Consider the following 141,693-nt stretch of genomic DNA (forward strand, 5'->3'; position numbering starts at 1 on the left):
TCTAACTTGGCTTGCTTTCAAACGGGAATGAGTAAGGCTAAGTAGGCAGACTTCGGAATAAGGGAAGAGAGAACCACTGCAACAAGTAATTTAGGTTTGAAAACACCAGTCGGTGACCATGGGATGTGTGGAGGTGGTTTTTTGTGTGGGAGAAGGAGATGTTGTGGAGGCAGGGGATGTGGGTGGAGAAGTAATAAGTGCTCCAGTAGAATATGATGATGTAGAAACAAGAGATGGATCAGTGAGTGGCTCATGAGTAGAGGAACTGAGGTGTTGATCATGTGGTTCAGTATGATGAGAGAAGTAATAGGTGCTGCATTTCATATATACTCTAGTAGATACATTCAATTCAATTATTTATATAGCAATGACACAGAACCTTAAACTTGGAATTATCACGTGTTTATTCAGAAAATTTTGTGGAAAATGGTCTGTCCGACTAGCACGTGTCGCACAATCAATGGCTTAGTGTAATACATGTAAACAGTGTCCCAAAGATTCCTAAAGATTCAAGTTTCAGCAAGAAGGGTGGATTTTTGTTAACCAGAGAAGTCGATCAGCAAAATCCCGCCCTTGTAGCAGCAATCATCCTGAAAAGAGTTTAACGACGAGTTAAAAAATGCACACCATGACCAAAACCGTCCTATACATTAGCTATGAGCAACTTAGAAATAGGCCTTACATTAGCTCAAACAATAATCAGTTATACAATAAGCACATCCTACATGATCATAATCATGAGACTAACAATATTAATGACGAAGAGGGACAAGGAAAGAAGTGTAATAAGAAGAAACCAGACTTAGATTAAGATTTTTATGGTAACAGGAAAAGAAAGAAGAAAATACACATATTGATCTTACATAGAATCACCTTGCTACATTGTTGGTTCAAGGACTATGTCAAAGATCGAGCAGCTATGTGGTTTGTTCAGCTGGTTTCATCTGACATTCCATCACCACCATGCCTGCCACCAAATCAATGAATCAATCTCATATTCCATAGATACAATAAAACACTCACATGCACATCAAAACTAAATCCAATAAGTTAACAAGTATTCATAATCCTGGACGAGAAGTCTCAATTGTATGCGCAGCCATTCATATTCCTTTGGATACTTCCCAAAGATGCCACTTTTTCAAATTTCCTCTGTCCCGTTTTGAAGGTCCGATTCTCCGAAACATTAAGATTTAAAGGTTTAGAAAATGGTATTGCATACAAGACTACATTGATCGATTTTTCATATGCTGTAACCTAAGGATTCCATTGGCCACTTACACGAGAGTGAAACACTAGCAGGATCCACTACAAAGTTTAAACTATTGAAGTGAAATTTCAAAATTCAAGGATTTTTTCAGATTAGTATAATTAGTATTGCTGCACTATTACTACTTTTTCATATTCTAGCTTAATTTATATTAGCAATTCATGTGAGGTATTTATTCCTTTTATTCATTAAAATATAAATTGGACACATCTGCACCAAACTTTGTACTCCAATTAAGCACCTTTTTCATTTTTCATAAATTTGCCCATTCATTCCTCTTGTCCAGATCCAGTTTGTTTCATTAATTTTCCCTAACTCTATTTAGACTATATTTATCCACAATTGGTCACAACCGAAAATGCTAGAAAATGAATATTTGTTTGAATAAGGAAATGTAATGTGTATAAAATAATAGTAGCTCATTTAATTAGTTGGAGGACACAATTCAATTTTCATTTAACGCATGTCACCATTTTATTGAACTGGTAATAAGTCCTTTATAAATTACACAAATTGGTAAAAAAATAAATAAAAGTTAGACTTCATATTGGAGGAGATATATTGATAATTTGAATGGAATCAATGGATCAGTGTGTAATCGAATATTCTGCTGTTATATAGAAATACTACTATACTAATCATGAAGTGAAAGAAACTTTATTATTCCATAACTTTTAAACTATGCGAGTTAAATTAAAACTTTAATGCAGTTTATATTTTTTTTTTGAAACTTATTATCACGATTATAAGGTACTACTACTTATTTAATGAGATGGCATTATGAATTAGTACAATAGAGTTTTAACCAGACTTTCACATCGTGATGGATAGAGTAAATCTTAAAATTAAGATGTAAAAAATGCAAATTAAGAAGGAAAATTTTGAAATTGATTAAAATGATGAAAACAATACTCCATCATTTTTATTACTAGTACCATCCACGTGCGATGCACGACCCAATTTTTTTTTAAACTTATTTTATAATGTAAAATGATTTTACAAATTCATAAAAATATCATTGTATGAAATCTGAAATCATAAATATATAGAATAAAAAATAATTATTAAAAAATATAAAATCAGACAGAGAAAAAAAATAACACATATTGAATGAGAAACAATATTATTATTTCCAAAGTCGATCCATCCAAGGTCTACCTCATTTTCTTCAATTCTTTTTTTATTAATTCAACAATTTACTCTTTCTCGATTTGTATGAGCGAAAGTTTGGATTGGGAATATCTCTCTGTCTGATTTGTTTGACAAGGTTGGTTAATGCACCTTCGTTTCTCTTGATCTATTCTTAAATGGAGGAATCATAAATGCAGATTGACTGACTTATTTTGAATTAACGAACAAGTGATATCAGTTTCACTTTATTTTTGATCCATAGATCTTTTAGGTATTGGCTGCAATTATTCATTCTGTTTAATTCTTTATTATGATAGATTTTTATCTTTCTACTCCATCATTTAATGTTTAAACATTATATTGGGTGATTTGTTTCAAATTTATTATGCTTCAATATTGATTTGTATAGATTTTTTATTTTCATATAACTAAAATTGTTACTCATATTGTTCATTGTTAGTATTGATTCTAATTTATTTAATTAATTAAAATTAAAAATTAATTTTTTTAAATATATTAACATGTGCATATAGCACAGGCGTGATACTAGTTTAAATATAACCACAAGTATTTCAACATATTATTACTAAAAAATAATGGATTAGGATGCAACCAAGAAATTGAAATTTCAATAAATAAAAAAATGGATTCCCAAAATCGCCTATGCTCATGCAGCTCTACCCACCAGATCTTCTCCGTTCATCATCTCCAACATTTTCATTGTCATGCGTCGACTCAATCTTTTCAATTAATAAAAACACAAACAACATATATTAGTAACAAAATATAATAATAAAAAAAAGAGTGTGCAAAGTAAGCAAATTGTTTTTTCCAGCGAAGCAATAGAAGGTAGTAAGTGTCGTACAAGCAAACAAAGACGTGAGTATATTTATAGCCACAGATTTAAATTGTACGCATGTATTCTTTATTTGTAACGGCTTTGATGTTAAATAGTGCAACGAAAAATAATTGTTAAGGAAAATAAAAATAATTAGTAGTTAAATAAAATTAAAATCATTAAATCTTAAAAGTTTTATAACATTGATTCATGATTCATGATTTAAGCATGAATGATGATCTATAATAAAATTTATTACTACATGTTTATTAACAGTTAATCTAATTGTGGTAATTTGATTGGCCCTAAATGGAAGATAGTCTAATTATTTTGCTACACTAATATGTGGTTACTATATTTTGTGGCCATGAAATCTATTCATACGATAAAAGAATTAGATGCAAAATTAAGATGATTTAATAATTTCTTTACATAAAAAATTAATTATAGGAGAACCATTTCTCCACATAATTTTTTGGCAACAAAATCGATTGATGATAATAATATGTAAAAAAAGAATTAGTATAGCTAAGACTTGAGAAATTAAAACAAAACTAAAAAAATTAAAATTAAAATTAAATAAAAGTTTAAATATGAACTAACATAACGTAAAACACAGATCTATCCTCAAATAGGATTTCAAGTGCTATGTTCATTTCACCTTCTCTCACACGACTTTCTTTCCCTAGCCTCCGATTCACTTCTTCCACGTCGTCGCCTTCCACTCTCTCACATGAGTAATCTCCACCGCCTCCTTGACTCCGTCTTCTTTGACTGAGTTATGCTAGATTGTAGGTCTTTGAAAAAGGTGAATTCCTTGATTTCAATTTTCATTCTTCTAATAATATCACAATATGATTAATATAATAATCAAACAAAAAAGAGTAAATAAATAGATGAATATAGATGTACTACTTTTGGTAAAAGAGCAAGAACCCTAAAGAACTTTTTATGCAAGCAATGAAGAAGTGAGTAATAAGAATGCAAATAACACATGCTCCCTCTGTCCCAAGGTATTAGACCAACTTTCCTTTTTGGGATGTCCCAACATATTAGACTCATTTCCTTTTTTAGCAAAAAGCATCTATCTTATTTTATTCTCCACCTACTTTTTTCTCTCTTCTCTCCCCTACTTTTTCCTTCTCTCATACTTTACTCTCTCCACTTTAACTATTTAAATATCAATTCCTTAAATCATGTGCCCAAAAGAAGTGAGTCTAATACTCCGGGGCGGAGGGAGTACTATTTATAGACAAAAAAAATAAATAAATGTCAAGAAATTCATCAATTAGCAGCCATAAATTTGCATTAAATTATTATCCTTGAAACATCTCGTGCCAAATTCCTTACAAAATATTGTTTCAAAAGATTATTAATACAATACAATTCTTAATAAACATGGTAATTACAAATTAATGTATAATTCAATTCTTAATAAGGCAATAGTTATAAAGCTTATAATTAAATATTCCATGGCTTAATTATAGATGTATCATTCATATTTAAATTTTGGTTGTCCGTTTCTTAAAGTTTATATATTCAAATTTAACTCCGAATTCATAAATATTTAAATTAAGACCAAAACTCACCTTTTATATATGTATAGATTTAGCTAACAGCCTAACACCAACAGCCAATTACGTTGCATTCCAATTTCCACGTGCGGAAAAAATTGGAGGAGTATCATTTTTTTTCACTTTTTTTTACTTGTTTTGATGAAAAAAATATAATACGGTATAGATCGAATTGATTAACCTTAGTTTTACACTGAATAAATCATGATTTTCTCTACACGCAATTCCATTTTTCTTGGGGGTAAGAAAGATCATTATTACAACAAAAACTAATTAAGCAAAAAATAAAAACAACACACAAACACCAACACACGAAAACAAGCCACATTGATTCTTATCACCGGAAAGCATTAATTCAATTAATCCGGCAGAAGATTTCCATCGGAATCATACAAAATCTTGCCGGAGAAATCAATAGGCCGGCACTTGTCTCCCTTGATGATCGTCTTCTTCCAAACGACGTCGTCCTCCTCCTCCTCATCATCCGCGGCGCAATCATCAACTTTTCTCCATGAAACCATCTTGCTCATCAGCAGGGCCTTACTGCTCAAGCTGCTCTTCACCTTCTCCATTCCCTTCTTCTTGTTTTCGCCCCCTAATCTCACCGTCTTCGTCTTCGTCTTCGTCTTCTCTCTCCCCATCACAGAAGCTATCATCCCATGGTGAGCGCCGCACATAAATATCACCGCCGAAAACACTGAGAAAATCGCAGCTAATGCTATGAAAAAACCAAAAGGTATGAAGCTAGTGAATTGGTGGTGCATGCTATTCGGAGAAGGCCTTGCCATCTCTTTGTATTGATTGGCTAATTAACAAATCATGAAAGAAAAAGGTTTTTTAGAGAGAGAATTGGTTGTAGGTAGATATGCCAGCAACATCGGTCCTTAGTGATAGTTAAAGAGCTTAATTACAATTGACTTGAGGTTGTCAATGAAGAGGACCACTAGTTTAATTTATTCATCAAGATGGGAAACTTTTTAGGTTTGAAGGGTTTTCTTGAAGCATTATTATTATGTGTTTTTCAATTTGTTCTATAGTTATTTACAAGGACTAATCTATTTATGTGCTTAGTTGATGGAGTTTGTCCCTCAATTGTGTGACTATTATGCACCTTAATTGTGTAATAGTAGTACTAGTATTACAATTAAAGGGATTATTTAGATATGTAATTGGTGTCACACCTGAAAAGAAGTATGCCAACTATATTGTTTCCCATTTGAGCTGTCGAAATCAATTGTACATTTATATTTTCGTCCATACTAACATAAAATCTTTTAACCTATTGTAGTTAATGGTTGGTCCTGGGTGTCCAAATTGGTCTTTTCCGATAAACAAGATTTTTCTTTCCTTTATTAAAAACTTTTTTTATAATTGAGAAACTGATTACTAAAGTAGATGATTTATTGGTTCATGATTGATAACAGAAGAATTGAGTCATGAGTCATAGATTAGATAGGTAGGCGTATGTTTTGGGAGGTTGACTTGGGTCAAGCATTGAGTTGTTCTAAGTAAATTAGTGGAAAAGTTAGGTGTGGTGGGGTGTACGTGTAGCCTGGAAGGTAGGCGTGGCTGAAGAGGCGGAACGACATCGTTTGGCTCCAAAGCAACTACAGTGCAATGCGGTCTTGCAAGGGAAGAAATATTGAGAGGGAAATAAAGGTAGTTATTTACCTCCCGACGATGGAGACGTTATTAAATTAATTTAATCCAATGCCTACTTACTTTTCTTGCACACCAAATCATCCATTACAAATTTAAAATGTTTAATTTCAGTTATTGTGTTATCCATACATACGCCTTGTGTAATGGTGGAGTTGGATAATAAAATGGAGGTAGTTAAAAGCAAGGTTTTTGAATGCTTGAGCCTAACCCAACCAATTCCACACTAGACCTTATGATGAACCCGCAGTGGCCAATGATTGGGCCTGGAATGACCAAATTATGTGGGTCTTGGATGGAGAACACAAAAATAAATAATAGTCCAAATTAAATTCCAGATTAATTAGCCAGCCCATTAGCTTCAAATACGCTACGCATGAGTCCTATAGTCTGTTGGTGACTTGGTGTCCTACAAAATGTGTGTGTGTATTAACCTAGTGGTTAATGCTCTCAAGTTCGAGTCTCTATCTATGCGATATTTAACTTGTATTCATTTATCAAAGAAAAAAGAATGACTAATGAGATAAACTTGTATTCATATTTGTCAAAGAAAAAGGAATGACTAATGAGATTTCCATCTAAATCTCTTAATAGCACAAAAAGATAAACATAACGACTCGTTAATTTAAGACATGTAAAATTGGCCCATTCTATAACATCATAATATATCAATATTGGGATGTAGACATTAAAAAATGTCTTTATTCTTTCATGTCCAAGAAAGTGAGTATTGTTAATTAAACTATATAGGGATGGAGTTAGTGACTTTGGGGTAAACGACGGTGGCGGGGTGAGCCATGATGCGGCGGCCCTTCATGTGGCGGAAGCAGTAGACGAGTGCGCCGACGGGCCACTCCACCAGCGCCGCCGCCGCGAACGCCAGGAAGCCGACGGTGGGACCCACCACCTTGCACCTGCATGGGTTGCTCCGAGTCCCGCATTCCACGCATATTGGAACCATTTCTTCTCAAAATGGAAAATCTCTTATAACGTTTTTCGGTGGTATTGGAATGCGATTTATGTGTCTTTGATGGGATTGGAAATTAGATGGGAATAAATAGTAGCGATTATATGACACGTGGCGAAATGCTGCGTTTAAACTTTTTATTGATTGGACTACACGTGTCGCTCTCTGTCTTTACCAGCTTGCCACGTTTTCTTCTACAATTCCTTGCATTATTATTGCCATCTTATTCAATGCATTCTATCACAAAATCTATTATTTTAACAGTATTAACCGTATAGTAATAAATTATATTTGTATTTGAAATAATATAACTTTATATACTTGGATTTATCAACACTAATGATTATGAAAATTAATCAATTAACAAAAGTGACATTATTAATCTACTAATATTACCAGCACTAATAATCAAATTTTATTTAACAAAAGTTACATTAAATTTTGAAACATAATTAAATACCCCAATTAGGTATAAGTACGAAAATTTAATTAAAGCTTACAAATAAAAATAAAAATGGTAGATAGGTTGTCATAAGTTTTCACCCTTCCTCGAATTCATTTTCCTTCTATTACTCTTCCAAATAATTTCAAGAATTTTGGACAAATAACAGTACATTGGATGAGTCTTGGAAGTATACAAACATGGAATATGTATTTGTACTGCTGCAAAAGGCCTTTACTCAAGAGATTGATCATCTAGCGCAAGAAATTTAAAAAGATTGAATGAAATTGTCTGAAATCCACAATTATTTTGATTATCAGCTGAATTCCATTTGTTGTAGACTTGGTAACTTGAGTACCATTTTTGTGTTTAATTAGATTGATATAGATTGCGTGTAGGCCTAGCTAGTTAATTTATGTATAAGTATAACTAATGTAATTGAGAAGTATGGCATTTTAGAGAATTTTTCCAACTGCACACATCTTTAAAAAGGAGAAACAGCTATGTGGAATATGTTCTGCCACCACTAATATGACAATGGAACTTTTTCACTTAATGCTTCTGATAATATAGATATAAGGAACGGTATAGGACCTATGCATTAATTTACTTGTAAGATTATTTATCCTTCTTCCCAATTACTACTATTTAAGAAATTTGTGTATGCAATTGAAATACTTCTTGTAGTAGTAATAATATCTCACTCATAAGGTCTCACTAATAATACTTCTTCGCAATTATATATTACTATATAGTTTTTCAAGTTTTTTTTATCTTTATGCAATAATCCTACTAATAATATCTCACTCATAAGGTCTCAAAAACTACTTTTTTGTTGTTTCATTTATAATATCTCAGACCCAAAAAAGAGCCCAGAATTATTTTATAAATAAAACTCTTTAGATATATAACCACAAAATATGCATTCTTCATTTTTGTGCCTAAAGTTTTTTGAGATGTTATAATGAGATGGAAGGAATATTTTATTTAGGAGTAGGTCACACAAGAGTAGGTAAATATGAAAAAGGTGAGATGGGTGATCATATCTTAGCATTGACACCACCCACATGCATGCAGATCATTGATACCCTAAGAATAACTTCCTCTATATGTATATATAGCCTTGAATAAAAAGAGGCTCATTTATACCAAGTCTCTTTTCCCAAATGAAGCCACAACTTCATTTAACCATACCCAACCACATTGCATATATGCCTACTTCTTAGAGTTCCACCTTTCAAATTACAAAAAAAAACACTCCACTCAAATTTGTTCCCTTTTTAACAAGTGTGTGTAGATATAATATACTGAGAGCTACAATGCTCTTGATTACCTGCAAATGGAGTCAAATATTGCTGATGATGGTCCTTCTCAATGCTACAAGTGTGACATTTTCTACCAAGATTTATGATTCCATTCATCCAACCATAAAGTGTGGGGAATGCCCTTGTCTGAATCCATGCGTACAACAGCCGCCATCTCCTCCCCCTCCACCTCCTCCAGATTGCAGTCCTCCTCCTCCTCCTCCACCTCCGCCTTCCACGCGTTGCAGCCCTTCAGCACCGGCGTATGCACCTCCTCCACCGAGGTTCATCTATGTTACTGGAAACTCTCATGATGATCCATTCAATTTGCAGATTTACTCATCACATCAGTCTCTAGTCACTGCGCCATGCATATTTTTTTTCCTTGCACTTCAGTTGCTACTGTTTTCCTTAATTTAGACATGTATTGTTTGGCCTATATTTAGATCTACCTTAGCCTTGCAATGCATTTTTAACTCGCTTAGGCTGCACTACGAAATCACAAGTTTGGTGACATTACTCACAGTAATTGTGTTTATTATTGCAAAGGTATGTTGTTGAAGTAATTGAATGATAAAGCTTTAAGATGTTAACAAAACTCAACTAAATGATTAAACTAATTGTGATTTTGAGAATGAGATATTTTGTAACATTCTTCTTATAGAAGAAATTATTCTCGATATAAAATGAATTAGCCATCTTCTTTAGGAATACCAAGAAAAAATCCTTCAGCAAACAAGAGGGGGGAAATATTGCATTACAAAAACAAACTGGAAAGCTTAGCTTTAGAACTATTTTGTTTCATAAACAATTTTTTAAAAACATTCACTTATATAGATTAGATAACCTATAAAAAATCAAACATAATATGAACCGTTTGAAAGTTTAAAAATGTCCGTACACTTGAAACATAAAAGGTCAGAAAAATATTGAATTGGAAAATAGCGAAATATTTATTGTTCATGCACAGATGCACTCTACCATCTCTACATGTATATGTATCTATAACCTCCGTTATAAATATTCTTGCGATCATAATGTACAACAAATAATTCAATGCTAGTTTCAAATTTTTATGGCTTGTGGTCTAAACAAATTGGCGGTTATGAAATACTGTAAAAGACAATAATAGTATTGAATAAAGCTAATACATTGAGACTAACACCCGAATCACATAGCCTTGCTGCAGTCGACTGACTTGATCGTAGTTCGACGCCACATTGCAGTTTCAGGGTCAAAACTCAGTTCCCACGTAGGCCAGTAGTGCAAATCCTGCTTCAGTGTAAATACCCGAGGCCTTCCATTCAAGTGAACAGTTCTAACACGAACAAATTCCCCATGCTCTATTTCCTATAATAAATGGTATGTATTACAGAAATAACTCAGGCTCTAGAATCATGTAGAATAACAACTAAACCAACACACAGCCTTTTGCTTGAATCACAATGATAGGAGATTGGTTTTAGGCCTCCAGAAAATAAAGTTGTAAGTATGATTTTATAACCCATGATAGGGAACGTACCTTTGTCACGGCAACAAAGGCATCTAAATCAGGAGTTGGCTTCCCATTTACTTCTACAATCCACTGAAGAGCATATAAACCATACCGATGAACAGGACTTCCATGACACCACCTAAAAGTTAATTGCACCATTAAAGTCTTGATTATGGTATCAACTTAGATCAAATATTGATTCCATGTAGAGCATTGCGATTTAATTTAGGTAAGCAAATGTAAACTTTGGGATAGGCTAGGATTGATTTGAAAGAATGAGGCTTTAATCCTTAAATTTGACAAATTTAAGAAGGATTTCGATTGGGAGTCACCAATCATTGTTGTTTTGCAGATAAGGTCCAAAAAGAAATCTGTTTTGGAAACTTTCACAATGAGCTAACTGAATGACGTGACACCCTACCCCCCCAAGAAAAACAAACTAACAAACAAACCCTTTTTTATCTCTACCTCATATCTTGAAAAGGCAAAACATGTGTACATCTGGAAAAATAAGTTGTAGAAAAACCATAATATCAGGACATTTTAGTAGTGGATTAGTTGATTTCTAACAAAATAATCAAAACAAATACTACTCTCTAATTATTAGCTAAAATCTGCGGAGACATATGGAAACGGTGAGAACTTATTGTGTATTTATTGTTCTAATAAATGAGGAAAAACAAAAATGAGTAGCTCCCTTGGCCACAGTGCCCTTGGCTTAGACGGTGAAAACTTCAGTTCAAATAGGGCTCATTAATAATCCCCAGTTATAACTAATTAGGACAGGTGCACCCGTGCATACGGATGGTACTGGCGTGTGCGTCTTTCAAAAACCTTTTTAAAATCAAAAGATAGGGAATATGGCATCTTACCTTGCCACATACACGCCATGACCTTCTTCAGGCAGAAATCCAAGGGCTCGTACAGCCGAATGAGGATCCTGGACAATACAACCACACCAATTTATGACACGTGTGGTTCCATTTCCATCCCTCACGTCTGTCCCCACCAGTAACTCAATTTCACGGCCCTGAAATCATTGTAATAAGATACTGAAGAAAGAATCCAGGTATAATAATTTAGCTAAACATGATAGACATTCTTTACAAGAAAACCTGACGAAATATTGTTATTTTGAGCTTCCCATCATTGTCACTACACCGGTCTAGTTCTTGGCAAGCATCTTCAACGTTTCGGAAACATGTGACTGGCTCTTTATTGATTGCCAAAACCATGTCACCTTGTTCTAGCAGATTTTCAGCTTTAGATCCTGCTAAGCAACCTTTAACCCTCAAAACTTGACGCCTAATAGGGTCTTTCTTCACCAGTGCCTGAAAATAGAGAACCAAGCTTTGATTTAGAAACCTTAAATGCATCTAGCACAATTAGGGAGATAGAAATTTCTTAATTCTTATACACTTCAAGGTTCGTGTGCAGGAAACCTTCTTAGCTTTTTTGATAGATTGCACATTTCTTCAAGCAAATCTGATTATATCAGAAAAAATGTCCGACAGTTGAACATGTTGGACGCAGAAACAAAATAAAACACCTTATTAATTTGAAAACATTAGGTACAATAAATACATTATTTCTATTATCCGCAGTTAAAACAGATCCTTCGCCCATTTCTTTGCCTAATCCATCATCGGTGACAGATAAAGCAAAATCATTAGTAACTTCAGAACACCTTAATATCACTAGAAGTTAAAACCTGATCATTTCATTTATTGTTCTCATGTCAGATACTTCATCAAAGGTGCCGAGGTAAAAAGAAACTCATGCAATACCTGCTTAAATAAAATTAAAAGGAACAATTAAAGACAAAACATATAAAAAATATAAAAACCCAATTTATTGTGCATCTTATCCTTTAAAAGTAGGGTGGATTACAATTAATGTAAGATATAAAAGTAAAAATGCATAAAGGTCATAGTACCTGTATCCACGAGTCACTTAGGCCATAGCTACGAGCTTTGGAGAGCAAAGTGGGATAAAGCTCAACCTCCAGTAATTTAGTAACTGGCATGGGCCTCTTAACTCCATTTATGAGACGGGTAGGCTCATTGGCACCAGATATTATTTTGTCAAGAGTCTGACTAATCCAATAAATTGGAATGCCTCGAACAAATTGATGGTCTTCGGATGAACTGCAACTATATTTGAGCTAGAGGTATCAAGTGCACCCAGCAATCAGAAGTTGTTTTTGGCAAGCAGCTCAGATGAACTGAAGCAGCAGATAAAGAAAGGTCAAACCTGTGTTGAAAAGCTTCCCCAAATAGCTTGAACCCTTCCAAGATCATCTGTGAGAACACCAGAAAATGTACTTCCAAAATCTAAACATGAGGAAAGAAGAATCAGGACTGTTTATTTGACCAATGGGCGATGCACAGCAGGAAAAGCCAAATTACAGACACTATATAACAGTAATAAGATTAGATAAGATATTGATTCTCACCCACCTGTATCGAGCTCAATTACTTCCATATTGGTTGCCCTATATCTTGGACAGTCAGCTGAGCCAATATTCAGAGCAGCAGAAGGATTTGTAACAAAAGATTTACGAGAAGTTGCCTGCAGACTCCTACTTAACCCCACAAGACACACAGAATCTCCACGGTGTAATGCGGGTTCTGTTGAACATGTACAGCCAGATATTTTTCAAGTGGGAGTCAAGGAGAAGAGAAGAATTGACGATAAAAAAAAAGTAGAAGGGGCCAATTGGAGGAGAAATTGAATAGTAAGGAACATATAAATCATTTTGTGCATGCATTATCACATAGAATATGAGATTTTCCACGTGTTTGCCATACAGCTTAAATATAATTTTTTTCTTTCTGGACATGCTCAGGTTTGCCTTTCATATTTTATGGCATTAAACCTACAAACAGTGTGCAGTGAGGAGCCAGATGATTGATTGCATTGCACCAAACACAAATTTACTAAATGAAAAAGGCAAAAATGGCCAGCAGCATAAGAATCTGTAAGAATAAGGCAAACCCCAGCATAAGAATTCTCTACGAATATGCCAAATAATTCTACAATACCCAAAACCTGGGTAAGAGCGTGAAAATACTATAATGTTACTTAGGAAACTTCATCAAATTCAAACTACTCCACCTTCAATCCAGCTTTTTGAACGTTACTTCGGCAACTTCTTTAAATAGCATTGCATGAATTAAGCATGAGACTTTTGGGGCGTTTCCTTTGAGTGATGGGATGGAGAGATAAAATATAGTAGTGAGTTTGAAGGATAAGATGGTCAAACAAGCTCAAATTTAATCAATCCAACAAAAACCAACAAAGTAATTTAATCAATCCAACAAAAAAAACAACAAAGTAAATAGTGGATTAGCTTGGATTAGACTAAGAGAGGAACACATATCAAGATTCAAGAGCATAGAACAGTAGAAATATTAGACTAAGAGAGGAACACATCAGCTAGCACAAATTCATAGAACATACCGGGAAGAAGTTCAGCAGCTCGAACTACCGAAGCACCGGGACCAAGAGAGGAAGGGTCATATGCAACAAGTGCAAAATTGTGCACCGGATGGAGAAAAACAACCTGACAGAATTAATACAGCGGTTAACATCACCTGGTAACAGACTACATCAAGAATAGGTAGAATATTACTTCGCCGGGAATTTCAATTGGGTAGGCAGCAAAAGACAGCATGACATCAGATACGGACACCGCAACAGTGTTTTTGTCAACAGCAACCAATCCCATGGTTTGAGAATGATATATGATAAGACCAGTTCCAAAGAAATGCTGCGAGTGCACACCATCAAGCATACAAGATGATGGCACATGAACCTGACATGACAAAGAAGTTGATTTAAGTGGCCAAAACCAGGATTAAAATCAAACATCACTAAGGGAAACAAAATGTTTTTGCTTCACTTGTATGAATAGTACATTGTATAAATTTGACTGAAGTTTTGCTTCTTCCTCATATCTGCAAGGTAATTGCTCATTTCCCTGAGTAGAGATACAATGAAGTGTATCTCCTATAGAGAACAAGAAAGTGCGAGCATAGAGCCCAACTATATCATGGTTTGATTCTTAGCAGGCTATTTATGAAAAAAAAAAAGACCAGCATATACCACCATAATTCCCCAACCAGACACCAAATTTCAGCCAGACAAAATTCAACCTTGCCAGACGCCACCACCAAGGCCACTTTTTTCCAAATATGGTTTTTTTTTCTTCAAATCATGACCTCCCTTTTCCAAGATTAAAGTTGGAATATTACAATTATCTCTATTAAATTTTTTTTGAAAAATTCTCCTCTTCAAAAAGCAAATAACAACTCTATTTCAAACGCACTTAAAGGTATTAATGCTAGTATCTAACAAACATGAGAGTGCAACAATCCCCTATTTTTGCCTAACATTTTCTTCAATATTGCTCATAGTGAGGAAAGGAATGCTTCAAAAATAATGGAACACCCCTGGCCTCAGCTTCTCAACCTACTATCTCTGAATCTCTTATATGGATACCATATACCAACTTAGTCCACAGCTTATAACTCCTCCTAATCATGCAGTCCTCCAGTTTCATCAACAGATACTGTTTATATTGCAAATTTGTAATGACAAAAGAAAGGCCAAAAGTAATGTTAATGAATGGAGAAGCTATTCATGTATTTATATTACCTCCAGCATCACTAGGGTAGGCTCAATCGCTCGCTCAGCTACTGAAACATTATTTGTTGCAGCTGCTGCACCTGGAAAATCTCTCGGAACTGTCTCAGTTTCTGGTCCAGTCTCCTCCAATCTTACTTCCCGAGATTCATGCAAGGTGCATTCAGGTGATAAAACACCATCAGTAGAATCATCTTCAACCCTCCTTTTCTTTGACCCAGCATCAGATTCATCCACAGAATGTGAACCATCATCAATTTCTTCACAACTAGTTTCCATACTAGCCACACCATTCGTCGGTTTTTGGCCAACGGATTGATGTGCAGGTTCCATTGGAGTAACCTCGGCAGAACATGATGAAATATTGCTTGGTAGAGCTTGTTCGGTTGAATTAACACATAATTCCAGTGAAGAGTTTAATGGTAACATTGGCTTCACTGTCCACAAACCAGTACTGTCATTACGAGTGTATATATGAGGAGGGGCATACCATTCATGGCGATCGACTGTCACCAGGACAGACTGCAGAAAGATAACATGCATCTCAGAGAAATTTCATGTGTGTATATACTTAAACGATGCAACTTGGAAGGATGAATTAAATCCATGTGGAAGAAAAGAAACGGTTCATTTGGGATATCTTTGTGAAGCAAAAGGTACTCACACAAGCCCAACGTTGGTAGGGAAAAAATAGTTGACCATATGAAACATTTGGTTATCCATTGATCAATATGCAGAAATGTATCAATACACCACACAGCAACATAAGATTATAGCTACGATAAAAAGAATATGAAAGTAAAGATCCTAAACTTACAAGCTGGACCTTTATAAAACCATTAAGGTTGCTGTTTGAAGTGGACCTCTAGAGAAAATGCGGGTGACTCATGTGCCAGATTCAGTCTAACTAGCCAAGAGAATCTTAAATAATTAATACTTAGACAAAGTATTATGCTGTTATTCCACCATGCATGATGGAACAAAGAAACTTGATAGTACTACTATATCCCAGGACATATACCACCCAATTTCCCAGGCTGAGAAAATAATTACTCCCTCCGTCCCATAAAAGTACGGGCAGATGATATGGCACGGGAATTAAGACAAAATTGGTAAAGTAATAGAGAGGAGGAGAAGGGTAGTTAAAGTAGTGTTAGTGGATAGTGGACCCACATTGTTATTAGTGTTTAATGAGTTGTGATGGTGGGCCATAGTGGTATAAGTTGTAAATAAATTGATGTGTATGGGTAATGAGTTGGGGACAACTTTCCATAAATGGAAATGCCCATATTTATATGGGACGGATGGAAATGGAAAGTGCACGTATTTTTATGGGACGGAGGGAGTATATGATATATCTAGTAATTTAATTTTCTGTAATTGGATTACACAACAAATATGCAGACTTTGAAGTGAAACAAGCAAACATATGTAAAAATCACGGCCATACCTAACAATCACAGCTGACGCATGTTTTTTTGTCACAATCTCAAAATGCATAACACATCTTTTTGCAAAGGAAACGGAAGAGGAAGATTTTTTTATTTCTGCACCATGAACCAGTGGAAGGAAGTGGGAAACAGGTATCACAGTTCACACATGGATTATTATCTAAAGAGACATGATAAGCTACATCCATCAATGTAGTCCATAGGCAGTAGGCACCAGGAGTACCTTTCTTCGATGACGATCAGTATAAGTGATATACTCCAATGGTACTCTAGCGCCCCTTGACAACTTAGATAAAACAGAAATGAAGTCATCGAGTCTTGCTATGTTTTCTCCAGCAAACTTCTTAATAATAGCATGGCGTGGAACTCCAGCTCTGAATAGCATGTACCTACAATGAAAAATGTGCTATTAATAATTGAAAAGCCTACAGTTTATAGGACCATATGCAGGCTCTAGTCTATGGTATAAACATAGACCAAATACTACTCTCCATTTGTATCTAGTACCAAGTTAATTGGCGATAACCCAATTCGAAAAGGTCAAAGGACCAGTTGAACTATATCTGAGTGATTCCATGAACCAATTATTATTTTGACTTTATTTTTTTAGAATTTATTTTGTTGTTAGATGTTTCTATAACATGTAAGGGGTTATTTTTAATTATTCATTGCAAATAAGAAATTAACAAACCACTAATGGGAAAAATCATATATTTTTTATTATGTCGCATCTTATACTTTTTATTAAATAACTTAAACATTATCATTAATTAATTATTGTAAAATATTAATGAGAAATTTCTATTCCAATAAAGATTCTAGAAGCATATTGTTTGATATAACTATTCCTTTTACATGTACATATATATATTTATAATTATCTGGTGTGGTGGGTTTCTACACCAAGCCAACCAGTTGAACCAATGACCTGTGAACTTATCTGGTTCGACTGCAACATAATTTAAGGCAAAGAATCTTAGAAATTGGCATTATTAACCAATATGCAGAACATGTAGAATAAAATTGCATACCCTTGTTCAGCAACATATACAAGACCACACTGGAAGCGGAAGTTCCTGGCCTGCACACAATAGAAGTTTACACAGTATATCAATTACGAGGACATTGCAACGCCCAGCCACAAAAAATGTATAAGGAAAACACACTGTACTAAGATAGATAAGAAAGAAATAGGTCCAATAAGTTACTAAGCAACTACTAGAGACTCAATCATTCAGGCATGAACAGACATAAATACTAAGGGCACATGACAAAAGATAGAAGTTGACATGTGCTCTAAATTTCTATTGCATTGTCAATCACCGCTCCATATGCTTCTATTGTATTGCCTCTAATAAGATTAACAATTTCCTGTTCCTCTATGAAAATATCCATTTAAATTGACTTTCTTAGGGACAGTTCTGATGATCATGATCACACTCATTGCATTTTTCTATCTTGTTGAAAGATTGGGAAAATATTCAACATCACATCTAAAGCAGGCCTCGATATGTCTGAAATAGCAAAGCAAAGAGTGTGATAGCTAAGGTCTGCAGCCATTGTTTTCAGAGAAAACCATCAATCCTGAATCAATGAAGCCAAATTTCCCTATTGAGGAAAGGTACTATTATTGAGCCTTTGAGTACCTTACTTATACTTTCTAGTCAATTAACATATTTTGCATCTGGAATGTTTTCCAAGAGGTGGCGAGCAATTACGGGACCTCAAAAAATGACAAATTAAAAGAGATGCATAAACCAAACTAGCCTATAAAACAGAATGCCACAACAGTTTGCATCACAAAAAGACAAAACAATAAGGTTCCATTGTTCCACACACTCTTCACTAGGCTTATAAAGAAACCAATTTAGCTCCTTTGTCCTCCCACAGAGGTCAAGGCTTTAGATACTTCTTTTCAATATGTACAGTATTCAAATAAAAGTACAGCAACCAAGATTACAAGGGTCAACTGTAAAAGTACCGCCAACATACAGTGAGAGGCAATCGAGCATGCAGGAAAATCTCCATCTTGCAAGCATGTGTTGCATTGAATAGGTTTCAATTGACATAGTATTCCTACAGTACATTTTTGTTCCATCAAGAAGTTTACTTTTTTAATTATAACATCAAAATTCCAAAACTATTAGTCGGGCAGGCTGAAAATTTTAGTTGATAATTGGTTTGTGAAGCATTAATGGCAACTCATCCAGATTACATCCCGAATGAATAAGCTTCTCTAACTGAGGAATTTAAATAATATAGGCAAAATGCAAGGCCTTCATAGCATAAGATTATGGCATCAAAGCAAGAAAGAAAAAGAATAAGACCCAAGTGAATAGAGTATAAAGTTAGTGGCCAACCTGTTGATAAGATAGAGGGTGTATGATTGCACCACTGACTTCAAGAAAGTAGTCAGGTGTGACCGAGTGCAAATCCTGAACCTGAAATTTAAGGAAATGCGAAAAAATGCAACAGTATGCCAACATTAGTCTTGTAACAGTACTAACTAAATACTTCCTGTATTTTTTTCTGACAAAATCAAATTAATGTTTTAACTCTGCACTTACAAGGAGCCTTAAACTATTCTATCATCAGTCATACAACTCTAACAAACATAACACATACAAGAAACAAGAATATGCCATTAAAACTTGGGTACTTGCAAACATCCTAGAATATATGGAGATCTATTGCACTAGGGCCAAATTTGAAATTCAAGCCAGTATTATACCAAAAAGAATATGAGCATAAGTGTTGTTTGAACAAAATCAAAAATTAACCAAGGAGACGGCTGAAGGAAAAAAGAAAAGTAGTAGTTATATCTAACTTTGAAAGGAGAAATTATATTCTTACCGTTAAGTCTAAAGTCAAAGGTTTGCCACCCCTTTCAATCTGGAGTTCAATTTTATTGTTGACATTATCATCAAGCAATGTCTCCATCTTCAGAAACTGGGTACTCACCTGTATCAAGGTTCTAATATTAATTCAGACTTGAGTATCAGGTCATTTTATAGGACTCGCAAAAAATCATCTGCTGCAACTCTTACATATTTACACTAGGTTGTAAGTAATAACAAAAGAAATACTGGGGTATTAAAGCCTTATCATGTATCCAATTTCAGGCTTTTAGCATAGAATCTTAAAAGTGTTTCTGATACTCAAAAACAATATAACTCTATTCTGATTCTTTTGGATCTTAAAGTTAAAACTGTACAGGCTGGGTGGAAATTTCCGATCTCTCTTTTTCTGAACTTCAATTAAATGTCACTGAATGACATAGCCACTTAGGTTTATGCATTATATGACAAACATATCACATCAATGGATTTCTATTGATGTGAAAGAAGAAAGGATTAAACATGCCAAAATGTTTATTTTAACCACTTATTATCCCACTAGAGATGTGATTAAGAATAACATATGATTAAAATAATATAAGTACAATTAACTAATCAGCATATCTATAAACATATATTTTCAATGAAAATAAGAGACAAATTTACTAGCCTTTTCTTCACCTAATATATTCCAATTACTCCCTCTGTCCCTGAAAAGTACGAACATTTGGTTCGGCACGGGTTTTAATGTACAATTGGTAAAATAAGAGATATAGAAAGAAAGGTAATTAAAGTATTGTCAGTAGAGAATGGGTCCCACTTCATTCGAGAGAAGGAAGTTTCCAAAATAAGAAAGTTCATCATTTTCAGGGACGGACCAAAAAGGAAATAGTTCATACTTTTCAGGGACGAAGGGAGTATTATATTTCATAATCATGGGTGAAACATAACTTAAGCAAACATGTCAAAACTCTGTGTAAAGATCCATCAATTCCTAAATTCAATACCCCTTTTCATCCGTCTCATTTTTTTCAGAACAACACAGATATTACCAACTACCAGAGTCCCGGACAAAACTTTTGGTATCTCATCAAAATAAAGAAACAAGACTAGTAGCAATTCCCCACGATTTTCCACATATGATCAAATAAATCACAGGTGGACGTGTAGAAGGAATAAATGAAAACATTTTCCTCTGACTATAAGAACAAAATACCTCCCCATTCAATCGAATCAGCACATCACCTGGCTCCAAATGCTTATGGGCTGGACCACCTGGCACCTGTAACAAACACCATAGTGATGTTGTATTCTTATGATACCAACATAAGATAATACTAATTTCTGCTGCAACTGTCAAGATTAATGGAAACCCCCACAAAGAAGATAGAACCCATAATGAGAAAAGTTCACTCACCACTGAGTCAACCACAAGCATTCCAGTTTCACCTGGTGGAGAAGCAAGCAGCACTAGCTGAAATATAAAAACAAATACGATAAAAGGTGTGGATTAGTCATTCAGATTACTACAGTTAATGGTAAATGGTAAACCAGTAATAAGTAAAAACTTGGTTTCAGGAAATGGAATCTAGAGCACACGAGAAAAGAAGAGCATATAAACCTGTTCTGTTTCACTTCTGAGGCCAAGTCTACGTGTCTCATCAAATCCTTTGTGAAGAAATGTAGCCTTTATCATAAAAAATTTTAAAAATGCATAAAAACGTCAGAAATATGAAGAAATCAACAGGTGAAATTCATATAAATTTATATTTTACAGAATAAAGATTTACTTAAAACAAGTTCCACAAAAATACAACGAGACTTTTCTTTATAGAAACAAAAATTTCAGGTTAACATATACAGGGACAAAACATGAACACCTCTCCAAAAAACACGAATAAAGAAAAAATAGCAGTCACAAGACTGCTATGTCTGCAATCTATTAAAAAACCTGAATCAATAGTCTCACTCTTTGAACTTTTGAATCCATGAAACAGACCTAAATTCAGGTGCATGTTCCTCCATACTGTCAAAAACTCATTTATTACTTCCAACCAAATGGACCAGCACACAATGGCACAGTGTCTCCAAGAAGCCTTGCCCTATTCCCAATGAACAATCATAAATGAAATTAACCATACTTTGGTCTATGCTCCTAAATATCCAAACTTTGACTGCACGTGCTAGGATAGTAAAGGATATGAGGATTGTTTGCTGCAACATCACAAACTTTTACCCATCGTGAAAAGATGACTAACCTAGCTCACAGCCTAACTTCATGTGACTAGTCTCTGATCCTAATCTCGTCAAAGTTAACCACAAAATGCACTATCATAAACATGTTAATTTTCTATCAAGGCCCTGCTATCGATACAGCCTTGTCCTCAAGGCTGATGTTAGAACCACCCATGGAGATCCGTCTTCTCCACCCTAAATGTTGTGTGCTGATTGGTAGGAGGCTGATACTCATGCTTGCAGAATCCTCCCACGAGTAAAGGACTTGGCTGGTGCGGAAACAAGAGGTAGGGGCAGCGGAGTGGAAACGTCACGGGAACAGGAGACACAGGATGAGGCAGGGAAGAAATCAGAAAGGAAGCCGTGGGCATGGACAGTTTGCCAGAGGGCACTGGAGAAGATAGCTGCTGCAGAAGGGGCTCGACCGAACACACACGCTTACAGGAGTAAACATCCCCTGCAGTCGGAACGAAAAGCAGAGAATGAAAATAGGAGCAGAAAACGGGAGGTGCATGCTGTCACAACGGCCAGTGGTGGAACGTGCAGTGGTGGCTGTGGCATAGAAACGGGAGGGCGGGAAATGAAATTTCCTGGTGCTGCCAAACTTGAATGATCCATTGGTTGCAACTTGCAAGACTGCCAAAGGAGTAGCCAGCAAAGCAAGTTGCTTCATGATGTGCCCAGGCATCGCCTTCATGGAAGCGATGGAGGCTGCTTGTGCGTTGAACTTTACCTCAATCAACTGCATGTCCGATCTCGTCCTCAACCGCCTTCTCTAATCCCTCAAAATAACCATCCGCGTTATGTGTGTTAACAATCATTCACCGCACCAACTGATGGAGTACAAGTGGAGGATGACTGTAAATGAACATTCAAAACAGAAAAGAACGAACAAAACCAAGAATGGAAAATAAACTCGATAGACACTGAATATAAAATACAGAAAATAATACTCGAATGAGGCACTATGGTAACTACCATCCTATACTAAACCCAAGACACATTGCTCTTCTATTAAGGAGCTATTTATAATAACAACGGATAGACTCCTACATCGAATAAAACTCCTAATTATATAAGGACTTTTAAACCAAATATAACTCTAAGTGATACTCCTAAACCAAAGCTAACTCTAAGAGATAAAACCTACCTCTACTCAAGTCAACTACTAATACTAGACTCCCTACTCAAACAAATAGTCAATAAAGAATAATAAATAACTAAATATAATGCAGGGACGATCTCTACCACAGCGGTTCAATGGAAATATAGATATGAACAAATTTCAAGAAATAAAAGCAATACAGTAGATGAAACTCCAGCACTCTGAAGGTAATGCAGAAAAGGCTCTATCAATTTTGTTTCAGTCACCATGTGCAGTCCATCTTCTTAGCAAAATTTGAACCTTCGCATCCCTTTATTTGGAACTCAATAATGTTGTAATTTATAACTAATATTTTCTTTATGGATATAGTGAACCAAAAATTGCAGCAGTACATAATAAGTTCAAGTAAATTCAAAATAATTAAAGGTTACATATAGAGTTGCTGAATTTTGAAAAGGATGGCACCAAATATCAACAAACCAAGAAAGAAAATGAAAAAAATCAAGATAAAACCCTATCCAAATATCCAACAAACCTGAAGCGTACCACGGGGAATTGTGACAGCCTCCCATGTGTTGCTAATGGATTCTCTTCCTCTCTGCAAGAATCCTAAGGCTCTCACAACCTAGTGTCCAAATCATTTTAGCTCTTATTAAAAGAAATTAAAAGTCCACTACGTACCACAAAATTTTAAGCTCAAGAGATTTATTCTAAATAATCAACTAGATGAAGAATTGCAAGATATAAAAGGACAAGGTCAAGTTTGTCCATGTCAAAAAATACACGCCTTCATACAAACTATAACAATAGTCATAATAAAACCATTAGTACTTATAAGAGAACACCATATATAAAGAAAATACCAATACTTTATAATTATATTAAAAATTATACACAGTAGTACATGATATAAGAAACATCAGAAAGCTGAATCCCTTGAGTTTACCAATTGAAGATGGTCTCAACATAAAACTATAAGGAAAATAAAGATAAACAGGGTCTACAAGACTATTAACACTCTGGGACTGGAAGGATTTTCAAATTAACCGAGTAAAACTGCTTCTATCAACAAAATGTAGCAAAGAAACAAAAGGTGACCTGACATCAGTTCAAAAAGGCTTTCTCTCTACTGAGCTAGACAAATGAATGAAAAACACCAGAACCTGTACGTAGTTTCTTCCAAAATGACGCCACTCATTTGATTTATCATCTAAATACTGAGGATAGCCCAAGTACTAAACCGTTAATATGCACAGAAAATATGCATATAAAGTACAGGATATAGAAACATAAATTACTAAGAAAACGGTAAAAACACATAAAAAAGATATTTAATGAAAAACAAAAAGCAACTAAAAGTCTCAAAAAAGACGTTTCTATGTTATAACAAGTATCTTACTCTTTCTAAAGGTAAGAAAAATGCTGAAGCACTGGATGTCTTGCTCCCAGCATTCAAGGCAACTGCTCTACCTTGCCAGTCAATTACTGGAGAGCCACTTGAACCACCTTTTGTCCCAGAAGCTGCCTGTGCGAGACAGGTAAAAGAGAAAACGTTCAATTGAGAATTAGGACACGACAATAGCCACAAATCAGGATGATCAAGATTCAAGAATCAGACAGACCAAGGCACTGGTCATTCTTCTCAACAGGACCCAGATTTTTTAGGATGATACAGCCCTCATAAAGAAATTTCTATTGCCTATATGAACTCAAAATTTTATGAATTATAACAAACTACTTTTGACGAGAATATGTGGAACAACTCTCTTTAACTGGTCTATTCCAAAGAAAATTGCAAATGTGATATCTCAACTTTATCTTCACCAACAACCAAATCATTGAGCAATGTAAACCACCAATGTAATGCTTTTTTCCTGCTCAAGGTTTCCCCCAGCAAATTTAAAAGAAAGGGAAGGAAGGTCATCTCCTTGCCGCAAACCTCTGGAGGCCCAAAATTTCCTTTTAGGTTTCCCCTAACGTTTATTGAGAAATTAACTGAGTTCAAACATCCTCAAAACAACCTCCCCTATCTATCACTGATGCACTTTACGGATTACAAAGTCCAAAAGGACCCAAACAACATGAGCATATGCTTTAGTGAAAGTAGTACGGAAGAAAATACCCACACTTGAATTTTATACACACCTCATCACCAAGGAGGGTGGAGCTTGAGTTTAACTTCTGGTGCATGCTTAATGTCCTATTTTAACTCATACTTTTGCTTAGTGGTTTCCTTTTAGGGAACGTTTGCTATGCAGGCTGGGATAAGACCTGAAACGTTTGAGTTTTGACTAGGAAATTTTTTATCCGATATGGTATCAATATTATGGATGGATGGATGGATGGATGGTATCTCTAGTTCCTAATTGTTTCGAGCAATTTTTTAGACACAATTGTTTGTCGCCCGCAGTTACCAAAAAGAGATGCAAAACCCTATTTTCAACTTTTTTTTCTTAGTTCAAAGTGCATGCGTAGTGAAAGCAGATTAAAGTCAACACTGATAACAATATTAAAATAGGAGATAGGATTACGAAACGAAGTAAAGCAAGGGGAGATCGAGGAAACTTAAACACATAAGGTTGCAAAAAAAAGTAGAATAGAGAAATTAGCAAAGCAATAACCATGACAAGATACAGAAAAACATGAACCTAAGATTACACGAACAAGAGCAGGAACGATAGAAGAACGGTAAGGAATAGCGGGAGAAGAAGAGTATGTAAACACGGTACATACTTTGGGATATGGTTAGGGTTAATTTAGTCTAAATAAATGTTTAATACTATTATCATTATCTTTTCTGTTACTTATCAAGACTCTGAGATGCGATACAGATTCACTCATGTGTGGGTTATAGATTACTAGATTATGGGCCATTAGTTATCAAAGGCTTTGAGTTTTGAAGCAAACAGGGTATTATGGCATGATAGGTATCTACCCACCCTTATGATGCATGACAAATGAGCATTTATAATATATCATGACAAATTACACAAGTGATTGTTTGCTCCAAACAGAGACTTATAATATACGGAGAGCTTTACAGGCTGAAAATATGGAACAGTTCATCTTGGCTCTCCCCTCTTCTTTGTCATACAGCTCGGTCCTAAAAACCTTCCTCAATTTCTGCATCTATTTTAAGCTTGGTCTAGGGTATCAGAACTGGCTGATGTAGTCATTCTATATACCAGAGAAGAAACTAGATAAATGCAACAGGAACTAGAGCTACCGGCCATCTTTTCTTATATTTCTCATAGCTTGATACAATGTCTTAGTCAACACAATTGAAAAACCAAGGATATATTAATTTCAGCCATTAGTTGGTAATCCTATATCGTAAGCAAATTAGGTGCTATAACAGAGCTTAATGCTACTGAATCTGACGTACAGGATAAACTAGTTAGACGTCGTAAATTCTAATATCAGGAGATTAATACATCAAGAGAACAACATGAATATATAAGATCACATGCTTGAGGTACTCAGAGACCATAACATATAACAGATAATTAAAGTAATCAAGAAACCACACAGTATCCAGTATTCTACACTGAAAAACAAATCATCAACAAGCTTACTTGCATGTAAAATGTGTTGAAGTCGTTGTAGCCATCCCTGCATACATCGTAAAAGAAAATTTTGACGCTTGAGTACGATTGCATGCATAAGGCTCATCAATCAGCAAGGTTATTAAGTTATGACTATATCCCATTTCCCATGGTCAAAAAACAGTTACAATTATAGATACTTGGCCAAAAAATAAAACTTCCATAATTTCCTAAAACATCAAGTACTTTGTGAATTACAAGAGTTTTCCCTCCAAGTCCACACCCAACTGACAACAATCAATCTTCATGTGAGTGAACAATAATAAATCAAGAGAATATATCATCAAAGTGTGAAGTGTGGACATACTTTTTATAGTGTGGAGCATCTCTATCCAAGCGAGCAAGAGTTCCTGCTAAAATAGAGACCTGCACATTCCCAAGAAGGAAGAAATATTTCCTAACCCAAAATCAATGCCTTTCAAGAAGATTCACAACAAGACTCTGGAAAACAACAAAATGGAAGCTGGTGATATAAGTTCTAATAAATACATGTGTAGAAATCATTCAAATTAGTATCATTGCAAAATGGCAGTTTGAGACAAGTAACACAGAGTTGGACCTACCATAACCAGTAATCATTAAAAAGTAGAAGCCACGGATTAAATACAATGGTCAGTATCTAGTAGTACGACTACGACCGTCCCTATCCTCTTCGCTAGAAATGTTACTAAAGTAGCAAACCTTGAAATATATACCTTTTCACCACTATCATTTCCGACCACCCGAATTTCAAGCCCCACACATGCAGCCTCAGGAGCAAGAGGGATCTCATCATAGCTAAGGAACTTTATAGCAGAAGGGTCGTAAAGGAAGAATCCGAAATCATGAACCTGGAGGATCACAGAATCAATTCATACATTAGGATTTGAATCCAATCTCTAGAGCTAAAGAAATAGTAACTACATAAAAAAATGGCATGGCTTCAGATATCTAGAAGTTAAAGGAGCATATTACTTCTGCTGAGCAAGCCATTAATCTGTGTTAGGGTAATGAACCACAAGGCTCGTGCACATTATAAGTCACACTAGTTATTCGAATCAGCAAAAATCACAAGCACAAAAATTCTAATGCATTGTGAAACACTATGCGGCACTAGCAAGTATGTAATAATCAGCTGCAAGTATGGCAATCGATCAGTTTTCCATAGCAAATTATAAGCCACACCAGTTATTTGAATCAGCTAAAATTTGAAGCATGAAAAATCATTTGTAATGCATTGAGAAACACTATGCAGCACTAGCCAGTGGTAATAATCAGCTGCGGGTATGGTCTAAAGGTTACAATTGAACAGTTTTCCATAGTAAATCCATCACACAGTTACATAGCGGCTAACTTACAGGGTCTCTGTAAATCGGATGCACTGGAATTTCTTCACGGTTCACAAACATAGCTTCCGCCACAACGGGGCCTATTACAAGAAATACAGACATTAATTAAAACCAGTATCAACAAATTAGGAGTTCCATAAATATCAATTACTACTATAAACACCTGGCTTGACAACATGGCGGTTCGTAAGAATAATTCCGCGGGACTTGTCGACGACGAAGCCGGTGGCGTATGAGGCACCAGCTGACTCAGTGTCGAAGGCGCGGCAGGCAGTGGTGCGGAGGACGACTACGGCGGGGACCACCTTGTTGAGTGCCTTCCGCCAGTCCTTGGAGGTGGCGAGATTCTCCTTGAAGGGCGGATTAATCTCCATTGAGAGATCCTCCGTCATGCTCGACTCCATCTCCGCCAACGCCGCCTCCGATCCTAATCTCTCCATTTTAAAGTTACCTGCACCACTTCAAAAACCCTACCTTAATACTACAATTGATCAATCTCTCCCCTCACTAGGAGTTCGCGGTTGGAGGGAAAATGTACGGTGGAACCGGAGAGAAAGAGAGATATTTCCGGCGACTAATTACTTATTGTTAAGTTTTTTAGGAACGGAAATCTGCTTGCTTTTCCATTTTAAGCTTCAAGCTGTATACTCTTTTACTTTTGCTATTAATTGTAAAAAATTTACTATAATCCTATTACTCTTTCGTTTCGCAGTAATTTAGTCATAAATTGACCTGGTTCGAATTTAATAAAGTATAAAAAAAGAAATATATACAAAAATGAAACTATAATCTTCAACACACATAATTGGAATTGAATTACAATTGAAGTCCTATCAAATTATATTAGAATGAGTTGATCCATTTCCTTTGTTTAATATAATTAAAGAATTAGCATGGAACTGCATTGTAATTTCACTCAAAATAAAGAATTTGGAATTAAACTGGAATTCAAATTAAAATTCAAAATATTTAAAACAATTAAATATTTTTTTATAGTATTAAGTGAGTGGAAGAGAGTTAGTGGAATAAGACTCTCAATTATATATACTCCTTCCGCCCTAAAGAATATGAACTTTAGATTCGGCACGTGTTTTAATAAATAAGGGGAAAAGTAAAAGAGAGGGAGAAAGAAAGGGTAGTGGAAATAATGTTAGTGGAGAGTGTGATCCATATTATATAATGATATAAGTGTTAATGGTAATGGTATAAGTTATAAATAAAATGATGTTTATGGGTAGTATGTTGTTTGATTTTTTCAAAATTAGAAAGTTCATGTATTCTTTAGGGACGGACGAAAAAGAAAATAATTCATACTCTTTGGGGACGGAGGGAGTATTATTTTTAAATGATATGTGAGTGAAATGAGTTAGTGGATGGTGGGACCTCTTTACCATTTATTAGTAATTATGAACAGGGATTCTTATTCGTGGACTAACCAAAATAGAAAAACGGGACTCCTATTCACGAACATGGTGAATAGTTTTATATAGTGCATGTACTTAAGTATAGTTATGTAGTACAAATTATATCATGTCAATTATATACTCCGAAACAGCATCAAATTAACATAATCATTTTCCGAATCGTAATGACAATACTCCCTCCGTCCACGAAATGTTATCCAAGTTTGAATTGGCATAGGTTTTAAGAAATGTGAAGAAAATTAGTGGAAAAAGTTAGTTGAATGTAGGTCCCACATTTATATATTGTTTTTATAATAGAATATGAGGGTAATGAAGTTAGTTGAAATTGGGATCCATTTACTAAAATGAAAAAAAGAATGGATAATATTTCGCGGACGGATCGAAATGGAAAAACTGGACAATATTTCATAGACGGAGGGAGTATTATACAAATTATAATGATAATATTATACAATTGTCAACAACTGATTTACTGTATTTATAATCACAACCTACTCCATCTTTGATAATAGAGAAACATAGCTTCAGCTAGATTATTCATAAATCTAGTCCACTCATATGTAACTTGAACAATTTTAATTTGATCCGAGTGTTGAGTATGTTCCACCTCATTATGATAATCACCCAACACATGTGGTTGCGCATCTTCCTCGTTATAAATATCACCTTCTTGAGCAACTATAGCTTGAATCTCAGCATCAACTTCATTCTTTTTTTTTTATTTTGATGAATAAATAATCAAATAGAACAAAGCCAAACGTTTACATCATACATTCGGGCATACCCGAGGAAGTATAAGAGCTATAGCCACTAGTTGGCTAGTACAAAGCAACATAGTAAAGACCAAGAAACGAACAACACAGGGCAAGCCCCCAAAAAAGGACGATCATAGTTTAAGTCATCCATCTAAACCTAGAGTGGGCGGGCCTCATTAAAACCCCTTAGGGGGAAAAATCCCATGGGATGAAACTCCCCAAGGGGAAAAAGAGTACCCTAATGAGTGGCTCAAAGTGCGTCGAATACCAAAACATCCAAAACTTGTGAACTCCATCATCTGTCTGGAAGGTGGAGAATAACCTGCTCATGTGAAAATGTGAGTACAAGATGCTGTAGGTAGCTTCTTTGATCTCAAAGATGACCCTAGCTTCGTCTCAAGTTTTTCCATCAAAGATAATCTTGTCTGGGTCCTCCAAATGATCACCACTGTAGCCATGAGTGTAATCCTCTTCGCCATCTGGACAATCTGTGAACCTTGAATCTGTCGTCCTGCCCATTTGATGACACTCCTAATCGTCGTTGATCTCCTTGCAATGCCAAGCCAAAGCATGATCTTTCTTCGAACTGCCCAAGTCTTCGAGCACTTGAAGAAAAGATGATCCACTAATTCCTCCTTCCGGTGATCAACTTCATTCAATAGTGGATCATTAGGTGCTTCAACTCGAATAAGACTATAAAAAATAGCACAAGCATTGATGATCTTCACATGCATTTTGACATCTAAAAAAGACACTTCTCTAAGAAATTTTCATCGCTTTTTAAACAGTCAAAAATCTCTTTCAATCACATTCCTACCAGTTGCATGTATAACTCTCTGAGATTGTATAACTCCTTTGGATTTTATGGATTATTGCCTCTATTGGACCAATCATTGAGATGATATCGAAAACCTATATGCCATAGGTACATCTTACATCTACCAAAAAGTACTTATCTATAAAACAGCAAGTGAAACTTGATTATTAATTTAGGCTTAAAAATGATAACAAAGGGAAATAAATAAAATTTACTAACCACAACATACACTTGGGAACTATTAATAGATCTTTTCCAGTAAGCGCATCACGGGATGCAAAACTATCCGCTGCAGATCTTTCTCATCCCGGTGAAATATAGGTAAACCTCAAGTCACGAGAACGCACGGTCAAAGCACTATTTGTCATCCTACCTTTCAATTTCTATACCTTCCTTGACCTTTCAATGGAACACTTACTTCAACATGTGTTCCATCTAGTGCTCCGAAACAGTTCTACAAACTATTAAACATTCGAAGTGTTATGGTTTCCAATAATAACAATTTTGACACCTATCCAATTATAATATGAATTAACATATGAAACTTTAATATATTTAGGGCAATGAAAACATTGACCAAAGACAATATCTTAACAAATGTCTTCCTACGTTCAATATCATTAAACAATAGCCTTTGCAATTTCAAGTGTTGAACCAATCATCTGAAATTTTGATATTTTCAAGTTCATCCATTGTAAACAAAGGATGTCCAAATTAGTAAATCGACTGTTAACCGACACTTTTACAATTTCGGCGAGGAAATCAGGCACCACCAAGCGGAGTCAGATGTACAGCTTTTGTGCAGCCGATTTTTTAAGGAACCGGTGGTTTTCATTATTTCAGTGCGGAACACGGAGCTGACGCGAGTTTAGGGTTTTTTGACCAAAACCCTAAACTCGAGTTGCAGGTGGTGTCAAATGGCTTGCAAGGGGTGGCATACGGTTTTTGACCAAACCCACCGGTTTTGATAAAAAAAACCGCCATAATTTAGTTGAATGGATGATGCGACCCTCGTTACGGACGAGACGCACAACCCAGGAATCGACTAATCGGACGCTGGTGCAGATTGAAACAAAGAAAAACCAACATAACTTACATTTATGAGGACTTCCTTCTGATATAGTTCATCGTATTCATCTTGTGATATATGTCTGTCGTGAAAAGGAGAGATGGGATGATTCCCAAATCCCATGAGTATAAAACCTGGGAATAGTGAGCTCGCAGCCTTGTATGGAATAAGGCCAATTGAGCACAGACTTTACGCATGAAGGAAATGTTTTACTATATTTTTGCAAAAAGAGGCCCTTCTCAAATGGAGTGGCAAAATTCTCTTCAGACTGAAACAGGAAAAGAACAAAAGAAAAATATTTTTTTTTAAAAATCATTAAAAGACACACTTAGACACGTAATAAGTACTTATATGTGGCCTAAATCTGTGTTTGATGATACAATGTGTGAATTGGTATTGGAAGAAAGGTAACCTTCTTAATCACCGGTTTCTTGAATCTTAGATATGGGTTACCGTGATTTTTTATGCTGAAGGGTGAAGAGGAAGACAGCGGTAGCATATTGAGAAAGAGAGAGATCTTGGATACTGGAAGAAGGGATATCGTGACAGATGGTGTCAGACGGCTTGCAAGGGGTGGCATACGATTTTTGACCAAAACCACCGGTTTTGGTAAAAAAACCCGTCATAATTTAGTTGAATGGATAATGTGAGCCTCGTTACGGACGAGACGCACAACCCAGGAATCGACTAATCGGACGCTGGTGCAGATTGAAACAAAGAAAAACCAACATAACTTACATTTATGAGGACTTCCTTTTGATATAGTTCATCGTATTCATCTTGTGATATATTTACATCGTGTAAATGGAGATGTGATGATTCCCAAATCCCATGAGTATAGAACCTGGGAATAGTGAGCTCGCAGCCTTGTATGGAAGAAGGTCAATTGAGCACAAACTTTACGCATGAATGAAATGTTTTATATTTTTGCAAAAAGAGGCCCTTTTCAAATGGAGTGGTAAAATTCTCTTCAGACTGAAACAGAAAAAGAACAAAAGAAAAATAATTTATTTAAAAAAAAATCGGTAAAAGACACACTTAGACACGCAATAAGTAGTTATTGAAGGGGTTGGCAGCGGAAGCGCTCACATAAATCAATTACATAATAATTCTGATCTATTTAGCAGATTATTTAGACAAATTCTATTCGCGCAACTATCACATGTATCATACTCATAACTCAAATAAATCATGCTTTAAATTAATTAAAACCTAAAACATGCTTTTCTACGGTTTAGCTATTTTACCTTGATGATTCTCCAAAGAATGAAGATAGCTAGCGCCTTCTCCACGTGAAGATCCTTAGTACTAAACCACGGATCTTCTGTCTGGTTCCCGGACTGTAAACTGATATCAGGGTGGGCTGACCTCACCAGTATACTAGGACTTAAATAAAGAAGACAGAAAATCAATCCCTCGAAGAAGAGGAAAAATCGTCCTCTACTAGAGAGAGAGGGACGAAAATTTTGATGGAAAATTAAGTGTGTTTTCTGTCTCCTTTATTCTCCTATTTATAATAAGTCACATATTGGGCCCAGACAAGGATCTATGGAAGGTTTTGGATATGGGCTCCTCCAATTAACAAAAACTTGACTCAACTTATTTTTAACAAAAGTATACCCGCAAGTGTACGGGGCTAATGTAGCAAATAGTAAGTAAAGAGTATCGTATCCACAGAGACAATCAGTGTCAACCTAATTACCACGAACCAACCTCAACTACTATCTAGATGAATCGGAAAGTTTGGGTTTTCTAAATCTACTTAAAAGCAAGGTAAAAACAATTAAAAACAACTAGAGAACTAAAAGCAAATAAGAGAATACGGATGTAGATCAAGGATGAGGAGAGTAGAATCCTACGGGATCGGCAACAACTATCCTATGCTCAACTAGCTTCCTAACTATGCCAACAAAGGGTCTCAAGGGTTATTAAGCTATCATTTAGGTAAAACTATATCTTTTCTCAAAGCATATAATTTGTAGATTGCTACCTAGAACCGAAGTCTCCTTCCTAGAACTAAGACAACAACTCCTAATAGCTCCTAAGATACTTAGCTTCATTCAAAGGCTCAAATCTCTTGATTATATTGGCAGAGACGTCAATTTCTTCTCTTTCAAATTAAACTACTCACTTCTCAGTTCTTGTAGTAAAATCCACATGCATTTATAAGGTGATCAGTCAAATAAATGTATAAGCACAGAAGAAATCAAAAGAACCACATGAGCCAAGGCATAGAAAAAGGAAATCAATTAAACACAAGAATCATTGTATCTCCCCCGTAGAACTCTATGAAGGATTTAGCTACTCATGTTCAACACAAAAGTCAAAGAAATATTCAAAAACATTGTTTGAACAAGAATAAAACTAAAAGTAGAAACTCCTAGAATTGGATTGGGCGGATTGGAGGTCTCGTCTTCAATCTTGCGATGAATACTCGTCCTCTGCTCGTTCTTCTCTTCTTCCTAGGTGAAAAAGTAGTATTTTTGGGGTTGAAGGCGTGTAAGTTGTGTTTGGAGGCGTTTCCTAGGCATATATATACCTAGGGTTGACTTTGGGCCCAAAATAAGCTGTCCGACGAAGCTGGCGGGTTGCCAGGTTGGGTGTGCGTCGAAGCTGGCGAGTCGCCAGCTGCTTACGGGGTTTTTTTGTCTTTTGCTGGCGGGTCGCCAGGTTTGTTTGCATGCGAACCTGGCGGGTCGCCAGCTATGTCACTACTCTGGGCAGTCTTGGTAAAACGGTCATAACTTCTTCTACCGAACTCCGATTGAGACGTTTAACATATCCACGCGAAGCTCTTTTGAAGACGAAGAGAATGGTATGCATTATACGCGAATTGGACTTCAAACTCTCCAGATAAGCTGTCTCGAACATTGAGCAGCTGCACATCCACATATTTTGTACATTTTTCTACACATTCTTCACAAAATGGTCAAAGTAGCTATAACCATATCTCAAAGTACACAATATATGATTAAAACCGAGTAAAACTACCCTCTAAAATCATGTAAAATCCAAGTGAATCACTTTTTACTAATTAAATTAAACTCAATTTAATATAAGCTTATAATTGGAATATTACGAGCAGTCACTACAGAAGTAATATTGCACTCCCCATCCAAATCCAAAATTATAAGTACTTCGGGTTTCCATTGCTTGATATTTATTTCTCGCGCTTAAGATAGAAACATCCATTAATTAATTATTGTCTGCTATGGACTTAATTAATTAATATATTATTCATTCCAAGAGATGACTCAGCAATAAAATCTTATTTATTATTCATAAAGTAATTAAACTTCAACTAGCTAGGTTTTGAATAATAAAACCTTATATCAAGCTTCTCTTGAGGATGTTATCAAACGAGACTCACCTCGTGCACGATTCAACATAATAGCAATCCTAGCACCGCTAGATATTAATCACCACTACCCAATATACCAGGCTTATTGGATTGCGAAAAACCCGCACCATTTGGTAAGTCAAAGTAGTGCATAATCAATATCGTATGCTCAATGCTAACGTACATTGATTAAGAAACAATAATTTACGAGACCTCGTCTTTCAGTAGATAGCATAAAGACATGTCTCGCTGTTAGATCCAATTCAGTGTTATACCACACCAACGTCATCTTATTTCAGTAAGGCTTAGAAATAATCGGACTGACATTGCAACCTTTCACGATAGGTAGTCTAAGCCTATCTAGGTTGTGAAATTCTTCTTTTTCTTTGTTCAGAACTGACCGTGTTACCTTAAAGTGAACGACGCCCACAACGGTCTACTAAAACCAAGACTTAGACTTTGTTAAGTTACTTATACATTTAAACATGTAATAAACATCCATTAAATGTAAAACATAACAACATTATGACAAAAATAATATGTTTATTCCTTTGGAAAATAAAATAAGAGTTTTAACAGTATTCAATCACTCGAAATGTGATTTCTAGTATACAAACTCTAACAGTTATATGTGGCCTAGTGTTTGATTTCCTAGATAATGGTGTTTGACAATACAATGTGTGAATTGGTATTGGAAAGGTCACCTTCTTGACCACCGATTTCTTGAATCTTGGATTGGGGTTATCGTGATTTTTGATGCTGAAGGGTGAAGAGGAAGACAAGGTGTGCGGTAGCATATTTTGAGAAAGATAGAGATCTTGGATACTGGAAGAAGGGATACAATGAATCTTGATGCTGAGGGATGAAGAGGAAGACAAGGTGTATGGTATCTTTGTGTATCTTTGTATCGCAGTTAAATCAAAGAAAACCAAAATTTTTTATGCGACTCACTTAATGGGCAAGGGCCCGTTGAATCAAGGCTAAAAAAGAGTGTTTTATTATCATGGTAAAGTGAGTGATAATAATATGTTCAATACTATATCAATCTTAAATTACGTGGAATTTACTAATATAGCCCTCAGCCTAGGAAATATAGAAAAAGTGAGAGGATAGTTTTGGAATTTCCTACTATAGCGTGACTTTAAATAACAAATCAAACATATGATATTAAGGACTATAGATAACATACCATCACTTCAAACACCACAAATAGAAATGGAAAACCAAGAAAATCTTTTCAACAAAATAATTGTGTTCTTATCTAATTGAAAGATAAACTTCAATTCAAACACACCCTAATATTACTATGTGTACTTACAAAAAATGTACTTCTCCCGTCTCACTCTAAGTAGAGTATTTTCTATTCGACACGATATTTTCTGTACATTTTTATTTTGTGAGTTGAGTGGAAAAAAAATAAAGTACAACTCATTTTTTTTCATTTTAGCACAATTTAGCATTTGAATACTGAATAAAAATAGATTCATCAAGTTTTTAATTTCAATTATTTCAGTGTAAATGAATTAAAACTTGCATATCGGTGATCAAATTTTGCCAAGGGTGTTTTTCCTTTCCATTTCGTGCAAGTTGTTCTTGGCCAAACAGTCAGAAGTACACTGTCATGACTCATCAACGATATTCTTTAAACATTAGCTCTAAGAGCATCCCCATCCGTGCTCTTAGTTAAGAGCACGGAAGTGGGCCCGGACCCACTTTTACTGCTTGTCCTTAGCTAAGAGCACAACACCCACATCCGTGCTCTTAGCTAAGGACAAGCTCAAGGGTCCCACCATTCTATTATTCAATTTAAATAAAAACATTTTCACAATATTAAAATGCATTAAAATATCCGAAATACTATTACAAATTACAAAATAATTAAAAATTACATAATTAAAATCCTAAAAATTAAAAATTACACAAATAAAATCCTAAAAATTAAAAATTACACTACTCGTTGCCGAATTTCGCCCAAATGTGATTGATTAGATCTTTTTGTAGCTCAGTGTGGGCTCTTGTATCGCGCATTGTGTGTCTTCTTTCCATCCTCTCGTTCACCGTCGTATGCACACCTCGACGTGGGGGAGACCTCGCGGTTGAGCTTCCGGCTTCATCCTCGTCGTAAAAGTTACCCGCCATCGGTCCTTCATCAGCTATAATCATGTTGTGCAAGATAATGCACGTGTACATGATGTCGGCGATATTCTTAACGTACCAAAGCCGAGAAGGGGACTTCACAATGTTGAATCGGCCTTGAAGGACACCAAAAGCTCTTTCGACGTCTTTCCGAGCAGACTCTTGACGCTGTGCAAAAAGAATCCGTCTCGGCTCTTGTGGATTGCTGAACGACTTCACGAAAGTCGACCACCTTGGGTAGATACCATCGGCGAGATAGTAACCCATGTGGTATGCATTTCCGTTGACGGTGAAGTCGATCGCCGGTGCTACACCATTCAAAACATCATCGAAGAGTGGTGAAGAATATAGCACGTTCAAGTCGTTGTTGGATCCGGCAACACCGAAATATGCATGCCAAATCCATAGGCGGTAGTCGGCGACCGCTTCAAGGATAAGCGTTGGGCCGCCACCTTTGTGGCCGCTTAAGTGTTGCCCCCTCCAAGCAGTCGGGCAATTCTTCCACTTCCAATGCATGCAGTCAATGCTGCCTAGCATACCGGGAAAACTGTGGACTGTTTCGTGAAGACGAAGCAACCGTTGACAATCGTCGGTGGTGGGTGCCCGAAGGAATTCCTCGCCGAAAGCAGAACGAACGCCGTCGCAAAAACTCTTGAGGCATAGGATTCCAGTTGACTCACCGACATGCAAATACTCGTCGAAGAGGTCAGCCGTTTGCCCAGTAGCAAGTTGTCGGATGGCACAAGTACACTTTTGCAACGCCGTGAGACTTTGCCAACCGGTTGCGTCTGCACCTTCTTGAAAGTATTCAACGCGGGTGGACAATGTGGTGACAATACGCATAAACAAACGTTTTGACATGCGAAAACGGCGCCGAAAGTAATCTTGTGGATACCGCGGCTGGTCGGAAAAATAGTCGGCAAAGAGCCTTTCATGGGCTCCCTCTCGATCACGAGGGATGTAGCGACGTTTTGCTCTAGTTGGTTGAGGAGGAGGGGCGTTGGCGGCGACATAGGCTTCATAGGCGGCACGATGTTGTTCATAATATTCTTGTTCTTCGCGCTCCGCTTCCGCAATGAGATTGGTGAAATCCATTTTTGAATTTTTTAGAGAGAGTTTGGAAGATGTAGATGATTTAGTATGAAAAAGTATGAATGAGAGATAATTTGATGTGAAAAGTGGATGATGAATGTGTGTAAGTGGATGATGAATGTGTGTATTTATAGATGATTTTGGGATTAAAAAAAAAAAAAATTCACAAAAATCCAAAAAAAACGTCTATAAACGGCTCTATTTTTTTGGGAATCCAAAAATATTTTTTTTTATTTTTTGGTATTCTTTTGAATTAATTATGAATTAAAAAAAAAAAAAATTAGAAATCGAATTTGCCAACGGCATAGCCGTTGGCCAATAAAAACACGCCACGTATGGCTGCTCAGCGGCACGGACGTGCTCTTAGCTAAGAGCAGCGCCGTGCCGCTGGCACGGACGGACGAGCTCCAGCGGCGGACGGACGAGCTCTGTCCAGCGGCACGGACGGACAAGGCGACGGACGAGCACCGCTGCGGATGCTCTAAGTATCCATTGATAGATCTCTCTTGCTCTTTTTCTTCACTGGATTGCAGTGTCGCATTTAATTTCACATACGATAGATAAATGATCAAATCTTTTTTCGCAAGCCTTTAATATGTACACCTAGTGCATTGTATTTAAAATACTCAATGTTTCTAAAAATGGAAAGTCTCTTTTTCACACTTTACTTACTTTTTCTCCTTACGTCTTACGTTACTACCTTTTCTTCATATCTCTATTACTTTACTTACTCTTTCTCCATATCACTCAAACTTCACCTATTTTTTTTCCTTCTCTCTTACTTTACCAAATTTCTCATTAAAACTCGTGCCGTCTACAAATGAGACTATTTTTTTAGACGGGGGAAGCAATATTTTATTCTCAATGGCTGATTTACGCATTTTCCAGCCAAAACAGGCTCAAGTGGCATTTTTGTGAATTTCTCCACGACTCTCTCATTATATTAGTATAGATTAGTATAGATATAGATTCAATTTTTGATTCAAAATTGTAGATTTCCCTCCAATTTTATCTATAAATGCCTCATCTATCCTCATATACAACTAATTTTTTCAACTCACTTTCCTTTACATTTATTAAAATTCGTGTCGGGTTAAAATGGAACGCATATTTGGGACGAAGGGAATAATAGAAAGTGATTGAAAATAATTAGTGAAATCCATAAATTGACCTGGTCTATATTTAATACTCCATCCATCCACGGTAAGAGTAACATTTTGTCATTTCAATATGTCCCGCAATAAGAGTCGCATTTCAATTTTTACTATAAATGGTAAATAGATCTCACATTCCACTAACTCAATTCACTCACATTCTATTATAAAACCAATATAAAAAAGTATGCTCTATATTCTACTAATTTTTCCAATTCACTATTATATACATTTCTTAAAACCCGTGTTCACACTAAATTTGACTCCAATTGTGGGACGGAGGGAGTAAATATAAAAAAAGTGAATAAAAAATTTAATAGGAGTCTACTTTTATACACTTATACTAAGAAAATGCGAGTAAAAATGAGTTAGTATTATATAAGGCCCACTAAAAGTGATAAAAATGAAGCGAGACAATTAATATTGGATGGTCCAAGATGGAAGACTATGACACATAGGGGCGGATGGAGTTATAAATTAAATTGTGAGTTAAACAAATTATTGAATCATAAAGTTTATTACCAAAGGTAATAAAAAGTAAATATGCCAATATTAATGGACTAACATAATAAATTAGTAACAGATAAAGGAATACGACTCAATTGCCAAGGGATGGAGGGAGTATGAACTCACCAATTTTGGAACAGTTAAACAACATATTATCCATACACATCATTTTATTTACAACTTACATCATTACACTACATTACTAATGACGTGGAGCTCACTCTCCACTAACACTACTAATGACGTGGAGCTCATTCTCCACTAACACTACTTACACTACCATTTATCTCTTTCTCTTACTTTGCCAATTATACATTAAAACTCGTACCGAACCAAATGTTCATACTTTTCAGATATAGGGGAAATATTTGATAAACACTAACAATTAAAATGAATTATAGAAATAGTGACGTGGAAATTGGGACAGGCTGATGATGGACTGGATAATAAAATGTTGATGTGACAAAAATGGAGATAGTTGTCCACTATTATGAATGACCTAATGTCTTGGGGTGATAACAACACACGCAACTTTTTAATTAAATAACCCACTTCAATTGTGGTATTTGGAGTGATAAATCTTGTACTCATATTTTCTATAATATCCGTTCCACTATTACCACATGTTCTTTTCCAATTGTCTTTTTTTTTTTTTTTGCAATATTGGACGTTTGGAACTCAGTCTAGCGGTGACTATTTTGATAGAATGTCACCTGACTTATCCGTGGATTCAACGACCCTCCGCAAATTAAGTTTTAGAAAAAATCGATGTGTTTCTAGTGAGTGTTGTGATTGTTGGGATGAAAAAGAGTTGTTCTTATTCTTATTTTGGCGCGCGAATGGTTGAAGATAAGTTTGCAAATTACAAATTAAATATTACATCCCACACACTGGGCATCACATCCGTGCCACACTACCCCATCACCTCACGGTTGTCTTCCCTCCATCTCCCACCGCAAATCCATTCCCTCAAAAGCCAACAGTGATAAAGAAAATCCAACTATCAACAAAATTCAAATTGGACACACGCTTTCTTTGCACCTTCTCTTTCGACCGTTGTCAACAGACACAAACACACACACCACATAAGAAAAATATTGTCAAACTACGCAAAATACATGGTCAGATATAAGAGAAAAACGACAACAATGCAGAGGAAAAAGCGACTATGGTGTGTTGCAATGAGAGATAGAAGATATTACATCTACTCTAGAGTGTAGCATGAAGATAAAGATAATCAAATAAAATGGATAAGTAGATAAGCGAGATTTAATCATGGATTCATGGTCATCACTGGCGAGATACTTAAGTAGTCGGGTTTGGGTGGGCTTCTCCTTAAACACCAACCAAGACTCTTTGCTATCAACGACAGACTGACAATTTAACCAACACCCTTTAATTTATTTTACAATGTATCAATTGTGGCTAAATCACACCAAAGCAGTTATTTGGGAAATAAAGTTAAGGGCATCCACAATGGGACGCCCTAAGCGACGCCCTATGCACCGCCACGTCAGCATTTTATCCTCCTCCTATTCCACCTGCAGTGGGGCGGACTATAGCCCGCCCTAAGCGACGCCCTAAGCATTTTATCTATTATTTGAATATTTAAATACTTCAAAATTTGAAAAACTAACTTCATTTCATTAAAATTCAAACACTACAATACGAAATAAAAAAAACTACAATTTCTCAACGGTAGCAGTTGCGGTTCCAAACTTCTTCAATCATGTCGGTCATGAGCTGAGTATGGTCTTGTTGGTTGCGCATTGAGGCATGTCGCTGTAGAACCGCATCGAAGCCAGTCGATAATCATCGAGTGACAGGCGAGGTCGCCGTCCTGGAGCTAGATCCGGCTTCATCATCCAAGCATTCCGCATTGGCTTCATTAACGACATCGAACAAGGCTCGAGTCAAGGCTCGAGTCAAGGTCCGTCTGCAGCCATCCGATGTACTCAAATCGTAGTCGTCGGGATTCATTTTTGAGACGATGAGAGAGAATAATTGAAGAGAAATTGAAGAGATGTGAAATTGGAGTGTGTGAAATGGTAGATAATAGTAGTGTTTAAATAAGAAAAAAAAAATTCAAAAAATTCAAAAAAAAAAAAAAAACGAAACGCGTTCCCATCATCCGTGACCTATCGTCCGCGTCGTCCACAATGGCGAAGGATGAGTATCCTCCGCGCATCGTCCGCGATGCTGCAGTGACGGACGATGCATCGTCCGCCCCATTACGGATGTCCTAAGATGTGAATTTTATGCTATATATGAAATCGAGAATTTTTCAATAAAAAAAATATCATGTGATGTCTTCTTGCAATCAATTTCAATCCATCCCTCAAAATCCATATCTCAAAACTAGATCCGGCTCGATTTTGATCATTTAGATCGATTCTAATACATCTAGCTGGACTTATACATGGGTCAAGTTCGATGATAGTATAAATTCCATAACTAATCCATTTATTTCACTATTATATATTGGTGAATACGAAAATTGGAGAAGATTTAGACAGAGTACCTGCGCGGGGTCCGCTGGTATACTGCCGCGTGTCCTCTCTCTATACGTATATTGAATATATATACATATCGAAGGAAGCTAGAGAGATAAAGAGGCGAAACTCGCGAAGCTGAAAGCGAAAACATTAAAATCCAAAACCAACCGGAATTTTCATGTCCATCTTGCCCTCTCTGAATCACGGTTCAACGTCGTCATCGTCTTCCTCAACATCTAAATCTTCTTCTTCCAATCATGGATTCATTAATCGCCAACAAAACCTCCAATTTTCTGCTTCTCCTCCGCCGCCCTCCCATCTCTCAGGTTTTTCATCCTTATCTCTATGCTCTTTCAATATTCGCCTGCTTCTATTGGCTATTGAACCCTAGTTTTTACTTCTGCCACAGTTAATTAAGGACTTGTTTAATCTGGCCAAATTTTGTTCTAGATTTGATGCGAATTAGCTCGGAATTATATATTGGTGCTTATGAATAGGTATATAAATCTCAGCGGAGTATAAACTGGGCTGTTGAATTCCCTGTTGAGTCAGATATCGAATTTTTTATTGTTTTATTTTTTAATTCAAGTATATTGGTGCAGTGCAACTTTTGTAGCTTAATTCCTTATTTTGCTCATCCTACTTAATGATTCATGAGAAATGTTGCAAGCTTAGTTTGGGGCTTGAGAGATCATATGATTCCAACCGCTTCTATCTGAATGTTGTTTAGTATCCTTACATGTTTGTAAATTTTTAACTCACCTCTTTAAGTTATTTCAGGAGGACAAATTTCTCCATCTGCACGCAATCGAAGTGGATCTACTGAAGAGGTACTGAAGTTCTATGGTTTCTGTCTCATTAATTTTTCTAGACACAATGGTTTAGTGGTAACTAACTGCACTAGTATGGCAATGCAGAACTATTTGGCCACTGAAACTAGTTTTGTTTTGTGCATGCCAGTGTTAGCAAGCAATGGATTAATATAGTTATGTGCCTATTGATTTAGTATATTTGTATTCATTTAGGTGAAGGTCAGGGAGAGAGTCGAGAGACAGAACCATGGAAAAAGTCCAGTTCAGCAACATGATTGCACAAACTCACCTCCAAAGGATGCTGCTTATTTGCAGGTTGGATCCTCTGAACGGCCAAGCAAACCATCTGGAACTGTTGTTTCATCAAGTGTCAATCAGATTGCTGCATCTTCGACTTCACAGATGAGCTCTGGGCATTCAACTGGAAAAAAAGCTCAGGCAGTTAACTACAATCACTTGTTAAATTTCCATTATGATCCTATTACTGTTTCTCGTCCGCAGTACAGGGCACCTCCGCCACGAAGACAATCAAGGAGAAAACCTTACAACAAGGACTTATTTTTTCAAGCAAACTACAAGTTTGTTGTGCTAGATACTGGGAACTATGCAGCTGAGTCTATTGACCCGGACAAGATGTTATGTTGGGAGGATATCATTTGCTTGAAATACTCTACTCCTTTTCCTGCCCAGTGTCCAATATGCTTGGATGATCCCTTATGTCCACAAATAACTTCTTGTGGTCATATCTATTGCTTCCCGTGCATTTTGCAATACTTCTCCATGGGCGAAGATGATCCTAAAGTAGAATGCTGGAGGAAGTGCCCATTGTGCTTCACAATGATTTCAACAAAAGAATTGTATACCATCCGCATCGAGAATGTTAAGCAGTACCGAGAAGGTGATGAAATAGACTTTGTGCTATTAACCCGTAAAAAAGACTCATTCAGTTCGTCAGTTAAAGATAATGAGAACATCAATATTGAAGATGAGATTGTGGATTCTTTCTCAAAGTTCACATTGACTTCTGATGTGGCACTGTCTGTAAGAGAAGCAATGTCTGACCTGGATAGTTGGATAGCTAAAGCTGACTCAGGCCTAGTTGATGACATTGAGAAACTTCCATATGTTTGTGCTGCAATGGAACAGTTGAAGCGAAGAAAGAAATATTGGAATGAGCATTGCACTTCTAACTTTGACAGGGCAAAGTATGGATCTCCTCCTACTGCAGATGCCCATGCCAATAATGGTGCTTCTGGATTTGCCACTCGTGTAATATCTCCAACTAAGAATGATAAGTCGGACCGTTTTGGTAAATTATCTCCAAGTAAGGTGCTCGATGAATTCCATGCACCGGAAGTTACAGATATCAATGAATCTGTTGGAGATAAGGACATAGCTTTATCTTCTTCTTTCGATGAAAATAAGATGTATCCACAGGCACCTTCTAATGGCACAAAGAAAAGCACAGAGGGAGATTCATACAATTTCTACCAGGTATTTGATCTATCTGATACTCCTACCCTCCCCCTCCCCCCTAACCCAGACGTGTGTGCACACACACACACACACAGCTGGTAAGTAGACGAAACTTCATATCTGAATATATTAGGGACATCTAGGTGACTAGGTGTCTGGGTTATGTATGGGAAATCAACCATCCCAGCATTCCATGAACTTCTTTCTTAAGGGATGCAAGAAAATCATTTTGATTTTTTTTCTGCATAGGCTATTGATGGTCAGCATCTTATACTTCATCCATTTAGCATGAAGTGTCTTCTACACCATTATGGTAGCTATGAGAATCTTCCTACCAGGTATGCGATTACTGTTTCCTTATAGCTCCTTATACTGTTTAATTTTTTTTCTTGAAGTCGATGTACAAGCAAGTGAATCAGGATATCAGTTTTTATTGTATAACTTCTTAGTATTTCACAAAGATAATAAGCTTCTATCTTCTCGCATGTATTTCTAATATGAAGTTAAACTGCTAGCTATTGGTAGCACATTACCAGTATACTGGATTATTCTCATTCAGTTTATAAAATTTAATTGATAATAGTTATGTTTATATTATCCTTTTCCTATGAGTTTCTTAATGATATTACTGTAAAATTAAGAGCTATGGACATGTAACCATTCTAGTTTCTTAATGAGACTTACTAACATATTGATGCTCTGCTGACTGCTATCATACACGTCAAGTTTATTTTGATATGGGATTTGGAAATATTGTTGAATGTAAGAGCCACATTCAATGATCATTTTTAAGTGTTATATTTTGACCCATCATATGATGACGGCTAAAATTGCAGAATCTCTGGGAAGATCTTACAGCTGGAGACAGTGACACAATCAGAGGCTATGAGGCGACGCTATCGCTTCTTAAGTCATTTCTCCTTGACAACAACATTTCAGGTGATTACTATAAGATACTATTCACTCTCACAAGGGTAGGTGAGAACTTTTGCTTGTCATTTTGTTGGTTTTCCACTGTGTCTCATTGCTGACAATCTAGCTAATATTGAATCCATCTGATGCCAATCATGCACTTCTTAACAGCTTTGTGAAATTGATGTGGGTAATCTATTGCCTTCCGAGTCCCTTTCTCCTTTTATGGATGAAATAAAGAATAGGGAAAATCAAAGAAAGCGACTTGCGAGGAAGGTATACCTAAATCCCTCAAATAAAACTATTTTACAGTTTGTCAGAAACTCTGCTTGGTGTTCGTTTGTATATTTGCACCTTTTCTGGTAAGTTGGTTAGAGTACAGAATTTAATATTTGACTTGGGGTGTGGGAGCGGACGTATGAATGTGGGCTGGTTCTTTTGCTTTGAGGATGTTGGCTAAACTTTCCAGACTAACTGATCTGCCTCTTGATATGCTACTCATTTGCAGTGGTAAATCTTATACTGAAGAAATAATTTTCACTATTTTGCACTAGGGTAGTGCATACTGCGGATGCTTAAAAGAAATACAACCTCTTTAAGTATTTAGTGCAAGAGGTCTTATGTCATAATTTTGAAAGGTTGATTGAGTATGCTTCAGTACTTCATTGACTATACATTGGTCCTTGGGAGAGTATGTTTGGTAGCAAGACATGTCTTTTATGATTATGTTTACATCACATCTGAAATTTGTTTTGATTCTTGGCATCATGATTGCCATGTTTGGGCACTCATACTATGAAAGTTGGTATTTTGTATATAGGAGTTGAAGGACAAAATCAAAGCTGAAGCTGCAAGCAGTCAGTTTGCACCTGTGTCTTATTATTCGCATGATGCTGCCCCTAGCTTCTCCACAGATGATTTTGAAGGTGATAATTTATTCCCTGGATGATAAAAATGAGCAAATGACTTGGTATGGAGGTTACATTCTAATTGCTGAGCTAAAGTTCAAAATCCGGACCAACTAATATTCATTAGTTTAACGTAGATGTTTGGTTTACTTTACTGGTTTAACCTTATAAAGTAAATGGATCCTTGGTTAAGCATTTCAATAATGAGGCTTCTAATTTTTTGATTGGCGAAAGTAGTGCTAAACTGCTAATAATTTACGGAATGAGTAGTAAACTAGACGGTTGTAAATTGTATCATATAGACTGATATGTCTCACCCAAAATTTAAGCTCAAGCATATTTGGTGCTTTGGGTAGCCTTCCCCACCAATTATGCTTGAGCTTATATTTTGTGAGTTCTCATCATTATGAATTGATGGATGTTTTTCTCCTGCCCTAAGCTTTGGGAAGTCCTCCCATGATATCATCATCTGGCCCTTCGACTGCTGGGGAAAGGCTAACGTTTTCGAGTGTGGCAAGGCTTGGTTTTGCTGCTGCACATGATTCTCCTGTTCAAATTACCCCAAAATTTGATCCCCCTCATGACTCCGCTGCAATTGGTAATTTACTATGTCCTCGGCATCAGATCATGACGTTTAGTCAATGATTTAGTTTTTCGAGTGCTGATTGTTGTCCAACTATGCAGGGTGGAAAAATAGTGGCGCCTCATTTGCCAATGTAACGTCTAGAGCAAAACAAGACGAAGCCTCGCGTATGGCTAATGCGAATGCAAATGAAGTTGGGAAGAAAGGAAAAAAGGCTAGCAGAGTATTATTGTCCACATCGGGTGGACGCCGCTATTGATGATGATGATGTCCTTGTATAAATCTTTATGCTTCTTTGACATGGGAAAAAACCGCATTTTTTTAAACATGTTTGTTGTACTAGGATTCTCTCTTTCAGCGATTGTTACCTGACATGGTTAGAATTATCTGTGTCGAATGATATTGTGCTTATGCCTGAGATTATTTCTATATGCTATACAGCAATTTGGTATTCTGAAAAAGTAAGATTGTTTTCTAAAAGCTAACCGTTTGATTTGATGTTTTTAGTTACTACTATCAAAGATATTTTAAATCAAATGCGTTTGATCCTGAAAATATCAGCTTAAAACATCCCTTATTTCTTCATATCTTAGCATTTGATTAGTTGGATGGTTGATATCTTCTGATTTTGAGGCAAGCTACATGACCCATTACACCATTTTGACAAGAACATAAAATTTCTTCTTCAAACAAATATTCCAACAAAACATGATAAACTAAATTGGCAATCCATAACAGAAAACACATTCTCAAAAATAAATAAGTTACTTGTTGGTATTATTCTTGAAAACATCATCAGAGACGACCTTGAGGAGCTTGCGCTGCTTGGATTTAGCGATCTTCTTGAGTGTATTAGGGTTGGTAATCTTCTGCAACTTGGTTCCCGACTTGAGAATATTCTCCGCCTTCTTCTTCTCCCTCTCCTCGCGCAGCCGCCTCTTGTCCTGCTTGTTCTGCCGTATTTCCTCCTTGAGCTCCGTCATCCTCTCTCTGTATGCCTTCTTAATCTCCTTCTCCCTCGCCCGCTGCTCCGCCGTCGTCCCCTTCTTCACCTGGACGGACGACGCGCGCCGCGTCCGCACCTCCTTCCACCTCTTCCCCGACACTTTGCCGGCGATCACTCCGTCGTAGGTCGGCTTGCCGAAGGAAGGCTTGTTCGGATCGGAGGAGGAGGCGACGGCCTGCCGCTTCGACGGATTGGCGTCGATTTCCATGGAGGAATCGTTGTCATCGAGGAGGTGTTGCTTCTCGGCTTCCTGCTCGGCTCTCTTGCGCTTGAAGGTCTTGCCGCCGAAGCCCTCGTCGAGCTTCCGGAAATCGATTGTGCACGCCATTGCAATTGCTCTCAATCCAACATCTCTATTTTGTAGGGTTTATGAAAGGCTGTTTGTATTGGGCCTTGGGCCTCACATTTTTTATTTACTTTGATGTGGGCCGTTGCTACTTTTATTGGGCATCGGCCTCACTACCAAAATAGGTCGAATATAAGAAAATGGAAAAGCATATCAAGAATTTTCATGAAAATTAAAATTTGTTTTGAATCAATACAAAAATGAAATATCCACTAATTTTTCATGAGAGATGTAAAATGAGCCGTAAATATATGACAGTTCATGAATGTGCAATCACATTTCATGAACTTTTACTATTAGGCAACAATGAGCAATACTACTTTTCACTAATAAATGAAACGATATTTGTGCATCTTTATACAGGGGTCACGAGTGCAAGCCCAATGTCACAAATTATAGCGTAGAGTCGACCACTTGAGCCAACCTAAGTCGGGCGCCCCTCCAAAGTGCAATGAAGGTCGCCAAACTAGGCCATGCATGGGCTCAAGGATCACACAGCTTATTTCCAATCAATTTTGAGCCTTAGACATCATATTTTGAGCTAACTTTTGGACTATTATTGAAAATTCCATGAAAAGTCAAGTTTTTTTGTATGTTCAGAGTGAACTATATAAATGCTCTTACATTCTTTTTGAATGCCTACAATAATGGTTTGACCTTTATTGTTTGGCTTATTGTAAATAGTTTATATTAAAGTTATGCAATCACATACGCATACTATTTGCTATCTGTGATGAAGGGAAGAACAAAACAATCACGGAAAGGATAATCTGCAAAATCTACTTTTACATGAATATAATCGTCGTACAAAATTGCTCACCGTTGCACAAACAGGCACTTAATCTACCCAATCATATGATCTAAAAATGAAGTCGGAATGACAATTCTAACTCGGAGGGTAATCATTTCGACAGGTTGCCCCTGCTGCAGAGACTTCAAACTGAACCATTTTGAGATTTACTCTCTAAAACAAGTTCCGAAAGATCACTCTCAAAGAAGGCTGCGTGAAGAGCTCTTACGCATTGTTCTGCTTCGCTGTCATTTACGATCAACGATATATTGACTTTCGAAGCACCTTGAGAGATCATTTGAACGTTTACACCATTAGCCCGAAGGACATGGAACGCCTGCCCACATTAAGAAATCATTAGCAGCAGTAATAGCCCCTCCACGGCAAAAGTAGAGCAAGACAAGCTAAACACATTAATCCTTTGGATCTGAGAGATTTTCGGGAGTGTAAAATGTAGCAAAGAGTTCTAGTGAACAGTTATAGCAGATGAACAACATAAATGAAAATCATATCACGAGAAGATAAGCAAAGCATATAATTCAAAGATAAGCAAAGTTTGTGCAATTTGAATAAGGCAGCGCACCTTTTCAAGTATCAGTGAGGATCTCTGAACATTTCCAATAAGAGAGATGATAGATCTGTGCTGGAGAAGATTTACAACTGCAATTTTTTCTAGTTCTTCCACCACATGGTCTAATTCCTGTTCAAAAAATAGGAAGCTGGGTAAGAACTTGTAAAGCCAATTATAAAACTTTGAAGATAAGATCATAAGACCTTGAAGCTATTGAAACAGTTCTAGAACACTTTAGGTAAAATTTCCATGAAAAAGGGGAAGATAAAGTCAAAAGAAATTTAAGGCAAAGGATACACTCACAAGCTAGGGAAAAGTAAAAAAATATTAGTACTCCATATAAAACCAAAGATTGCCACTTGAAACAAGAAATTGATTCTAACTAGCCCAAAAATGAAATATTTAGGTTAACGAAGGTCTTGTATCATACGCTTGCCTGCTGGATAAGTTCTCTACTCCAAAGCTTGGAAGGGTCCAACGTCAAGGAAATACTCACTTCACTAGTGGCAACAACATCAACAGATATGCCTAGATCCTCAAAAATTGCAAAAACCTGAACAAAACAAGTTTGAAGTGAAGTGCAACAGGAAAGGACAAAACTAATGGTGGTTGCAAGTTGTTCACACAAATATAGGCGTTGCTTACCCTAGCAAGAAAACCAAATTGACCAAGCATTCTTGTGCTAACAATATCCAGCATTGTAACATTCCTTTTCAAGACAATGCTAGTAAGTACAGCCTGGACATGCATAAGAAAAATAAGTGTCCGACACTCTTACATGGCCAACTAATTGTTTCTCAAAATAATTAAGCGACTAACCTCACTCATGTCCCTTGATCTAGTGATAAGGGTTCCAGGAGCTTTTGGATTATAAGAGTTTTTCACTCGCACAGGTATATCACCTTCCCTAGCAGGCCTCATGGACTGTGGATGGAGGACCTTTCAACCAAAAGATACAGATTGACTTAGTAGAGCAACATCCAAATAATAAAAAGAGACCCTAGTCGGCAATCAATATCATCTGTTGTCTGGGATACAAGTTCAATTGTTTGGGACCAGTATAAATGAAAAGCTGCACTAAAAAAATTGTTTTACAGATGACATCCTTTGCAGATGCAAACTAACAATCTTAGACAGCCTACCTGGTCATTTAGACAAAACCAGCATGAAAAATTATTTCTAGAGTTCGTTAATGCAACAAGAATGAGCAAGGTATAGTGCAGACAGTAGAAAATAATTTTGAGAAGTCTTAGGTATACCTGAGCACCAAAATAAGCAAGTTCAGCAGCTTCATCGAAAGTTAGATAGGACACAGGTGCAGCGTGGGAATATATATTAGGATCACATGTGAGAACACCATCAACATCTTTCCACACCTAAAAGGATAGGACAGTTAGGTAATGTCAAATGGTTACAATTCCAAGAATAGTTTGTTTAAAGTTCTACAGAAGATGCACAAAGGTGAATCGCTTTTCAATGTAATGGAGAGGGCTGAAGTAAAGCAGCATAAAAGAATACCGAATATAAACAAGAATTGACAATGATTAACCTGGATTTCTCTTAAACCCAAAGCTTTCCCGATTGTTGTAGCAGTTAAATCGCTACCACCTCTCCCTAGTGTGGTCACTGCACAACTTCTCCAACCCTACAATATGGCCAAACACCCTCATGATTCACTGATAAATGTACCAGGAAACCACATAACAAATACAACATCGATAGGATCATTAGGGAACAGGGAATCACCTTCCCAAGGAAGCCTGTAACAATAGGAATAGCAGGATCACTAATCCAATCCCCATGCAATCTCTTTGCTACAGCTGGATAGGTTGCTTCCAAAATATCCGCATTCGTGAAATCATCAGTGGTTATAAAACCAATATCAAAGGCATCATACTGCAAAAAGATGCAAAATGTTGCAGTTATACAACAATGTGGTATGCTGGCAGCGACTTTACTACTGTATAGCAAGCAGCACCAGAGAAACCGTAATCAATCATTAGCAAAAATGACAATTAAAAATATAATCAAAGCTCACTGCTTAAGCTATATAGAATTTTCACATGATGCAACAAGGTAAACTCCTGGATGTTATAGCTCAAGTTTGAGAGAAACAGAATTCCACAAAAGCATGTACAGCTCAAACATGTACTTCTCTTCGCCCAAAATTTGAGAGGAAAATGAATTCAAAAAGACAACAGCTGACTCATCTTATGAGATTGGAAACGGATTTTTCACCCAAAAAGAATTTGTTGGCCATGGAATAAAGTAATACCCCCATTCAAACGTGTGTTGTTTTAATCACTTCATAAAAACAGGCTGAAAAGTGAAAACAATTCATTATCTTAGAAATTCTATAAATAGGTTATGCCATTTTCCCAGGACAGGCAAGTTTATGGTATCAAAGCATGGAAAACCAAGTAATCCGATTGTTTAATAGGATGGGGTTCATTCATCTAGTGCCCATGTACAATAGGTGAAATAATATGGGAAATGGAAGTATTTTGGTAAACTAATATGAGGACAAATATAATAAATGGAAAAACCCTAGCTCCAGTTGTACCATCTTTCAGGAAAAAAGAATAAGAAACTTATTATGGCAATACAAACATTTGACACAGAATCACCGTAGTAATTTATGTTTCTTCGGGGCTCAAGAAAGCATCATTATTCATTAATCATAGGAAATTCTTCTCTATTTCAAATATGTAGCAGATAATTGTACTTTTATAATGATTAATTATGAAATGATTAATTATGAAATGACATGAAGAAATTCAAGAAAACATACTTGTCGGGCTTTTACACCTATTTTATTCAAATAGGCAGCAAAAAGCCTTGTAGACATGCATTCCCCAAAAGAAACCAGGTAGTCTTTTGTTCTTAGGGTCATCTCTTTCATCATAGCAATTCCATTCAGAAGTTGTTCCAACTCAAACAGGTGTTCTGCAGAATTGTTTTGAATAAAAATGTAATAGTAAATGGATTAAATTGTCAATTAACAAGAACTAATGGTGTAAATGCATAAGCAGAAGATGGCAACCTTATCCAGAGTGATATCTCAAATGATGGCTTAAATAAACAGCAAAGAATGCAGTGATCATCTAGAGTTATCATCATAACATAAATGCAGATGCAAGATGGATGTCAATGGCATGCAATCAAGACAGAAAATCTGATAGTCACTGGTCCTACATATAACTCTTCCAGCAAACAAATTTTTATCAACTAACATCATGTTGACTCTCATGCATATAATAAAATCCATTGGTGGCCAGCTCTTAAAGGAAGTGATGTGTCACTCACTAGATATAATTGTGCTGTCTACTCCTAGCTCATCCGCGGTCCTGATGGCACAAGAAAGCACAACTCTTTTGAGTAAAATATTCCCCATGAAAAACATTAGGATGGAAAATTTGCACACAAAAAGCTGAAAAACCTCAAATGTAAATCTTTGATGAAAGTCAATTCTTCAAGATCAGACACATTCGAAACGCCACAAGTGACAGACTTCTCTCCAGCCTGTAACACAAGCACCACAATCAGAAACCAATTTATGAAGGATGAATTAGACACACAAAATCAACAAATACCAATAAGAGCTTGTTAGTTGTTTTCCCCATAGCAGAAAGAACAATGACAGGTCTCTCTTCTGGAAAGCTGAGAATGAGCTCAGCCACTTCCCGCATTCTCTCCGCTGAGGCGACAGACGAACCACCAAACTTCATCACGCAGGTTAGCTCATTTTCATTCGAAGTTAGGTCAGAATCGTGGTCCTGAGTATCAGTCCTTTCAAGCATATCAATCTTCCCACTCTCACATCTCATTCTGAGAGACAAACAGTGACTAGAAACCGAAGGCAGCCATGGCGGCAAGGAAACCGCGAAATGAAGATACTGCTGCCTAGGAAACTGCATACACTGATAGCCGGAAGCATATTTGCTCTTGGGGAAAAACTGGTTGGGAGTTTTGACGCCAGATAAATGCAATGTTGTCGCCATGCCAAATTAAACCCTCCGAATTAAATCCTACCTATTAATGGCGGAGAGAAGTGATGAATTTAAAGCAGATCTTTCCGGAAGCAGAAAGAGGTGAACTACTAATGTGTAGCTATTTCCACCACCGCAGCCCGAGAACAGGTATCACAGAGAAAACCTAGAAAGGGAAAGATAAAACGAAAGATTGCATTCAATAATATACTAGCAATCTGCAGAAAAATGTTGGAAAGAAGAATCAAATGGCAGCAATGTATGATTTGAGGATTGAGTTGGATAATAGTTTGAGCTGAAATTGAATTGATAGATGTGGAAAATTAACCTGGAATGCGGATTGTGGCGGCGGAAGGGCAGGGAACGATGCAGACCACCAACTCTACACAGCTGCGAAACGTTTTCTAATGAAAAATAATTGCGTTTTTGTTTTTTTGTTTAGAATGTGCGAGGAAGGTGTGGTGGTCGGGCACTTCCATTAAATTAAATTGATTTGATTTGATTTGAAGTTTGGAGCACTACTATCTTGACTATGATTGAAGCACATTTGCTGTAATAGTGTTTGAGATTAATGTTGCCAAAAAATATGAATATATAGTACTGTATATTGGCTTAAAAGATAAAGAGTATTTTTTTAAATTTGGTTATTTTGAGTGGAATTTTTTTTTAAAGTACTCCCTCCATAAGTCACTCTTGTTGCACACTTTTATTATAGAGATAGACACTTATTTATTATCTATAATAAAAAATAAAATGAGACACTTATTATTGGACATACCAAAATAGCATAATGTAACTCTTATTTTTGCTATTTTTACCTTTATGTCGAACCGAAAACGTGAATTTTAGAATCGTGGTTCGGTTCAGGTTTCAAATTTTTCGAACCGAAACCGCGACCGAACCGTCGGTTCCGGACGGTTCCGAACCGGCGGTTTCACGGTTCCGAACCGTCAACGCAATGATAAATTTAAACATAGTTAATCCTTATATTAAAACTATACTCCATTAAATAAAACATTGCTGAATGATCGGGTTTATGAGTTTTATACTCTTATATAAATAACTTTCATTTTTAGATTTGGTAATATCCGTAGAAACAATAATGTGGGACAAAATTTTGTAGCAAAAATAACTTTATAATACTATTTGGTAAAATTGGATGGTAAAAACATAAGATAAAAGATAATAAAATAAAAATAACTAAATTACAAGATGGAGTCTATGTTGTATGGTTTATGGTAATAACTTTATAATACTATTTTCGATTTTATTAATTAACACATTTTTTTACGTATGGAATCTATGGAGTATGGATAATTATTAATAAATATTTATCCAACATTTTAAAATAAACTTAGAAGAATTGTTTACTTTAAATAAAGTATAATAAATTAACATTAACCGGTTAATGTTGTAGTCTTCAAAATTGATTAGTTGAGTCTTCAAAATTGATTGGTTGACGGTGGGCGATGGCTGCACTATTCAAAATTGATTGCATAAACCACCATTTCTTTTATTTTTATTTATTTATTTATTTATTCTTAAATGTTGATTTTAAATTCAAATTGGATCTCATTTCTCTCTATTTTTATCTATATTAAATACTCCTCTCTATCCTTACTTACACTCACCTCATTTTAGTGTTAACAACTCAATTTAAACTATTCATTTCCTTGTTCCAATTTATTTTATAATTTCAAACTATATGGCAAAAAAAAATTAACGGAAAAAACCGTGAAACCGCGAAACCGAACCTAAACCGCTAGGAACCGTCCAAAAACCGGCGGTTCCGAACCGAAACCGAAACCGCCGGTTTTTTAACCGAAACCGAAACCGAAACCGTGAAACAGCCTCACGGTTCGGTTCCGGTTCCATATTTCCCAGAACCGGAACCGGCGGTTCCGAACAGAAACCGCCGATTCATGTACCGTGGGCAGGTCTAGTTTATGGTAGAGATGTCAATAGGGTAAGTAGTACGGAGTAGTTATTTTAAACCAATCGATTTGTCCGACTATTAATTCGGTTACACATTAATCTGGAAAACAATAAAGTTTTGCATAGATACCAGTTTAAAAATTATGGAAAAATAAAAATTCAGAGTAGTCGGTGGATTTAGAATCAATAATTAGTGTATTGGTGTAATGTTACTGAAATTAGCTTAGCTTATGGTACTAGCTTATTCATGATATTGATGCACATGAATAAACTTAGTAAAAAGGGAATGAACTGTTAAAGTAATTTCCAGTATAACTGCAGAGTCACCTATATAACTATATTGAAATTGGGATACAACAAAGAGTAGAATAATTTCTTCACTAGGAGATACAAATACAAGTACAACAAAGGGTTACTACAATATAGTCTAGTAAGCTTAGGTTTTACTCGTGACTATACTACAAGGGTAGTAAAGAGCTTATTCATACAAATACTATCATTGTAGTCTACAATAGGTCTCGGGTTCACCAGATCTGCACCAGCTAACTGATACTGATATAAGGTGCAAACCAAAGACATCAAATAGGCACGCTTGTACACTCAGAAACAGCAGCGGCAACACTGTCTCCATATGCAGCAGCAACAAAGCGCAGATAAGCTGCAAATCACGAACACATGTCATTACTTTGATGCGGTGCTCAATATAATGATCAACACTCCATGAGATGACAAGCCAAATAAATCAAACTCATGGAAGATAAAAATCGTTCAATGTTTTTGAAGGGGATTAGGTGAACATTTTTATGAATAAGCTTATGACACTTTATTATTTAAAAATTGTAGAATTCACTTCAAGGGTGTAGCCCAAGAATAGTTATCTATGTGTTTCAAGAACTAGCTCCAAATGCAATCTAAGTTCCTAGCTATCTCATCTCTTTTCAAGTCAAGATTGACAAGCCATATGTTTTTGCTCAAAAACCAGCTTAGACAGTGAACCTTTACCGAGTTGAAAAGCATCAACATTCTTTACCTCCAACCATCAACATTCTTTACCTCCAACCATCAACGAGTATAGCCAAATTTGCATAAAGAAACAATAGTTACATTATGAGATTCTTGAAAACTTTAGGTGACAACTGACAAGCAAATTCAATTGTTAGATGTAATTTACGTTTGGATACAATGCAGATGGGAGATCATTTCCCCTGCCTGGCCAACCACCAAATCGGGAACGTGAGCATAGCCATTACTTTACAAAGATGTAATCTTTAGAAAAAGGCGAAGCATAGACTGTAAACATCAGGCAATACGTTTGCAGCTTGCAACAAGACCAGCTTTGAACAAAGTCGAATCGAATGTTCCCTAACTGTAATGATCATTTGAACAGCGCTCATCTGTTTTAAGTTCAAGATTTTGGATATGCACTTAGCAGAACCAACTAAATAACAATGTGAACCTAATCGATATGCATCATGGACCGACCTAGAGAAGTTTCTTAGAGCACATCTGTGTTCGATGCTTAATAGATCAAATTCACACATAATGAGCAACAAAAGCCTAATTTGCAGTAAATGTAGAAAAAATACTGAACATACCAGCCTTGAAGGAAGGAAAAGCAGGCAGAATCAGAGTGATGATGATCATCGTGATGGTGGTGAGAAGGCGGAGGCTGATGGGGAGCGTGGCCAGGATTGAAGTATCCTTGGTAAGGTCCTGGCCCAGGGGGCGGCGGAGACGGATGGTGAGGGGGTCCGTGCCCTAATCAAACATGTGTATGAAACATTAAGCCAATTAACAGGAAAAAACACAGTAAAATGTGAAATTGAATATGATAGTTGAAACGAGGTTGAAAATGGAAAAGAACCTGGTGGAGGATGGTGCGGTGCGTCGTGATGATGTGGAGGCGGATGGTGTGGGGGGGCGTGCCCTAATCAAACATGAATCCGATTACCAGTAAACTGAGAAATTGAATAGGATGAGTTGAAATGAAAAATGGAGGGATGAGAGCAGAGGGAAGGAAACCTGGTGGAGGATGGTGTGGTCCCTGCGGCACGCTGTGATAAGTCATTTTGGAATTTCCGATCACTGCGATTTGAGAGCGAAATTGATGATCAAAGGTGATTAAGATTTTAGGTTTTATTTTTCAGATTGCAGTTGAATATTTTCACTCTCATTATAGAGATGGACATGGTGATGATGGAGTTCTCACTGTATACGACTCTAAGTCTCTAACTGTGTCGGCCGGTCCATATAAGGACGCCACGTGGACTGTGTTGATAGGCTCTAAAATTATCATAATGTATTTTATGAAAAAAAACTAAGCTACCGTAGGGCGTAGACCAAAATTATTAATAGTGTGTTTGATTCTGATTGACCTTATAAGTTCATTACATAAGCTTTTAAATCACGTTGAGCATCTGCAATGGTCGGCCAGCGATCGGCTAGCCGATTCGTCGCGCTGGCCGATCGGCTAGCCGAACCATTGGAGTCGGCCAGCGCGAAATCGGCGAGCCGATCGGCGTGGGCTGGCCGATGCGCTAGCCGATGCGCTGGCCGCCATTGTGGCGGCCCGATCGGCCAGCGATCGGCCAGCGCCGAATTTTGTTTTTTTTTAATTTTTTTTTAATTTTTTTTAATTCTTTTTTTAAAAAAAAATTTTAATTCTTTTTTTAAATTTTTGAAAAACTATATAAACGCGATTTTCTCTATCTCTAAATTTCTGTACAAGAGCAACATCTAGCGATGGACAACTACAACTAGCCCAATACAAAATTAAGACCTGAAACAGAAACATGTCATACCGTCGGGCGAGACCCCCGTTCGGCTAGCGGCAAACTATAACAGATTCAAGGTGGCTCGTGTGTGGAAGCCCGGATTTTTTTTATTATGTTATTTTTATGATTTTTAGTTAATGTACTTTTTTTTATTTAAATAAAATTAATGAATTTTCCCGTATATGTCTCGTAAATTTAATTCCGTATTTTAATCGTAATTTTAATTCCGTAAATGTAGTATATTTTGAATTATTTTTATTGCGGCTGGCTATGGCTAGCCTATGGCTAGCCTATGGCTAGCCTAAATCTAATGTGGCAGGTGGATTTTTTAGTATTGCTGACGTGACAGGGGAGAGAATGGCTGGCCTATTGCTGGCCTAGCTGGCCTAAGCACCATTGCGGATGCTCTTACAAATGGAACAAATAAATTCAACAACTTATAAGCTTTTCAAAATAAAAAGTCTCACTTCCAATTTATTTTATCATAATATTATAAACAACCATCAATTTAAAAAATTACCCTGCCTTCCAACTTCGTCTCTCTTTAACAAAATGTAGCTCGATTTTTCAAACACTAAAACTTGCAAAATGTTCAAACATTGCATCTTACTAACAACTTATTGCAACTCTTACCAAAATATAGCATACCCTTCTAAGTTGTATGGATTCAAGGTTCTTTAAATTAATCAAAATATAACAGCCTTAAACAAACCTAAGAAACCAACCCCCACAACCCAAAGAAATGGAAAAATTAAAATGGGAGAAATAAAGGTAGAGAAAGCGAAGCAGCAGGGAGTAAAAGTTATTTTGACCGAATTGAATGTTAGATAAAGCAAAACAACAACAGTATATACAAACTTTCACCCAGTAAAATATCGCAGGATCCTAACTCCATAAAACTGCGACTTGTTCAAGGGCTGGTGCAAGTTACTTCAGCCGCCACCTGCATCCACTAAAATTTCAGCTTTGGATTCAGATGGTATTTATCTCACAAGAGATCAATCCTTTTTCTTTCCCCTAATATATCATAACATTATATACCAATAGCTACAATGTTGACGTCAAAAGCAATACCAAGCAAAATTCACATCACTAAGGCTTTCAGAACTCCTCCCCCCCTTCTTCCACACATGGCAAGGAGGAAACAAATAGATTGGGAGTGACACAATCCCAAATGTGTAATCGACAAGTGAAATACTGATCGAGCCAGTCAAATAATAGAAGACCTAACCACCAAAATCATTCACTTTGCCTCCTATCCGTCCAGAGTTTGGAGACTTCATGTTTGATAATGATATAGGTGTTAATGGGGGAGAAGGTAATTTTTCCGTCCTCTGGACAATTTGAGAGGGTTCCAGTGCCTTGCCTGGATGAAATGCCGTTGCTCTCTGACTACTAGAGGGTATAGAGAAACTTCTGGAGACAGTTAGTTGCGGGAGAGGGAGTGGGGACCCTTCTTTTGACGACACGAATCGATTCCTATTCGTAGGAGATATTTCTCGATTTCTACTGACTAAGGGAGCTGAGTGTCCGATAGCCCCGGCAGATTGCATGGCCTTGGAGCCAAAGGACTCAGGAGGTCTAGGGAGCTCATGAAGCTCACTTATTTTCGGAGAAGATACTGGTGGAGGCGGAGCATTCTGAGACACATTCAACACTGGTGGCTGAAGGCCAGAAACAGAACCATGTAACCCTGAAACTTCTGTAGAGCTGATAGGTCCACTGGTGGGTACAAGTGGCTGCTTGTTATATGATTTGCTCACTATCGGACCAGAAAAGGCTTGCCTTTGTATCTTTTGGTTATCAGACCCACTTCGTGTGTCCAACTGCGGGACAGGAGGGGGTAGAGGGAGAAAATGCTTCTTGTTGCTGTTATCGTCAGCAGGCACCTGAGATTTTGGAAGATTGCGTGCAGATATGTGACCCTCTACAATTTTCTTCTGCTTCTCAATGTCCAGTGGAGATGAATGATATAGATTTTTTGAGCTCCCACCGGAGCTTTTGGTACTAGATAGGGATGGAGAGCTATTCATTGAACCCTTTGCATCATCAGGAGTGGGAAGCACATGTCTACTATATTTCTGTGCAGAATTCCTCATTTCTCTAATTCTTTCGCCAGGGTCAAACTTCTCAGCATATAATGGAGCAGAATGACTATTAACTGCTCTACGTTGTTCACTAAAGAATACATCCCCTTGGTTTCTGCCAAAGCTTAGCTGCATGTCAAGATTTTTCACCTGTGATGTTTGGGAACTTGATACACCCATCTGATCTAGCTGCACAATCAGTGTAACAGGATAGCTCAGCTACAGTGCAAAACTGCAACATAATAGGTTAATACTAACACATACTTAAGTGCAGACGAGAAAGAACAGAAATGTCCAGGCCACAGAGAATTGAAATCAAACTCACAAATAACACGAGTTTACCAATCTGATCATGGTAACAAATAGCATTCACCAACCAAAACTATGACATACTCTGGGGAGTTGAGAAAGAGACCCTAAACTCTCATCTATATTTTACAGCTTAGGCAAGGATGGTGACAGCAGATTTGCTTCTTTGAGACGTTTTTTTCTAACTTGTTCACGAATCGCAAAAAATATTTTTGATTTTTGCAGAAGCAGCTGACTCTTATTATAAGTGCATATATAGAAAATCATGATCCACGTGCATTTTAAAGATACCATTATAATCCTACATAAAATACAAGGAGATGAAGTAATTACATAATTTTTGTCCAAATAACAATTTATGAAAAGCTTCAACAATTTTTGGCCCAAGAAAATCATAATCCACTTATATTGCATTTTTAGAGATTCCATTAACATCCTACATAAAATACAAGAAGGAATAACTAATCCAAGGGGAGAAGTAATTACAGAATTTTTGTTCCTTTACAATAGCTTAAATTAGAGGATATAATAACTTTTTTTTATTGCTTTAAATTCACAGTCCAAAATGCCTTAGCACCCAGCTTTTTATGCACAATATATAGCATAGGATAACGAAAGCTCATATTAGAACAACACATTTTAACAATAGAACTGACACTTTCTATTTTAGTCGAGTAATTTTTACTGAAGTTGTAAAGTCAAAGATCAATCGAAAAGCTCACCTCCATTGAACTCCTTGATGTGGTAGTATTTTCAATCTCTTTCTTGTTCAGGGTATAGTCGAAACTTAGTTCTCCATCATCATTAGTCTGAAAACTGTCTCCATCGTTCAATTCAATTAACTCATAGTCAATGTGCTGCTTTTCTGCAACATTCTTTACATGTGGCTCTACAGCTTCGAGAGATTGTAGTCCCTTCCGGAAAAAGTTTAACTGGTTTCAGCAAACCAAAAACAAACATGAACAATTCAGAAGGAAAAAACACACGTAGAAGAGTTAATGATAACAATAAAAAAATAAAGAACCTGTGCCGCATGGTGACGAGCTGCCTGTGTCAATAGACTCCGGGACTGCCCTTGTTTCAGTGATTCTACACGAAAAATGCACAGCCTTGCAACCTCGTCATATTCTTCACAAACTGCCTTCAATTGCTCTGAGGTAAAAGTTTCCCCCTTTGCATGTCTTGATTTTCTTTTTTCTCTAAATTGTCCCAACATGTACTCAAATATTTCTCTGTAATTCATTTATGCAAGCATAAATAAGAATCAACCATGGCAAAGAATATATGGGAAAAAGATGCATCGAATAAGCAAAAACCTTTTCTCATCACACTGCAATTTCATCTCCTGCAGCAATAAAGAATAGTTAACTACCTGGAATCGAATCAAATATTGAATAGGTAGAAAACTGTTTCACAAGTCATGCTAAGACAGCAGGACCTTGCATGATTTACAGTCAAGAAAATACTGGAACTACAAACTAATTTGATTATAACAGAACCTTCTAGACAAGGACAGATGGTCAGGTTAATAGGTTATCACCACCACAATCCACACCTTCCCTTTTTTGCTGGGCATAATTATATGTGAGGTGGGTTGGCATTGCAGGATTAGAGTCATTCCAACATATGGTGGCACATAAATTAGGGCATACCAGCCAAAAAAACACATAAAACAATTTTCTCTGGATGACAAATAGAATAACATAGTTTACAGTATTTAACAACAGTAGCCAAGTTCAGTACCAAAACATTGTTTTCATATGCACTAATAAAGTTTGTTAGAAATGCTCAATCTTATGAAATATTTACAATAAAAAGAAAAAATTGACTAGCACAGTAAGGAAAAGCTCATAAAGCAGAGAACTTTAGACAAAAACAGTAGAATATACATCAGATTTCAATCAGAGCCAAGAAAATAAATTGGTAAAAGTTGATTTAGTCATACTTACTAAACTTGCATTAAACTTTGAAAACCTACATTCACCTTTCTTTTTCAGTTACAGGGGAAGTGTTGTCTGTGACAACAAATATTAATATCATTACTGATCCAAGGGAGATCATTTGTGGCTGAAAAAGCAAGCTTATGTCTAATCCGGACATGGTTACGAGTTACTACTTACTAGTAAGATCGTGTAAACCTTCCTTCGAGATAAGATCAAGTAACCCTTTATTTTCATCATAGGTATAACATTGGGATAACTTAAACCTTCAAACGATCATTCTATAGCTAAGAGACTTGGGGATAGAATTACAACAATTCACAAATATAAGAATGAAAATGAAAAGTATAGTGCTTAAACCTCCACTTTACGTAGCTCACTCAGGAGAGATTCTGATGGATGCGTTATTGTCATGATAATATGTGACCGCTGAAATGAAGAATTGGTATGTTAAAATAATCCTCTAGTTTAGAGGTAATACAAGAGATCAATAACAACAAATACTAACATAGCTATCAACAAGTTTCTGAAGTTCAAGCTGCACTTTCCCCAACAATGATATTGCACCTCCTGCAAAACCACAGAAAATCATCTAGCAATATATTTTGTAACATCCAATTATAACAACACTAAAAGAAAAAGGAAAAATGCTTCAATAAGAAATTAGAAAAAGAAACAAAATTTAGAGTCAAATAAATTGAGAGAACTAAGAACCAAAGATCAAGAACAAACACCATTTCATATTTTTGTCATACCACAGGGGATAGAGGGATGGTCAACTATGACAAATATATATGCACTGGTTGATAAAACAAAAAAGGGAGTATTACAATTATGAGAAATCATAAGCATCGAAGATCAAGATGTGTTAGAATTGAGAGAATTGTATCCAAACATGAGTTATCAACTTAATTTGTTTGCAATTATGAAACGTAAAATTGCAAAATTAGCTCTAGAAAAATTAAGACTACATATGTACAAGTTACATGAGAAAGTCACTTATACATCCAACGTTTTTTACACCATTCAGCATATCTTAGAGTTTATCTATTCAGTAAATAACATTATATACTAATATATATCATACATTTTTGTTTCATGTATCCATTCACCTTTTTCAAGCAAAGCCACTATAACAAAAAGATAAATATTTCCAGTGAACTGATGCTTTGTGTATGGCTTGATATTTATTGTAGAGATTAGTAAAACAACATATTACCAACATCACTCATTAATTCAATGAAAAACAAAGAAATGCCAATTAAGTTGAAGCCACTTGCCCACTCACCTCTATCTCCATCATCATGCATTGCAGTTTTGTCCAATAGACAATTCCCCATCTCTATCAACGACTCTGAAAACTCTGTAAGGATAATATATTTATTGTCTCATGAGAAAGCATTATAAAGGGCAAATTATTTGTAGATGTTTGTTGTACTAACATACTGTAAGTATATGGTAGATCCTAGCTAGAGGAACAAAGTATGAATGATTATACTATACTAAATGCAACCATGCACGATTAAACTTTTAATAAACTGTAGTAAGACCTTTGAGAACTCAAAACCAAAAAAAATGAAAACTAGCAAGCAAGATAACACAATCCAGAGCCCACATAAACCACTACCAGTATAGCAATATTCAGCGTTTCCGCTCCCAAAAATAGATGTGAACTAACTAGCAAACAAACATAAGGAAATGTACTACCATAAGCACTATTTGCTGAAGCAGCTGCAGCAGAAAGTAAGCCATCATAGCATGCTCTCATGTCTTTCATATCCTGCAAATCACAGCAAATACAGCCTACTTAGCTCCAAGCACGTACAGGATTCCCCAGAAACGGTGACAAACTACTCCAATTGTGAAAAAATAAAAAAAGCAGTAGCACCAAGAACTTTTAAAGCACGAGCACAAAACATTTCTTCACAAACTTGCTGCTTCACTCATAGCAACTAGTAATAAGAAATTGAAACCTGCAGAATCCAATCTTAAGTTGAGTTATCAAAGACCCAAGCCAAGCAAAAATATCCTAAAACACGGAATTCAGTTCCTTCATTTCATCTAACATCCCACCAACTATAACCCTTGATTTCAGAACTTAAGACTTAGGAATTGTTCGACAAACCACACAACTGATTGGACTAAGGCGTCAGCATTGGGTTCAAAGCAATGCACATGATTATGCGCCGAATTTGAACTAGGATCTGAATTCCGAGGCGGTGTAAAGAGTGAGTTGAGGAGGACTCTACTTGATGCACTACAACTAGAGCCAAATTCAAAGCAAACGATATTCCGCCGAGAGCGGAAAAACGAAAGGCGGCAATTAGATTGGCACCTTTGCTGCTTGAGCTAAGCCATCTACATGCACCGAAATATGGTGATCCCAATCTTCCTCTGGCTCGCCCTTATTCAGCCCCAATCTTCTCAGCTTCCCCAGAGGCGATTTCATCTCCAGCAGCAATAATTTTACTCTGAAATCTAATTTACAACTAAGACTAACCAGAATTTTCCAACAATAACATCAATCAATCAATCAAGCAGAGACACATACGGTGGGGAGAAAGGAAAAGGGGAAAATAGTGTGTGTATTGTAGAAGAGAGAGGGAGAAGAGAAGAGGGAGAAAAATTCTAACGTTATGCGCCGAAATTGTGAAGGCAGGCAGCACTTCTGCCGCTGTAACATACAGACTTAATAATTACTTATAATAAAAATAATAAAATAACAATAGCGACTGACAGACGGCTCTTCCTCAATGTCCTTTTTGGTAATTAGATGAGTCGGAATATAAATCATTTCACTTCGCCATTTATTATCGATTTGATATCGAATTTTAAAAAATTGAAATAGTTATGGAATTAAGTGTTTTTAATTTTATTTTTAACTGCGTAGGAAAAGTGTTTGGTTGTGCGATTAAAATTGCGTACATGTATTACTTGTATTAAAGGAGGGGTCTAGTCTACATTTTTGACTAGTTTGCCCTCCTACAAGATGGTCAAACTTGTGGACTCGTTAATCATTTCTTTGATCTCACATTAATTTAACTTTTCTTCTACGACTATTGATGGGAAATTAATTATACTTGCATGGGAGATTAACCGTAGCAGCATTAATAATGTTCTTTTTAGACTTTTCAAAATCGAATAAAAAATTATTTAAGTATGTTAGCCTGAATTTTCAGCATTCCTTGGTGAAGTCTTAATTTTAGTTAAATACAGTAATCCATATTTTATAAGTTAAGTATTACGTAATTTGGAAAGTTTATATTATAGTTCGAATTTGGAAAAAATGTTTGATTATAACCGGTAATGACAATGTCATGGCAAAATTTTTGTTGTTATATGATAAAATTTGTTTGAATGAACTTTTTATAGTCACGTCAATACGATAATTTTGACTTTTACTTAATAGTAACTGATTTAAGTATCAGTGATAAATAATGCCGAAGTAGTGATTTTCACCATAGTTGTTTTTTTCTTTCTTTTTTTTCCTGGATAAAATTTGTAAGAATATTTATACTCTTATGTGATCTATGTATCTATTGGTTTAATTATAAGGATCAAGTTTATATTAAATGATGAAGATTCTAATATTAAAGACGATTTCGCGATGGATCGATTTCGATTAAAGAATTAGAATCGGTTGTATTGATAACCCTCCTCTCTTACCTCTATTTATAGTGACATAATATATGTGTATATATATACACACACACAAAAGGAGTAATTAGTGTGTGCATATATACTAAATATGCATGCAGATATATTATTATATAATAATATGTGTAATTACGTGCATGTAAAAAATGCATTAGGATGGGCTATGATGGTTACTTATTAAAGTAACTTATATGCATGAATATACCTACTAAAGAAATGATTGTATATGTATAACCGTAAATGCAGTTAATATAAGCAGTTGATTTTGATAAGAGAAAGTAATTCTCTTAGAAACAATTAGCCGTATATTGTGTTATTGAACCGACGTGATTCATGAAACACATCTTTTGGGTGTGTATAAATACATGTGATCGGTATCACCATAAACACACAAAAAATATACATCTGCTTTATTGCATAAAAGAGTTAGGGCATGTTCAGTTTATCAGATATGGCTAGATTTGGGTCCATATCTGATCAAATTCTGTTGTTCAGTTTGTGTGTTAAATTTCTGGCAGGCCCAAGATATGGGGCTCAGCCCGTAACTGTTCATCAGAAATGCTCTTGAAATAAATCTTGGCAAATGGGTGGTTTTTAATTCTTGGGAGCCCAGAATTGAGGGACTTGAACACCTAAAAGACATTTTTGCCCCCAAATTTTTAGATTCCCCTCCAAATCGAGAATTTCAGCACACCTTACGGCGGCGGTGGCGGGGTAGTTTCTCACCGCGGCAGTGGCGGGGATGGGAAATCCGATGACCAGAGATGCATACCGGTACACCGCCGTTGGTTTCTGATACTGTGGCGGTGAATTTCTCTGAAAGTGCGGGGCAGCTGCTGCATAGGGCTTCAGAGGAGAAATTGAATGAAAAAAAAAACGGCTCTAATCTTCGATCCAGGTGAGCTTTAGGGCCAGAGCGAGGCAGCGGGCTCCGTTCAAGTTTCGTTTCCCCCATCTGTGCAGAGAAGCACCCGCGGAGGCGGCTACAACGGAGGAGGAAGTAGAGGTGGAAGCTGTAGATATGGAGGTAGCGGTAGCTACAGCGGAGGTGGTGGTGGCTATGGTGATGGAGGCTGTGCCTGTAAAATACCTAAAATTTGAGATGAAAATGACGGACTTATTATTTTTTTCGTTTGCCACAGCTTTAGGAGGTTGAAGGGTATGGCTCGGAATTATGAAAATATTTGGAGGTTTTTTTCGTCCTCTTGCTGGAAAAAAAGAACTATCACTTTTATTTATGGATATTAATTCATGGATACTGAACGCATGGATATAATTCAAAATAGGTGGGCCACACCATTTGAAATCTGGCCAAGAATTAAATCTATGCATTTGCTAAAAGGGAAAGTGAACGGGTCCTTACAGTTACTATATACATATTCTCGGCACATATATTTTAAATATATGTGTTAAAGTTTTGATTCTTTATCCATCAAAAGAATCAATAAAGATTTGAGGTCAAAGAGGAGATAACATCAATTATGAAGGATCCAGTTAAGGATAGGACGGACATCAATTGGTGGATTCAACCTCTACATCAAAAGAACAAAGCATGGATGGAGGTTGGTGATTTTATTTCCACTTATAGTATAAATGTTGTGGTTGAATTAATTCAAATCTAGAATTAGATTTCATTATCGAAATCATTAAAGTTGAGATATGGCTCACAGTTGGTATCAGAGCCAATCTAGATTTGGTTAATTCACCATTTATGTGATTTCAAAATCGATATTTGAATGGTCTTGGATTTTTCGATTTTGGTTAATGTGCTTCCGCTTATGTCTTGGGTAATTGTTTTATGAAATGTTAAAACAATATAAGGATATTCTACCCATTAAAGATTTTAATATTTAAATAATATATAACATGTTTATCACCAAAGTGGTCTTGTTATATTGTATTTATTTATTGAAAATGATGAATGTTAATTAATTGATCATGATTATAGAGATGCTATAAATGACATAAGAGTTTGATTGATCAATTAATTTTATTATCTATATACTAGGAGATCACCCAAAGGTGGATCATTGTATATAGTTAATAAATACGAAGTGGATTAATCATTTATTCATATGTCATTTAGTATGTACACCCAAAGGCAACATGCTTATTTGATATATGTTTAGTTTGATTAATTATTAAAGTATATATATTTAGCATCGCTGAAAGTACATGTGCTTAAGTATTACCCAAATGTTACTTGAATGCATGTTATTTAAAGTTTTATTACTGTTTATGAATCTGCGTTAAAGAACTCAAGCACGAATAGATAAGCATGTATAAATGTTGCAGCTTTATAAAATTTGTGTGCATATGCTAACTCTGTCATTAAATTAATGGGCAAAATTATCGAGATTGGTCTAAACAGATCCGACTTACGTTGGGTGTAAAGATAATGGACCATGCCATATTAATGGAAGAGGAATTTCAACCATTATGGAAGAGAACTCCGTAATTGAAAGTCTAAATTAAGACTTGGGAGCGATCAAATAGGTTGAGCTTTATGAGAATGACGATGGCAGAAAATTTGAGGTCATTTTTTCTCCTGACAGAAAAAGCAACGGAATTTATTAAGAAAATTAAAGAGCGTTCACGATCGAGTTTGGCTGATAAGTCAAATGTAGAAGCATAATGAATGAGCTTACTACAAAGAAGTTTGACTGGTCTCAGCCGATTCACGATCATGTGACAAACATGTCTAACTTGACAGACAGTAAAGTTAACGACCTTGAGAATGGAGATTCATGAGCAATTGTCGGCCAAAATTTATCATAAACTCCCTACATTTTGAATTTAGCCTGTTCCAGGTGAATTATAACACCACTAAAGATAAATGGGACATTTAAAGAATTAAAGACTATATTAGTTTAAAAGGAAGGGAGATTAAAGAAGATAAATTATCAAGTTGTGAATCTTTCTTGAAGGTGTGGACACCAGTAAAGGAAAACTAAGTAAGTAAGACAAAAAAGGAAGGATAAATCGTTTCTGAAAGGTCCAGAAAAGCATATCCATAAGGAAAAGAAGTGTTTCATTTGCAAGAAAATAGAACATTTCAAGAAAGATTGTCCTAAAAGGAAGGCTTCGTTCGATAAGAAAGTTGAACATAACGTTTTTGTTTACTTTAAATTAAATTTTATCGAAGAGCCTAATAATACTTAGTGGCCAGTTTTGGTGCTACAATTCATATGTCTCATGTTAAACATGGATTTAGTTTGATCCAATCTACAAAAGGATTTAAACAATAATTGTTCATAAGAAACATGATAAAGGCATGGAACGAGGGCATTGGGACTTATAGATTGATCTTAGACAACGGATGTCATGTAGATCTTAACGGTTATCTCTATGTGTCTGAGTGTGCTATAAATATTGTTTTTGTAAGTGGATTGGATAACTTAAGTTTTAATATCAAGATTGGATATGGTGTATCCACATCGTACCGAAATGATTACTATTATGGTAATGGTACATTATATGATTCACTTAATAGATACAATCTTGATGCAAAGTTTTCTGAATCCTTATTTAATATTGAAAGTCGAGGCGTTAAGCGTTGTTCGTCAAGTAAATGTTTGGCGTTCTTGTGGCATTAAAGATTAGGTCCTATTTCCAAAGAAAGGATTATGAGATTGGTAAAGTACGAAAGTCTTCCTCAAAGTCGGAATTTAGTGTCCTAAATATGTGTGTTGATTGCATTATAAAGAAATCAGCCACGAGAAGCACTCAGCTTATTAAGTTAATACATACTGATATATGCGGTCATTTTGATACTCCTTCTTGGGTTGATAAAAAATTACTTTATCATCTTTATTGACGATTACTCACATTATGGAATAAATATCTATAGCATAAAAGATCCAAGCCAGTGAATGTCCTAAAGGTATTCATTGACGAGGTGGATTGCAGTTAGATAGAAAGTTAAAATTGTGAGATCGGATAGAGTTGTTGAGTTTTTATAATAGATATTGTCCATGTTCATTTGTAAAGTTTCTCGAAGTATAGGCATTTTGTGCACGGTATAGAATGCTTAATATTCCACTACAGGATGGTGTAATGGAAAAGTGGAATCGTACATTAATGGAAATGGTTAGAAGTATGTTAAGTTGTTATACTTTACCCTTTTCATTGTGGATTTATCCTTTAAAGACTACGATGTATATGCTTAATTAGGTTCCCGGTAAGACAGTTCCTAAAACTCATTTTGAACTGTGGACGGAAAGGAAACCTAGCTTAAGGCATATTCGTATTTGGGATTGTCGAGCATAAGTAATGTTATATATGATCCACATGAAAAGATTTTGATTTAAGGATTGTCAGTGAATTTTTTATTGGCTATCCGGAAAAATCAAAAATCAAAGGGATATACACTTTACTGTTCTAACCATAGTACGAGAATATTTTAAACGGGAAATGTGAGGTTCATTGAAAATGTGAAAATTAGTTGGAGTGGTGAAAGATGGATGTTCATGAAGTCCACGATAAGGTCCATCCACATATTGTTGCACCTAAGGCTATTGTTCTATTGTGTCACAATCAAAAGACACAATAGAACAACATGATGATGTGTAAAACCCACTAATCGAAAATGAAGTAGATGAACCTGTCACAATTCTACAAGAGAATAGTGAACCACAATAAATATTGAATCGATCAGTAAGGAAAAGAAAATAGGTTGTTTCAAATTACTGTGGTTTACACTATTAAAACTGAATGTGACATAAGCCGTGATAAATATTTACTCATTCCAACGAGCCATGAAAAGTGACTATTCTTCAAGAATTGTTTTGGCTTTGGTGGCTCATTATGATCTTGAGCTTTACCCGAATGGATGTAAAAACCATCTTTCTGAATGGAGAAATGGTAGAGAAAGTGTATATGGACCAACCTGAAGGAAAGTGTATATGGACCACAAGACAAGAAAAATTAGTATGTAAGCTGAGTAAATTAATATATGAGCTAAAATAAATTTCCTGTGAATGGTATTTTAATGTTTAATGATACCATTATGTCATATGATTTTGTAGAGATCATTATTGATTGATTATCTATGTAAAAATCAGTGGGAGCAAGTTTATGAATTGAGTCTTATATGTTGATGATATTTTGCTTGCTGCAAATGACATGGGTATGTTACATGATCTTAACAAGTAGTATCTCACTATAAGGATTGCTCCAATTCAGAAGGGAGACAAGTTCGGTAAAATGAATGTCCTAAAAGTGAATTGGAGCATAAGGATTTTGAAATGAAGATATAAGTGAGACATCTTTGTGATCGAAATAGAAATATTTTGAGTTTATCTCAAGGATTATTGAATGTATTTCACAAAGGATATATCAATAAAATTTTGGAGAGATAGAATGGAAAATTGCTCTTTAAAGATAGCTCCAATTTAGAAGGGGGACAATATCCTAAAAGTGAATTGGAGCGTAAGGATATGGAAAGAATTCCATATGCATCAGTGGTTGGGAGGTTGAACTATGTTCAAATATGTAGGTGACCGAATATTATATTATTGTTGGTATGTTGGATCAATATCAAAGTAATCCCGCAAGGATCACTGGAAAGCTGCAATGAAAGTCTTCAGGTTCTTGCAAGGCACTAAAGAGAACATGTTTATATAAAGGGGATCTGATGACTTAGAAGTCATTGGATATTCAGATTCAGACTATGCCGGATGCGTCAATGGTAGAAAATTGACGTTTGGCTATTTGTTCCTTTAAGTCGTGGGAGCAATATTATGGAAAAGTGGAAAATAGTTTGTCATTGCTATTTCCACTATGAAAGTTGAATGTTGACATGCTTTGAGGTCAAGGTTCGTGAAAAGTTATTGCGAAACTTAATCTTGGGACTTGGGATTGTTAACATTATAGCCAAGCCGCTGAGAATTTACGGTATAATTTCGCTGAAATCTTCTTCTAAAAGAAAGACAAGTACTTAAAAGGTGATACATATGACGTTGAAGTACTTTTCGGTAAATGAAGAAGTCAGAAACATGAAGTGTCCATTGAGCATATTAGGACAATATAATTGGAGTGGATCCATTAAATAAAGGATTATCACCCAAATGTTTATTGGCCATGAAAAGCATTTGGGTATTATGGAGGAAGCCTTGCTATACGAATTATATTGTGCTCATAAGGTGTAAGACACTTGGAATTCAATTAAAGTTGTGTTTCTGTTTATTGAATATGTTATCATTATAGTTTGTATACAATTATGGTTCGTGGATAACATATAATAAATTGAGAATAAAAGTTCTATCTCAATGAAAGGTCAGTATAAAGTTAGAATTGGTTTGTGATACATGGAAGGGATCATGTCGCTTAATGATGTGTGACCGCCATGATTCGATTAGTTCTAATTTTATATGGTATTTAAAGGATTTATGAACTTGATATAAAAGTGCGCAATATGGTTATTAAACCATCAAGACGACACAAAGGTCAAGTGGGAGAATGTAAGAATATTTATATTCTTATGTGACCTATGTATCTATTGGTTTAATTATAAGGATCAAGTTTATATTAAATGATGAGGATTCTAATATTAAAGACGATTTCGCGATGGATCGATTTCAATTAAATAATTAGAATCGGGTGTATTGATAACCCTCCTCTCTTACCTCTATTTATAGTGACATAATATATGTGTATATACACACACACACAAAAGGAGTAATTAGTGTGTGCATATATACTAAATATACATGCAGATATATTATTATATACTAATATGTGTAATTACGTGCATGTAAAAAATGCATTAGGATGGGCTATGATGGTTACTTATTAAAGCAACTTATATGCATGAATATACATACTAAAGAAATGATTGTATATGTATAACCGTAAATGCAGTTAATATAAGCAGTTGATTTTGATAAGAGAAAGTAATTCTCTTAGAAACAATTAGCCGTATATTGTGTTGTTGAACCGACGTGATTCATGAAACACATCTTTTGGATGTGTATAAATATATGTGATCGGTATCACCATAAACACACAAAAAATATACATATGCTTTATTGCATAAAAGAGTTACAGTTACTATATAGTACATATTCTCGGCACATCTATCCTAATCTAAAGTGACAGTTTGGTGAAAAGACAATTTTATCCTTCTTGGAGGGAATATATAAAGCTATTTTGTTTACTTTTTTTGTCATTTTAAGAAATGACCACCATAAAATAGAAAAGAGGCCAATATTATTGGACCAAAAATCTATACAATCAAGAGGGACAGACGAGAGAGAAAGGTGAGAAGAAAAAAATGAAGAGGAAGGAGAATGAGAGAAATGCCGGTGGCGCCGGTTAGGTGGTTGTGCAGAACCACCAAAATACTCCGGGGCACACTACAGCGAGGGCGGCGAAGCGGGGCAGATGTATTGGCGAGGCTGTGCAGAAGAAGTGTCTGCGATTCAGAATGGAGGTCGGCGGGGCAGTGGCGGCAAGGCGACGACTGGCTACGAGAAACAATGAGAGAGAAGGGAGAGAATAAGAAAAAGAAGAGGAAGGAGAAAGAGGCACCGGCGCCGGCTAGGGGGTTGTCAAGTCCCTCTTCTTCCTCTCCGTCTCCCTATCAATGCAGCGGCAACAAGGTGGGGCGTGAAACCGAGAGAGATGTGACACAATGGCGAGAAGAAGGAAAGGAGAGAGACGAAGGAAAAAAAGAAAAAGCAGCGGTCAGTGGTGGGCGGCGCCGGCTGGCCGAGGTGGGTGGGATAGGTGAAGCAAGCAGGCGTGAGGTAGGGCGGAAGACGCTGAGATGCAGGGCGGTGAAGCGGTGGTAATAGCAGCTCCGATTGGGAAGAGATAGAGAGAGAGAAATGCCGTATGTTTGAGAAGTAGGTTTGATCAATTATTAATTTATGGAGATATAATGTCTGGGCTTTGTTTTGGGCTGTTTAATGTATAGTGATATTATAATTTTACATTTGTTGATATTAAATTTATTAGCTATCGATTTGTAATTATAGGAGGAGTTGAATATTCATGACATAAGATTGTAATTGATTCCCAATTAATTTTAGAAATTAATTATAGCAACGTCTATATCCCCTATTATATTTAATTACATAAGTTATACTATCACTAATTGTATAAAAATAATTTATATATAATTTTAAAATAAAAATATTTTGAAATATTAAATTCTTAATATACACTAACCATTTAAATTATGCTTCCTTCGTGAGAAGAGAGTTGAATTGTATTCCTTTGTAATGAAAAATTAATTTGTTAAAAAATTATTATAATAAATACTTATATGTGATTATGCTTTTACCAATCTTTTTGATATATTCATATAATTTATTATTTCACAAATGTTGTTGTGGTTACTTTAATATTTTAATTACAATAAAATTTAAAATAGATTCATGTAAACAAACCAAATTAATCAACAATTTTTATTCCTTTCGAATTGTGCCAAAGCAGTTGAGTACTACTATAATTTCAACCTTAAAGGTGTATTTTTATTTTATTGATTTGTAAATCAACTTGTGGTATAATTAAATTGTTGTAATGGATATTTGTAGATATAATTATTTGTACGATAAAATTATTAATCGTATTTGTAGTACATTTCTTTTTTTATGAATTGTATATATAATGATAATTACAAGGTTAGGTAATCATATTTTGGAGGGTCAAATATTGGGTGACCATAAAATTGGCCATAAAGTGTTGATTCCTCAAATGTCTTTAATACCATCTGATTCAAAGTTGCTAACTTGCTATTTAGATTCCAACGACGACAATTTCCTTTAGCTATGTCGTATGCAATGACCATTAACAAAAATTAAGGTCAGTTTCTCTCTCATGTTGGACTCATTTTCCACTAAAACATTTTTCTTTCTATCTCTCTTCTTTACCAAATTTGCATTAAAGTTTATGTCATTTCAAAAAAATTTATTTTTAGGGGACGGAGGGAGTATATGATAAATGTATGTGACATATAAATGTTATGACAATATAAGTTTAATACTATTAATTTATATTTTTTAAAATAAATATATTGAGATGAACGGATGATAATTTGGTGTCATGTAGGATAATAATAATAATAATAATAATAATAATAATAATAATAATAATAATAATAATAATAATAATAATAATAAATACTCTCTCCGTCATTGAATAGAAGTCTCATTTCTTCCAGGAAACGAATTTTTGTTTAATATTACTACACTCATGTTAGATTCTATTAAAATTGTATAAAATCATATGCTGAATATGAAAGGGTTCATTTACAGTATCTTGAGAGAAATACAAATTTCTTTTTGTTGTTGTTTATAATGTTATGTATATTCTTTATAATTACTTTATATTCTTATTTGTAAATATGTTTTTATATTATTTATTCTATATTCTTTATTTTAATATATTTAGCTGTAATTATATCTTCATTACTTGAAAATCTTTTGTCTCGTGCATAGCACGAGTGTTAATTGTATAAAATTGTTTATTGAATTTGAAATATTTGATTTAGGAATAAGTGAATTTTTGATTTAGAGTGGGACAAGATAAGCATATACTCCCTCCGTCCACAAACGATAGATCTATTGTTGTTCGGCACGGGTTTTAATGTAGAATTAGTAAAGTAAGAGAGAGAGGGACAAAAAGTAAGTAAAGTAAGAGAGAGGGGAAGAAAACGTGAGTAAAGTATGAGAGAGGGAAGAAAAAGTAGGAAAAGTATGAGAGATAAACTTTCCATTTTTAGAAAGTGATCTATTTTTTCGGACATCCAAAAATGGCAAAAGTGATATATTTTTTGTGGATGGAGGGAGTATTTGATTTTGTAAATCTTTCTATTGTTATGAATTCTTATTTCCTATAGTTTCATTGGTATTAGTATTCATTATATGAAAAATCTTATGTCCCGTGCATAGTACGGGGGTTAATACTAGTATATTTAAATATATGTGTTAAAGTTATGATTCTTTATCCATCAAAAGAATCAATAAAGATTTGAGGTCAAAGAGGGGATAACTTCAATTATGAAGGATTCAGTCAATGATAGAACGAACATCAATTGGTGGATTCAACCTCTACATCAAAAGAAGAAAGCATGGATGTAGGTTGGTGATTTTATTTCCACTTATAGTATAAATGTTGTGGTTGAATTAATTCAAATCTAGAATTAGATTTCATTATCGAAATCATTAAAGTTGAGATATGGCTCACAAAATTCTCAGAATTCGGAGGAGATCCTTTACTCCACCATTACTACTACACTCCAACTCTACCTACTCACAATAAAATAAAATAATATTATAATTATGGGCTATTTTAATAAGTGATGGTGAATTATTTTATTTTATTATGAACGTAGAGTAGGAGTGGAGTAGGAGATCCGGTCCGGTCATCTTTAAGCAACCAAAATAATCCGGTAAAAATATCAGCATTACTCAACCAAAGTATTGAGTATTACATTAAAATATTGAGTAAAAGCCAAAATTGGTCCTGAACATATGGTCATTTTACGTTTTTGGTCCTAAACATTATCTTTTGAATTTTGTGGTCCAGAACATATGGAAATTTGATCATTTTGGTCCTCCGTCAACATTTTCGTTAAAAACTAACGGTCAACGGATTTAATCCCGATTTTGACCACATTAAACTTTTAATTTCTGATTTTCTTACTCCCTAATAAATAAAATAATTAGCTTCATCTGCGGGCTTTCCATTCCGACCGCGCCGCTCCCTTCTCTCCCGCCGCCGCCGCCCTCCATCAGCAAAAACCCAGATCAAGAACGGCAACCACTGCAGCAAAAGGAGACGAGAAGTGAAAGCTTCCCCAATAAAGGCGCAAACTTTGATGCGAATTCGGATTGTTTTAACAGTTTGCCGTGAGAATTACGTGGTGGCGCCACTACTTCAACGGCTTCCTCTCCACCAGCTATGGTGGTGCCACCCCCTTCCCTGCAACTCCCCGTTCTGCTCCACCCCACACTCTTCCTTCCCCTCTTACTATCTTTGCGCTATCACTAATTGCCCTTTCGAAACCATCAAATTGAGCACTTGCCACAAGTTTCCTGCCCCTCATACTAAGCCTACGGCGACGGCAGCTTCGTCGCTAAGCTATACCATGGCACCCTCCTGATAGGTCTTAGAGACCTATCTACTGATCGGAGCACCTGTTTAGTAAAGATTGAGGAAGGAAATAAAGGAAGCGGCGGAAAGAGAGAATAGGGTTTCGAGAATAAGCTTTTTATTTCTTTGCTCGATGCTTTTTTGACTCTCTAATGAACTCTATTATATAGAGTTCGGACCCTTCTTGATTCGACTCTACAATTCGAGAAATAATCAAGAAGAAAATCCGAAAAGATTTGCAAATAAAAATAAAGATTTATCCTAGGCAATATTTGAAAATAAGGAAAGCAAATAAAAAAAGATACATTCTAATCTTTAGTGAAATATGAAATCCTTGAACTTAGTGGGCTTGGGTGCGTCTCTTTTTGGTCTCTCCTTCCTTCCTTGCACTGGGCTCTTCCTCCTTACCTCACGTCCTCTTGCTTGGTGGTCTTCATGCACGTATGCATGGTGTTCTTGGAGTGGTTGTTGGTCGAGGGTTGAGCCCCTATCACCTCCCCTCCTTAAACCTCTCCAATTTCACAATTGGCTGCGCGCATTCTGTCCTTACAGAACCCATCGGCGTCGCTGGATTCGGCTGCCAAGGGAAACCCAGTAGAATTGACGGACAAACACACAGTAGCTTTCTAGAGAGAGAAACTATGCATCCCCATTAGCTGAGTCATTCCCCCACTTTCTCTCTCCCTCACACACATCAAAGACATGAATATTCGTCTCCATCGAGACGGATCACAGCTCCTCTCTCTCCTTTCCCTCTCGCTGTTATCGGCCTATGTCTCCTTCGCTGCAGATGATGAGGGGAAGAGGAAGAGGAAGAGGATTGAGAATATTTAATTTTAATTTTAAAAGAATGTTTATAAAAAAAATTAGAGAATTAATTAGGTAGTAAAAATCAGAATTAAAAGTTTAATGTGGTCAAAATCGGGATTAAACCGGTTGACTGTTAGTTTTTAACGAAAATGTTGACGGATGACCAAAATGATCAAATTTTCATATGTTCAGGACCACAAAATTCAAAAGATAATGTTTAAGACCAAAAACGTAAAATAGTCATATGTTCAGAACCAATTTTGGCCTTTACTCTAAAATATTCATCTTAACATTCTCCAATTGAATAATGGAACAAGTATTGTTACACGACGACGGAAAACTGGAAGCAAACTCAAGAATATTGTTACTATTGGCTGTAAATGGAAATTTTCTCAATGTTCTAGCTAAAACACAAATTAAATCAGAATTGAATTATTAACAATTTAGTAAGCATGAATCAAAGATGCTTGAGAGGGAGAGAGAGAGAGAGAGACCATTTGTACGCTAGCTGAATGCAATACAATTTCAAGAATAAGAAGACACTCTTACAATAGCATAAGCATTCTTTCCTACAGAATGTACCTCCTCAGAAAGCCAAGTTAGATACACCAGCAAACAAACACAACTACACCTTAAAACATTACACTCAACATTTTCACACCATAACCATACCAAAACATTAAACATTAGTAAAATGGTTTGTCCCAATAATGTCATAGTTTGGGCTCTGTTGACAGCGTCGTGCCACCGCCACTCCCACTCCCAACAGTCCGGTTCGACTCTGCCATTCTAGAAGCCAAAGCAAGGATCTCAGGGGATCTCTCCCAGTTTCCTGCCTTCCTGCCCCAACTCGAATGCATTCCACCCCGACCTCCATCACCCTCCTTTACTGTACTTATCTCAGGCGACATTTCACCTAATCCACTACTCTTGTAGTTTAAGCCGTCATTGTCGCTAAATTGGCCTTCGTGTTGATCTAAAACCGATCCAATATCCCCCCACACTCCCTTTCTTCCCATCTCAATGTCATCCACAGCTTTCCCCATGTTAGGACTATTAAAACCGCCAGTCACAGATCGCACTGGCAAGGCAACTTCTCTGGGCACCTTGGCTCTAAATTTATTCCTCGATGGAGGTATGGAATTACATAATGTCTCTTTGAAGTTCAGCAGTAATCCTTTGTTATAGGGATTGGCACGGCGGTCATATCTGTATCTAAAATTCTCGTAAGTAGTCTGCAAAAGAAGCATAGAAGGACAAAAGGAAAGTAATTAAAGCCTGCTCGAAAATAGTGAACTTTGAGCAAAATATACAGTCCCTCCTCACCTGATTTGTGCAAATCAGATAGAGATGGAATGTCATAAGACCACCAACAAACCAAACCGCAATAAATGTGTAGATAATAAGAGCCATGGAGGCAGGGGTTTTGATCATTGCTCGCCATATAGATATCTCGTAATGATTCATGATCCTTTTGATGTAAACCCAGCAGAAACCGAAAACATACACACAAAGTAGGGTGGTAGTGAAGACAAACATGAAGAAGAACCGGTAGTTTCTCTGCAAAAAAAAAAGATTGTAAATTTCAGAATATATTACTGTGATGGGATATGAACATTGTTAACTTCACACAAAGCTTAGCAAAATGAAAGATTACTTGCACGAACCTTCTAGCTTAGTGTTCTTAATTCAGCAGATACAGGTAAAATATCGCATAAAGAAAATTTTTATGCAATTCAGGAGCCAAACTCAAGTTGGATATGAACAAATAGGGTAAGACTTGTCCAAAACAAAAATGAAAGCAGATCCCATAAATAAATAATGTTAAAAAAGGATATTCATAGAGATGATTCATAGTAGCCTCCATAAGGATAAACTATTGATTTATGACCATCATCAAAAAACATATTGCAAATCATTAAGTGAAGTCAAGTAGGTTATTCCCCCAAGCAATTCAAAAGGCAAAAGTATTTGTATTTAAGTAGTGTGCATATCTTACCAGTCCTATGCACTGTCCAACCCAAGGGCAGTGGTGGTCAAATCGTTCGACACAGTTATTGCATATTGAACAGTGGGAGCAACGGGGAGGTCTATACAGCATGCATGTGTCACAATACTTAATTTTCACCGTCATGCCATTTACTTCTACTTCTTTAACACGAGCCAAGCGTAGTTGTGGGGTTTGAGTGCCTCCAGTGTTATCATCACAAGCTTCAGGCTCGGGCGGATGGGCATTTCTAGGAATTATACCTGGATCTCTTCCAGAAGTTAGCAGCAGGAGCATTAAATCCTGAAAATCAAACAGAGTGTTGAGACTTTTGGCATAAAAAGCTTAATTGAAGAAGTAAATCACCATGATAAATCATCAACCAATATTAATCCAATTAGAACATTTCCTACGTTGTAGTTCTACATGAGTATTAAAAATTCTATGCGGGTGGTTTTCAGACTATTTTTATACTTCATACAATAGTATTCCAGCAATATGATTCCAATAAATAGTACTCCCTCCGTCCCACATTTGGAGTGACAATTAGTTATGGCACGAGTTTTAAGGAATTGGTGGAGTGTGTAATTAATGAAGTGAGAGGTGGAGTGTGTAATTAATGAAGTTAGTTGGTGGAAAGTGAGATGAGTTGACTTTTAGATTTTGATTTATGTTTTGGTTTATTTTTGTGTATATAATGGCATTTGGGTGTAATTTGAGTGAATAATGGGGTAAAATGTTATGTGCAAATATGGTAAATTCTAAATGTTACTCCAAATGTGGGACGGACTTTTATGGCAAAATGTCACTCCAAATCTGGGACGGAGGGAGTAGAATTGTTATGGATGGAGTCCTACTCACAGTGACCTGATTGAATTGGGAGAAGCCATATGTATTATTGCTTAGACAATCTATTGGAGAACCGGGTAATCAATTAACATTATGAAATTTTCATACCAGCAGAGTATTCACTGTTCATGTAAAACAGTGCAAAAGAAATGTACTCCATTATATACCACTTCCTATATTAGGACACTAGCTAGATGTAATCAAGAGGAAGAACTACTAATGTGGCTACTGCAGTATTTGAGATTTTCTAATATGTCTGATTATCAGAGTTAAACTGCAGTGGTTTTAAAGAACTTGGGAACAAAGTACAAATATACACAGTATCGGCTAACAGTATCAAACCTTACTGTTCACAAGTGCTCCTCTGAACCGAATGCCTTTTGGCCAACAACATAAAACAATGTTTGTGTACCCAAATAAGGAATTAACTTTGACCATGACGATCCTATATAAGAAATAATCCTAATGATACATATTTTTTAAGATAGAAAATCTCAGAGATGGTAGCAATCTTTGCAGGCATATTTACTTGGGGTGGGTGAAAGAGAGAGAGAGGGCATACACATGATGTCAAAACAATGGCGATTGCCATAATATATCCTCCCCAGTTATCATAAGAATCACTCATCAGCTTGTGAGCGACAAATACACAAAAAACAGAGATGGGAGCTACGATCAGGAATATAGTGAGAGCCAGTGATCTTACATCCGGCCCAAAAATAAGCCTTCCTTGAAGGAAGAATTTCTGCACCAAAAAAAAACAAGTCATAATTAAGCCTTCAACAAAGACAAAGTATCGCTGCAGAATAAAAAGTCACAAGGTATCATATCACACAGTCATGAGTCATAGTCATCAACTGTATATGTTTATGTTTTAGCAAGTTACTAATTAAGTTCCAGAACTGAAAGTTAGGTGCGAATAAAATCACAAATGACGGGTCTAAAGAGAATGAAGTTGCAAAGATAATATATATGGCATCTGATTCTCAAATTTCTAGTAAATGGCCTTACACTGTGAGCTACAAAATGCTTGATGGAGCTTAAACCCTGAAACCGAAACTTCCATAACATCTAAATAAAAGTTCACAAATCCAAAAACACGATTACGGATTGATACAGCCAAGTCATTTCACATCTTAGACTTGCTGCAGTTAGATAATATAGCAGCATATCAATCATCTATGAGCTAGAGCAGTTAACACCTAAATCAAACTCTCCCTAATTGCCAATCCCCTCATTATCACTATAGCTACTAGGTCTAGTACAACTCCCTCAAAAAACCACAAAAATTATCCTAAATAACCAAACAAACAACATATTAATCAGCAAAAGCTGCTCAATTTAACGATCCCTTCATCCCTATTTTATAGCTTCCTCTTCTCTCCATTGGCACAAAAATCACTCAGAGCTCAAATCAGCATAAAAAAAGTAGATTAAAGCGAACAATCCCATAACAAACGAAAAATTATTCATGAAAAAGAAAATAATTAAAACTCACATTACTGCCTTTCCAAGCCTGATATATCCGGACCTCATCCGACCCGGTTTCGGATCCGCCTACCCTGTCGGACCCCTTTGGGGGAGGAACCACATACATTTTGTAGCGCAGTTTCCTGCCTTGATTTCAAAATTCCCACTCTCAAGTTCAAATATGTAGCATAAATCCTAGCCCCCAAAACAAAATTGTCAACAATAATTATCACCAGAAACAGTTGAACACTGAACTGAGCAGCAATCCCAGCAGAGTCGGAGTCCCGGCGAGAATGGAAAGGCCGTGTTTGGGGAAATGGGAATTGATATTTCCTGTTTCTTTTACTCCACTTGGAGTGTTTTGCCGCTTTTCCTTTTTCTTTTTCCTCACCCCTTTTTGCGTGTGCAAAGCTTTACAGGAACGCCGAGCTGACGTGGCGCTTGCTTATTGGGAGAGTGGGGCCCATGGGAACTAGTGCCATAATCATTTCTTCCAAATTCCATCGCAATTCTCACAAAAAATAATCGGTAAAAAGGTCGTTTGCATTTGATTTGATGAAATGTTTTTGAGTTTGAGGAATGAATTTCTTGATTTATAGAGCATCGAATTCAATGCATGCAAGGTCCCAAACTCTGACTTTGGATGGAATTTTTTAATTTTGTTTGAAATTTAAGTGTTTTTCCCTATCAACTACCATCTAACACTAGATCATTGTTTACTTTAATTACCATAACTCTGGCTCTTAATGAAGATTACTACTACTAGTAATAAATATAGATCGTTTCCTGTTATACTGTATAAGTGAGAAAGAGAGAAGGAAGGAAAAATATACGGCGGGAATGGAAGGTTAAGTACGTAAATTCTTTTTGCCAAAATAATTGGAGATAAAAAAAATTGTAGTCACTTTTGAGATGGATGAAAAAATTTACTACTTTCTCTATTTTAAAATAAATACTATACTTATATTTATTATGAATTATTAAAAAGGCTACATATGGAAAACTTTATTTATATGATTTCATAAATGATACTACTACTAAAAGGATCGAGAAATTATGTTTTTAAGAATTAGAATATCATGACTACTATAGGCCATGCAAACTTGTTTCGGGAATCAATTCAATACCTAGAAACATAATTATCAATCATTTTATCATGGGCATCAGAGCAGAAAAACATCAGGCTCAGAAAAAATTCATCATAGCCTTCCCAATTACCAATTCTCGACCAAAACGCATAGATCAAACAAGTAACCAAATTCCCACAGAAAAGATGTCAGATGATACAAAACCAAATACCGAGTCCTCGAGCAGATTGAGGACATGTCACAATGGCATTCAAACTTAACGGGGAGAATTACCAGTTATGGTCACGGGTCGTAAAAATTGAAATTGGGAGTAGGGGGTCTACTCCCATATCACATGAAATCTAGCCCCACCGAAATAGGGAGGCAAGGAAAAAGACAGATTTGATAGTCTTTCCCTGGATCGTAGATGTATCAAAACCGACATTACAGGTCATACACGAGGTAAGAATCTCATGAACCGCGACCATAATCGGTAGTACCTCCCGTAAAGTTTGGAATTGGTATATGGGTAGGCTATGATGAATTTTTTCTGAGCCTAATATTTTTTTCCTGCTCTGACACCATGATAAAAGGATTGAGAAATATGCTTCCCTGTATTGAATTGAGACATACTCCAGGTTTCTCTATATTGAACTGATTCATGAAGCTGGTTTATACGGCCTTTAATAGGCGAGATATGGCATCACATATTAGTTAGCTTCAATCAAGGAGTACATAGTAGCTCGATCAATTCTAAATTCTGGTCAATCTCTTAATTGTAGGTGACTTCTTGTCAACAATAACTAAAGACCGTTACAAAAAAAAATGGAAGGAGTACTGTCGAACCTTTTTATATCATCTATTATATTCGTATAGAACATTTTGACAATTGGTAATTGATTAGATATATATACACATTTATTATGATGGACTCATTAATCATTTCTTTGATCTCACATTAATTTAACTTTTCTTCTACTGTTGATGGGAATTTAATTATACTTGCATGGGAGTTTAACCGTAGCATCAATAATAATGTTCTATTTAGACTTTTCAAAATCAATTATTTTAAGGGCAAAGATAAATTAACAAACATTGTATATACAAAATATCCTTGAATTTTGAACCGATTTTTATTTAAACCGATTTTTTTTATCAACTATTATTTCCTTACTACATTACCCTTTTTATTATATTTGTAAAGTCATATCACTCTCAAATTACATTGATTGCATATGGTATTATGGTATAATTAAATTTTGGTCAAATTACATTGATGTAATATAATTAAATTCTGGCGCATTATTTAGGGAAATTACAAATGGAGCCAATCTAAATTTCAAATTTCAAATTGTGTTTTATGCATATCATAAACAAATCAACTTAATAATGTATCTAGAAGTAGAGATGTCAATGTAGCCCGCAATCCGTGGGCCGGCCCGAATAGCCCGCCAAATTTACAGGGTTAGGGCTGAAAATTTCTAGCCCGATAAAATTACAGCCCGATTAGCCCACACCATATTAGCCCGCAACCCGTTAGGGCCAGACCCGAAAATCCGATGGGCTGGCCCGAAAACCCGATAAAATTTCTATTGTTCTATTTGTTTGACTCTAATTTGACACTTCATTTATTATTTTATGATATAGATTACTAAAAAAATAATTTTCAATTTTATATATTAAATATATAAATGAAGTATTAAATTTTTATTAACATAATAATAGATATATTAATTAGAAACTTCAAATTCACTAAAAAAATATATTTAAATTTCTAAAACATGTTTTTCTTGATGTTTATGTTTTGTTTTGCATAAATCTCAAATATTAGTATATGATGTTGTTTATGTTTGAGTTTAAGCATATATCTCAAATATATCATAATAAAACATTTTACATTTTATAAATATAACTAATTTTCACCATTATTTATTTGATTGATCGCATGTTAATTTTATCGATAGCAACCCGATTAACCCGCTGGGCTAGCCCGAAACCCGAGCTTCTAGGGTTAGGGTTGAACTTTTATAACCCGAAGAAAATCACAACCCGATTAGCCCGCACCCGATTGACCCGCAACCCGAATAGGGTTGGCCCGAAACCCGGTAGGCTGACCCGATTGACATCCCTATCTAGAAGTACCATAAACATAAAAATATATATATATATATATATATATATATAGATATATATATATATATATATATATATATATAAGATTATTTAGAACTTTTAAGTTTATTAAGAAAGTGGTTGAATCCTCAAAAATTTGAGTAATATAATATTCATTGCTAACATCAATTATATTTTGTACTAATATATTTGAATCCAACGATGAAGACGAAATATTATGTACGAATGAGTCGAACAATGCCCCGAGGATGAATTTCAATTCCGAAAAAATAATATGAAGATGATATATTCACGTCAATTATATTTTGTACTAATATACACACAACTCACATGACGAGAAGATTTACAAAAATGAGATAATACAAGAACGTATCTGTTTGGATGAATAACATTAAGAAATTAAGAAATTGAAAGTGAATTATTATTATTATTATTATTGTTATTATTATTATTATTAATTGGATATAGATAACTATTATTATTATTATTTCATTGGATGATAAAATGAAGAAAGTAATTATAGGCATGTCGTTTTTATAACTTAGAATTTCAAGAATGATTTAATAATTAAAAATTTAATTAGATGTGAATGACTATTATTATTCCATTGGATGATAATATTTAGAAATAAAGTTTATACATGTACAGTCGTTTTTATAACTTAGAATTATAAGAATTATTTAGCAATGAAAACAATTGGATGTGAATGACTTCTAGTATTCAATTGGATGATAATGTTTAGAAATTAAATATATACACATGCAGTTGTTTTTATAACATAGAATCTCAAAAGATGAATTAATAAAAAATAATTGGATGAGAACGAATATTTTTATTGCATATTTTGTTGGATGATAACACTATATATGCATATAGTCGTTTTTATAACTTGGAATTTTAATAATTATTTAGTAATAAAAAGTTAATTAGATGTGAATGACTAGTATTATTATTTCATTGGATTTATGACTTTAAAAAGTTAATTATATATGCATGTACTCATTTTTATAATTGGAATATTAATAATTATTTAGTAATAAAAATTAATTGGATGTGAATATCTATTATAATTATTTCATTGGATAGTAGCATTAAGAAATTTAATTACATATGTATGTAGTCGTTTTATAACAATATTTTAAGAATGAGAAATAAAAAAATTAATTAGATGTGAATGACTATTATCATTCCATTGGATGATAATGTTTAGAAATTAAGAATATTTATATGTAGTTGTGTTTATAACTTAGAATTGTAAGAATTATTTAGTAATAAAAATAATTGGAAAAACTACTAATATTTCATTGGACGATAACGTTTAGAAATTAAGTATATACACATGTAGTCGTTTTTATAACTTAAAAATTTTAAGAATTATTTACTAATAAAAAATAATTGGATATGAATGACTATTAATATTCCATTGGATGATAACGTTTAGAAATTAAGTACATGCAGATGCAAACGTTTTTGTAACTTAGAATTACAAAGATGAATTTACGTAATAAAATAATTGGATGTGAATGGATATGATTATTTCATTGGATGATAATAAGAAATTATTTATACATCAATGCATTTTTGTAATTTAGAATTTTCAGAATTATTTTGTAATGAAAAATTAATTGAATGAATGACTACTAATATTCCATTCAATGATAACGTTTAGAACTTAAGCATATGCACACATGCAGTCGTTTTTATAACTTGGAATTTTAGAGATGAATTAATAATAAAATACTTGGATCGTCAGATGATAACACTAAGAAATTAATTGTATGCATGTAGTTATTTTCATAACAGAGAATTAAAATAATTATTTAGAAATAAAAAATTAATTTGATGTGGATGACTATTATTATTTCACTGGATGATAACATTAAGAAATTAAGTATATACACATGTAGTCAATTTTATAATTTAGAATTTTAAAGATGATTAATAATAAAATAATTGAATACGAATGACCGTTTATTTCATATTTTCATTTGATAATAACACTGATAAATTAATTATGCTTACATTTAATCATTTTTATTACTTATTTACTTATATTATATATACATGCAATCGTCTTTATTAATTATATATACATATAGTCAAGTTCATCATTCGAAATTAATTATTACAAAATATTGTGTAGTTCAATATTGTGAAATCAAATATGGTAAAATATTATAAAATCAAATATTTATTCATTCCTATTCATCATCCGGAAATTAATTATGCAATAAAAAATCATAGACTTCGTTACTATTCCAAATATTAGTACGTATTTATAATCAAAGTGTATTTGAAAAAAAAAACAAAATAGTTGTATAGAAGGTAACTTTGATTCATTTTCTTATTTTAAAACTTTACTTTTATATTTTAATTAAATATTGTAATTTTATTATAAAATTTGTTTCAAGTATTCCTATTCATCACCTGAAATGGCGAAATTTATGACATCATATATTTTGTACAATATATCCATTAATTGTAATTAAATTTTAATTTTCAGAAATCTCATTTAGAGATATATAAAGAAATTCAATCATGTATATTTAAGTAATCTATGATTTATTAAATTAATATCTATTGTGAAATTACACGCAAGAATTTAGAAAAATAAATATTTATTTTTCATTCGATAACCAAAGGTGAGTTTTGACCGAAAGACCTCGAGCCAAGAGATTTAGGACACCATAGACAAATGAAATATCATCATTCTTGGAAGAAGAAATTATGCAAACATATATAGGTTTGTGTTAAAATGACAACCACCCTTAAAATGACAACGTGACAATGCTTATACAGCAATATTATAAACGCTACACAGCAATATCCAACACGTTAGACAGCAATCTATGCTGTTCAAGAAAAATTGCTGTTTAAAGGCCAGCATATTGCTGCCCGTCTTTTTTGGTTTTTTTTTTTTTTTTTGCCACGTGGCAACTTATTATTCGTCCACGTGTACAAATGATTGGCTAGAAATGGTGGTATGGTGTTATTTTAAGGGGTGGTGGCACCCTAACATGCCCCAACATATATATATATATATATATATATATATATAGGGACGTGATCAAATGCAAACTCTAAATATTGTACAAACTCCAAACTATGATCTGGACCATTAGAAAATATCAACAGATCATGAAATAATAGCAACAAAAAATGTCAACACAATGTCAACGGTTGATGTTGTGTTGAAATTGTGTTGACATTGTATTGATATTGTGTTGATATCAGAATCTTGAAATTTTATACTTTGTTGACATTATGTTGATATTGTGTTGAAAAAGTTTGGAGTTTGTACAATATATGGGTTTGCATTTTATCACTACCCTATATATATATATATATATATATATATATATATATATATATAGGGGTGTATTCAGATTAATGTATAAAAAGCTGTTAAAATGGAAAACTAATCTAATCCATTGATTCTTGTCATCTAATGGTCTATATTTGTGTCACATGGAATTAATTTAAACATTAAAAGAAGGCGAAAAGGGTAGAAAAGTAAGTTGACATTTTGAGTAGTTATTCTCTTTGCATAATTCACGCCTACCATGATTTATTAGTTATTTTGCATTGATTTGTTTTCCTTTCTTAATTATAAATATTTTAGTTGATTATCCTATTGATTTTGCAGCATCTTTATACACAAATATTGTTTAAATTAAGAATATTTTCGTCATTAGCTTGACTGTGTCGAATATGGTATAATAATGTACGTAATCGGTATAATAATGTACGAAAATGATATAAAAATGTGAGTAAAAAAGTAGTTAAATGTTTTGCAGCACGTTGAATTCATACCATTTGGGTTTAGCAATCCATTGGGCTAGGTTGTAGTACCGACTCACTAAAGAAACCTTCACCAAGGGCAGGAAGATAAATCTTTTCCCATTGGGTTTAGTAATCCATTGGGCTAGGCATATTACCAACGCTTGCTTATAATTTATGTTTTTATTGTTGTTTTTGATGTACGTAACCGTTTAATAATGTACGAAAATGGTATAATAATGTACGTAAGAAATAGGTTGATATCTTGCAGCACGTTGGATCCATACCATTGGGGTTTAACAATCCATTGGGCTAGGTTGTAGTACTGACTCACTAAAGAAAGCTTCACCAAGGGTAGGGAGATAAATCATTTCCCATTGGGTTTAGTAATCCATTGGGCTAGGGCATATTACCAATGCTTGTCTATAATTTCTGTCTTTTATTGTTTGTTTTTTATGTACATAAACAGTATAATAATGTACGGAAATTTTATAATAATGTACGTAAGAAGTAGTTTAATGTATTCCAGCACGTTGAATCCATACCATTGGGGTTTAGCAATCCATTGGGCTAGGTTGTAGTACCGACTCACTAACGATACATTCACCAAGGGTAGGGAGATAAATCCTTTCCTCTAGGGGTTTAGTAATCCATCGGGCTAGGGCATATTACCAACGCTTGTCTATAATTTCTGTTTTATTGTTTATTTTTGATGTACGTAAACGGTGTAATAATGTACGAAAACGTTATAATAATGTACGTAAGAAGTAGTTTAATGTCGTCTTGTAATGTATGAACCTTACACATTAATGTACAGTTACTACTACGCCAAATAATAAATAATTGAACCCTATGAGAACGACTCTAACTCGTTGCCCTTAGTGAACGTTGTGCTACTGGTTGGTACTACACCCTAGCCCCATGGACTACTTAACCTTTGGGGGAATGGATATAACTTCTGTCCATCATCAAACAAATTTCAATCTACATTACTCAGTAGGTGATATATACATTAAAATACAATTTTTGTACATGATATACTACAACACAATAATAATGTAGCACATCTTTGAACATCTTTAATGTCAGTCGTTGTCCAAGTCGTCCTCGTAATCGATTCTTGCACTCGTTGAACCTATCCAGAAACACATACAATGCAATATCAATTAATGTACATTTATGGCTAAATAATGGAATGGAACATAATGTACAGATGTAACTAAATGATGTAACAAAACATGATGTAACCCAAGGGAAATGATTCAAACTTCACGCATGTACATTAAATGTCACTTTTCGTACATTAATTACTGTATGCAATCCAAAACACACATAAAAAAAATGAAATTCAATGCATGTGGTGGTACTATACCCTAGCCCCATGGATTGCTAAACCCTAGTGGAATGATTCAAACTCCCCATCCTTGATGATGGTTTCGTTTTGTGAGAGGGTACTATATCCTAGCCCCATGGATTGTTAAGCTCAAAGGGTATGGATTCAACTCCCGCCAAACATTAAATCCTTACACAGGTACATCATTTAGTATTATGCATGTACATTAAAGGCCAATTTTCGTACATTATTTACTGAAAATAGAGCATAAAAAAATAATGTACAACATCAGACTGAAATAATGTACGAATTTGATTCAATAATGTAACAAAATTCGTACACATCTACCTACATGATGTATCATGAGAAGATGCACAAAAAATCAGAAGCTCATTATGTACTAATCTATGTGGATGATGTAACTGAACGGATGTTCTTAATTCATGTTAAATATGGCATGTATAGTGTAGCAGTAGTTCAAACAATGATGTAGCATCAATTTAGAGCACAATAGACCTCTTAATCAGACACAAATCCTCAAGAATGATATCAAATAATGTACATAAAAAATCAAATTCTGGTTACAGAAGTTTAGAATAAACTTAAATTTGAAGAAAATTTAAGTTTTAGGGCTTTACCTTTCACGCCGCCGTCGGAGCTTTAGATAATCGACCGATTCGTCGTCGTCTACAGCGTGAGAAACGCGTCGTGATGGTAACCGATTCTCCGTCGTCTGCAAATTCAGAAACTCGTCGAGAAGAGGAAAGAAGGTGGAGTGAGGCGGCGGTTAGGGTTCCTTATGAAAAACGATGAATGAGGGAAAAGAGAAGGTGGAAGTAATGGTGAGAGAGAGAGAGAGTGGGAGGGAATTGTATCAATTATGGAATTAAATCCCATAAATCTCGTACATGCATTTAGGAATAGGAACCGCCTCATTATTTGATTACTAAATTGCTCTTTAATGTAGTAAAACACTAACATAATGTACCGACTAACCACTAATCTAAGCCATCCGATTAATCTATCCAATGGATTATATTAGTACTATGTTTTACACTAAGGGGTCAAAAGGAGGGTAATGCACCCCTATATATATATATATATATATATATATATATATATGGATATTACGTTAATCTACACAATTGATTTCAAAGATATAATAAATCTATTTCCTAAATGTCTATATATTGATTATAGAAAACTTATTCTTTCCTTAATAGCCATGGAAGGGTAACTATGTAATACAACAAATTAATTAATAACTATAACCTGATTTTAAATGTAAAATACCTAAAATGTCAAATTTTGTATATACAATTTTTGTTAATTTATCACTACCCTTATTTTAATTATGTTAGCCTAAATTTATAGTACGTAATTTCGGAAGTTTTTAGTTATATTCCGAATTTGGAAAAATTGTTTGATTATAACTGGTAGTAATTGGTAAAGGTCTAGTTTTTTGGCAAATTTTTTGTTGTTATATGATAAAATTTGTTTGAATGATGCATGAACTTTTTATGGTCATGTCAATACGAAAATTCTGATAATCGGTGATAAATAATTGTGGAGTGTGACCATAGTCGTTTTTTTTTTCCATTTTTTTTTTCGGTGAAATTATCAGCATTACTCAACCAAATTATTGTTTTTTTTTCTCTTTCCCGTTAAATTATCTGCATTATTCAACCAAAGTATTGAGTATTACTCTAAAATATTCATCTTCACATTCATGATTCACCAATTGAATAATTGAACGAGTAATTTTATAGAACGACCGAAAATTGGCAGCAAACTCCACAATATTGCCACTATTGGCTATAATTGGAAAGTTTGTCAATGTTCTAGCTAAAACACAAATTAAATCAAAATTGAATTATTAACTATTGGGTAGACATAAATCAAAGCTGCAAGAGAGAGAGAGAGAGACGATCTGTAAGCTAGCTGAATGCAATACAATTTTAAGAATAAGAAGACACTCTTACAATAAGCATTCTTTCCTACAGAATGTACCTCCTCAGAAAGCCAAGTTGAATACACCAGCAAACAAACACAACTACACCTTAAAACATGACACTGAACATTTTCACACCATAACCATACCAAAATATTAAACATTAGAAAAATGGTTTGTCCCAATAATGTCATAGTTTGGGCTCTGTTGACAGTGTCGTGCCACCGCCACTCCCACTCCCAACAGTCCGGTTCGACTCTGCCATTCTAGAAGCCAAAGCAAGGATCTCAGGGGATCTCTCCCAGTTTCCACCCTTCCTTCCCCAACTCGAATGCATTCCACCCCGACCTCCATCACCCTCCTTTACTGTACTTATCTCAGGCGACATTTCACCCAATCCACCATTTTTGTAGTTTAAGCCGTCATTGTCGCTAAATTGTCCTTCGTGTTGATCTAAAACAGATCCAATATCCCCCCATACTCCCTTCCTTCCCATCTCAATGTCGTCCACAGCTTTCCCCATGTTAGGACTATTAAAACCACCAGTCACAGATAGAACCGGTAAGGCAGCTTCTCTGGGCACCTTGGCTCTAAATTTATTCCTTGATGGAGGTATGGAACCACATAATGTCTCTTTGAAGTTCAGCAGTAATCCTTTGTTATAGGGATTGGCACGGCGGTCATATCTAAATCTAAAATTCTCATAAGTAGTCTGCAAAAGAAGAAGCATAGAAGGGCAAAGGGAAAGTAATTAATGCCTGCTAGAAAATATTAGGAAGTTTTGAGCAAAATGTACAGTCCCCCTCACCTGATTTGTGCAAATCAAATAGAGATGGAATGTCGTAAGACCACCAACAAACCAAACAGCAATAAATGTGTAGATAATAAGAGCCATGGAGGCAGGGGTTTTGATCATTGCTCGCCATATAGATATCTCGTAATGATTCATGATCCTTTTGATGTAAACCCAGCAGAAAGCGAAAACATATACACAAAGTAGGGTGGTAGTGAAGACAAACATGAAAAAGAACCGGTAGTTTCTCTGCAAAAAAAAAAAAAAAAAAGATTGTAAAATTCAGAATATATACGCACTGGAGTTGTCAAAGTCAAACCAATTTGTTACTGTGATTGGATATGAATATTGTTAATTTCACACAGTGCTTAGCATAATGAAAGAATTAAGCCAATTTTAGTGTTCTTAATTCAGCAGATACAGGTTGATTATTGCATAAAATTTTTTTGATGCAATTCGGGAGCCAAATTCAAGTTGGATGTGAACAATCGGGTAAGACTTGTCTAAAACAAAAAATGAAAGCAGAACCCATATATAAAATAATGTTAAAAAAAGGATATTCATAGAGATGATTAATAGTAGTCTCCATAAGGATAAACTATTGATTTATGACCATCATCAAAAAACATATTGCAAATCATTAAGTGAAGTCAAGTAGGTTATGCCCCCAAGCAATTCAAAAGGCAAAAGTATGTGTTTAAGTCGTGTGCATATCTTACCAGTCCTATGCACTGTCCAACCCAAGGGCAGTGGTGGTCAAATCGTTCGACACAATTATTGCATATTGAACAGTGGGAGCAACGGGGAGGTCTATACAGCATGCATGTGTCGCAATACTTAATTTTCACCGTCATGCCATTTACTTCTACTTCTTTAACACGAGGCAAGCGTAGTTGTGGGGTTTGAGTGCCTCCAGTGTTATCATCACAAGCTTCAGGCTCGGGCGGATGGGCATTTCTAGGAATTATACCTGGATCTCTTCCAGAGGTTAGCAGGAGGAGCATTAAATCCTGAAAATCAAACAGAGTGTGAGACTTTTGGCATAAAAAGCTTAATTGAAGAAGTAAATCACCATGATAAATCATCAACCAATATTAATCCAATTAGAACGTTTCATACGTTGTAGTTCTACATGAGTATTAAAAATTCTATCCGGGTGGTTTCAGACTATTATATACAGTACTTTATACTATAGTATTCCAGTAATATGATACCAATAAATAGTATAAAATTGTTATGGATGGAGTCCTACCCACAGTGACCTGATTGAATTGGGAGAAGCCATATGTATAATTGCATACAATCTATAGGAGAACCGGGTACTCAATTAACATTATGAAATTTTCATACCAGCGGAGTATCACTGTTCATGTAACACAGTGCAAAAGAAATGTAGTCCATTAAATACCACTTCTTATATTAGGAAATAGCTAGATGTGAAAAAGCAGTGTGCCAAAATCAAAGTGCAATCAAGAAGAAGACCTACAAATGTGGCTACCTCAATATTTGACTATCAGAGTTAAACAGCAGCGGTTTTTAAGAACGTGGGAAGAAAGAAAGAATATGTAACAATATTGTCTAACAGTATCAAACCCTACTGTTCACAAGTGCTTTGTATCGAATGTCTTCAGACCAACAACATAAACAATGTTTGTGTGTCCATGGATCATCCTATATAAGAAATAATCCTAATGGCCAGAGATGGTCGTGATAAAGGAAAATAATCTCAGAGATGGTCGTGATAAAGGAAAATTACTTCCATTATTCTTCCATCATGATTATATAAATTCAAAATACCAAGATGGTAGCCATCTGTGCAGGCATAATTACTGGGGGATGGGTGAGAGAGAGAGAGAGAGAGCATACACATGATGTCAAAACAATGACGACTGACATAATATATCCTCCCCAGTTATCATAAGAATCATTCATCAGCTTGTGAGCGACAAATATACAAAAAACAGAGACGGGAGCTACGATCAGGAATATAGTGAGAGCCAGTGATCTTACATCCGGCCCAAAAATAAACCTTCCTTGAAGGAAGAATTTCTGCAACAAAAAAACAAGTGATAATTAAGCCTTCAACAAAGACAAAGTATCGCTGCAGATTAAAAAGTCACAAGGTATCGTATCACACAGTCATGAGCCATAGTAATCAACTGTATATGTTCATGTTTTAGCAAGTTAACTAAGTTCCAGAACTGAAAGTTAGGTGCGAATAAAATCACAAATGATGGGTCTAAAGACAATGAAGTTTGCAAAGATAATATATATGGCATCTGATTCTCAAATTTCTAGTAAATGGCCTTACTGTGAACTACAAAATGCTGGATGGAGCTTAAACCCTGAAAGCAAAACTACCATAAGTCCATAACATCGAAATAAAAGTTCACAAATCCGAAAACACGATTACTGATCTATACAACCAAGTTATTTCACATCTTAGACCTGCTGCAATTAGAAAATATAGCAGCATATCACTTCATCTATGAGCCAGAGCAGCTAACTCTCCCTAACTGCCAATCCCCTCATTATCAATATAGCTACTAGATCTAGTATATCTTCTTCAAGAAAACACAAAAATTATCCTAAATAACCAAACAAACAACATATTAATCAGCAAAAACTGCTCAATTTAACAATCCCTTCATCCCTATTTTATAGCTTCCTCTTCTCCCCACTGGAACAAAAAATCACTCAGAGCTCAAATCAGCATAAACAAAGTAGATTAAAGCGAACAATCACATAACAAACAAAAAATTATTCATGAAAAAGAAAATAATTAAAACTCACATTACTGCCTTTCCAAGCCTGATATATCCGGACCACGTCCGACCCGGTTTCGGATCCGCCTACCTTGTCGGACCCCTTTGTGGGAGGAACCACATACATTTTGTAGCGCAGTTCCTGCCTCGTTTTCAAAATTCCCACTCTCAAGTTCAAATATTTAACCAGCAGAGTCGGAGTCCCGGCGAGAATGGAAAGGCCGTGTTTGGGGAAATGGGAATTGATATTTCCTGTTTCTTTACTCACTTGGAGTGTTTTGCTGCGTGTGCAAAGCTTTACAGGAACGCCGAGCTGACGCGGCGCTTGCTGATTGGGTCAGTGGGGCCCGTGGGAAATAGCGTTGAATCATTACTCCCAAATCCACATTGCAATTCTCACAAAATATAATCCCAAAAAGAGAAAAAAGTCGTTTGTTTAAGGAATAAATTTCATGATTTATAGAGCACCAAATTCATTGCATTGAAAGTGGAGAGTTTATATCTACTTCCAATATTGACTTAGGATGGATTTTTAAAATTTTGTTTGAATTTAAGTGTTTTTCCCTTTGAACTACCATCTGTAATACCTACTATCATTACTTTAGGATAGATTGTTTACTTTATTGACCATAACTATTGCTCTTAATGAAGATTACTTCTACTAGTAATAATTTATATAGATTGTTTCCTCTCATACACTAGTGAGCAAGAGAGAATGAAGGACAAATAAACGGCGGGAGACAAAATGGAAGGGTTAAGTAAATAGTTGTACTCCGTAAATTCTTTAAGCCAAAAAAATTGGAGAAAAATATTGTAGTTAATTTTGAGATGAATGAAAAATATTACATGGACGGAGGGAGTATTATATTGTCCTATATATTGTCCTATATAAGAAGGAGGCAGATCCTTTTTCTATATATTGCCCAAACATTAAACTGAATCTCATTTCCACGATTTTGTCACGATTTTGTCATCTAATTGTTAGATTAATGCCACGTGTACACCGACTAATAATGTAACATTATAGTCTAATAATGTAAATTTTCATTCTAATAATGTACACCGACTAATAATACAACATTATAGTCTAATAATGCAGTTGATCACAACCATCCAATTCAAGGATCCAATGGCCGTGATTTGTTTGAAGCTTAACACTAAAGAGCTGTGAGGACCCTAATACACCCCTACTTATATATGCGTTTATTATGATGATTAAAAAGGTTACATATGAATTTTTATTTTATATGATTTCATAATTAATAGAGTGAACAACGCAAATGGTCCATAAATTATGCGTTTCACACGCAAGCGGTCCCTGAACTTTAAAATTATCATGGGTAGTCCCTGAATTAAGGTGTAATCACATTCATGGTAACTTTTTTTCACTTTACTTTTCAATCACTTTGTGTCCGATCCTCTTTCTTTTTCTTTCTCTAAAATTTTTGAAAATAAAATATATTATGAAAATTTTAAATATTTTAATTATAAAATTAAAATTAAAATTAAAATTAAAGATTTAATTATTAAAATAACTTGTAACTAAATTAAATAAACTTAATTATTAAAATACTGGTAGCTAAATATATTAATTTTTATAATTATAATATTTAAGCATTTCATAGGAATTTTTATTCTAAATGATTGAAAAATAGTCAAAATATCATTTCAATAAAACTTTAAGAAAATATCATATTCATTACTCAATAGAGAGAGAGATAAAATATGATATCCAGTACCAAGATATGAAAGTCCAAAAATGCCCCCTATCTTAGGAGTATTCTTAGTGTGAAATTGTGATGAATAGTGAAAAAGTAACATAAATATGATTACACTTAGTTCAAAAATTATCCATGATATTTTAAAAGTTTAAATACCGTTTGCATGCGAAACGCATTGTTTAAGAACCATTTGCATAGTTCACCCTAATTAATAAAAGGATCGAGAAATTGTGTTTTTTTTAGGAATTAGAATTTCCTGACTACTAAAGCAGATCAGCTGCAAATTCTTCTCAAGTACTAAAGCAATCCGTTTCTCAAGTACTAAAGCAACCCATCTATATATCCCCGACCACTAAAAAGAAGAGAGAAAGAAAATAAGATAGCAAATATTTTAACAAAATATATTGAAAAGAAATTTCTTACAATCAAGCCGTTGAAACAAATCAGCTAGCTGAGAGATTGACGGAGAATTACAAATTACGTAAACATAATTCTCGATTGTTTTATCATGTGTCAGAGCAGGAAAATATTAGGCTCAGAAAAAATTTATCATAGCCTTCCCACGTACCAATTCTCAGGCAAAAGCATAGATACGCAAAATTGGCATGCGGGTAGGCTAAGATTAACTTTTTCTAAGCCTAATGGCTTAACTCTCTGACATCATGATAAAAGAATTGAGAATTATATCTTTGTATGATTGAATTGATTCATGAAACAGGTTTACACAGCCTTTAATAGGCGAGATATACATAAGTATATTATTTGTTAGCTACAATTAAGGAATTAGAATATCATATATAGTGGAGTATAAATCAATTCCTAATACTCGGTCAATGTCTTGATTGTAGGAGATTTCTTTTCAACAATTAACTAAAGACCGTTACTAAAAAATTGAAGGAATATGTGATAAACTCCAAACTTTTCCATACATTGTCAATATAATGTAACACAATGTGACAATGTAAAGATTTGACGTCAACACTGTCAATACAAATGTACAATATCAATACAACGTCAACCGTTGACACTGTGTTGACATTTTTTGTTACTGTTATTTTATCATCTGTTGATATTTTCTAACGGTGCAGATCTTTAAAATTTGTACAATATATAAAATTTGAATTTTGATCGCATTCCGTACTCTCAAAACTTTTATATCATCTATTTTACTCGTATAATACTCTGTTTGACAATTGGTAATTAATTAGATATATACACACATATATTATGATAATTAATAAGGTTAAAACTGCATAACTAGAGATAGTACTACTCGATACTTTCAAAATATTGGTGGCCATTAATTCATTATGTTTACTATATATCAATTTGGATACCTTTAGACAGTATCTTTTTTCCACATGCTGCCTAATTGCCTTCGTTTATTACATTTAACTACGTAATGATGTATTGCATGAGATAATTGATATTTGATCAACCCTATAAATTAAGTGTGTGATATAGTAGACGAATCTACATTGGTCAAACACCATCATCTGTAATCTTCATTTTCAAAGTTTCACATACGGCCGATTGCACTATTGCATCAATCAAACAAGTATAAACATTCATATCCACAATCACAATATTTCCTTCTATTTTACTCAACAACTAATTAAACATATGTTATAGCACTAGCTAAGTGATACATGAAGATATTTTCGTCCTCCATCCTCAGATATGTTGTTTGTTCATTCTCCTCCATGGGTCACTACTACACATGCTGGACTCATCTGCAAAACAATCAAATGAAAATTTATATATAAATAGCTCATGAGATTTAGAAAAACATTAAATAAGAAAAATCAAAACAATTATTTTAAAAATACACCCATATGCATGAGAATTAGTAGGAGTCCAAGCAAACACTAAGGCACAATGGTTATAAGTATTCACCCAAAAATATGTAACAAAGACAACAATGTAATAGAAAATTGATGAAGAGTATAGTAGTAATAGTAAAAAATGACCTTAGCTTGTTTAAAGTTTGAATCACTTCTTTCCATCAAAGAGCTCCTCAATGGCATTCTCAATCTCCTCTCCTTGAAACTTAACATACTTCTCCGTTTGCCTCCCCGGCGTAAACACCTGGCCGTACCTCCCGAGAAAGGAGCGGTAGGCCGGCACCACCATGTTCGATATGGAAACCCTAAGCTCCGACTGCAGCTGATCGTCGCAGACAACCCAAGTGGTCTGCGTCCTGCGTATCTCATCAAACATGGCGTTGAAATTCTTGAATCTCTCCTTGAGCACCGGCTTCACCACCTTCCCGTGGGACGTGAGCCCATCGGGATGGAGGTAGCTCAGCAACTTCCCCCACGTCTCCCTCTGATACACCTTGTGGTACTGCCTCAGATCCGTCGACTTCTTTCTGCACCACGCATCACCGGTTAGGCTACTTATTTCATTTGACCCTCTTACCTTCTGCAACACGTATCTCCCGTTGTTCATCAGGAAGATCGCTCCCAGAGCGTGGTCCTTGTACAGCTTCGACTTCGCCTCCATATTCTCATCCAGCAGCTCCATCATCTTCGTCACCTGCCCCTGGAATGGGGACCCGGATCCCGATGACTCCGCCCCATCATTCCTGTGATGCTCTTTAAAGATGTGCTCAATGCTCTCCTTGTACTCACAGGCGTAGTTGAGGTAGTTCATGATGTAGCGCGTCAGAGGATGGATGGCCCCACCAGGGACAGGGGTTTTCCCCGCGTCCGTCCTGATGGAGGTCTCCAGCTCTGAGAAGATGGAGACGGTCGCCTCGCCCAGGCGGGTTTTTATGAAACCACCCTCGGCCCGCAACTCCCGGAGCCAGGACTCCTCCTGCTCTGGGAAGAGGCTGTCGAGGGTGGGGAGGACGTCACGGAGGGCCTCGTACGTGTCCAGGAACTTGAAGAGCTTCTCTGAGGCGGTCTTGGTGAGCGCGACAGCAACTGCAAAGTTGAGTACTGTCGCGCTCAGGCCCTGCGCCAGGCCGCAGAGGACGTGGTCTGACGTGCTGGCAGGGAAGACCGCCCTGGCCAGGTTACGCTCGCTGGCCAAGAGCGTGGGGCACTGCTTGAATATCGAGACCCAGGAAGCGATCTCTCGCTCTAGATTCTCCCATTGCATCTTCTGGACGTCGTCGATGCTGTGCTTCTCGAATCCTAGCTTGTGGACGCTTTCCTCGAGCGCGTTCCGGCGCGCCACCGTGTAGGCCTCGCAGCACTCGGTCTCGTAGCCTATGGCGATCATCATCTTCGATAGCCGGATCAAGTTGGAGAGAACCTCGTCTTCGTATCCGGGGAAGTGATTATCCTCCTTCGGCGGTGGCGGCGCGCTTTCCTCGGGCGGCGGCGCGTTTTCCTCTTCTTCAGGCTTGGCGTTCTCGTCTTCATTGGTGGCGGCGTTAGGATTGGGATCTTGGAACCTGTACTCATCTAAGAGGTCTTTGAACTCCTCCTCGACGTAGGAGATGGCGCGCTCGAGCACGGCGCCGATGCGGTTGATGGAGCGGGCGAAGTTGGGGTGGGCGGAGAAGGCCAAGAGGGCGGTGGAGAGGGAGGAGAGGCTCGTGATGGCCTCGAGAAACGAGGCCGACTCCTCCGCAGAAAGAGAGCTCCATTTGACGGCGGTCTGGCCGGAGTCGTAGTCGGCGATCCTGGCCTCCACCATGAGAGAAAACTGCTTCACAAAATTGGGCACATCTTGTGGGATGGATGATTCGTCGCCGTCTGATTTTAAGGCAGACAGAGTGGAGAGGTAATTGTCGACTTCTTGAGAGAGCTTGTCGATGTTGAGAGCGGAAGGAGGCGGGGCCGGATCCTCGTCTCCGCCTCCTTCTTTAGCCTCTGATTCAGCTGGAATATCCGTCTCGGCGCCCTCATCCTTGTTTATATCCGCTGGTGTTTCTTCGTCTGTGGCTTTTGTTTCTACGACTTCATCGGCCTTCTCGGCTTTGGCTTCATCGCCTTCGTCGTTGTTTTCAGGTACAGCGTTATCTAAGGATTCGGGTTTGTCTTTCTCAGGATCCATGGCGTGAATTGGAAAGGTTTGTCAGATTTGGCAAGTTTCAATGGAGATCGGCATGAAGGAATGGTGCCAATCTGAATTGGGTGAAAGGAGATTCATTCATCAACCAGTTTTTTCCAATATTTCCAATATTTTTGTATGTTTTTTTTAATTTTGTTTTTGGGTGTTTGGGAAAGTTTGAAAAAATGGAAATGGTCGTTATGGTAGTTAGGATTGGGAGAGAGGAAGAAGGAGGAAATGTGGGTGCGTACGGACAGAAAAAAATGGTGGAAATTTTATTTAGGAGAGATGGAGACAGACAAGAGGAGAGATCGTGGTTCTGTTATTCTTGGGGAGCAATCACACGACTCTTCTTCATACGTGCTCTCCACCACATGCCATTACCACCGCATCATCATACAAAATAAATTAGTTAATTAGACTAGTATTTTTCTTATAAAATGAGTTTGATAAAATATATATCCAATAATCACATGTTCTAGTAGTAATTCTTAGTAGCATGTGGGGTGTAAGTTGCATTTATAAAAAAACTCGAGAATGTTTACAAGTATTGTTATAATGAGCGATTAAATTGATTTTGAGGTCTATATAAAATTATCGAATAGAATTGAAATTATTGATTCAATATGACTCGGTTTTGGACAATGTACAGTTTGATTTGATTTTGGTTGAAACTGTCAAATCAACTTATTTGCAGTTGTAAAGTTGTTAACTCCATAAAAAACATAAACTATTCAAATTAAAGGGAAAATACTACTTACATTCAATATTCACACAAAAAAAAATTCACCGCTTGCGCTTTTACTGTTGAATGGATCCAAAAACTACTAACGCAATACTCCCTAGTGAAATTCATTTCGTCAATATATAGGTAAAACCATAAAACTTAAAATCTTCAATAAAATTGGTATCTGTATATTGCATTACAAAAAATTGGAATTAATGCTTATTAGGCATGCAAGTCCATCAACCAATCATCATTTCTTCTACTTCTATAAATACCAACTAAATCCCATCATATGGAGTATCTCACTTACACTCTCTCACTGCTAATTTTACGATGATGCGGCTGCGCTCACAATATTCCTTCTCGTCGGCGGCGACGGATCCAGTGAGGTTGGTGAGTGCGAGCGCGGTGGTGATATTTAGCCGGCGGTCGTGCTTCCTTTGCCACGCCGTGAAGCAGCTGTTTCGGGGCATGGGTGTGAATTCAATGGTTTACGAGCTTGATGAGTACCCGGAGCTGGAGAGGCTGCTGCTGCTTGCGGGGAACGCCGCCGTGCCGGTGGTGTTTGTCGGCGGAAAACTCGTCGGTGGAATTGAAAGAGTTATTGCCTCACATATTGGTGGAACCCTTGTTCCTCTACTCAAAGAGGCCGGTGCGCTTTGGCTTTGATCTACCTTAATTAATTTCTCTTCTCTATTGTGATTTTGTAGTTTTCTCTTTTCTCCTTTTTAGTCAAACTCTCTAATAATATTTCTCATATACTTCTACCGTGGGATGTATTCTGGTAAATATTGTTAGAAAACAAGACACTTGTTATCCATTAGATCGTATGATGTAACGGTTAGATTAATGCTACGTTTCATCTAATAATGTAGATTATTAGTTTAATAATGTAACTTAGCTAGTAATGTACAATTTTAGTAAAAATAATGTAGCATTTTAGTCTAATAATATAGATTATTAGTTTAATAATGTAACTTGGCTAATAATGTAGCACCTTAATCTAATAATGTAGTTTATCACAACCATCCAATCCAAGATCCAAAGACTATGATCTGTTTGATGTTTAACACTAAAGACGTACCTTAATGCTCCCCATCCCTACCATTATGCAAAAGTAAGTAAATATTAATTAAAATCATCTAAAATAGGTCATAATACTACTACTAATTAAAAGGAAAATCGTTGAAGAATAGTACTCCCTCCGTCCCACATTTATAGTCACATTTAGTTATGGCACGGGTTTTAAGGAATTAGTGGAGTGTGTAATTAATGAAGTGAGAGGTGGAGTGTGTGTAATAAATGAAGTGAGATGGTGAAGTGTGTAATAAATGAAGTGAGTTGGTCGAAGGTATGTCCCTTTTGACTTTTTGGTTTTTTTATTTTTGTTTTGGTTTATTTTAATGTAGATAATGGCAGTTTGGTGTAATTTTAGTAAATAATGGGGTAAAATTTTATGCCCAAATATGGAAAATTCTAAATGTGATTCTAAATATGGGACGGACTTTTATGACAAAATATGACTATAAAACTGGGACGGAGGGAGTACTATATAAACTGAAATATATGTAAAGGTCAGAATAAGGTACCAGTGATTCGAGACTTCGCGTGCAGAAATTGAACCGCTGAATTGCAGAACATTCTTTAGTAGTAGATCAAGACTCTTACTTAATACCAAAATATTATATTTTTATTGTAAAGTAAGCATAATGACAAATAAGGCCCTCAGCTTTCCAAACATGTTCATAATAACATCATGGCTATTGGAAATTTGGAATCAGTTCCGTTTTGCCTAATACAAATCAATTACACACATGTATAATAAAATATTAATGCATCGTTTCGCACATTCTTTAATTATGTTAATTCACTCAACAAAAGATACATGAATTCAACTCTTAAAAAAAATATATACTACTACATGAATTCAAGCATCAAATCTGTGCATAAAGATCATAATGTCATTCAAATGCCATTGTTTTGTACTACACTGATAAATATAATTCCGTGCGTAATTAAAGAACATAACATTATTTTGACAATCATTCTTATCAATCAATATATCGTGCCACTGATGTTTTTTAGAAAAATGTTTACTGTGCGGAGGTTGATGTAAGTTGCAAATGTAACATGACAAGACAACGTGCATGGGCCTGACATTTGGTCTCATAATAAATGATCTAAAAGTCTAAAACTAGGCTAAATTATTGGTGATCATACTAGTTTTGCTGAATGGTATTGCAAATATGTATTCCGAGTATGATACATGTAGATATACTGAGCATCCATAATTAACCTTTTCAGCATCGTGAGATTTCAGAGCATCCATTTGAATATAGTACCACTCCCTCTTTTCCGTGGTAGTTGAACATTTCATTTTCTGCACTCGTTTTGTAAAAACGATAATAAATAGTTAAAATGGAGAGAGAGTAAAATAAATGAAAGAATAAGGTAGATAAGAGTCTTATCTATATTATTCTCTCTCATACTTTACTTTTTCTCCACTTTAACTATTTAGTACTATCATTTTTCTAAAACGAGTGCACAAAATGAAATGACTCAACTACCATGGAACGGAAGGAGTATATAGTTTCATATTTATCATTCGAAAGTATAAAGTCACGCAACATAATTAGATCTTAATGGGTATTTATATCTAAAAGATATACTCAATTTGTAAGATAAAAAGTTAAACTATATTATTCTCATGTTCATTTCACGGCATATCAACAATAGGAAATAATATCATTCTATTTGTACTAGCATATCTTTTTCTTACTTGTTTTTATTATCGGTATATCCACTAAATGAAGAACATAATGAACTTCAAATAATGTTTTTATACTATTAAATGTATTCATAGGTTTTATGATCAGATTTTCCTGTGAATATATAAAGGTAACGACTAATAGTTTGATAATTTGAGTGTTTATAATTGTGTTGAAAACGTGAAATGATTTACTAGTATCTAAATGGATTTTTTTTTTCTAAGAATTTGAATAGAAAGAGAACGTGAGCAGACCCCCACCCAATCTATGGCGCTTGCATTAACTTAATTATGAAAGCCCAACCACAAAGATTGTACATATCATTTACTTTCATAACAATTTTTTGTCTTCATATAATCAAAGGAAATCTAACATTGAGATTTTTTTTTCTAACTTTCTCTATGTTTTTCATTTTTTCTTTCCGTCAACTAAAAAATGAAAAAAACGAAGAAGTAAATAGGTATTAATATGAATATTACTGCTAGTATTGTTGAAGTACTGTAATGAAAGAGTATTTACTGTGATGTGACAAATCAATTAAATTGAGTAAAAGCAACGAACTATCGACCACGCGGTTATTAATAGAAGATGGGAAATTTCATACTACTATTCCACCACTTCAAATATAGCAGCATATCGCGAATATTGCGGAGAAGTTCACTTGTCACTATTTATTTTTCTCATTTTATTTTAAATATTATTTCTAATTTCATAGTACTTATTATTGATGTATTCTAATATATGAATTTTGATAAATTTAAATACATAATCTAAATGTTATCATTGAAAAATGAGTGAAAATATAAAAAGAAAACAATTTGGGGCGATGCGTTACAAACGTGTGCTTTGAAAGCTACTGGATTCTCGGTAGGGATCACCTAATGACCTAATACTAATCCTACGACATTTCCTACTACCCACTACTAAATAGACATGCGACTCCTATTTGGCAATAAGTAAATCATTTCCCAACACAACCTTGCTCCTCTATCTTTACTCTCACTAATTCTTCCTGAATATACGTTTCAATAAATACAAATATAAACCTCTTTCCTCTACCTTCTCTCCTATTCTCTCTCTACTTTTGTTAATATTAACTAAATATTGTATTAACCTTTTACCAGTAAAAAAAAATATCAACATTTCTCAATAGGAACTAAAAACTTTTTATTTGTTATATTAACTTATAATACTATTTCATTTAGCAATGGAATTAATCTAGAACACGATAACAATTTTCATCACATTTATTCTAAATTTATGACAATAATTTTTTTTATTTGAGTACAAATTTGTAACTTGTACTATTTCATCACATTTATTCTAAATTTATGACAATAATTTCTTTATTTGAGTACAAAATTTTAACTTGTACTATAATTTTATAACGTTATAGAACTAAGTTTTATTATTAAAGTAAACTATATTTATAATTAGTTATACCAATTAAATATTCAATTTAAATGAATTAGTTTTATTATTAATTATATTATTTTACATATTTATTTATTTACTGAAAACATATTTTATATCTATTTATCATATAGGCCCTCTATTTTTATTTAATAATGACTAATACAATTATGTAGATTAAGTAAAAATAGGGAGAGAAGACAGATGAAAGATTTTATTGGATATTTTTTTGATTGATTATTTATTTAGATTAATAAAAAAAATAGACAGAGAAAATAGAAGAAGAATATGGAGGAAAGAGGTTTTCTAATTAAGAAACTTAATTAAGAAAGTAGGAATAGAGGAGAGATTGTGTTGGGAAATGATTTATTTATTACTCCCTCTGTCCCAAGGTATTAGACCAATTTTCCTTTTCGGGATGTCCCAACATATTAGACCCATTTCCTTTTTTAGCAAAAAGCATCTATCTTATTTTATTCTCCACCTACTTTTTTCTCTCTTATCTCTCCTACTTTTTCCCTCTCTCATACTTTACTCTCTCCACTTTAACTATTTAAATATCAATTCCTTAAATCATGTGCCCAAAAGAAGTGAGTCTAATACTCCGGGACGGGGGGAGTACCAAATAGGAGCCACATGTCTATTTAGTAGTGGGGTAGTAGAAAATGTTGTAGGAATAGTATTAGCTGTTAGGTGATCCGTGCCGATTCTGAAAAAGGAATAGAAATATGAGAAATAAGCAAAAATCTCATATTCTGAAAAATTCGCATGTCTCGATCCCATATTCTGAAAGGTTAGCCAATTTAATCCCAAATTTTGAAAGGTCAGCGAATTTAATCCTTTTTTCTCCAAATCTCTCCATAGGAAAAAATAATCACATCATTGCAAGATTCCAATTAAAAAAACATTTGCACTTTACTATTGATAAAAAGGTCTTAAAAATTGTGATTTAGGAAGAGGTATACTTCCCCCGTCTCATAAAAATAGAATCATTTGAGACGACATGAATTTTAATATGTAATTAGTAAAGTAGGTGAAATATCTTAATAAAAAGTTGCCGAAATATGTTAGTGGAGAATGAGGTTCAATTCATCAGATAAAAAAATTTTACCAAAAATAGAAATATACTGTACTAGTTTTATAGGACATACCAAAATGGAAATAGTCTCTATTTTTATGGGATGAGTTGGAACATGGTATTTACATTAAGCAAATCATACCGACAAAATAAAAGGAATATGACATTGTACTCGGACAAAATGACCTGATTAAGACTTACTCTCTCCGTCCACGAATATGAGTCTTATTTCTTTTCGATATGTTTAAGAAATGTTAAGAAAAGTGAGTCTCACTTGCATATATTAATTATAAATGAACTGTGAGTGGAATGAGTTAGTGTAATGTTGAGTGTATTATCATTTATGGTAAGATTGAACTGAGATTTTTATAAGCGGACGGAGTGAAATGGAAAAACATAATTCATATTCGCGAACGAATGGAGTACAAGCTGTAACTTGTCTCAAAGATTAAATCAGAGTTTGAAATAACAACTGACATAACATAAGTGTACAACACAAATAAGTACGTATGGATGGAGATATGCACCTCCAAGAGTCCTAAATAAAAGGACTCCCTTTCTCATCATTACGCAAATAAAAGGACTCCATTTCTACTTTAACTTCAACATTACGCAAATCTAGTAAAATTTTATTCAAATTTTCCAGATGATCCCGAAGGGGCGTACCTTCCTGCATGCGTAACCGAAACAAACGTTGTTTCAAGAGCAACTTGTTGGTTAGAGACTTCGTCATGTATAGACTCTCCAACTTCGCCCAAAGAGCAGCAAACGTCTCATGATCCGCAACTTCGATGATAACATCGTCGGACAGGCTCAATATGATGGTCGAGTGGGCCTTTTCGTCTAGGGTTGTGAACTCTGATATTTTTTCAACTGCGTGCACAATATGGAATATCAAGCTTCCTGGGTCCAGAGAATCCACTAGATCACAAGGTCTAGGAACTCGCAAAATGCTGAAAGATCTCGGCCGTTGGACACACAGTATATCACTTCAAAATCCTCAACCTGCGTATACTAGAATTAGTATAGGGAAGTAGGGATCGATCCCACGAGGACAAAGCGAAATCATGCATTTAAAGGGCTTTTGGGTGGTTTGGCTGCGCCACGCAAATTTGGGTTGGGGAACTTATACTAGACAGAGGAAAAGAAATTTAACTATCTCTAGATCTAGGAACAGGAAAACATCCACGTAACACAGATTGACATTATATCATCACTATGTTCAAACCAACTTCCTAGATCTAGTAATGTCACTACTTAATCTAGCTAGACAGACTCGATGCATGCAGTGGGGACCATTTTTCCAAAAATAGAAGTGTACGACCAAAAAGCTGCAAAATAACCAATTCTAAGCCTAACTACCTACAAAACGCAAAGCATCATCGGAATTTAACTGAAACATGATGAAAACAGAACAATGCTAGCAACTCAACGGCGACCAACAGATCGGACGTCAGAAAAAACGCCGAGAAACAAAAAAACTTAGATCTCTATCTCCTAGATGAAGTAAAACAGAAACGAAAGCAGAAGTTCAAAATCCATGTACAGATCCACACTTCGGATGCTAAATCCACTCCGGATCCAAGCATCCGAGACAAACTCCGGTCGAAATCATCTCCATAACTACAGATTCACCAATTCTCCACAGATCAACTCATATTCCCCAGATCAAGTATGCAAGCATCCAACAAAGTGAATAACAATCAACCTCCGGAACAAACTCCTCAAAACATAGAATTAACACAAATCAACACAGAATCAACACCATCATAACATGAAATAAAATTCATAGATAAACAGCAAGTAGCAAAACGAACAAATCGACTTCGAAACGACGAAGTTCGACAGAAATCAAAACATAAACGCTGGAAAGTAAATGATTGTATCTTCGTCCTCCTTGAAGACGGTGTTGCACAGATTTTCCCGAAGATTAGACCTCTATTCTACCCCAGAATTCCCATTTCCCAAGTGTGTGTGTGTGTGTGTGTGTGAGCTGAGAGCTATCGTCCATGTCATGTGTGTTGCATGCTCCTCCTTATATAGGCGTGAAAGTGGGTCCAGCAGAGGCCTTTTTTTGTGTGAATTGTCTTCTTTGCCCTCAGCTTCGGACTCCCCTCGTCTAGCCATTTTCTTCCTCGATTCTGCTCATTTTTCATCTTCTTCCTTCGCTAGTCCACTTCCTTCAATTCTTCCTGGACCTGGCGAATTTCCTTCACACACCTGGCTTAAACAATGTGTTAGACCCAGTAAATGATGACTTTTCATCATATAACCGATGCATGAAATTAGCCTTATCAGGTTGTCCACTCCTTATCATCCTCTGTAGCCTTCTTTGTTTTGAGCGGCTCTCACAAACCCTGCTGCTTCAGCAGAGATCGCATCTTGATCTGCCATAAACCAAAACTATTTCTCCCGATGAATTTGTCAACCTTCACGTTCAGAGCAGACATCTCGATTTACCAGAAAAAATCCTCGCAGCGGAATTCAAAACCCTAGTTTGAAAACCAAGGCTCTAGATACCAGTTTGTTATGATATATAGGGCAATTGTGAATCGAGAAACAAAAGAACGTAAATAGACATAGAATTTACGTGGTTCACCAATGTTGTGTTGGCTACGTTCATGGGCAAGAACGGAGAACAAATTGTATTATGACTGCGGTTTTCAGATACAGATTTATGTGCTCTACTCCCATATATGTAGGCACACATTAGACAGACCTAATCTTATATAAATTCAAGGCATACTAAGAGAATCTACACACTCATAAATATATACAAGCCTGAGTAAAATGGTACTTAACGAGGACATGCTAAAAGCTAATAAACATACTTTAAATAGTTATCAAATCATCATAGTAACATACATTTTTTTTGTTTAAAAGTCTTAACTTACTATAATTTTTTTTATATAGTCCGAGTAGAATTTATTGTTGCCCTATTTGGATCCGAAGTTAATTTTTAAATTTTGGCAGATCCGAACATATAATAACACACATAAAACAAACTTTTATGACAAAGATAATAATTTTGAAAACGAATTTGAGTTCAAACTTTAAAGAAATCATTTTAAACAAGATTTATTGCAGTTATTTATAAGTGTATTCATACTTAACGTGTTAAATATAAAACTCACTTGGCGCGTTTCATTTTCTTTAAATAAATGATTAATCGTCTTGGGTCTAGCTTTCCTCAAATATTTGGCTTATAACAAAATCAATACAGTAGTATAATAAAATTAAGGTACTTTGCTTAAAACAACACCTTAGAGCATCCGCAATGGTACATAGGCCAGCAATAGGCTAGCCATTCTCTCCCCTGTCACGTCAGCAACACTAAAAAATCCACCTGCCACATCAGATTTAGGCCAGCCATAGGCTAGCCATAGGCCAGCCGTAATAAAAATAATTCAAAATATACTACATTTACGGAATTAAAATCACGATTAAATTACCGAATTAAATTTACGAGACATATACGGGAAAATTCATTAATTTTATTTTTAAAAAAAAGTACACTAACTAAAAATAAAAAAATAAAAAAAATTGCATAATAAAAAAATATCCGGGCTTCCACACACGAGCCACCGCCCCACTTTACTCCTCACTAATTTATTAAAAAAATACATAAAAAAATGTTAGTATGCCTTGAATCCGTTATAGTTTGCCGCTAGCCGAACGGGGGTCCCGACGGTATGACATGTTTTTATTTTAGGTCTTAATTTTGTATTGGGCTAGTTGTTGTTGTCCATCGCTACATGTTGCTCTTGTACAGAAATTTAGAGATAGAGAAAATCGCGTTTATATAGTTTTTCAAAAATTAAAAAAAAAAAGAATACAAAAAAAATTTAAAAAAAGAATTAAAAAAGAATTAAAAAAAAATTTTAAAAAAAAATAAAAAAAAAATAAAAAATAGCGCTGGCCGATCGGGCCGCCACAATGGCGGCTAGCCGATCGGCCAGCGACGAGCGATCGGCCAGCCCACGCCGATCCGCTCGCCGATTTCATCCTCGCCGATTGCAATGGTTCGGCTAGCCGATCGGCTAGCGCGACGAATCGGCTAGCCGGTCGCTAGCCGACCATTGCGGATGCTCTTAATCTAAGAATATGTTATGCACTTATATTTATGAAGATATGCATCTCAATATGAGTCTTGCTTAATATTTAATTATATGAGCTTTATTGATTTACTTTAGTATAGGGGCTGCAACTCATCTTAATTAGCTAAGACTAATTAAAGTAAAATTAAATAAATCTCTTATTAGTAGTACTAAATTATGTCCAAGGAAGGCCCAAATTAATTACACCTTGATGAGCCCAAAAATATTTAAATTGGGGGAAAGTCAACTATATTTATACTACTACCTACTCAAGAATTTGAAGGATAAGGCCCAACTCCCTATTTAAAATATGAGGACCCAGTCTCTAGATCACTTAATTAGTAAGTAGTATAGTAGTAGTAATTTTTTAAAGATTTTATAATCAAGTTTAATCTTGAAGAAGTTTAACAAGGAGTTCAAGTAACAATTAACATGATGAAATCAGAATCGATCAAGTTCCATGTACCATCATAAAAGGAAAAATAGTTTAAATATAAAGTACAGTATCATCATTAAATGAAAACCAATTTAAATATAAGTTCTAGCATTTTAGGCTTAGCAAACAATACGTATATTCTAGGAGTATATATCAAAGTTAGCCTCAGGCTTTAAAAGATAGCACCCTCCGTCCCTAAAGAATATACAATTTAGGTTCGATACAAATTTTATTGCAAAATTGATAAAGTGATATAGAGGTAAAGAGAAAAATTAAATAAAACATTATTAGAACACTCCCAATGCTCTCCCTAAAAACTCCCTTATTTCTCTAACTCCTGCCACATCAGCACCAAAATTTATCCCCAGTTTTTAGCCAACTTTTAGCCAACTGCTCCAATGGTTTCTCCCTTATTTCTCCCTTATTTCTCCCTAACTCAACATTTCATTTTTACATCATCATTTTTAATATTGTTTAATTTTTCCTACAAATGTGTTTAATAAATAGATTTATAATGAACAATTCATCGTTGTATTAATTATTGGAAAATATAATACAACGAGAAAAAAAAACGACAAATAAAAACCATAAAAAACAAAGATTTAAAAAACAAATATTTAAAAAAAACTACAAATAAAAACCATAAAAAACAATGATTTAAAAAACAAAGATTTAAAAAAAACTACAAATAAAAACCATAAAAACAAAGATTTAAAAAACAAAGATTTAAAAAAAAAAAAAAAATTATCGCCGATTTATCGCCGAATCGCGCCCACAGTGGGCGGCGATGATTCGGCGATAAATCGGCGATAATAAGGGAGTTGGCGATGAATCGGTAGATTTATCGCCGAATTATCGCCGAATTCACTCCAACGCCCGGCGATAATCCGGTAATAATCGGCGATTTTTCGCCGGATTTAACGCCGACCCATTGGGAGTGCTCTTAGTGCCGAATGGATACCATCCATTTAAAGAGGAAAAAAATTCTAAAATAAGAAAATATATATTCTTATGGTACGGACTGAAACGAAGTGCATATTTTCTTTGGAACGGATAGATTATATGAAAAGCTGAAAGTTTGTTTAATTAATGAGCATTAATATCTTTTGCCATACACAGGTTAGATAGCACTAGGCCACTAGTGTCTATTCTACAGACATGAACAAACCATTGACCCGTACATCTGAAATTTCGCCCGCATACAAATAAACCAATTCAAACGATTACCACGTGAATCGGATGCGTGAACCCTCTCCTTCCATCGCTACATAAACCTCAGCATTTATACCAGTTCTATTTTCAATTGAGTTGAATTGAATTGAATTGAATTGAGCATGGAAAATCAAGGCAAAAGGGTTTTGCTGACCTCCAATGGCGACCAGATTTCTCTCAGCATAGCTCACACTTTAGCTCAGCGAACATGCCGGTATTTTGTTTCACTCGAGCTATCGATTTTTGCGGTTTGAATTTTGATGTATTTTGCTTGCTTCTCTTGGATCGACGTTTGCTTGTTTTTTTATTTTTGTTTGTGTGTAGGTTGGTTTTGATGGGGAATGAGGGGCAGCTGAGAACGGCGGCGGAGAAGATAAAGGGTTCACTGAACGGCGCCGTTTTCGTAGAGGTGGTGGGTTTGGATATGGAGGATGAGAGAGAAGGGGCTTTCGATGATGCGGTGGAGAAGGCCAGGAGACTCCTCGGCGGATTGGATGCTTTGGTCAACTGTTACTCCTATGAAGGTCAATTCACATTCTTGCCCTAATTTTTTCATTTTCATTTTCTTTTTCTTTTCTATGTGAAAATAAACATTGGCTATCGAAAGATTTTGTAAATTCACCTTGATTGGGGATTGAACCCTAGCTGGATTTAATTAGGGTGGATGCACAGTTTTCAATTGGGAATTGATGAAAACCGAATTGGATTTTAGTTAGGGTGGATGCAAGCACGCTTCTGCCTCTGTTTTATGTGGAACCTATGAATTTGTGTTTTCTACCCTGCAGTTCTCTGAGATAAAAATTGTTAGTAGTTTAAACTTGAGATATTGTGATGCAGGAAAGATGCAAGATCCTCTTTCTTTGGCTGAGGATGAATTCAAGAAGATTATGAGGACCAATTTCATGGCTGCTTGGTATCTCTTAAAAGCTGTTGGGAAAGTTATGCGTGATCAGAAATCCGGTGGATCCATTGTTTTCTTGACCTCTGTGATTGGAGCTGAAAGAGGGCTGTATCCCGGAGCTGCAGCATATGGTTCATGCTTGGCTGGAGTTCAGCAGCTAGTAAGAGTAAGTTTCAGCCCATTTGCGATACTTCAGTGTGTATGTTGCATTTGCAAATTGTTATGGAATCACACCTTGAATACTTGATAGATTGTGTTAGCGATAAGTCTCTTCTCATGAATGAATCATTGCCGTTCGACATTTATCAGCAGATGTAGAGGAGACACATGGCTCTGTATAGTTTGTTTGGTTGTTTCATTCTCTCTGTGCACCAGATACCCATAATCGTTTTAGCATCGTCTCATTTTTAGATGTAAATACTGAATTGGTAGCATTTTCAAATTGATATGTAACCACAGCTTGATAGATTGTGTTAGCTATAAGTTTTTGCTCCTCATTGCATCGTTGCTGTTAGACATTTATCAGCATAGGTAGAGGAGACACATGGTTCAGTATAGTCTGTTTGTTGATACTACAATATTGTTTTAGCACCGTCTGATTTTATATGTAAATACTAACTTGCGTAAACTGTATCCAACGATGGTTCTTGTGTGTTGTTATGCTTGGCAGACCTCGGCACTAGAGATAGGGAAGCATCAGATAAGAGTTAACGGGATAGCTCGTGGCTTGCATCTTGAAGACGAGTTCCCTGTGTCAGTAGGGAAGGAGAGGGCAGAGAGATTGGTGAATGACGCTAATCCACTACGTCGATGGCTTGATGTTGAAAATGACTTGGCATCAACAGTGATCTATTTGATTAGCGATGGAGCGCGCTACATGACTGGAACGACCATATTCGTGGACGGGGGCCAGTCTCTGGTAAGGCCTCGAATGAAATCATACATGTGAAGCAAGTGGGGTGGTGTTGTTGGTCTGTTGTTAACTTCAGTATTGGGATTACTTGCCTTGATTGGCTATTGGCTAAATAATCTTAGCAAAATAAGTTGTGTTTGTATGTCTGTATGTGACTTAATGTTACTCAGTATATATAACAGCTGAATAAAGATATAATTATAAGACTCAAATTTCAAGTTTCTAATGCTCGTGCTGTCAAAGCCTATGAAACTTGTATTGCATTTGAATAGTTACTGAGAGAATAATTTTTCATCCATTTCGTATTTGTGATGATAGGATTAGGATCCCTATTTGATTGTTTTCCAAATAGTAGTACTAATTAAGTGGGCTTCCTTGAAATTGATAGTTACTTATGAGCTATTCTAACATTTGATCGAATATTCGAGGAATTTCTTGAAATTAATAGCACCAATGGTTGCTTTAATAATTTGAGCTGCATTTTAAATGGAGTAGTTGAATATTAGACTGAAATAGTTGATTATTGAAGTCATACTTTGAGTTCAATTAATTCTAGTTATGCTAATCTTCAATTCTATCATACTAGTAATAAATTACAATGAAATTATTACCCCAGTTCAAAAATTAAGACATTAAATACTGCGCCTAATCTCCCTAATGTTTGCCATGCCAATTTAATTTCAATCATTTTCTATATCTGTATCATTGGATTCTGATCACAAAAAATGGTTAGGAAAATGACGTAGAACATTGTTTTCATAAAACTCTCTTATCATTTTTTTGGTTAGCGCCTTCGAAAAATCGAGCTATTGTTCAACAAAATTTTGTCTCGTACCAAATTCCAATAAATAAGAGTTCATCTATACTAGTATTGTCATTTTAGTGTATTCATCAAAATTAATATTTCCTACGTCTCAAGATATTAGACCCTTATTTCTTTTTGGGATGTCCCAACATATTTGAGTCATTTTTATTTATGGTAAAAATATACTTTACTACCAACTCCACTTACACCACTAAACAACATCTCCTAAATTCTTGTACCCAAAAGAAAGGACTCTAATATCTTGGAATGGAGGGAGTAGTCCGTATACTTTTATTATTAGAAAACTCTCACCACATGTAACACATTACATTACTACGTGAGACTCACTCTCTATTAACATTGCTATGACACCATCAACTTCATCTAAACACTAGAGTTGGGTTTGAGATCTCCCGTAATTTATCTACAAACTAGAGTTACAAAGAGTCCATTTCAGTAGCTGTTACATAGTTTGCGTCTTGCGAAGAATATGTAAGAAAGTAACTTAAGGATTTGCATCATCAAATCCTTAGACTCTTCGCAAAGAGCATAAATAAGAGTTATCAATTGCTAACTAACTAGTAATCACAAATTAAGATTAAATCTTAGCCATTAGATTAGAAAATATAGTGGTTGAAATAATGTCACGTAGACTATATTTTAAATTTAAAAAATTATTAAATAAACTTAAAGGTATTAATGCCAATTCTCTCATCAAAATCATCTCAAAACTTTAAAGGTATATAACTCGCTCGATTTAAATTATATTTTTGCAAAAAATATACTACCTCCGTCCACCAAAATTTGTCTCACTTTGACCCAGCACGAGTTTTAAGAAATGTAATGGAAAGTGAGTTGAAAAAGTTATTGGATTGTGGATCCTACTTTTATATATTAGTTTTATAATAAAATGTGAGTAGGAATAATTTAGTGGAATATGAGGTCCACTACAAAAAATGGTAAAAGTGAAATGGACAAATTTTGGGGGACGGACGGAAGTGGAAAAATGGGACAAAATTTAGTGGACGGAGGTAGTATCAAATTAAAGATAATTTTATAAGGATTCCAACGAGATCTCAATTGCATATGTTCCGACGATGTTCATGTGATGAAATTTGATAAATTATACTCCTTCCGTCTCACAAAAGATGTTACACTTGTGGGACGACACAAGATTTTAGGAGGTTTTGTTTTGTGAGTTAAATGGAGAGAGAAAACTATACTAATATTTATATTAGTGTGAGAGAGAACTTTTTTCAAAAATGAAAATGTGACATTTTTAGTGGGACAAACTAAAAAGGAAAGTGTGAAATCTTTTATGGGACGAAGGGATTAGTATTTCAATTTTCGTACATATTGATAAGCAGATTTTATTAACAAATAGTCCAAAAAAATCTCAATATAGTGTATGCAATATCTCAATATAGTGTATGTAAAATATCAGTAAAACTGTGTGATACTCCTATTTTTTTATACTTGTGTTGATATTTTCATGTCATATTGTTGATATTTATAATACACTATATTGATATTTTAAAATACCACGAAAATTATCATATGATAACATAATGATGATATTATCATTTTATTGATATTTTGTCTACTATTATTGAAATTTGTGAGCTTTAATTTCATCCATTCATTTCAAAATCGAAGGGTACAGATTTAGTTTTAGTTTTGGATTATGGTATTATAAGCATTAGAAGACGACCATGTGTTTGTATACTCCATATCACATCATTAGGCAAGCAACCATTGTTTTCCATGGCATATAACATGGAAAATGCGATGAGCCATGCACAAACCATGTAACAACCATCATGAAATAAAGCCTCCAGCATACTTTTTTATAAGCAATCACACTGCGCTATAACCCATTAGCAAGGATTATATATGGTAAAAAGGCAACGAACCATATCAATTATAGAAGGGGGCGGATGGCCTCATCGGGCTCACGTATGCAGCTGAACTTGAATATGGGATAAGCGGAAAACCATCGAATTTTGTGACTCTGCACCTACAGGAATTGTTTTTATGAATTTTGCACATAACACATGGTAATTGATTCAATTCGAATTCATTTTGCTGCCATATCCAGACAAACGTTCTGTCAAATGGAGTAATTTTTACCAAATATAGAAATGAACTAAAATGGTAAAATAACTGTATTAACATGGAACTACTTTACAGTGGCTATGACTTATGGATTTATTATATTCATCGATTACTAAACATAGTATTTTTGAAGTTGCAGTTTCTTTCTTATACAGGTAAAAGCCTTTCTCAGGGGAGATTCTCCTCCTTAGCTCTAGCAGTCTCCGCTATTGGATGATAGAATACCTGAGAGTAAGCAACCAAAAGAAAAGAAGTTTACTGATGGAGGTACTCAGAGTAGATTCTTGCTGTTTGGATAATTGCCCTCTTTATTTGAGATTTCCATAACTGAGAGAACAGATAGCTAGAATTATTACATTCCGACTATAACTCAGCTGCTTCAACTTGATTTCTAACACTCAATCAAGTAAGACGTTGTATACTGTTATTACTGGTAGTTGAAAAGTAATCTATAACCAATGCAAATAGAAGTTGAGATATCAGTCCCATGTATTTAAGGGGATCTGAAAATGATTAGCTGTTGAACCTGAACTAGTATTCACTCAATTCTGTTGGTGACTTGGCTCCCTGCAGAAAAGCATTAAGAGCATCCCATCGCTGCTCGACTTGAAGGACGGCGTCCGTGCCGACGGCGCGGCACCCCCTTGTCCGCCGATGTGCTCGCGCCGACGGCACGGCGCTGCTCAATAATAAGAGCACGTCCGTGCCGCTGAGCAGGGCGACGTGGCATTGCGTGATTGGCTCGTTTTTATTCCGTTAAATTTTTTTTTTAAAAATTCATAAAAAATCGAAAATAACCAGGAAAAAAGAAAAAAAAGTATTTTCGGATTCCCAAAAATATAGTATATGTTTTTTAACGTTTTTTTCAATTTTTTTGAATTATTTTTTTAAAAAAATTATCTCAAAATTATCTATAAATACTCACATTCATCCTCCATTCTTTACATCAAATTATCTCTCCTTTATACTTCAAATTTTCGTTTATTTTTAATGCATTTTAATATTGCGGAAATATTTTTATTTAAATTGAATAATAGAATGGTGGGACCCTGAGCATGTCCTTGCGGAAGAACATGGATGCGGGTGTTGTTCTCTTGCTAAAGAGCAGGAGTGAAAATGAATAAATGTGAGTCCGGGTCCACGTCCACGTCCATGGGGATGCTTTAAATATCCTCCCTGCGTTACCTTTGTGAGTTGTAAATGACAGATTTTTTCTAAGAAAAACAATTGAATAATATAGGAACAACAATTGAATAATACTAATATAGGAACAACAATCTGTATTAGGTTGGAATATAAGGGTTCTGCTTGGGTATCTCTAGGTGTACAAGTAGGTGATGATGTTCTTATATTTAAGCAGGCTCAAGGAATTTAGAGCTGCAATCCGATTTCAAGATTCTCATGAACGAAATTGGAAAAAGAGAAAAGAAGCTGGTTTTTGCTTCAATGCTATATGATCTGGTGGTATCAATACAGAAACGCTCGTGTGCTTGTTATAAAGAGAGGACTAGTTTTTGGGCAGCTAAAAATATGAGGGTAACTGCGGTAACTTGTGTGTATTCATATTATTTTATTTGAAGCAATATCGCTACTGGTTTCGAATCTACATGGAGTATTATTATTCCAAAGACATTGATTAGTGTTTCATATCTCCCTAGGCTATATTCTGGCTGTATATATTACAAATATTTTGGTATTAGGAAATAAAATACTTGTTCTTGCATTCCTGATTTTGTGCTTAAAAATAGTTGTAGGTTATCATTACTAGGGTTAACACCCGTGCTATGCACGGGCCAAATGATTTTCGAATAGTGATCTTAAATAAGATGGAATAAATTAAAAAAACAGAATAACATTGGTGTTTATGATAAAAAAATGTGATAATTAATTATGTATAAAAAATATTCATGTAATTATTAAGAACCAAAAAAAAATGTACTTCCCTCAAAATACTGTAATGAACCATCTCATATTCAGCATACAATTTTATACAATTAGAATAAATAGTATAAGTGTGGCAATATTAAATAAAAGAAATAACAAAATAGGAGATGAGTGAATGAAATATAATAAAATATACAAATTAAGAAAAATATAAAACAGAATTTAAAAGAACGAAAAAAACAAATAATTTGAACGATGAAAGAGTTCATGATTTCACTTGATTAACAAAACATAGTTATTCATACCTGCAAACAAAAATAACTTTAAAAAACAATAACAATCCAGTAATTCATAAATTTTAAAAATAAAAAAAGAACAAACATACTTAAATATAACTATCAAACATAACATAGAAAAGATAAAATAGCCCAATATAATTAACATACATGGCCCAATAATTCTTAAAAATCGATCCCTTAACAGGAGGATGCCAATATAGTTTACAATTATCTCAATATAGTTAACAATTCTTTAAAAATAGAGCCAAAATGAGTTCAAAAATATTATCCCAAATTTACATACAATGCTGATCCAATCATCATTATTCACAATATCCCAGAGTTCAATTAAACTACAAAAAGAAACCAACAAAAAAATAACATGAAATGTCTTAAATTCTCTGAAATGGCCCAATCAAAGTTGCCTCTCACATTTGAAAAGCCCAACATTACAAAACCAACCGATTTTATCACTTAACATTAACTAATTACAAATTATCAGATTAATTAAATAACTTTATGATCTAATAACATATTTTAAGAAAATATATAAACTTTTTTCTGCATTTTCATACGCCGCTTAAGCGACGAAAACCCTAGATCTGCACCCCTGGTCGCCGATTCTACCACCAAATCGGAGAAAAAGTCGCCATAGACTGGCGTCTACGACCACACCCACAACCACCAAAATCGGCGACACGTTATCTTCTAATCGGTTCTGCCATCGCAAAATCAGGGCTAGCGCACGAAACTTACACACTCCAGAGACAACGGAAGCGTTTCACACAACGGTGAAATCATATTTTCGACCAACCGAAGAAGGAAGCAATTTTAGTTAAAATCGAAACACAGTTCATAAATTGAAAAAATATCACAAATCGTCAATATTGTTTTTAATTATTTCACTAATTATTTTACATGTACGGAGCAAATATAGGCTGCTATCGACGATTCAAGGTAAAGAGGATGAACATACGGGTTCTCAATATCTGGCTGTAAGCCTACAACAGATACAACAACATATCACAAAGGAGGTCGACAAACCTACAAAAATTAGGGCGAAATGTTCTTGTCGAAGAATGGAAATTTTAATTCGCTCCAAATTCGCAGAAAATTAAATGGATCTACTGACCTTAAAGGTAAAATGTCTTCACAAATTTACTGTAAAAGCCTTACGATTTATAGAGATAATGCTTATAAACGCTTATCAAAATGTAATTGGATGTATTATTCTTGATAAAAACAGTGCAAATTTGAGTACTTAGGATTTGTTTCAATCATATTTAGAGAATTTGTTTCAAAATGTAATCTGTTACTTTAACACCCTTTAAGCTTTGCTGATTTCTTTAGTTTCTTCATAGAAGGAAAATATTTGAATCAAACTATCTCAAAAAAGGAAAATAGATAGCTATTTACAGGATATAGTAGAATTTGCTTTTGAATATAGTAATATAATCATCAATCACTTCCATTATTTACAATCAAGATTTAATGGACGTAGTAGTTAATTAATGTTGTAACTTGTTTAGTATAATAGTATTACAGTTTTATCATTCCAGTGAATGAATGCAGCATCATTTTTATGCAGGAATAATATTAAACAATTTCAAGAAGCATGAAAACCAAAGAACTCATATTGCATGGAAAACTGGAATAAAAGATGAGTATGTAAATTCTAAATAAAATCAAATACAGAAACTCTTGAAAAACTATTGAATCTACATTCTGAATTTTAAATGCACGGAGGAAAAGAAAAATAACTACTTTGCCCTTTGCAGAGCAATGCAATGTCTCTAGAATAAAACAAACGGAACGAATGGTAGATTGAATGTTGCAATTTGTTTAGTATTACAGTTTTATCATTTCAGTGTATGAATGCAGCAATTTATTTTTTTGCAGGAATCATCTTAAACACTTTCAAGAAGCATGGAAACCAAAGAACACATATTGCATGGAAAACAGGAATATGAGGTGAGTATATACATTCTACATAAAATCAAATGCACGAAACAGAAAAACAAATAAATCTTCATTCTAAATTTTGAATGCAGGGAGAAAAAGATAAAAATTACTCCTCTGCAGAGCAGTTATATTATTCCAGTCAATGAATGCAGCAACATTTTTTGCATGAATCATCTTAAACAATTTCAAGAAGCACGGAAATCAAAGAACACATATTGAATGGAAAACTGGAATAAGAGGGGAGTGTATACATTTTACGTATAATCAAATGAAGAAAATACACAAAAACTAATGAATCTCCATTCTGAAATTCAAATGTAGGGAGAAAAAGAAAAAATAATTCCTCTGCAGAGCAGTGCAAAGTCTCAAGAATAGCACAAACGGAAGGAATGGCAGATTGAAGGTAAGAATACTAAATTAATCGTGCATAGTGCTGAACACAACAACAAAACAAAATGAAAAAACTGAAACAAAATAAATGAAAAAAAAAGAGTGAGCATTCACAATAGAAAAAGGAAAGACGAAATAGGAGATATAGATCATGGAGAATATGAATTAGGGAAGAACTAAACTGAATTTTTTTCTGTGTGGATGATTGCTATCTAATTCTAAGAAGAGAAATGAAGTACATTATGGAAGTGGTAGGAGTGGGGTATTTATAGGCCTCCCTTTTTCATCATGGATAACAAACAATGCATGTTCCCCATAAAAACATTATCATGAGTGACCTTTCAGATAATAATCAGAAATAAATAATAAACCAAAATCAAATAATAAAAAGAACACTTTTCAGATAATAATCAGAAATAAATAATAAACCAAAATCAAATAATAAAAAGAACACTGAAATATCTAATAGAACTATTCTAACAATTAATAATATAGATATTTACAAACTAATAAAAGTAGCCGTTGTACTTTTGTCATGATTTATGTGTAGTAGCCTTTGTTACATTTTTATGACTATTTTAAATTTTAAAAAATATTTCATGTGTGCACTGCAGGAGGAAATATATATATTTTTTTGGAAATATTTCAAACTCATACTTTCCAATATTCAATACTGCACTTGCCTCAACATTTAATTTTTGCTGCAGAATTTAGACCATCTCGATATTGGAAAAACTTTTGGCATTTGGGTGGAATATTCAATGCTTGTTTCAGGCATTTGACAGCTTTGGAGAAAAAGGTACTCCGTATTAACTATTAAGCTTGAGCATTGTTCAATGCAGCTTAATTTCTATATTAGATGTTTCCAAAATACTTATTTCGATTATGTCATCTTAACAACTAAATCAATGGTCTAAAATTTCTTTTTTTTTTTTTTTCAGATTTCATCATATAATTTTAATTATATGCAGATTTCATAAATGTTGTTATATAGAGATTAATATTTTTACAATTGACTCTGCAACTTATCAAGATTCCTTTTTGAATAAATTTAATAGAACTTAAATGGTCTGAAATTCTTTTTTTTTTTCATATTTCATCATATAATTTTAGTTATCTGCAGATTTCATTAATGTAGTTATGATAGATATTTATTCATATTTCATAAAAGTTGTTATATTAAGATTAATGATTTTACAGTTGATTCTAAAACTTATCATAATTACTTTTTTAATAGATATGGAGTAGTTGATATTTACAACATAATATACCTTTTTCAGGTATGCAATAGAATAATGCCATCAAAGGAAACATGGAAGATTTAATATTTATTTTTTTCAGGTTTAATAAAGTAATTGATATCTATGAAGGAGTATAACATTGTATTCATTTGCAGGTACAAATGGATTCAAAAGGAGGAAGCATATTGATAGTTGAAATATGTTATTAATTTATCGGTACAAATTGATTGAAAATGAGGAAGCACAATAAATGCCACATTGGAAACATAGAAGTCTTATTATTTATTATGTATAAACAATCACTTGTGCACAAAAAACAATAGACTTTAAATATTCTAAGCAGTTTTTAAAATGGCGTGACAAAAATGAGGTACTGCACAAATTTTGCTCAAGTTTTTAGAAGGATTTACATAATAAATAAAAATGAAAATAAAATGGAAAATCTGAACCACTTTTCTCGCCTAAATTCTCATAATGGCATTTTTGTGAATATCAACACAACTGCCACTTTATATATTGATAGATTTATCGCGGTTGGGTAATAAAGTAAGGCGAAATAATATAGCGAAAACAGAAAATGTATTTGCACCTTTGGCGTTTTATTTAATTATTGTCCGTCAAAATTCAAGTGAGATTTAGTAAAAGGCTGCGTACATTTAGCCGCCTTACCCCTTCCCTAGTGCCACCATATAAGTACACCCTCCCCGCTTTCCATTCCACACAAATTACTCTGTCTCCCAAAAATGGCGCCACTGAAGATGATGCTCTGCATGGCCACCATCCTCTGCTTTCTCGCATACGCCCGAGCCAGGATCCCGGGTGTCTACCGCGGAACCACCTGGCAAACCGCCCACGCTACATTCTACGGTGGCAGCGACGCCTCCGGCACCATGGGTAGTGTACGCTTTTCACACAACACAACACTGCTGCTTCATTTTTATAATTTTGTGTTTTGTTAATCTTAATCAGGTGGCGCATGCGGGTACGGAAACCTATACAGCCAGGGTTACGGCGTGAACACGGCGGCACTGAGCACCGCGCTGTTCAGCAACGGCCTGAGCTGCGGCTCCTGCTTCGAGATCAAGTGTGACGCGGCAAAGGTCGCCCAGTGGTGCAACCCGGGCAGCCCCTCCATACTCGTGACTGCCACCAACTTCTGCCCGCCCAACTACGCCCTCCCCAACGACAACGGCGGTTGGTGCAACCCTCCCCGCCCCCATTTCGACCTCGCCATGCCCATGTTCCTCAGAATCGCCAAATACCGCGCCGGCATTGTCCCCGTCCACTTTCGCAGGTACGAATATGCAATTATTACCATTTTCCCATTTTATAAATTAGAATTATAGAATTAATTAATTAAGCATATGAAATTTTCTATAATTAATTAAGCTGAAATTCGTAGAATGGCGTGCGTAAAGAAAGGAGGAATCAGATTCACGCTCAACGGTTTCCGTTACTTCAACCTGGTGCTAATCAGCAACGTCGCGGGTGCAGGGGATATTGTGCGCGCGAGCATCAAAGGAGCCAAGACGCAGTGGATGCCACTGAGTCGAAACTGGGGGCAAAATTGGCAATCCAACGCTGTCTTGGTAGGGCAGGCCCTTTCCTTTAGAGTAACGGGCAGTGACCGTCGCACTTCAACCACCTGGAACGTGGCGCCATCTAATTGGCAGTTTGGGCAGACATTCACGGGCAAAAACTTCAGGATCTGATCTGCAACAATTTGATCGGGAAAATAGCTATTCATATAAAATAGCAATATTAGTTTGATGCTCTACTTTCTATTGCTCTACTTTCTATCCACTAATTAGGAACTAACTAATTTTTTTTTATGAATATTGTATCTAACAATATAACTTTTACGGATGGTTAAGTGGAGTAACAATTTAATTTTATTATTGATTTTATTTTTATTTTTTAATTATTTTTAGTTTGGAATAATATGACCATAAATAATATTAGAAGAGCTAGAAACCATCTCAAATTCATGATGAGCTAAACTAGAACAATTTAAAAAATATATGAGAAATAATTTAGGAGATATAAGAAACATTTTATATTTCAAATTTAGGGTAATTACATATTTTATACAAAGTGTTTTATCTTTATTTCAATTTAATGTAAAAAGTATTAAGTTATGCAAAATGTTATATTAGTATTTTAAATTAAGACCCAATGGCTATTAATAGTCATTCTTTAGATATTCTAGAATTCACTATACTATTATAAAAATCTAATATTTTACTAGAAAGTATATCTATATTCTATTTAATTTTATCTAAGATAATTCCACTAAAAATATTTAAATATTCTAATGCCTAGTTCTAGAAATTTCTAGTATTACATAATATCTAGATATTCGTATCATATACTCTCTCCGTCCCACAAAAAATGGCATACTTTCCTTTTTTAGAAAAAGTTCTTTCTCACATGAATATAAAAATTATATTTTCTCTCTCCATTTAACACACAAAACAAAATCTCCTAAAATCTTGTGTGATTTTCAAAGTATGTCAACTTCTCTGGGACAGAGGGAGTAGTAATATTTAGATATTTACTATAAAAATCAAGTTTATTGTATACACGATGTATTTTTCCGAAGAGACATGCTACACTTTCTCTTCAATCTCTACTGTATAATGTTGCATGGCCGGTTGTCGATCACTTCCCAAACTTCTTTTTACTCGTCAGATAAACTCTCTTTGTCGGACTGATTGTAGACAAAAATGTCCCCAACGTTATAGAAATTACCAAAACCGTATGGATCCATATGTACAGGATGAATTCAAAAACAAAAATAGTTAATAAAAATATTTAAAGAGATTAGAGAAAATTGTTATGGTATGAGAGCAAGAAGAAATGAAGAGTATTTATAGGCATAAAATAAGTAAATAAATAATGTTATAAATAAACGAAAAAAATAAGATTGGCCTACCAATAATAAAATATTGAAATGGAAGCGGTGGAATCATGAAGTTTAGGTGTACCTTTCAACAATTGGGTACGTAAGATGCAAAAATAATTATTCGAGTCATAGATTTGTTTATTGATCGCAATTCACGTTTTATAGCCAACTTCATATACACTACAAATTGGGTATACTAAAAAAAAGTATTATACATTGAAGAATATATTAGCAAAATCGTTTTAATGCGCAAGAAACCACCTGCCCATCATATACTAGAGAGAAGTTTCTTATCAGTCGTCCTAATTTAATTTCTTTTCTTAATTTTACTAATGAGACCAGATTTTGGCCGAAAATGATCTCATTTTGAAATATACTCTCTCCGTCCCACTTTAAGAGTTTCGATTAAAATATTCTATAAATGATAGTAGGCCGCATATTTTTCTAAATTTTTTTCAATCACATATTATTAACAAAATTATTATTCTAATATATAAAAGTAGGACTTACATTCCACGGAGAGTGATCAATTGCTAACTAATTAGCAATCCCAAACTATAACTCTTAGCCATTAGATTAGAAGATCTAGTGGTTGAAATAATGCAACATGGATTATATTTTTAATTAAGAAAATTAATAAATAAAATTAGAGGGTATTAATGTCAATTCTCTCTCATTTAAATTATCTTAAAATTTTAAATTTACGTAACTCTCTCGATTGCAAAAAATATATCAAATTAAAGATAATTTTATAAGGATTCCAACGAGATCTCAATTGCATATGTTCCGACGATATTCGGATGATGAAATTTGATATTTTTTATTTTAGATTTTGTAAATGTTGATAACCAGATTTTTATCAACAAATATATCAAAAAATCTCAATAAAACCATGTAAAAATCTCAATATATATGTGTTGATATTTTCTTGTACTAGTGTTGATATTCTTATGTCATAATGTTGATATTTGTAATATATTATGTTGATATAAAAAAATTTTCACGAAAATTATCATATGATAACATAAGGACGATATTACTCTTTTGTTGATATTTTGTCTACTATTTATTGAGATTCGTAACCACTCATTTTAAAATCTAAGGGTGGAGATTTGGTGTTGATTTTAGATTAGGGTGCTATAACCATTAGATTATGACCCTACATTCCACTATTTTTTTTCACTAACTTTTCTTTATATCCCTTAAATCACGTATCAAACTCAAATAAGACTTCTAAAATGGGACGGAGGGAGTAGTAGTCACCTTTAGTTGAGAATAACACCCCTTTGGCCAACTCGAATTTTCAAGCGGGACTCAATAATACAGTACAATAATTAAATTTGACGTGGAAATCATAATGAAATAACACTGCAATAATTTATAGATTATTATTCTAAAGAACTAAACTTAAGAGTTAATATAGTACATTATAAATGGGCTACAATATATAGCGAAACGGCAATCTCTATAAATCAAACCAACCCTGTGCCGAGTAACAAGACATATTTATAGCACATTAAAATGTGGCCAATTCCTTTAACTTCGCCTTCCAACATTATCGTCACAAAACATGATAAATATATCTTATCAAATCCCACACAGCTTTGCAAGACCAACTCTTCTGTTTTAAGGTTGCGTTTGGCAGGTAGACAAAAATGTGAATTTTCAGGAATTGAGAATGAGAAGAACCTGGTGGAGGCAGGCGTACAAGGAGTGATGCCCAAACATGTCGGTATCACAATGGATGGAAACAGAAGGTGGGCCCAAAACAATGGGCTGCCCACAATTCTAGGGCACAGAGCTGGTGGACAAGCCCTTCTACAAATCTTGAGATATTGCATGAAATATGGAGTTAAAGTCCTCTCAGTTTTTGCCTTCTCCACTGAGAATTGGAATCGTCCACCGGTACAATTTTTTTTTTTTTTTAATTTTCAAATGAAATCAAATTTCATTACTTATCATTAGAAAGCTCTTGACGGTAGCTTTTCTATGATTTATACGGTTGGATTTTGGTCACAAAAAGTGGTAGGAATAAGAACATTGTAGGCATCATTTTTTGCTAGAATATGGATATATTTATGTACAACATACAATTAATTAAAAAGCTATTGTTGAAAACTTTCTAATAATAAATAAACTAATTAAAAATCAAAATTTTGTTACTGATTAAATCTGACCATCTTAATGAACAGGATGAAGTGAACTTTTTGATTGAAATTTTTGGAGAGTTTATAAGGCTGGAGATGGAGAAGCTGACTCGGTCTTCACGTCCATAAATAATAGAACAATTTTCTTTTTTGAACAATCTTTTCTTATAATTTATCATTACCATACTCTTTATTTACACGTTAACATATTTATTACATGAAATAATTTTAGGGGCGCACTATGTTCAATAATTGAAATTCTGTCAAAAATCTTTAAAAAAATCAAAGCAAATCTAAGCTATTGGATTCCCAGATTGGATGGTTGGGATAAGCTACATTATTAGCCAAGCTACATTATTAGACAAAAATGCTACATTATTTTACTAAAATATTAAGTTATATTATTAGACTAATAATCTACATTATTTTATGACACGTGATATTAATCTAACGGTTACATCACAAGATCCAATTACTGAGAATTACTTTGATTTTTGACAGAATTTCACTTATTAATCTGATCACGTCCGTGCAATTTTAAATTTCTCTTTGCCCTGAAGATCTCATCAACCAAATACTACTCCCTCCATTCCATATTAATAGAGTCATTTTTCCATTTTGGTACGTTCCATAGTAATAGAGTTATTCCCCTTTTTAGTAAAAGTCAACACATTTTTCCACACCTACTTTATTCTCCCTTACTTTATTCTATCTACATATCTCTACCTTTTTCATTTTTCACTTTACTCTCTCTTTACTTAATTCACCTAACACAATTTTTCTTAATCTCCGTGCCGAAAAGAATTACCTCCATTACTATGGAACGGAGGGAGTACTACATAACATTTTTTAATAATAGCTATTTTAGTATGACACAGATTTAAAATAAAATAAATGCTTTTACTTATTGCTTTATTCACTTCGTCCATCTGAAAATTAAATCCCAAAATATGAAAATTTCACATCCCATCGGCCTCTTTTCTAAAAAGTGAATTAATATAGTCATAATAACACTTCCACTGTGTTTACAGAGACGGTGTGCGGTTATCTTTCATGGGGGGTAGAAGCCAACTTCCCGAGTCGTTGCAAAAGTTGATGTCTGAAGCAGAGGAGCTTACCAAAGCCAATACAAGACTCCACCTACTCGTGGGCTTGAACTACGGCGGCCGTTACGACATAACGGAAGCGACCAAGAAGATAGCGAGGAAGGTGAAAGATGGAATGCTGGAAATTGAGAAGATCGATGATAGGGTGGTGGAGCAGCATCTTCAGACCAACGGCGTCGAGTTTTCGAACCCTGATTTGTTGATCAGAAGCAGCGGCGAATGCAGGCTGAGCAACTTCATGCTGTGGCAGCTGGCCTACACGGAGCTGTTCTTTACAGACAAGCTCTTTCCTCAATTTGGTGAAACCGATTTTGTTGAGGCTCTTGCCGCCTTTCAGTTGAGGCAAAGACGCTTTGGTGGCCATAAATATTAGACATATATACTCAAATCTTAGAGTGTCCACGATAGGCGATAGGCGGAACAACACTCCAAAACCACAAAAACTCTTCCACCACATCGTCACAAAATAAATTAAGAATCTTTTTTTAAAAAAAACACGGTTTTACAGCCGCAGCGGCTCACTCTTATGCTTTCTACTTTGTATTTCATTTATTGATTGCACAAATATTACAATGACAAAAACACAAAATCAAAATTATTAATCTTTTCAAAACTGAAAGTCTGTAAGTATGAAATTAATCAAAATCAAAATAATTAAAAATCGCAAGAAGGAGGTTTGAACCTCCGACCTTTGTAGGGATGAGACAAATTTATCTATAAATTTTTTATTAAGAATTTGAGAAGGGGTATTTAGTGATAAATTAATATATTTTTTTTATAATGGGCAATCTTTATATGGAGTAAAAATTTTGAAGTGGGCAAATGCCCCTCCTATGTGCTTAATAGATCCGCTCATGTAATTCCACCATGATTCCTTCTCTCTGCACACAAAATAATTTGGTACAAGCATACCACCAAACTCATGCGAGCCGAGCATCCAAACACCCCGAGGTGCAGGCCGAACCGCCAAAGACCTCGGCTAGACTGAGCTGGGTACAACTGAGCTGTCGAGAGGTGGAAGGCCGTGATCAGTGAAGACACCTTTAGCTACTTTACTACAGTAGTAGCTAATTTTTTTTTACAATGGATGATAATCATTTGAATAATAAGGTTTGGTCAAATTCTGGTCTATATCATGAACTTTTTCATTGGAATTAAATAACGAAGTTTCAATTTTTTTCAATATCCCATCCATATATAAATTGACATATTTTAGTAATATAAAAATAATTATATTTCAATAAAATAAAAAATGAAACAAAAAATTAGAACATAAAAGAAAAAATATAATTTTAATGAATCATAATTATCTTTTATTTTATTTTTTTTGGTGGAGCGTAATTACATGTTTAATATCGAATTATCTTTATCGGTTATTCACCGAGGATTTGGAGGTTGAACTGCGTAGGTTTTTGGTGTTCCCGAATATTAGGAAGTTTTAATTTGATGAAGGGATACGTATCTCCTACACAATCTCTGTCTATCGTAATTATTGAAACCCTAGTTTGAACTTTGAAGTAAACTATTTTGATTTTTCAGCGCCTTCTTTCACGGTAGGACTTCAACTGATCATTTTTCCTTATCCTACAAATTTGATATGGCCTAGTATATACTGTATATATTAGAGCAAGTGTAGTGTATGTAAGTTTGTGTATCCGAAATGGCGGTGGTCAGCAGCCACCTCACTCGCTTATCCGGCAACTCCAATCAATCGTTTCTCGACTCGCACGTGCGCGTCTCCTCCACCCGTAAAGCTTTCGTCGCCATGGATGAGGTGACTTGTTTTATTTATTTATTTATGTATAAATGTTGATAGGAGTAGAATACTATTAATATCATATGCTTATATGTATCTACATCTCCCAATTTTCATCTTTTTTTGTCAGTTCAAAAACTCGAAGCCCGAATATATCCTAAAAAAGCCAGAAGATCATTTCGCTCGCAGGTTTTATTTATTTATTTTAAATTAAACTTGTTTACTTTGTACTCTTTGGTTGAATGTGAGATATTTGTACTCCATTTGGTTAGAGAGCATGGTATCAGACTGGAGACCAGTTATAGTTGTACGAGGATTAAGAACAAAGATTCAAGTGTTCTGAAGCCAGGTATGTCTGAATAAACTACTACTCCACCATCTTGATGCTAAAGTTCTAAACACAAAGTTCATGTAATGTAGATGACTATTGGCCAGAATACGATGATATGCCTCGTCACTGCGTATTCGAGACAAAGTTTACACCATCCTTACAACTTTGGAAGCCTAAGCCTAAGCCCGAGCCTGACCTTTTTGTCCATTCGAGTGAATTTAAAACTAATCGTGAATATTTTGTTGCATATTCTTCCCCTGGAGAAGATGGCTCCATCTCACCCAAATATTATGTACATCCCCCCTCTTTTCTAGCCAAAGATGATTATAAGTTCACTGGGTGTAGCTTGAATGGTCTACTTCATTTTTATTGCGACGACGTGAGTCATGTTCTTTGGAACCCAACAACAAGTGAGTATAAGATCCTCCCTAAGCCCGTTGTGGAACCTCACATAAATTATGCCGACAATACATCTGGGTTGTGGTTCGACCACACTTTTGAAAATTACAAACTGTTGCATCTTGTGGACGGTCTTGTCAAACGTGATCAAAAAGGAAGGGGTGCGAGTTTTCACATGGACTTATACTCAAACAAAACTAATTCCTGGAAGCGAATACCCACCTCTCAGTTTGATTCATGCTTTGCAATCTGCGGTGCTTGCGTATATGGGACATTTTATTCTATAACATCGACTGCTCTTATTCTTGCCTTCGACATTTCTACTGAAACCTTTTCCACTTTACCCTTACCTAACCCCGATTGTGACATTTATATGTTTATAGAGTATAAGGGGTTGCTTGCTGCTCTTGAAATCTACACTTTTGACACTAGGTTATACTATGAACCTTTTAACGCTGAACTTTGGATCATGAGTGATGGATCGTGGACAAGAGAATCTGTGTTCCATGCTCGTGGTATGTGGGAGCCAAAAATGTTTTCAGAGGATGGTAGGCTATTGTATATCACAACTGAATTTGAACTAGAGCTAGCAGTGTTTGATCGCGCCAATGGAAAGTTGAAGCATCTTGGCATCGCTGGCCCAGAGATAAAGATATTCCCCTTTTTTGAGAGCTTGGTTCAACTCAATGGAACTAATTGAGGTAAAATTATTTGTATATTTTTGTATAAATTGTTAATGTTTACCATAAATGGATGAGTAATGTGGAGTATATTATTGCTTCAACAAAAGCAGAAGAAAGGAGAAAAAAGATGAAGACATGACTAAAGCGGAAGCATGTTAATTCTAGCGCAGCTTGTTATTTTTTTGGTGAAACATATCTCTTATAGATTTTTTTTCCGAATGTTATTTTTGAATAGTAGAATTGATATGGTCAATTGAAGGTATAACTAGCAGAACTAACACAATTATAACAGCTACTCTTTGGTGGGCATATTTTTTTTTTTCTCTCTCTATCCCGTGAAAAAAATATTCCATATTTTGCTATTTTGGTGTCCATAATTATTTGTTTTTTTTAAAACCAATATATAAAAGTGAGATCCATATTCAACTAACTAATTTTTCTATTTTTCTTCATGAAGTGAAATAATTTCTTAAAATTCCTCAAAATCGGACTATAAATGATGCACGGAGGAAGTAATATTATAAGAATGTTATGTCACAAAATTAAAAATATTAATCTCCTAAAATAAAAAAAAATATAATTCTCTAATCCATGAATCAATTTATAATTGCGCAATTTATTAAAATAAAAACAAACAAAATAACAATATCCAAGTCGCTAGAAGGAGGGCTTGAACATTATAATTCTCTAATCCATGAATCAATTTAATTGCGAATTTATTAAAATAAAAACAAACAAAATACAATATCCAAAGTGTCGCTAGAAGGAGGGCTTGAACCTCCGACCTTGTGGTTAACAGCCACACGCTCTAACCAACTGAGCTATTCCAGCTTATGTTATGCGTACATTATTTAATATACTTATACGGTAAAAATTTCCAAATCATTAATAAAACAACTTGTTTACGTTGGCTTTGTATGTTTAACACACGTCAACATTGATAATATAATCATCATGGACTTGTTTAAGTCTTGACGACGTTGATTTTAAGAGTATCAGTTCACCATTTTTGGACGTACCATAGACATGGCCACGGTTCAAAAACCGCCGGTTTCGGTTCGGAATCGCCGATTCCGATTCGTCGAATGCTTGAACCGTAACCGGCCCGGATACCGGTTATCTGGTTCCGGTTTAACCGCCGGTTCCGGTTCCGGTTACTAACTGCCGGTTTTTCAGCGGTTCCGGTTCGGTTTCGGTTCTTATTTTTTTTTTATTTAAATCTTATAGTTAAAACTTTTAAATTCTATAGTAAAATCCAAAGAGACTTTGAAAACGGTCGAAAACTGCCGGTTTTCTGACCGAACCGCCGGTTTGTGTCAGAAAACCGCCGGTTTCTGACCGAAAACCGGCGATTTCCGACACCCTTTCAGACCCTACGCTGCAACCCTACGCCTACGCCTACGCCTGCAACCCTAGCCCTGAACCGTCGGGAACCGGCGGTTTTCCGACGCAAACCGGCGTTTTTCCGACCGTTTTCAACCCTACGCCTGCAACCCTAGGAACCTACCGGCGACGGCTACATTTTTCCGGTTAACCGGAAGTTCCGAACCGGCGGTTAACCGCCGGTTCCGGTTTCATATTTTTTGAACCGTAACCGGCCCGTTATAAACCCTAAACCGGATTTCGAACCGGAACCGTCGTCCGGTTTCGGTTTCGGTTCTGACCCGTCGGTCCGGTTGGGTTTGGCCATCTCTAATGTATCATTTTAAGAGTCCTGGTTAAAAATCTATAAATGGCAATAGGTCATGTATTTCATTAACTTTTTTCCACTTCTATTTTATTATAAAATAAAATTAATATATAAAAGTAGACTCCACATTCTTCCTTTTTTCATCAATTTTCCTCTTTACTATTTCTTAAAATCCGTCTCAAACTCAAATATAACTCCTATAGTGGGACGAAAGAAGTATTATAGTTATACAATAATCAAACGCTATGTTTTATAACCTTGCAAGTGCAAGTGTATAAATTAGTACTAGTACTTAATTCATTTAGTTTCGACCATTAGAACTTGCATCAATTTATCTTCAATCCACAAATAGTTGTAAAGAGCCTCGGTTCCTCTGCACAAATTCTTATCCATTTCATCACCTCTTCAAAACCCCTGTTCCAATCTCACTTCAAATAACAGCAACAAATCAATACAGTACATTTTTTTTTAATCAAAGTTAAAAATGAGGGGGCAAGGCAAGGTCTGCAGACAAAGGTGCACATGGCTGAAAATACCCATCTAATTCTTTAAATTGCAAATCCAATATTCTAAAGCCTCCTAGACTCTTCTTACCTCTCTGGCCTGCTTTTTCTTGATCTTTCATCAAGAATGTAACTTTTACAAGCTAGCATTTCTAATTCTTTTACAAAAGCAATGGAAATGTGTAGTAGTAAATTGAGAAGCTTAATTAGGAGAGAAAAAGTATGTAAAAAAAGCAAAATCCCATTATGAATCAAAATATACTTTCCCTCCTCCCAAATCCTACCTTGTGCTCAACGTCACTCAACTTCTCCACTAAGAAACATCCATCCCTCATCTTTACAAGACAACATCTCCCTACTTATTTTCAGCCAATTAACATCAGCATAAAAAATCTAGCAAACTGATCAGAGTTAATGGGAACTGATTGGGGGCCGGTGGCGGTGGCGGTGGGGCTGTTCATCCTCCTATCACCGGGGCTGCTATTTCAGCTTCCGGCGAGGGGTAGGTTCATCGAATTCGGCAACATGTACACCAGTGGGATCTCAATCCTCGTACATGCCATTTTGTTCTTCTGCATCTACACCCTCTTGGTTGTTGCTATTGGAGTTCATATACATGCTGACTAGCTATGATCATTCTCTCTCTCTTTTTTATCTTCTTGCCAATTTTTACATATGTAATTATACACAATATTATACTTAATTTTTTATGTTTCTATGCATTTCTTTCTCAATATTGTACTTACTCCATAAATATCCAAATCAGCAGAAATTACTCAAGAATCACACACTCATGATGTCTCAAAATATATGAAAATAAATTCAGCCTAAATTCTTTATTCACACATGCATTTTCTATTTGTACCAAAAAAGAAGTAAGATGAAAATTGTATTAATATGATAAGAAAGTGAAGAGCAAATATTTTGTATTTTAAGAAGAAAAGTCAGGCGGTGTTGATGTGGAGATGAAGGGTAGACGACGAAGAAAATGAGGGTGTGGACTTGCCGTTGGTCTTCATGCAGCCGAATTCCCGAAATCTGGAAAAGAAGACCTGGCTGGAGCAGGATGAAGAGCACAACAGTCCGCCATTAGCACTTGATGTGAAGAGAAAGTAGAACAAATAAGTGTACAAGGAGAGCTTGAGTTGATGCGGTCGTATAATCCGTTAGCACTATCCAAGCAATTAATTGCTTCCTTTGCTTTTATTTTTTGGCTTTGGAGATACGATGTGAAGTTAAATTTCGGGTGACTAAAATAATTTCATAATAAATCTACTAAACTACTCCGTTGCGAAAATTATTAAGTAGGAAGTATTCGCTAAAAGTTAAATCTTCGTAAAGAGACGAGTGATAGCAATGTGCTCGCTGAGACAAGCTAAGTGTGTTCATATATGAACACTAATTTTCCGAGGTGGCTGAATATTTGTGACTTCAACACTCGATATTCTTCATAATACGTTAATCAAGATTGAAATTTTTACAAAGTAAAGTGTCATCTCAAAATATTCTAGGAAAAGTGCCAAAGGATTGATTCTGTATTCTTATATTCCTGGACGACAAAGGCATAATAAATCTCACACCTTGACCGAAATAATAATTTAACTAGTCGCTACTTTTGACCATTTCATCAAATTTCACATGGTTTTGAAAATGATAATTAGTGGCATACTTCTTTAAAAAGAGGCCTTATTTAGCATTGGCCCTTATAGTGGAAATTCACGATTAGATGCGATCTAGAAAATTAAGGACGGTAAAGCGAATATTAGAGCAACACATACTTGCAATTTATCTTTCTCCCCCCACAAATTTTAAAGTGGAAGAAGATAACTTTTTTTTTTGTTTTGATAGCACCATCAATCAACTGAAGTTTCTTTATTTTCCAGAGTATCTCGATTCTCGGCTATCAAGTGTGATTAAAATGAAGGATTATGCAGCATTGCTAATAGCAGCAACTCTGTTTGCATTCTTCCTATATAAGCCTATTGATTTTCTCGACATCAATTGGAACATCTACTATCATAATAATAGAATGTTATATTGTCAAGAAGAAACCTTGCTATTATGTGAATAACAAAAACAAACCTCATCCCATTCATATGCAACAACACAAGACCTCATCAGAAATATAGGAGTACGTAGATATACAATGAATGCAATCCCTCTCCCAACAAAAAGGTTCGATTAAATCATACTCTTCGGTGAGGATTTTCAGTCGGTTTGGTTTCTGGCTCCAAAGAGACACAAATTTGATGAAAACGAAAACTGAGACAATCACCGCTCGCCCAATTTTATAAAAACCCAGACTTCATCAGTCAAACCTATTTGCAAAAATCAAAGATGAATCGTCTGCTCTCTTCATTCTTGAACAACAGATGGCTTGTTTTCGTGGGTACAGTCATGTGCCGGCATCGCCTATCTCCTTGCACTACAATCTCCAGGTTAGCTGTGGCCAAGGATTTGGCCGCCACTTTGTCCGAGATTTTGCCGCTCTTCTCATCGGGATATGGTTGTGTCTGGCTTGTCGTCACGCCTAAAACCCTGTTTTGCCGTTATGGACCGTGAGTTTCTTGTTTATCTGAATTTTGGTTGATTTAATCTATCTGTTTAGACTTTGACTATTTTCAAATTTTGTTATGTTTATTGAATTGTTTCAGTTTGAGTATGTGTAGACTATGGAGGTTTTTATGCTGGAATCATTACAGTATGTGCTTATATCCAACTTAGTTGGAAGATAATGACAACTCTTAGAGTAGTCTTTCATTGATGTTGTAGGCCTTTAATAAGCAAAACATGATTGTCTTCTAGTTTGTTACTCATTTTTACTATTTCACTACCCAGTCACTTCCTAAATTCAGATGTGCATTCTTATATATGTTGGAACAAATGGTGAGACCTACTTCAACACAGTAGCTCTCGTCTCTTGTGTGCAAAACTTCCCCAAAAACCGAGATCCTGTCGTTGGGATACTAAAAGGTTTCGCAGGGTTAGGTGGTGCGATTTTGACTCAGATATATGCAGTGATGCGTTCCCCGCACCATTCTTCACTCATATGTATATTAGCAGTTGGGCCAACGTTGGTGGTCGTTGCCCTGATGTTCATTGTGAGGCCAGTTGGAGGTCACCAAAAGATAAGAAGGTCTGATGGATTTAGTTTCTCGTTTATCTATTGTGTGTGCCTCGTGTTGGCTTCTTATTTGATGGGAGTCATGCTTGTGGAAGATCTATTTGATCTAAGTTACAATAACGTTGCAATCTTCACAGCCATTTTATTTGTCATTTTACTGATTCCAATTGCCATCCCTATCACCATGAGTTTTGTTACGGAGCCAAGAACATCGGGTGAAGAGGCACTTCTACCTGATCAAGACAAACAAGGGCTGAGCAGATGTGAAGATGATACACAGGAGATCATATTTAGTGAAATAGAAGACGAAAAAACAAAAGAGGTCGATATGCTTTCAGCTTCTGAGAGGAAAGAGAGAATGGCTCAACTGCAGGCGAAAATTGTCCAAGCAGCTGCAGAAGGAGCAGTGAGAATCAAGAAAAGAGGACTTCACTTTGATGGAGGCATTGATAAAGGCTGACTTTTGGCTTATATTCTTCTCTCTTTTATTAGGTTCAGGTTCTGGTTTGACTGTGATTGATAATATGGGTCAAATGAGTGATAAGACCCATGTATTTGTTTCCATGATCAGCATATGGAACTTTCTAGGCCGCATAGGTGGTGGCTATTTCTCTGGGAAAATTGTCAGGTGTGAATATAGCTAATTCATTGAAGAGTTTTCGGTTTCAGTTTAATTTTGTAGGTCTTCATTTCATTCTCATGGTAGCTTATCTTACTATGTGAACAGGGAATATGCATATCCAAGGCCGGTTGCCTTAGCTGTCGCCCAAGTAATAATGGCGATTGGACATGTCTTCTTTGCCATGGGATGACCCGGAGCGATGTACTTGGGTACGCTTCTTGTGGGGCTTGGTTACGGATCACACTGGGCAATCGTGCCTGCTGCTGCCTCAGAGTTATTCGGGTTGAAAAAGTTTGGGGCTTTATACAATTTCCTCACTCTAGCAAACCCTGCAGGCTCTTTGGTATTCTCCGGTCTGTTGCCAGCACTATATATGACATGGAAGCTGAGAAACAGGCTCGTGGACACCATCATGGCCAGCAAATAGTATCATCTCTCTCAAGATTGGTCTATCTTGACGACCCTTTGAAGTGTGAAGGTGCCATATGCTTCTTCGTTACTTCCTTGATCATGTCCGGACTTTGCATTATTGCAGTCGTCTTAAGCTTGATTCTTGCACATCGGACAAAGCCAGTGTACGCTCACCTTTATGGAGGATCTCAAAGGTGACTTGTCGTATCTCTATGCTAACATGGTAATGGAGTGAAGACTCTTGCTAATTGTTTCATCTTTATAAAGTCTATTTTGGTTCTATGTTGTATCTTGAGGTTATCTGTTTTTTATCAAAATAAGTTGGAGATAAAATGTTGAATGGATTGATATTGGCTTCTGTAGTTATTTCACAATTCTCTTTGGACCTTAGTTCCTAAGACAAGAGGGAGAAAGCAAAGAAGAACATGCCATTAAAGCACAAACAACATGAATGCCCTACCACAAAACAATTTAGACAAATTGTAAGTACACATTGTAGTTTTCAACTTATATCAAATGTTACTGTTTGAAACTGCATGAGAGTTTCTTATTCATGATGATCCATCAACATGTTGCACTCGTCGTATCCATGCGAATCTGTAGACAAAATTTACAAATTATTCTTTGCGAATTCCTTTTTTCCATGCTTGAAACAATCTCTTATCAATTGAATGCTGTGCAATCCCTTCTTATTTCTCCTTGGTCACCAGTCTTGACACCAACCCTGCCTAGCTTGATCATTGCATTGATGAACGCCCCATTGAAATCACCAGGGCTTTGGGAGAAGTCCAAGACAGTCTGCTGTGAAGCCGGATCAGTGAACAGCACCTGATCAGACGTGAACAGCCCTCTCTTTCCCACCAGATGCTTGTAGTAGACGTTGTCAAATATTTCTGGAGTCTCGTGATCCATGTTTATGGCTATTACTGGGTCAACATCCTGAGGGCATTCCTGCATCAACTGCTGTGCAAAGGCTGGATCCATAGATGGGTCAACAGGGCTGGAAGAAGAGAAGGAGTATATCCTCTTTGCGAAACGGCTGCAGTGGGAGAATCCTAATGTATGGCATCCCGAAAGAGCAATCATATCTGTCTGAGACAGATTATGCTTCGCAAACATGGCATTGAGTTGATCCAGATCGAATTCAGGCTCCGGTAAGTTCCCAGCAACACTAGAAGCTCGAGAAATTAGCCCATCGCGCCTTCCTAATTCCACGTTGTATGTAGGACCTCCTGCCTGAGACACCAGAAAATTACT

At 35.3% G+C, this 141,693-nt stretch overlaps 16 protein-coding genes, 1 long non-coding RNA gene, 1 other non-coding gene and 2 pseudogenes across 25 annotated transcripts in view; 9 read left to right on the forward strand and 11 right to left on the reverse strand.

The window, feature by feature from the left end:
* Nucleotides 1-7,076: 7,076 nt before the first annotated feature.
* On the reverse strand, nucleotides 7,077-7,509 carry LOC125216462 (cold-regulated protein). The gene has a single exon (XM_048118174.2). It carries the CDS (start codon nucleotides 7,431-7,433, stop codon nucleotides 7,215-7,217), a length of 219 nt encoding a protein of 72 aa, XP_047974131.1. The 5' UTR covers nucleotides 7,434-7,509; the 3' UTR covers nucleotides 7,077-7,214.
* Nucleotides 7,510-10,088: 2,579 nt separating this feature from the next.
* On the reverse strand, nucleotides 10,089-28,516 carry DEG7 (DegP protease 7). 3 transcript variants are annotated; one of them, XM_048114293.2, is made up of 24 exons: nucleotides 28,052-28,512; nucleotides 27,898-27,968; nucleotides 27,256-27,390; nucleotides 26,868-26,926; nucleotides 26,531-26,567; nucleotides 24,355-24,480; nucleotides 23,491-23,580; nucleotides 21,237-21,302; nucleotides 21,033-21,089; nucleotides 20,832-20,897; nucleotides 19,632-19,739; nucleotides 19,139-19,219; nucleotides 17,810-17,859; nucleotides 17,002-17,167; nucleotides 15,340-15,849; nucleotides 14,315-14,497; nucleotides 14,143-14,245; nucleotides 13,140-13,310; nucleotides 12,934-13,013; nucleotides 12,617-12,844; nucleotides 11,796-12,011; nucleotides 11,553-11,710; nucleotides 10,708-10,819; nucleotides 10,089-10,535 (listed from the first exon to the last, which is right to left on the reverse strand). In XM_048114293.2, the coding sequence occupies exons 1-24, from the start codon at nucleotides 28,326-28,328 to the stop codon at nucleotides 10,356-10,358; spliced, it is 3,330 nt and encodes a 1,109-aa protein (XP_047970250.1). In that variant the 5' UTR covers nucleotides 28,329-28,512; the 3' UTR covers nucleotides 10,089-10,355. The 3 variants fall into 3 exon arrangements, with proteins under 3 accessions (XP_047970250.1, XP_047970252.1, XP_047970253.1); XM_048114295.2 differs by having other exon boundaries at nucleotides 26,868-26,957; nucleotides 28,052-28,114; XM_048114296.2 differs by lacking the exons at nucleotides 10,089-10,535; nucleotides 10,708-10,819; nucleotides 11,553-11,710 and adding an exon at nucleotides 12,392-12,467 and having other exon boundaries at nucleotides 11,884-12,011; nucleotides 28,052-28,516.
* Nucleotides 28,517-42,780: 14,264 nt separating this feature from the next.
* LOC125211452 (RING/U-box superfamily protein) lies at nucleotides 42,781-47,829 on the forward strand. The gene is made up of 9 exons (XM_048111250.2): nucleotides 42,781-43,003; nucleotides 43,458-43,507; nucleotides 43,703-44,983; nucleotides 45,215-45,303; nucleotides 45,802-45,904; nucleotides 46,049-46,153; nucleotides 46,698-46,803; nucleotides 47,225-47,383; nucleotides 47,470-47,829. The coding sequence occupies exons 1-9, from the start codon at nucleotides 42,856-42,858 to the stop codon at nucleotides 47,625-47,627; spliced, it is 2,199 nt and encodes a 732-aa protein (XP_047967207.1). The 5' UTR covers nucleotides 42,781-42,855; the 3' UTR covers nucleotides 47,628-47,829.
* Nucleotides 47,830-48,026: 197 nt separating this feature from the next.
* LOC125211453 (coiled-coil protein) lies at nucleotides 48,027-48,720 on the reverse strand. The gene has a single exon (XM_048111255.2). The coding sequence runs from the start codon at nucleotides 48,700-48,702 to the stop codon at nucleotides 48,133-48,135; it is 570 nt and encodes a 189-aa protein (XP_047967212.1). The 5' UTR covers nucleotides 48,703-48,720; the 3' UTR covers nucleotides 48,027-48,132.
* Nucleotides 48,721-49,486: 766 nt separating this feature from the next.
* On the reverse strand, nucleotides 49,487-54,549 carry LOC125214511 (aspartokinase 2, chloroplastic-like). Of its 2 annotated transcripts, none has more exons than XM_048115570.2 (13): nucleotides 54,399-54,549; nucleotides 53,675-54,236; nucleotides 53,521-53,603; nucleotides 53,388-53,428; nucleotides 52,873-53,027; nucleotides 51,828-51,977; nucleotides 51,631-51,726; nucleotides 51,341-51,457; nucleotides 50,901-51,020; nucleotides 50,727-50,819; nucleotides 50,518-50,634; nucleotides 50,094-50,210; nucleotides 49,487-49,847 (listed from the first exon to the last, which is right to left on the reverse strand). In XM_048115570.2, exons 2-13 carry the CDS (start codon nucleotides 54,080-54,082, stop codon nucleotides 49,656-49,658), a joined length of 1,689 nt encoding a protein of 562 aa, XP_047971527.2. In that variant the 5' UTR covers nucleotides 54,083-54,236; nucleotides 54,399-54,549; the 3' UTR covers nucleotides 49,487-49,655. The 2 variants fall into 2 exon arrangements, with proteins under 2 accessions (XP_047971527.2, XP_047971525.2); XM_048115568.2 differs by having other exon boundaries at nucleotides 50,512-50,634.
* A 1,759-nt stretch (nucleotides 54,550-56,308) lies between these two features.
* LOC125211980 (uncharacterized) lies at nucleotides 56,309-58,207 on the reverse strand. Its single transcript, XM_048111959.2, has 4 exons — nucleotides 58,028-58,207; nucleotides 57,870-57,932; nucleotides 57,601-57,763; nucleotides 56,309-56,663 (listed from the first exon to the last, which is right to left on the reverse strand). Exons 1-4 carry the CDS (start codon nucleotides 58,071-58,073, stop codon nucleotides 56,606-56,608), a joined length of 330 nt encoding a protein of 109 aa, XP_047967916.1. The 5' UTR covers nucleotides 58,074-58,207; the 3' UTR covers nucleotides 56,309-56,605.
* Nucleotides 58,208-59,551: 1,344 nt separating this feature from the next.
* On the reverse strand, nucleotides 59,552-65,783 carry LOC125214094 (uncharacterized protein At2g33490-like). 2 transcript variants are annotated; one of them, XR_007175062.2, is made up of 10 exons: nucleotides 65,451-65,783; nucleotides 64,823-64,895; nucleotides 64,404-64,478; nucleotides 63,624-63,685; nucleotides 63,476-63,544; nucleotides 62,492-62,520; nucleotides 62,200-62,407; nucleotides 61,898-62,107; nucleotides 59,854-61,055; nucleotides 59,552-59,722 (listed from the first exon to the last, which is right to left on the reverse strand). XR_007175062.2 is itself a non-coding variant. In XM_048114971.2 (9 exons), the coding sequence occupies exons 1-9, from the start codon at nucleotides 65,562-65,564 to the stop codon at nucleotides 60,006-60,008; spliced, it is 1,890 nt and encodes a 629-aa protein (XP_047970928.1). In that variant the 5' UTR covers nucleotides 65,565-65,783; the 3' UTR covers nucleotides 59,552-60,005. The 2 variants fall into 2 exon arrangements, 1 of the variants encoding a protein (XP_047970928.1); XM_048114971.2 differs by having other exon boundaries at nucleotides 59,552-61,055.
* A 13,422-nt stretch (nucleotides 65,784-79,205) lies between these two features.
* LOC125216232 (putative protein S-acyltransferase 7) lies at nucleotides 79,206-83,379 on the reverse strand. Of its 2 annotated transcripts, none has more exons than XM_089069111.1 (6): nucleotides 83,222-83,379; nucleotides 83,017-83,131; nucleotides 82,081-82,263; nucleotides 80,682-80,972; nucleotides 80,009-80,242; nucleotides 79,206-79,917 (listed from the first exon to the last, which is right to left on the reverse strand). In XM_089069111.1, the coding sequence occupies exons 2-6, from the start codon at nucleotides 83,113-83,115 to the stop codon at nucleotides 79,396-79,398; spliced, it is 1,329 nt and encodes a 442-aa protein (XP_088925237.1). In that variant the 5' UTR covers nucleotides 83,116-83,131; nucleotides 83,222-83,379; the 3' UTR covers nucleotides 79,206-79,395. The 2 variants fall into 2 exon arrangements, with proteins under 2 accessions (XP_088925237.1, XP_088925236.1); XM_089069110.1 differs by having other exon boundaries at nucleotides 83,017-83,135; nucleotides 83,222-83,366.
* Nucleotides 83,380-93,225: 9,846 nt separating this feature from the next.
* LOC148930054 (putative protein S-acyltransferase 7) lies at nucleotides 93,226-97,081 on the reverse strand. Its single transcript, XM_089068206.1, has 5 exons — nucleotides 96,839-97,081; nucleotides 95,912-96,094; nucleotides 94,765-95,055; nucleotides 94,061-94,294; nucleotides 93,226-93,964 (listed from the first exon to the last, which is right to left on the reverse strand). The coding sequence occupies exons 1-5, from the start codon at nucleotides 96,935-96,937 to the stop codon at nucleotides 93,443-93,445; spliced, it is 1,329 nt and encodes a 442-aa protein (XP_088924332.1). The 5' UTR covers nucleotides 96,938-97,081; the 3' UTR covers nucleotides 93,226-93,442.
* A 2,946-nt stretch (nucleotides 97,082-100,027) lies between these two features.
* On the reverse strand, nucleotides 100,028-102,709 carry LOC148930055 (exocyst complex component EXO70C2 pseudogene; annotated as a pseudogene). Its single transcript, XR_016137019.1, has 2 exons — nucleotides 100,502-102,709; nucleotides 100,028-100,264 (listed from the first exon to the last, which is right to left on the reverse strand). The product of XR_016137019.1 is annotated as an exocyst complex component EXO70C2 pseudogene (transcript).
* Nucleotides 102,710-103,602: 893 nt separating this feature from the next.
* On the forward strand, nucleotides 103,603-103,935 carry LOC148930056 (glutaredoxin-C5-like). Its single transcript, XM_089066356.1, has one exon. The coding sequence runs from the start codon at nucleotides 103,603-103,605 to the stop codon at nucleotides 103,933-103,935; it is 333 nt and encodes a 110-aa protein (XP_088922482.1).
* A 10,241-nt stretch (nucleotides 103,936-114,176) lies between these two features.
* Nucleotides 114,177-116,310, forward strand: LOC148930057 (NAD(P)-binding Rossmann-fold superfamily protein). Its single transcript, XM_089067096.1, has 4 exons — nucleotides 114,177-114,484; nucleotides 114,595-114,794; nucleotides 115,108-115,337; nucleotides 115,842-116,310. The coding sequence occupies exons 1-4, from the start codon at nucleotides 114,393-114,395 to the stop codon at nucleotides 116,118-116,120; spliced, it is 801 nt and encodes a 266-aa protein (XP_088923222.1). The 5' UTR covers nucleotides 114,177-114,392; the 3' UTR covers nucleotides 116,121-116,310.
* Nucleotides 116,311-121,757: 5,447 nt separating this feature from the next.
* Nucleotides 121,758-125,024, forward strand: LOC148930058 (uncharacterized). The gene is made up of 5 exons (XR_016137076.1): nucleotides 121,758-122,305; nucleotides 123,066-123,137; nucleotides 123,450-123,531; nucleotides 124,226-124,317; nucleotides 124,915-125,024. It is a non-coding gene; the product is annotated as an uncharacterized LOC148930058 (long non-coding RNA).
* Nucleotides 125,025-125,496: 472 nt separating this feature from the next.
* LOC148930059 (expansin-A4-like) lies at nucleotides 125,497-126,639 on the forward strand. The gene is made up of 3 exons (XM_089068291.1): nucleotides 125,497-125,653; nucleotides 125,729-126,053; nucleotides 126,162-126,639. Exons 1-3 carry the CDS (start codon nucleotides 125,503-125,505, stop codon nucleotides 126,469-126,471), a joined length of 786 nt encoding a protein of 261 aa, XP_088924417.1. The 5' UTR covers nucleotides 125,497-125,502; the 3' UTR covers nucleotides 126,472-126,639.
* Nucleotides 126,640-129,157: 2,518 nt separating this feature from the next.
* LOC148930060 (uncharacterized) lies at nucleotides 129,158-131,373 on the forward strand. The gene is made up of 3 exons (XM_089066774.1): nucleotides 129,158-129,569; nucleotides 129,857-129,924; nucleotides 130,843-131,373. The coding sequence occupies exons 1-3, from the start codon at nucleotides 129,186-129,188 to the stop codon at nucleotides 131,288-131,290; spliced, it is 900 nt and encodes a 299-aa protein (XP_088922900.1). The 5' UTR covers nucleotides 129,158-129,185; the 3' UTR covers nucleotides 131,291-131,373.
* A 1,204-nt stretch (nucleotides 131,374-132,577) lies between these two features.
* LOC148930061 (F-box/kelch-repeat protein At3g23880-like) lies at nucleotides 132,578-134,103 on the forward strand. Its single transcript, XM_089066357.1, has 4 exons — nucleotides 132,578-132,691; nucleotides 132,804-132,862; nucleotides 132,946-133,007; nucleotides 133,094-134,103. Exons 1-4 carry the CDS (start codon nucleotides 132,578-132,580, stop codon nucleotides 134,101-134,103), a joined length of 1,245 nt encoding a protein of 414 aa, XP_088922483.1.
* A 740-nt stretch (nucleotides 134,104-134,843) lies between these two features.
* Nucleotides 134,844-134,917, reverse strand: TRNAN-GUU (transfer RNA asparagine (anticodon GUU)). Its single transcript has one exon. It is a non-coding gene; the product is annotated as a tRNA-Asn (tRNA).
* Nucleotides 134,918-136,640: 1,723 nt separating this feature from the next.
* On the forward strand, nucleotides 136,641-137,013 carry LOC148930063 (uncharacterized). The gene has a single exon (XM_089069381.1). The coding sequence runs from the start codon at nucleotides 136,694-136,696 to the stop codon at nucleotides 136,904-136,906; it is 213 nt and encodes a 70-aa protein (XP_088925507.1). The 5' UTR covers nucleotides 136,641-136,693; the 3' UTR covers nucleotides 136,907-137,013.
* Nucleotides 137,014-138,162: 1,149 nt separating this feature from the next.
* LOC148930064 (protein NUCLEAR FUSION DEFECTIVE 4-like) overlaps nucleotides 138,163-141,693 on the forward strand; it is a 3,790-nt pseudogene continuing 259 nt past the window's right edge. Inside the window, exons 1-6 of the transcript XR_016137107.1 lie at nucleotides 138,163-138,837; nucleotides 139,135-140,031; nucleotides 140,131-140,659; nucleotides 140,828-140,918; nucleotides 141,210-141,590; nucleotides 141,663-141,693. The exon at nucleotides 141,663-141,693 is cut by the window's right edge and continues 259 nt beyond it. The product of XR_016137107.1 is annotated as a protein NUCLEAR FUSION DEFECTIVE 4-like (transcript). The remainder of the gene's footprint in view (nucleotides 138,838-139,134; nucleotides 140,032-140,130; nucleotides 140,660-140,827; nucleotides 140,919-141,209; nucleotides 141,591-141,662) is intronic.
* LOC148930065 (peroxidase 55-like) overlaps nucleotides 140,846-141,693 on the reverse strand; it is a 1,601-nt gene continuing 753 nt past the window's right edge. The window contains exon 3 of the mRNA XM_089068407.1: nucleotides 140,846-141,672. Within this exon, the coding sequence (XP_088924533.1) occupies nucleotides 141,100-141,672 (573 nt within the window). The 3' untranslated portion in view covers nucleotides 140,846-141,099. The remainder of the gene's footprint in view (nucleotides 141,673-141,693) is intronic.

This window comes from Salvia hispanica, chromosome 3 (genome assembly GCF_029641045.1).
Source record: "Salvia hispanica isolate PSC_SH4W2 chromosome 3, Shi_PSC_v1, whole genome shotgun sequence".
Taxonomy (NCBI): domain Eukaryota; kingdom Viridiplantae; phylum Streptophyta; class Magnoliopsida; order Lamiales; family Lamiaceae; genus Salvia; species Salvia hispanica.

Excerpts from the sequence above, each read along its gene's own strand:
- LOC148930061 (XM_089066357.1), top strand. The coding sequence starts at position 132,578 with ATGGCGGTGGTCAGCAGCCACCTCACTCGCTTATCCGGCAACTCCAAT. Across the intron at positions 132,692-132,803 it reads CTTTCGTCGCCATGGATGAG|TTCAAAAACTCGAAGCCCGA; the intron begins GTGACTTGTTTT and ends TTTTTTTGTCAG. Across the intron at positions 133,008-133,093 it reads GATTAAGAACAAAGATTCAA|ATGACTATTGGCCAGAATAC; the intron begins GTGTTCTGAAGC and ends CATGTAATGTAG.
- LOC125211452 (XM_048111250.2), top strand. The coding sequence starts at position 42,856 with ATGTCCATCTTGCCCTCTCTGAATCACGGTTCAACGTCGTCATCGTCT. Across the intron at positions 45,304-45,801 it reads TATGAGAATCTTCCTACCAG|AATCTCTGGGAAGATCTTAC; the intron begins GTATGCGATTAC and ends CTAAAATTGCAG. Across the intron at positions 46,804-47,224 it reads CTCCACAGATGATTTTGAAG|CTTTGGGAAGTCCTCCCATG; the intron begins GTGATAATTTAT and ends TCCTGCCCTAAG.
- LOC148930056 (XM_089066356.1), top strand. The coding sequence starts at position 103,603 with ATGCGGCTGCGCTCACAATATTCCTTCTCGTCGGCGGCGACGGATCCA.
- LOC125216462 (XM_048118174.2), bottom strand. The coding sequence starts at position 7,433 with ATGGTTCCAATATGCGTGGAATGCGGGACTCGGAGCAACCCATGCAGG.
- LOC148930063 (XM_089069381.1), top strand. The coding sequence starts at position 136,694 with ATGGGAACTGATTGGGGGCCGGTGGCGGTGGCGGTGGGGCTGTTCATC.
- LOC125214094 (XM_048114971.2), bottom strand. The coding sequence starts at position 65,564 with ATGAAATCGCCTCTGGGGAAGCTGAGAAGATTGGGGCTGAATAAGGGC. Across the intron at positions 63,545-63,623 it reads AGAAACTTGTTGATAGCTAT|CGGTCACATATTATCATGAC; the intron begins GTTAGTATTTGT and ends TCTTCATTTCAG. Across the intron at positions 62,408-62,491 it reads TTGCAGTGTGATGAGAAAAG|AGAAATATTTGAGTACATGT; the intron begins GTTTTTGCTTAT and ends AATGAATTACAG.
- LOC148930054 (XM_089068206.1), bottom strand. The coding sequence starts at position 96,937 with ATGTATGTGGTTCCTCCCACAAAGGGGTCCGACAAGGTAGGCGGATCC. Across the intron at positions 95,056-95,911 it reads TCATTGTTTTGACATCATGT|GATTTAATGCTCCTCCTGCT; the intron begins GTATGCTCTCTC and ends TTTGATTTTCAG. Across the intron at positions 93,965-94,060 it reads ATTTGATTTGCACAAATCAG|ACTACTTATGAGAATTTTAG; the intron begins GTGAGGGGGACT and ends CTTCTTTTGCAG.
- LOC125216232 (XM_089069111.1), bottom strand. The coding sequence starts at position 83,115 with ATGTATGTGGTTCCTCCCCCAAAGGGGTCCGACAGGGTAGGCGGATCC. Across the intron at positions 80,243-80,681 it reads TTGGACAGTGCATAGGACTG|AGAAACTACCGGTTCTTCTT; the intron begins GTAAGATATGCA and ends TTTTTTTTGCAG. Across the intron at positions 79,918-80,008 it reads ATCTGATTTGCACAAATCAG|ACTACTTACGAGAATTTTAG; the intron begins GTGAGGAGGGAC and ends CTTCTTTTGCAG.
- LOC148930059 (XM_089068291.1), top strand. The coding sequence starts at position 125,503 with ATGGCGCCACTGAAGATGATGCTCTGCATGGCCACCATCCTCTGCTTT. Across the intron at positions 125,654-125,728 it reads CGACGCCTCCGGCACCATGG|GTGGCGCATGCGGGTACGGA; the intron begins GTAGTGTACGCT and ends AATCTTAATCAG. Across the intron at positions 126,054-126,161 it reads GTCCCCGTCCACTTTCGCAG|AATGGCGTGCGTAAAGAAAG; the intron begins GTACGAATATGC and ends TGAAATTCGTAG.
- LOC148930057 (XM_089067096.1), top strand. The coding sequence starts at position 114,393 with ATGGAAAATCAAGGCAAAAGGGTTTTGCTGACCTCCAATGGCGACCAG. Across the intron at positions 114,485-114,594 it reads TTAGCTCAGCGAACATGCCG|GTTGGTTTTGATGGGGAATG; the intron begins GTATTTTGTTTC and ends GTTTGTGTGTAG. Across the intron at positions 114,795-115,107 it reads CAACTGTTACTCCTATGAAG|GAAAGATGCAAGATCCTCTT; the intron begins GTCAATTCACAT and ends ATTGTGATGCAG.
- LOC125211453 (XM_048111255.2), bottom strand. The coding sequence starts at position 48,702 with ATGGCGTGCACAATCGATTTCCGGAAGCTCGACGAGGGCTTCGGCGGC.
- DEG7 (XM_048114293.2), bottom strand. The coding sequence starts at position 28,328 with ATGGAGAGATTAGGATCGGAGGCGGCGTTGGCGGAGATGGAGTCGAGC. Across the intron at positions 21,303-23,490 it reads TTCCCCGTGGTACGCTTCAG|GCTACATTTCTTCACAAAGG; the intron begins GTTTGTTGGATA and ends TTTATGATAAAG. Across the intron at positions 12,845-12,933 it reads GGGGAAGCTTTTCAACACAG|CTCAAATATAGTTGCAGTTC; the intron begins GTTTGACCTTTC and ends TGATACCTCTAG.
- LOC148930060 (XM_089066774.1), top strand. The coding sequence starts at position 129,186 with ATGTGGCCAATTCCTTTAACTTCGCCTTCCAACATTATCGTCACAAAA. Across the intron at positions 129,570-129,856 it reads AGAATTGGAATCGTCCACCG|GATGAAGTGAACTTTTTGAT; the intron begins GTACAATTTTTT and ends CTTAATGAACAG. Across the intron at positions 129,925-130,842 it reads GAGATGGAGAAGCTGACTCG|AGACGGTGTGCGGTTATCTT; the intron begins GTCTTCACGTCC and ends CTGTGTTTACAG.
- LOC125214511 (XM_048115568.2), bottom strand. The coding sequence starts at position 54,082 with ATGGCGACAACATTGCATTTATCTGGCGTCAAAACTCCCAACCAGTTT. Across the intron at positions 53,429-53,520 it reads ATCAAAGATTTACATTTGAG|GACCGCGGATGAGCTAGGAG; the intron begins GTTTTTCAGCTT and ends TTGTGCCATCAG. Across the intron at positions 51,021-51,340 it reads TTGCTTATTTTGGTGCTCAG|GTCCTCCATCCACAGTCCAT; the intron begins GTATACCTAAGA and ends TTTGGTTGAAAG.
- LOC125211980 (XM_048111959.2), bottom strand. The coding sequence starts at position 58,073 with ATGACTTATCACAGCGTGCCGCAGGGACCACACCATCCTCCACCAG. Across the intron at positions 57,933-58,027 it reads ACCACACCATCCTCCACCAG|GGCACGCCCCCCCACACCAT; the intron begins GTTTCCTTCCCT and ends ATGTTTGATTAG. Across the intron at positions 57,764-57,869 it reads ACCGCACCATCCTCCACCAG|GGCACGGACCCCCTCACCAT; the intron begins GTTCTTTTCCAT and ends ATGTTTGATTAG.